Raw genomic sequence first — 144,179 nt, forward strand, 5'->3', positions numbered from 1 at the left:
TGCTATATCAATGTGTTGTGGTATACCTGGACGACATACTTATTTTTTCCTGCAACATTTCCGAGACACAGGATTCAGGTCAAAGAGGTGCTACGCCGTCTTTGCAAGAACCACTTGTACGGCAAGATTTCCAAGTGCACTTTCGAAGTGCCGATAATTCCATTCCTCGGATATATCATCTCGGGCATGGAGCTCCATATGGATCCGGAGAAGGTCAAGGCCATCCGAGATTGGACTCAACCACAATCCTTAAAAGCTGTGCAAAGGCTATTGGGCTTTGCTAATTATTATAGGAAGTTCATAAAGGGATTCTCCACCTTAGTAGCACCCATTACTGCCCTGACCAGAAAGGGTGCAAACCTGAGTCTATGGTCTCCGGAAGCTCTTGAGGCCTTTAACCTCATGAAAACAGCATTTGTATCAGCACTAGTGCTACGAAAGCCTGATTTCGAGAAGTCCTTTGTCTTGGAGGTGGACGCCTCTTCAGTTGGAGTGGGGGCCGTTCTGTCACAGTACTCCTCAGATGGGAAATTGCATCCATGTGGGTTCTATTCCCGGAAGTTTACACTGGCAGAACAAAACTACTCCATAGGAGATCAGGAGCTCTTGGCAATCAATTCAGCCTTGGAAAAATGGAGATACTTACTGGAAGGGGCCAAGCATCCCATTACTATTTACACAGACCATAAGAATCTCTTATACATCAAGTCTGCCCAATGTCTCAATCCCCGTCAAGCTAGATGGGCACTGTTCTTCACACGTTTCTCTTTTACCATAAGGTATCGGGCTGGAGTCCTTAATGCAAAGGCCGACGCTTTGTCTCGCTCCGTGTCCACCTCTGACAAGGAGAGTTCTGCTGAAAGAAGTCTTATCATCAAGCCTGTTTCCATTACTGCAGTTCCAACCTCCTTCAACCCTCCTCCAGGCAGGTCATCCGTGCCAGTTGAGCTCCGTCCAAAGTTACTCCAATGGACTCATGTCTCCAAGTTCACCGGTCACCCTGGTGCTCAAAAAATGTTTGAATTCTTACATAGGGCTTACTGGTGTCCCTCCATGAGGAAGGATGTAAAAAACTATGTAAGTGCGTGCTCACAGTGCACTCAACATAAGATTCCTCATCTCCCTCCAGCTGGGTTACTGCGTCCTCTGTCCATTCCCAAACGACCTTGGAGGACTTATATCTCTATCGACTTCATCACAGATTTACCTCTTTCCAAGGGATGTAATACAATCTGGGTGATTGTTGGCCGCTTTTCTAAGATGGCACATTTTACTCTTTTGACGGAACTTCCCACCGCTCCCAAGTGAGCTCAGTTGTTCATTCGAGAACACTTCCGGCTACATGGTCTACCTCAGGAAGTGATTTCTTTCACCAAGACCTCAATCACCACATTGAACACCACCCCGCCTACGTCAGAGTAGCTGCATGAGGAGGACTTACATCCGACCCTCTTTGTTCCGACCCAGCCTCTGTTCCCCGTCCCGGACATCGGACGGATCCCCGAGTGCACAAGCATCTAGCGCCAGTTCAGTGACATGCAGCCTAAATAATTTCCCTGGTTCCTAGAGAATTGATAGGATGCATTCTCAGGAAATGGCTGAATCTGCTGTACCTAAGGTAACGCTGTACTGTAAAGACCAGCATGGCAAAATATCCAAAGTACTTCGCTTTACTGTTTTCCTTTACCTCAACTGCGATATCCTTCTCATACCCCATACTCTGTATTGTTAGGATCCCTGAAGTTATAAAGCTACCACAAACATGGCTGTTAGTGGCCCCCTGTCACCATGGTCTCATCGCTATAGGTAAGAATTGTTCCAGCACCAATGATTGTGCTGGAGCCAATGCATTAGTGCTTGAGGTGGCAGTATAATGGGGTCAGAAGGTAGGCCTGACACAGCAATGTACCGCTTAACTCCATATTGGCTTTCCTTTGTGGGGGACCATAATTCTTCCAGGTACCAACACAGAGCAAAGGATGAAGGTACTGTTTAACTTCTTTATAATGTTTTATCCAAAAGGTGAAATTGTTATTTATACCCCTTTCACATCGCACAAATAACCCAGTATATTGCCACGTCGATGCGGGTCTAGGTGCAGTGTGAAAGGGGTATGTTCGGATTTCCTGGGTCGCCTCCCCTGGTATTTCAACATGGGAATAAAGCAGGGTTATTCCCAGGTTATAACCACGCAGGTGCAGCGTGATCGGGTAACCCGGGTCAATGTGATCTGGGACCCATTCACACTATGGTTCTCATCTCCAAGCACCGCCCCCACACCTGCCTCCAATGGCAACCCAACCCGACATATTGCGATGTGAAAGCGGTATTACAGTGTACTAATTTCCTACCCTCAGTGGTGGCAGCCATTTTATGGGCTGAGCCAATATTCATGCCAGCAATTCATAGTGAATTGATAGGCCCAGCCCACTATGAGTTGGTGATGAGAACACTTTAACATTTGGTTGCTCTATGCGTGCCCCTTCTACCACATATGCACAGTAGGTCTTGTATGAGCTGCCCCCACTGCACGGTCCATAGTTCCGAAATAGTACACAAGTGTTTGTATCCCATTCACTTTTTTCACCATTATAAATATATAGGACTGAAGTGTGTTAGCATTTCATATCCAAAACAGGTTATAAACCCTATTACCGCATACTAGTTTTAGCTGAAAGGTGGTCTTGTCAGAAAATTACAATATAATTAAGGGGAATTGCTTTAAGGCCTTGATTCTCCATTTGAGATACACTCCGTAAGTTACCTCATGATAACATGATTTCTACCTTCATGGAGTTGTCCACCATGATTTTATTTAATGGCTTGTATATCTCATTTTGCAACTTTGATTAAATACACTGGTTATTTAGACTATGGGGGTTATTCAGAGTTGGTCGCAGAATTTGCTATTGCAGCAAAATTTGCGACCACTAAAACCACACGCTGGGGGCCGCCCAGCACAGGACAAGGCCGCCCAGCAGGTGTGGCGCCGCCCAGCAATTTGATCGCAATTAATTTGCGATTGCATCACAAAACCAAAATAGAAGACAACCCGGCGGTCCGGCACCACGTTTCCTATCGCAGGAAATGCAGACGATGTCATCGGGCCGCCCTGAAAACGCCCATGACACGCCTTTGTTTCCTGCTCTCCTCCCCCCAATGTCATGTTGCCGCCCCCGGATGCCTGTCAATCACCATGCCACATCACATGGGGAAGGGTCGCGCACTTGCACTGTAATCACGGACGAGAGGAGCTGCGCACATACAAGCTGCAATTGCACACTGACTACGGAGTCATCACCCTGCCACACCTCCCCCCCCTCCGCCGGCCGGGACCCTACACTTTCGGCCGGAGACCACGCTGACTACGGAGACTCCAACTCCTCCCCCCACACACACGCCGGCTAGGAATCTGCACTTCAGGCTGGCTCTGCACGTCCATTAGATAGGTGCAGTTAGTCAGCCCACACACTGCAGCCAGACGAGTCCTCCCTGAGGTCAGCCAAACATCAAGTTGATGCCATTAACTGTTGCATGACATTTTATGGGGACAGGGGAGCAGATGTATTAACCTGGAGAAGGCATAAGGAAGTGATAAACCAGTGATATGTGCAAGGTGTTAAAGGCACCAGCCAATCAGATCCTAACTGTTAATTTACATATTGGAGCTGATTGGCTGGTGCCTGTATCACCTTGCACATATCACTGGTTTATCACTTCCTTATGCCTTCTCCAGGTTAATACTCTGCCCCACTGTGTATGGTATAAGTTGGGGACACTATGCCATAATATGGGGATGCTCTGTGGCATTTTATGTGGGGACACTGGGGGTAATTCCAAGTTGATCGCAGCAGGATTTTTGTTAGCAATTGGGCAAAACCATGGCCCTCATTCCGAGTTGTTCGCTCGCAGGACGCTTTTCGCAGCAGTACACACGCTAAGCTGCCGCCCTCTGGGAGTGTATCTTAGCTTAGCAGAATTGCGAACGAAGTATTCGCAATATTGCGAAAAGATTTTTCAGTGCAGTTTCTGAGTAGCTCGAGACTTACTCTTCCAGTGCGATCAGTTCAGTGCTTGTCGTTCCTGGTTTGACGTCACAAACACACCCAGCGTTCGCCCAGACACTCCCCCGTTTCTTCAGCCACTCCCGCGTTTTTCCCAGAAACGGCAGCGTTTTTTCACACCTCCCATAAAACGGCCAGTTTCCGCCCAGAAACACCCACTTCCTGTCAATCAGACTAGGATTACCAGAACGAAGAAAAAACCTTGTAATGCCGTGAGTAAAATACCAAACTTCTTAGCAAATTTACTTGGCGCAGTCGCAGTGCGAACATTGCGTATGCGCAATTAGCGGAAAATCGCTGCGATGCGAAGAAAAATAAAGAGCGAACAACTCGGAATGAGGGCCCATGTGCACTGCAGGGGAGGCAGATGTAACATGTGCAGAGAGAGTTAGATTTGGGTGGGGTGTGTTCAATCTGCAATCTAATTTGCAGTGTAAAAATAAAGCAGCCAGTATTTACCCTGCACAGAAACAAAATAACCCACCCAAATCTAACTCTTTCTGCACATGTTATATCTGCCTCCCCTGCAGTGCAGATGGTTTTGCCCAATTGCTAAAAAAAATCCTGCTGCGATCAACTTGGAATTACCCCCACTGTGTGCCATAATATGGGCATGCTGTGTGACATTATATGTGTGGACACTGTGTGGCATTATATGGGGACGCTGTTTGCCACAATGTGGGGTTGCTGTGTGGCATTATATGGGGATGGTCTGTGGCATTATATGTGGGGACACTGTGTGGCATAATTTGGGGACGCTGTGTGACATAATGTGGGGACACTGTGGAATTATATGGAGATGCTATTTGGCATTATGTGGGGACGCTATGTGACAAAATGTGGGGACGCTGTGTGCCATAAGTTGTGGACGCTCTGTGGCATAATGTGGGGATACTGTGTGGCATTATATGTGTGGACACTGTGTGGCATTATATGGGGATGCTGTTTGCCACAATGTGGGGATGCTGTGTGGCATTATATGTGGGGACACTGTGTGGCATTATTTGGGGACGCTGTGTGACATAATGTGGGGACACTGTATGGCATTATATGGGGATGCTGTTTGGCATTATGTGGGGACACTATGTGACAAAATGTGGGGACGCTGTGTGCCATAAATTGTGGACGCTCTGTGGCATAATGTGGGGATACTGTGTGGCATTATATGGGGACGTTGTGTGCCATAATGTGGGGATGCTGTTTGCCATAAGTTGGGGATGCTGTTTTTTAGCCTGATCGCTGCAGAGCGAACAACTGCAGCTAGCGATCAACTCGGAATGACCACCAATGTTTCCCTTGTCCATCGTTTGGCTGCAAAAAAATTAGTTCTCAACTCCAGTCCCCAAATACCACCAACTTATCATGTTTTTTTTAGATGTCTTTATTAATCAAGCCCAGGTGAGTTATTCTATTTTGCTTTGTCAGTAATTTTCTCACTTGCTTCCACAGACAGAAATCCTGAAAACATGACCTGTTTACAGCTCTAATGGAAAGGAGAGTTTTCAGTCATATCATGACTACAGCACAAAGCACAATACAGGTAGTTGGATTTCAGTGTTTCAAACGTACAGTACAGATATTTTCAAAACATTTCTACTTTAATTTCTGAAGCTATGCAGTGTAACACTGCAATGTTACAGAGTATGACAATGCCATACCCAGTAACACACTAATTGGTGGATGGTGCCAAATATTCTTAAGTAAAATAGTGGAAGAGAATGAGAGATCCCCACACTATGAATGGCGAATGGCTAAAACTATCCACCAATCAGATTGCAGGATATTGACACATGGCTTGTACAGAACGCCAGGAGACAGCGCAGAACCACAGAGTGGGACAAGTTATATAAGGGGAGATGTTCAAACCTTCTGAAGAGGACACGTGAAGACGTTTCCCGTAATAACAAATCAGCTTCTGGCTGTCATTATTTAGAAGGTACTTATCTTTAAAACATTTGATACATCTCCCCCCTGCAGACTGACAGGACTAGTGACTAGAAATTGGGTGAGGGAGGTTACTTGTTGGCAGATATTGAAATGGGGAGGGGGGGGGGGGGGATTCTGCTAAAGCACAGCGCCTCAAATATAGGTGCTGTGTATTAACATCTGTCATAACTATGGGCCTGATTCTTTGTAAGTAGAACAAAAAAGCAAGCAACCGTGCAAAACCACACTGCACTGTAGGTGAGGCAGATGTAACATGTGCAGAGAGATTTAGATTTGGGTTGGGTGTATTCAAATTGGAATCTAAATTGCAGTATAAAAATGCAGCTAAAATATATAAAATGATTGGATAAAAGACGTCGCTATGAATAGATATATTATAAAGGAAATCTTACTCCCCTGTAAAACTGTATTCTTCGTTGTCCTCCCAGACAATGGTTCAAACATCCATAGTGCCGTCTTTTATCCAGTCATTTTAGATATTTTGGTTGTGTGGAGTAATTGGTGTATTGCTCAGATTGGTGGAGTGGCTGCTTTGGTTTGCGCACACTAGGAAGCTCCAATTGTTTCTATACTTTAAAAATACAGCTGTCTATGATTTGTGGGCTACAGATGGAGCCTCCCTCATCTTTGCCGTTTCTCCGCCTAAATGGAGGTTTAAACGCACCTAGGCGATTGCTTAGGTTGTTGAGTCTATGCACGGACAGGCGCGTTGAGGCACGACTACATACTCAGCATGCAATACACATCGCCACCACTGGGTGGCTAATGCTCCACTGATCCATTACTTTAGTGTGAATAGCGGCGGACTGATCTACAAGCTGTGGCAAATGGTTAGTGATGACTGTAATGTTACTGTACTGTATACTGTACACACAGACCAATAGTCAGACGGAGAGAGTCAATAAAAAAAATGTTTTATACAGACGCAAACGAACGTGTTAAAACACTGGTCCTTTGCTGTGTTACTGTATGTGAGCGTCCAAGTCCCGTAGACAAAGCAATATATAAAAATAGTGTATACAGACGCAAGTCATGTTAGAGCCACTGCTATAGAATGTGTTAAAACTATGGTCCATTTACGTTAGGGATATACTGTATTGTACAGTATGAGCGTCCAAGTCCTGTAATGGCATAAACAAAAACCAATGGGAAAGGATCACTGCTTACATTTACACATGAGCTTGTGTATCTATCATGAGACATTGTGGGCAAGCTGTGAAGTCTGCTGCTTCCCATGCTTAGAGTCCCGGGTTCAATTCCCAAAGTGCGAATGCATGTTTATTTTTTCCTGATACTTTATTTTTATTTTTTTATCTATTGTAATATACCTTCCCATTCAATAGAAGTGTGCACACAGGTTTTACATAAACCAGGGCAAAGCGGCAGGAGCGTCTCATTCCGCTATCTAAAATACACTGCTATTGAATGTGAAAGTATATTACTATTGAATGTGAAAGTATATTACAATAGATACAAAAAAATAAATTAAGGGTCAGGAAAAAATTAACATGCATTCACACTTTGGGAATCAAACCTGGGACTCTAAGCATGGGAAGCGGCACACTTCCTCACTCGAACACGTCGCCGCATGAAGATACATAAGCTCATGTGTAAATGTAAGCAGTGATCCCTTCCCATTGGTTTTGATTATGCCATAATGGCTACGGGATTTGGATGCTCACATATCCCTAACATCTATGGACCATACCTGTAACACGTTTGTTTGCGTCTTTATACACTACTAATTTTATTTGTTGGTTTGTCTGCAGGACTTGGACGCTCACAACGTCAATGGACTATACTGTAGCTTTATCACGTTCGTTTGCATCTGTATATACTGTACTATTTGTGTCTATATACTGTACTATATACAGTACTATATACTGTATTTGAAATACTGTAGCATATTGTAGTGTAGTGAAACGCTCCAGTAAAGTAGTTCTTACGCTGTAGTTCAGTATTGTATTTTAATGGAGACCACACGCATGCGCAATGGTGATTTTAAAAAGCGACATCTGGTGGATGATCGCAGGTATTACGCTCAAAGGTAATACCAAAGGCTCTGTGGGCCTCCCTATGACTAGGCAAGCCTCCTTGCGTCCAGGCACGCTGCGTATGCGTGATCACGCCTAACGCCTCAACCAGCAAAGATAACAGAGGCTCCATCTGTACATGCAAAAGCAGCCAGTATCTACCCTGCACAGAAGCAATGTAAATGTATTTGCTCCCCTTGCATGCCAACATGGGGCCTAATTCAGACCCAATCGCTGGTACAATAGCTATCGCAGCCTAAAGCCCTTGCTGGAGTGCAAACCCCGTAAGACCCAGTGAGATGCAAAAGCATCTCAGGGCTGCGATCGCCTCTGCCTGATTGACAGGCAGAGGTGGTCGCGGGGCAGGAGGGGGTGTGCCAACAGTGGTGAGGTGTGGTCCGGACAATGCGGGCATGTCTGGACTCATGCGTGGGGGTAGAGCCTGACATGCGGGGGTGGACTAGCCCTGTGCTGGGCGTCCCCCCGCATGGCAGAGAAGCTGATCGTAGATGTGCTAAATTTAGCACATTTACGATCAGGTCTTAATCACCCCCTCAGACCCGATTGCGGGTACAATAGCGATCGCAGCCTGAAGTCTTGCTGGAGTGCGCCCAATAACACATATAGTTCTAGCATTCATACTAGAACTATATGGGGTAAATTTACTAATATGGGAGTTCTATTTGAGGTGGGATGTTGCCCATAGCAACCTATCAGATTCCAGATATTATCTTCTAGAAGGTCCTATATAAATGAGAAGTAGAATCTGATTGGTTGCTATGTGCAAAATCCCATCTTAAATAGAACTCCCATCTCAGTAAATTTACCCCTTTGTGTTATTGTCATCTAGTTCCGAGACAATCCAGAGATACAAAGATTAATAATAACAGTTAGTGGTGTTTAATCCTTTTATCTTGCATCTATAGGATGGGCAGATTTGATTTATATAGCTATAATAATTGCTTCAACAGTTTCGGCAAATGTTTTATCAGTTTCCGAGGTGAATGATTGCTCCATACCAATGATTGCTACCTCATATTTCTTTTGTATAATATCTCTTTTATTATTATTGTATTTTACCTGGGTATGTAAATTGACTAATCCATCATCTGCATTTTGGCTACAGTTTCTACTTATGAAATATGAGATACATTAATTCACACCCAGTGAGATTTGTATTTCCTTCCCGACTAGATTTAAGAAACATGTTGTGACTCAGACATATATATGATCTCCTTTAAGAGAAGATAAATCATTACAAAGATGGAAAATGATGTATTTTTTATTTTATGTCACAAAATTATACACACTAATACAGAATAATAAACATGAGTGACACCAATCCTTGGCATTCAGGGCACAGACTCTTGGGGGCATATTCAATTAGGTGTGAGTTTTCCACAGGTACGAGATTTCTGGTATACAATTGGGTTAGAGATTTATTTATTTTATTTATTTATTTATTTTTGGGGTGGGGGGGAGGCTCAATTACTCTTTTGGGCACCTCCAGGGCAAGTTTTATTTTTTTACCTAAAATCGGTTTACCCATCTTTAGGAAAAATTATCGGGACCAGCTTCAAAAACCTCTAAGGAACCCTCCCCCCATGACTAATTAAACATTTGGAAGTTTCCAGTTAGCTTAAATAGTCCATAATTACTTACCTGGCAGCACTGACCTCCTCCTCAGCTTCCCCAACATGCTGGTCTTCTTCTGCAGCATGTGTGTGAGCAGGGCTATTTTTCAGCCAGAACGGTCCGTAACCCCATTGCTGAAGGTCCTGGGGAAAATTACGTCATCAGGAATGGCGTTCCGGAACCTCCTGTCAGTAGGGCCGTCTGCGCTTTTAAACCCCCTGCCCCGTCCCATCACTTTCTCCGAGGCATGGAGAAATAGAGAGCCTGACTGGAGAGATTGAGAGTCGGAGCCGGCACCGCAGAGTAGAGGACCGCCCGGAGCCCCTGAAGGAACCTGGTGCAAAAGTAAGGTGGCAGCGCTGGGACTGGAGAAGCAGCCCGAGGACCAGGACTTCAAAGAAGACTCCCTAGGGACGTGCAGCAGCAGAGGATAAGTGCTGGCCAGGTCCGATGTACCTGCATGCACTGTGGAAGACACCCTGCTGCCGGGAGTGAGAACTTCCATAGAAGACTCCAGACAGACCCAGGAGGAAAAGGAGAGGACCCCAGTGGAAAGAGCCGCCTGCGATATTGCCCTGATGGGATGGGCATCGCAGAGGAGAAGGAGTGAGGATGTTGGTGAGGCAGAATAGTGAAAACAGCGGAGAAGAAGGAGGAGTCCCCTGGCAGTCAACACAAGCCCGCTCAGGATCCAGCAGGAAGGACCCAAAGCTGCAGGCACCGCGGAGAACGCCCCTAACTACCCAGCTCAAGGACCTAAAAAGTCCCTGGGAGAGGACAGGAAACAGCGCAGACAGGAAGAGGCAGAGAAGCCTCTGGCTGGAACCAGTGGAGACCTTGGAAAGGTGTCGGGCATTACTGTGTGGGGCTAACATGGTGTCGGGCATTACTGTGTGGGGCTAATATGGTGTCGGGCATTACTGTGTAGGGCTAATATGATGTCTGGCATTACTGTGTGGGTCCTAATATGGTGTCAGGCATTACGGTGTGGGGCTAATATGATGTCAGCATTACTGTGTGGTTCGTAATTTGGTGTCGGCCATTACTGTGCAGGGTTAATATGGTGTCGGGCATAACTGTGTGGGTTTAATATATTGTCTGGCATTACTGTCTGGGGTTTAATATGGTGTCGGGGGTATTACCATGTGGGGCATAATATGCCCCTTACTTGTGAGACGACAACTCTTTTGCAGTGCATGCATTATGCGCACATTGTCCCTTTAAGATGTTTATCCCATCAAGGCTTCCACATAGCCTAAACTGTGTTTTAAAAAAAAAAAAAGTTTACGCACCAATTGATGCTCTACCCCTTTGGTAGCTCCACCCTTATCCCCGCCCACCTCCGCCCTGCCCACAGTTCTTGCACCTATTTTCCTAGAAAAATAGCTCTGTGTGTGAGTGTGTGTGTGACCTCGGGTCAGTGTGTGGCCCATCAGCAGCAGGATCTACATCTCCCATAAGGACCTTCCTCCTTCGCAGCTGCACCGACAGCCTGGCACCAACAGGAGGGGGGGCTGACAAGAAGGGTGAGCCAGCACCATAGAAGATTTTGCATTTTATTTTTTTGGGGGGGGAATTCCGCGAGTATCGGGAGTGTAATATCAGCCCCTGTGATAGTGTAGTGTCGTACCTGTATCTTCCAGCTGACGGGTGAACTGGACAACTCTAGAGCCCTCTCCAATATGGAAGCCTGTGGCAGAAGGATGGACACCCCAAGAGAGCCCCACACATATAGATAGAACACAGAATCGTAGTGACAACAATTTATTATTGTCAGTTTCACTAGTCGCCACTACAAATGATATTTGGGTATTACCAGCGGGTTCACTGGCGACCAGCATACCGGCGCCGGGAGCCCGACCGCCGGCTTACCGACAGTGTGGCGAGCGCAAGTGAGCCCCTTGCGGGCTCGCTGCGCTCGTCACACTACGGGCACCGTGGCGCGCTATGCGCACCACGCTATTTTATTCTCCATCCAGGGGGGTCGTGGACGAGGGAGCATAAGTGTCGGTATGCCGGCTGTCGGGATCCCGGCGCCGGTATACTGTGCGCCGGGATCCCGTCAGTCGGCATACTGAAGACCACCCATACCAGCCAAGTACAATTACATATCAACACGACCTGTTTGTTGAAGCAACCTGTAACATCAGATATAAATATATAATGTTGCAATTAGAACACAAGAAGAACTCTGACAATTAACTGCATTAGTTGGGAATAATGCTGCAATACAATTAGGCATTTACCCAAACAAAGGTACAACATAAGAGTGGGCTTGCTTTTCTATCAACTCCGTAATCACTAAAGTGTCCGCCAGATGGCGCTAGGTTGGATATGTTCAGTTTATGCTGATGACAAATATGTTCCAGCTATATCAATGTCCTACAGGGGGTGCTGTAGAATGAGTTCGCACTGTGCACAGTATTTGTAATCCAATAGGTGATGCTGTGGAGCAGCTACTTGTAAGGTATAGCACCAGTTTCCAATAGAGGGCGCTGTGGGGCAGGTACTTCTAGCACAGTGTATGCTTCCAATAGGGGGCGCTGTGTAACATATGGATGAGTGCACTGTACTGGCGGTAACCTTCCAATAGAAAGTGCAGTTAGTAAAACTGATGTCAGCATACAGTAGGACACAGAGCAAATAACACAATCCTGGCACACGCGTAGTGCTGCAGTGCAAGCAGGCAAGGGATAAATGGCACTGTTCGTGTTTTCCTTGCAATTAAAGTGGTAAAGGGAAGCGGGGGGTTCACACAACCCTATCCCTTAAGGCTTTCTGGTAAAGTGGCTGGCAGGCCCAAATACTGTAAATCACACGTGTCCCTCTCCGTGTAAATAGAGTCCTGCTGTGATCTGTCCCAAGAGGGGCTGTGACTTGGAAAGTTGGCAGGGTGATCACTGTTGGCCTGGGTGCCCATAGGTGGGGGCTGCCTGGGGTGAGGTAGAGTACCTTTACTGTATGCTGCTGTTGCCAGCTCCTGCCGGGCACTTCTCACTGCTGCTTTGCAGGGTGACAACCTCCCGATGTGTGGCATCTCCCCCTCCTGAGGTACATGCTGCTGTTCCTGTGTGGCTGTGTCACGTCTCAGGCCAGCTCCTGCTGGTTTACTGCATCTTGCCACCATCAGGTTTCCCTCTACCAGGGCTCACTCTCCTCTCTCAGCAGCTCTCCTTCCTGCTTCCCCCCACACTCGACCATGGCCAATCAGAGCACTCCCAGCTTCCCGCTTTGCCAGGGATCCTGCTGGAAAGCCCAGGGCCCTAGTGCTGTACACATTTTCTCCCGAGTGCCATGGTTGCTTAGCAACCAGATGAAAAGGGTTTTAGCCCTTACAGTGTCTGGCTGCAGCTGGTGTAAACTAGAAGGGATACCCCAAGAGTGGGATATCACAGGAGTGCGCATGCCCACGGTAATTCATAATTGGGCGTGAGGTACAGAAATTATTTTTGCAAGCAAAATCCCACACCTATATTTTGGAAAAAAATGTACCACCATACAAAATAAGCGCACAGATACAGGGATACTGTCACGATCCGGGTATCTGGACGCCATTATTTGCCATTTAGATGTCTCCTGAGGATGGCTCAGCGTTCCAGGACCGGATCTCACCTGTGTTACTGATGTCCGTGTTCTGCGTCTCCCTCCCGTCACTCTGGGACGCTGTCACGGGCGGCATCACGTTTGGCGTCTTCAGCCTCTGCGGCCTCCGCCGCCGCTCCTGTGTTTCCGGTTGCTGATTGTCAGTGTGGCGTTTCATGTCTGCCGCGATCTCCGTTGTTATCCATATGTTCCAGTGTGCAGGTTCCCAGTGTGACGTCTCCTGCCCTCCGCGGTCTGCGCCGCCATTGCTGCTGAATTTCCACATGGTTTTCTCAAACTGACTTTCCCTCCAAGTGCTAACATAGGCGCAGCCATGTTGGTTTCAGTCACATGCCTCAGTCTCCACCAATCCGCTGCTCCTGGAATCTGCATAATTGCCCAGCCAATGCCTGCCTTGCTGCAGGTATAAGTATCCTGTGCCTGGGCGAGGAAGGCGTCAGTGCTTTGGTTGTCAAACCTTGTTCCAGTCTCTCTCTCTCCTGTGATTGTTTCTCCAGGTTTCCAGCTCCTGTTACCAGCAGCCTCTAGAGACCCGCACCTGCTTTCCATCCTGCGGTGCAGCCTGACTCTGCAGTCCTCCGTGACTACTCCAGCTTCCAGCTACCAACTATCTGCTTCCAGTGGTCAGCTTTCAGCAGTATCCAGTTTCCTTAAAGGGCCGGTGTTGTTCCAGTGGATACCAACATACCAGCAGTATTCACAAACCATCGGTAACCATCTTTCCAGTATCCACGCTCCCTAGTTTCATCCTGTCACCTGGCTGGTTCCATCCAGCATCCACTCCGTGTCTTCATCACCTGGCTGGTTCCATCCAGCATCCACTCCGTGTCTTCATCACCTGGCTGGTTCCATCCAGCATCCACTCCGTGTTATTATCACCTGGCTGGTTCCATCCAGCATCCACTCCGTGTTTTCACCATCTGGCTGGTCCCATCCAGCATACACAGCAGTCCTCTCAGCTACAGTGATCCAGCTCCAAGAATTACATCTGCTGACGTGTTCCTCGGCTACCTCCACTACTACGGACAGGCCTGGTAAGGACAGTCCATCTATGGGACTTTAACATCCGATCCATATCCTACCAGTGCTCTGTGGCTCCAGCCAAGTTCATAGTTATCCAGGAACTGTACCATCTGTTCACTGTTTATTCTTAACCACTGCTGTGTAAAATACGGAACTTGTTAATAAGCCTTTTATTGACTTTTAAAACTCTGGTTGTCATGGTCACACCTTCGGGTGATCCTTCTTCACTACACTTACATGTCCAGGGGTCTGATTAAACCTCCCAGGTTTAAGTTTATCCCAGCCCCTACAACTGAGGCTTCCTCCTGTCAGCCCAGACCCTCAGTTGTGACAGATACTTATACACAGACGGTTTCCTCCTTCCTGTTTTCTGTATACTGAATTACAGACCAGTGATCGTGTGCGGAATCTTGGCATTGTCCTGGATGGTGGCTTGACACTTAAACATCAGATATCAGCCACAATCAAATCCTCATTCTTTCACCTGAGGAACATAGCCAGAATCAAGCACTTAATTCCCTCAGATGATATGCCAAAAGTCATACATGCATTTGTATCATCTCGTTTAGACTACTGTAATGCCCTCTACCTTGGTCTACCAGCAAAAGAATTGCAGCGCTTACAGCTGGTGCAAAACACAGCTGCCAGGCTATTAACCAACCAGCCCCGTTCTAGCCACATAACACCCATTCTCTACTCCCTTCACTGGCTGCCTGTACGATGGCGAATCATCTTCAAGATTGGCTTACTGAGTTTCAAAGCATTACATGACCAAGGCCCAAGGTACCTGAAACAGCTTCTGACCCCATACTGCCCCACTCGATTACTGCGATCTGTAGATGAAGGACTTTTAGCAGTACCTAGAATCTACCGTAATTCATCTGGGGTCGAGCTTTTAGTCATGCGGCTCCGACTCTATGGAACTCACTTCCCTGCGCAGTGCGAGATGCCCCAACCATAGAATTCTTCAAAAGTAGACTCAAGACTTTCCTGTTTACTCAAGCATTTCCAAAATGTCCCTTTAGTATCTTCTTGCTTCTGTATTTTATGAAAATGTACTTCATTATTTTCTGTACTATATTATGCTATGTGTCTGTTAAGCGCCTTGGGTCCTATTGGAGAAAGAGCGCTATATAAATAAAATTATTATAATTATTATTATTATTATTATAGTATCACACTATGAAAGCTTTCTCCATTTGCATGTAATCTGGAATAAAACGACCAAGGAACCAAGGATTTTGGTGTTCATATTTTTGCTGCCGCTCCCGTTGGCAGACCGAAAGTTCTGGTACGAATCAGTTATTTATGGACATTTATTGATTTACTATGTCAGCATTACACTATTGTTTCCTTATTTTTTTGAGGTTCCAAGGATTATCCTTGCGAGCAAAAGCCCCAAGAAGGAACTGTATAAGGGGGAAACCGTCTGTTTATAAGTATCCCTGTATCTGTGTGCTTTTTTTGTATGGTGGTACATTTTTTTCCAAATATTGCTCTGTGTGTGGGTGACACTCGATTCCATTTATACTGCATTAAGCAGCCTATTTGCGCATTTTGTGTATTCTATCTTGATGTTTATGTAAAATCCCACACCTAATTGAACATGCTTAGCTATGTCCCTCTATAATGCCCTGCAGCTTAATTTCTCTGTCCCTGTTACTGCTGAGCTTTCGGGGTCATCAGTGCCAGTAGGGGATGCGGCTTACTGACTGGCTCATTATGATGACACTGACTGGGAGCACCCACCTGGCACAGTTGATGGTTGCCTATGACGGCATCTGTCCCATAGGACAATGTATGGGTGGTGGGGCCACTTCAATCACTTTTAAACCATAAACGACAAATCCATTGATAAAAATCAGCGAATGAGTATTGTATTTAACCGTTAATATTATAAACAGTTGTTTAATAAGGTCTAAATGATGTATTATTAAAAAAATGTGAGGGCCTACTTATCCATACATGCATTCTAGTGGAACACAATTACGATCAGGGCTGTAACTAGGGCTTGTCCAGAATGGCATTCGCCAGGAGTACTTGTTAAGAGATGGCACTACCTGACTCAGCCTGCTAACTCTATAGGGGGCCATCAGTGGCGTAACTACTGCCCCCGCAGTCCTCGCGGTGGCTTGGGGGCGAGGGGCTGCGGGGGCGCCACTGACTTAGAACAGATTGACATGCGGACGAGCGTCCGCATGTCAATCTGCGGTCTCCACTGCTGTACGGAGGGACACGGAGCGCACAGCGCGCGCCTCTCCTGTGTCCCTCCCTGGCTCTCCGGCTGTCTAATAAAGGAAGTGCCGTTCGTGAGCTCTGATTGGCTCACGAACCGGCACTTCCTTTATTAGACTGGCCGGTGGCCGGAGAGCCAGGAGGGACACTGGAGAGGCGCGCGCTGTGCGCTCCGTGTCCCTCCAACACAAAGGATGGGGGGGGGGGAAAGCAGGCACTGTGGGTGAATATCTGGCACTGGGGGCATATACCTGGCACTGTGGGGGAATATCTGGCACTGGGGGCATATACCTGGCACTGTGGGGGAATATCTGGCACTGGGGGCATATACCTGGCACTGTGGGGGACTATCTGGCACTGGGGGTATATACCTGGCACTGTGGGGGACTATCTGACACTGGGGGAATATCTGGCACTGGGGGGGACTATCTGACACTGGGGGAATATCTGGCACTGGGGGCATATACTTAGCACTGTGGGGGAATATCTGGCACTGGGGGGAGCAGGCACTGTGGGGGAATATCTGGCACTGGGGGCATATACCTGGCACTGTGGGGGAATATCTGGCACTGGGGGCATATACCTGGCACTGTGGGGGAATATCTGGCACTGTGGGGGACTATCTGGCACTGGGGGCATATACCTGGCACTGTGGGGGACTATCTGGCACTGGGGGAATATCTGGCACTGTGGGGGAATATTTGGCACTGGGGGGAGCAGGCACTGAGGGGGCATATGTGGCACTGGGGGGGGGGGGTATATTTGGCACTGGGGGCATGTACCTGGCACTGTGGGGGAATATCTGGCACTGGGGGCATATACCTGGCACTGTGGGGGAATATCTGGCACTGGGGGCATATACCTGGCACTGGGAGCACGGCCCTAGCAACAAGCACTACCCCTTAGCAACGAGCATGACACCCAGTGCATGAAACCCCTGGCAACGAGCATGACACCCAGTGCATGAAACCCCTGGCAACGAGCATGACACCCTGAGCATGAAAACCCCTGGCACCATGCATGGAACCAAGAGCATGAAACCGCTGGCAACGAGCATGACACCCAGTGCATGAAACCCCTGCCAACGAGCATGACACCCTGAGCATGAAAACCCCTGGCACCGTGCATGGAACCAAGAGCATGAAACCCCTGGCAACGAGCAGGTAATTTAAAAGTAATTAGAAGCCTTACTGTAGAACTTAATGTGTAATGGGCATTACGGTGTGTGGCATAATGTATCACGGACATTGCGGTGTGTGTCATAATGTGTCAGGCATTACGGTGTGTTGTATACTATATCACGGGCATTGTGGTATGTGGTATAATGTCTTGGGGTCATTGCGGTGTGTGTCATACTGTGTCACAGATACGGTGTGTAACATAATGTATAACGGACATTGCGATTCCTGTCATAATGTGTCACAGGCATTACGGTGTGTGGCATAATGTGTCGGGGGCATTACAGTGTGTGCATATTGTGTCATGTGCATTGTTGTGTGTGGCTTAATGGCTAAGGCCATTGCAGTATGTGGAATAATGTATACTGGGCATTACTATAAGGAGGAAAAATGACAAATAATGTAAGGGGCATGAATCAGGATTATTTTTCTTTCCTGTGGTGGCTAACGTCTGGGCGTGCAGGTTGCAAAACTGGGGTATAAGTAGTCTTTCCCTGCAATGTCACGCCCCTTTACGTGAAGCCACACCCATTTCAATGAAGCCACGCCCCTTTTTGGTGGCGCGCCCCGTAGGCACGCGCATATTTGTCCCTTTACTAGCGCCAATTATGGGGGGTATGGGGGGGGGGGGCGCCGAATAATTTTTTGGCTTGGGGGAGAAAAATTGCTAGTTACGCCACTGGGGGCCATGTTGCTACCCAGATGACCAATTGTAAACCATTTTTATTATAATTTTAGAGCTTTGTTTGCTCTGCTCAGCGGTGTCCGGGTTCTTGATAATCAAAGGGAGGAAACGGAGCATCACATGTCTTTTTCCAGGTTCCAGCCTCTGTATTTTAGTGGGCAGGTCAGGCAGCTGTACTCAGACTTCACATGGAGGCTGGGATCTATGAGTGATGATGGAAGTGAGGAGTCTGCAGTTTGCTATATAAGGCCTTGTCACCACTAGAACTGGACAGTGGACACCAGGAGCTGCTCCCTGTCGCCACAGTGGGGGTGATCTCCTTTTCTACCCTTTTCTCACTGGAATTGTTAGTACAGAAAAAGCCGCATTGTTCTGACTATGGGCCTAATTCAGACCTGATTGCTAGGGTGCATTTTTTACATCCCTGCGATCAGGTAGTCGCCGCCTACAGGGGGTGGAGGAAGTCGCTGTGCAGGGGTGCGATCACATGGGCAGGAGAGCTGCACAAACAGAATTTTGTGCAGTCTCTGCACAGCCCAGGACTTACTCTTCCAGTGCGATGATCGGGGCCAGAGCTGATGTCAGAAACCCTCCCTTCAAACGTCTGGTCCCTCCTGCGTTTCTCTGGACACTCCTTAAAAATGGTCAGTTGCCACCCACAAACGCCCTCTTCTTGCCAGCCACCTTGCGATCGCCCGTGCGATCGCTTTTCTCGCGCCATCCCGTCGCTGCGGACCAATGTGCCTGCGCATTGAGGCGCATGCGCAGTTCAGACTTGATCGCAGGCTGTATGAAAACGCAGCCTATCCATTAGGTCTGACTTAGGCCCAATACCAAGCAGAACATTGTTCAGGGGGAATATTACATGGCATAATATCATCTATTTTCCTAGGTGGAAGGGGCATGGCCAGGTCATGGAGGGATGTGACCTAGTGTTTTAGAAGATCCCATCTCCCTCCAAATCAATACTGTGTATAGTACTGCTTGGTGAGCACTGCCTTCATGTTGCTTGGAGCTGATGGACTCCACAAGGCAATGCCCCCTTTTTAATGATTCTGCTTCAGGTCATGATTCCTCTCTACACTCAAGTATACTAAATCAAGTCATGCCCTCCATTCTCTATATTTTGCCCCTTACTTATATATAGCTTGCAAGGCCTCGCATCTACCCCCTCCCCCCCCCCCCACACCCTCTGTTCTCCCCTCCCCCACCCCATGTCTGAGGCCCCCTCAGTTTATGACTACAAGGCAGCTAAGCTCTGGGCTACAAAGCTGCTGGATATACACCAACGTACATCTCTTCACTTATCTCCAAAATATCTCCCAACCCAACCTCGTCACTCTTCACAAGATCTATGTCTTTTCTCCACAATCATTATTTGGTCCTATTCACAATTGCAGGACTGACTCCAGGCTGCATCCACTCTGTGGAATGCCCTCCCACGCACAATTAAACGCTCCTCTAGTCTCCCTCCTCTATGCCTATTCCCCTATAGAATATCATCTTGCGAGCAGGGCCCTCCCACCTCTATGACTGTCATTACCCAGTTTTGTTTTATCCCTGTTGTTTCCAATTGTAAAGCACAACGGAATTTGCTGCGCTATATCAGAAACTGTTAATAATTAAGAAATAATGGCATTAGCCTATAGGAGCCTACTGCCACTCTATCGACGATTCCTTTGCATTCCCTCTCTATTTTCCCCCACGCGTGTGCAGTCCAATACCGTTCATGAGCAGTACTGGTGACAACGCCAAACCCAGAAGCAGAGTGATGGGGGTAGTTTTTGGCTGTCCGCAGTGACGGGCTCTCCCCGGGGCCCATGTGCCATCAAGAGGAGATCACTAAATCCGTCTGAACATTTTCATTTTCAAAAGAAAGGGGGTGAGTCAGTTGTCTCCTTTGGCGCATAGGAAAAGGGAACAGGGGAGGCCTATGGGAACGATACAGATTAATTCCCTCGGTATACAGATAATGAGCTTGAAGTGAATAGTTCGCGTACCCCCACTCACACTGTACGGGGGTGAGATGTATCCATAAAGGTATCTTTCTCAATCGTGAACCAGGGTTTGTATGTATCTAGGCCTTCTCTTGGGATGGCAATCAGAATTGTAGAGAAGAAGAAACGACGGGTCGTACCCCAACTCACATGACACGGAACTTGATGACTCCTATCAAGGTATCTTTTAAGTGTTCAATGTAGGTTTGTGATATAACTTCTCAGCAAAACGACGGTCTCATAGGTTTTGTAAAGAAAAAAGAACACACAATGTGTAGTATTTCGAAATAACCCCACTATAATATGAAATAACATGGAATGTGGGTAACCTACACCGTGATCATGTGGTACACTAATATTAGGTTTGCTGGGTGTACTGTGAATCTGCCCTTCACAATGGTAGAAGAATAAAGCCAAAACGTACCCCTCACTCACACAAGAGAAAATGGGGTGACTCCCATCAAGGTATCTTTGAACCACCATACACATCTAATTGGCGTACCCCAACTCACGAGTAGCGGTGTAGACCAATTCTTATCTGGGTTTCTTTGTTGTCCTGATATCTTTCTTAATCGTTAGACAATTAGACTCAGGAAACTCTTCTTATAGTATATAATCCATAAAACAGTTTATTGTTTCCAAACAAGATTCCACCAAACTGATAGAATATGTGCAAAGTCCACAAAATCAAAAAAGAACAATATTTTCAGAAACCTTCCCGCAAGTCATTCATTGGTTGATACCAGGATTGGTTTTCCAACCAAGTTTAAACAAAATAAATTCAAAAAAAAAAAAAAAAAAAATTGAAATAGAAAAAAATAAAAAAAAGTTTAAAAATCACAATACATCCAAAATGTCCTCCAGTGTGATCTATTAAAAGAAATTGATGGCTACTCACACATCCTGTAATTCAGTATTTCAAATAGATCTATCTTTACTTATACTCCAAATTAATAATAATTTGGAGTATAAGTAAAGATAGATCTATTTGAAATACTGAATTACAGGATGATGTCACTTCCTTTACATCAATTTCCTGTCAGCGTACAATTGGCTACTCATACCATAAATATCTGGCTCCCCACACAGTTGGTCATGTCTTGAGGAAGGTCCCAGGACCGAAACGCGTCGACATACCACTGTGTGAGTAGCCATCAATTTCTTTTAATAGATCACACTGGAGGACATTTTGGATGTATTGTGATTTTTAAACTTTTTTTTATTTTTTTCTATTTCAATTTTTTTTTTTTTTTTTTTTTTTTTTAAACTTGGTTGGAAAACCAATCCTGGTATCAACCAATGAATGACTTGCGGGAAGGTTTCTGAAAATATTGTTCTTTTTTGATTTTGTGGACTTTGCACATATTCTATCAGTTTGGTGGAATCTTGTTTGGAAACAATAAACTGTTTTATGGATTATATACTATAAGAAGAGTTTCCTGAGTCTAATTGTCTAACGATTAAGAAAGATATCAAGACAACAAAGAAACCCAGATAAGAATTGGTCTACACCGCTACTCGTGAGTTGGGGTACGCCAATTAGATGTGTATGGTGGTTCAAAGATACCTTGATGGGAGTCACCCCATTTTCTCTTGTGTGAGTGAGGGGTACGTTTTGGCTTTATTCTTCTACCATTGTGAAGGGCAGATTCACAGTACACCCAGCAAACCTAATATTAGTGTACCACATGATCACGGTGTAGGTTACCCACATTCCATGTTATTTCATATTATAGTGGGGTTATTTCGAAATACTACACATTGTGTGTTCTTTTTTCTTTACAAAACCTATGAGACCGTCGTTTTGCTGAGAAGTTATATCACAAACCTACATTGAACACTTAAAAGATACCTTGATAGGAGTCATCAAGTTCCGTGTCATGTGAGTTGGGGTACGACCCGTCGTTTCTTCTTCTCTACAATTCTGATTGCCATCCCAAGAGAAGGCCTAGATACATACAAACCCTGGTTCACGATTGAGAAAGATACCTTTATGGATACATCTCACCCCCGTACAGTGTGAGTGGGGGTACGCGAACTATTCACTTCAAGCTCATTATCTGTATACCGAGGGAATTAATCTGTATCGTTCCCATAGGCCTCCCCTGTTCCCTTTTCCTATGCGCCAAAGGAGACAACTGACTCACCCCCTTTCTTTTGCATATGTTGTTGGATATAGGTGATATCCTGTTTTGAGTCAGTATTTTCCCAGGCAGCATTTCCCTTGCGCCATTTTTTGTATTTGTTACAGGAACACCATTAATACACCATAGTCTATTTTCATTTTCACATTGCGAATTTAGAACAAAAAAAATGTAAGCACATGCACATTAAAAATTATTGTGATAAATAGGGCTCTAAGGGGGACATGTACTAAGCAGTGATAAAAGTGGAGAAGTGAGCCAGTGGAGAAGTTGCTCATGGCAACCAATCAGCATTGACGTAACATATATAATGTGCATACTATACAATTGTATGGAGCAGCTCATTGGTTGCCATGGGCAACTTCTTCACTGGCTCACTTCTCCACTTTTATCACTGCTTAGTACATGTCCCCCTAAGGGCTTTGTCTTCATGTTTCCATGCCTAAAGTGTAGTTTCATACCTCCTGAAGAGGGTCATGTTGGGAGGTCTGTAGTTTAAGGTTCTCATAATATATCTTGTTTATAAGATCTAAGTAATTTTCTGTTAATCCTTTATACACGTGTGTTGCTGTTATTATTACAGGATATGCTCTTGGGGAAACAGAGTACAAGATTATTTATTGTGCTTTATTTTGATTAAGGTTCATTGACTAGTTTTATAATTACTAAATCAGCTAGTCCAGGGGAAAGGAGGTTGAATGATACTGATCTGGCCTCTCGAGTGCTTTCATGTGTTGCTATTGATCCACTTCAGAATTAACCGGCTTAAGGTGACACTTCTAACTACTTATTCAGTACTTAAGTTATTGTTTCAACTGTCCAGTGATTCGGGAAGAAAATAAAACACGATGGGGTTTTTTCTGCCTGAAAGTGAGCTGAGCTCCATATCATGTGCACCAGTGCCATCTGCTGGACAGAGAGGGAATCCCTGTCTACACTCAAAATGAATGATTCCATGGCTTGAAGTATAAATTAATAAAGGTCCATACAGAGGCGGAATTGCCATAGGGTTCACAGGGAAGATTCCCGGTGGGCCGACGCACCCTTGGGGCCTGTTTTGTTTGAGGACATGTGGTCCTTTTTGTAGACATAATGAATAAGATGATAAATAATTTGCATATACTGTATGAAAATTACTTTGCCACTTAGCCTGTGATTGCAGATGATCTAGTGTATGCTCTGTCTGCCTGCTTGGCTGACATATAAGATTGAGTGAATAATGATTGGGATACGGTTGGTGTAATATGCAAGAAAATATATCTTTCTAAAGAATGATATAGTTTCTTAAATTCTGAAGGTGTATCATATAACGTGCTCATAATATTTAATTTTATTTCTTTTTAACTTCCCCCTTGATGCTGGACATGCCCACTATCTGGAAAGTCTTGGGGGGAGGGTGCTGCTGCCATGGCTCATGGCTAGACCTTACACCTCTGGTGCTGCCCATGTGGGGCCACTAGTACAAATTTTTCCAGGGCCGCTTTTTGTTCCCAATCCGCCCCTGGGTCCATATAATATCGGGAAAACCATATGACATGACTGTATAAATTAAACAAATTGAAAGGATCACATCACCTTGTCTCGTCTATATCTAAAGACTCACATTGTATAAGGACTGGAGATTGATTTAGTTGGTGCTACCTGGGGATTATCTTGTCAAGACAAACTTCAATTTTTACTAAAATAATGTGAAAAGGGGTCTTTTCACACCCTTTTCACATTATTTTAGTATCACCTGAATGTATTAAAGTATACCTCCCAACATTTGCTCTAAGCAGAGCGGGACATCTGTGCGGCGTAGTCGCACCCGATTTCGGAATGGGGGCGCGGACCGTGAAAAGGGGGCGTGGCATCACGGGAGTGCCGCAATCGAGAGCCCCCCCCCCCCCCCCCCCGGTTCCGTCACTGAGGGGGCATGCCCAGTGCTCTGTGAGCTGCTGGCATGCCCCCCTCTGTCTCTGTCTCCAGTGAATGGACGCTGTGCGCATGCTCACAGCGTCTATTCACCGCTTCTCTGCTAAGCAGAGCAGAGTGACAGGAGCCTCCCAACTGCCCCCACCCCACCGTGCGACACTGCGGCCCGCGGGTGGGACAGCAGGACAGTCCCCAAAAAACGGGGACAGTTGGGAGGTATGGTTAAAGGGCATTTGGAGCAATTTTCATGAAAAACTACTCCAAACCCTTTTTTAACTTTTTTTTAGTAACCCAAATCGCATTCCCCATACTTATAATGGAAAAAGTGATGCGGCCAAATTTACAAAAAAAAAAATTGTGCAAAAATACCGCAGTGCGCCCTGTGATAAAAAAAACTCACCAGCTCAGGCTGGCGAGTTCACAGGGCAGCACTACGATAAGTACCCTTTTGCCCAGAAAAAGCTGAGCGGGGGCCCGGCAGACCGATCAGCTCTGTGTGTCCGATGGACACACAAGCTGATCACAGTGTAAAAAAAAAAAAAAAAAACATACTCACCTGTCCAGGGAGCCGGTGTCCGCTGCTCCGGTGAGCGCTGCCGGGCGCCAGGTCCCCCATATGCTGCGCTGTGACCCCGGTGCAGTAAAGTGACGCTGCAAAACGCTGCGCACTTTACAGCACCGGGGGTCACAGCGCAGGAGAAGGACCCGGCGCCTGGCAGACTCTGAAGCAGCATGGACCGGCTCCCTGGACAGGTGAGTATATTGATCTATGGGGGGGGGTCGCGGCACGGGGGTAGTCACGATGGGGGGGTCGACCGGGCGGCGGCGGTAGCGGCGATGTCGACGGGGGCGGCGCATGCACAGTAGGACATCGGGGTATTTTTTACGAAAAATACCCTGATGATGCTACAAAGAGGCATCGCAGGGACACAGCTTGACCGCAAGCTCTGTCCCTGCATGCGATAATTGATACATCCCTGCAATGTAATCAATTATCGCAGTGCGGATGGTGTCCTGGTGTCCAGTCCTGGATGTGGATGGTGATAAATAGGCCCCTTAATGGGTAAAGTAGATTTCAAGGGATTATATATTACTGAAATGAGACCTACCTAATGGTTTGCTGGAAACAGTAGAATTACCTCTGACTTGGGTCTTGATTGTGCTCGTAGTCGCAGTTGTGAGTTCAGCTGCTTGCATAGAGAAGTGTTTTGACAATGTATTGAGTGTTGCTGGGTGGTGAGAGGGTGGTGGTTATACAGATACATACACCCCAACATTGTAAATCCAGGGAGAGGGGCACCAGCGCGCGGCCGCCCAAAAAGGGGGCATGGCCTATGGAAAAGGGGAGTGGCTTCACGAGAGTGCCAGCGACGCCCCTGTTTTTCGTCACTTGTGAGCTGCTGGCATGCCCTCTCTCCCCGTCTCCACTGAATAGACGCTGTGCGCTGGTAAGCAGAGCAGCAGTGACAGGAGCCTCCCAACTGCCCCCCACCACGGGACACTACAGCCCGCAGGAGGGACAGTCCAAAAAAACGGGACTGTCCCGCATAAATTGGGACAGTTGGGAGCAGTAGCGGATCTTGCCACGGGCAAGCAGGACTTTTGCCCGGGGCGCCGCCTCACGGAGGGCGCAGGGCGCCATCCGGAGGGCGCCGCACCAGGGCAAGATCCGCTGCTGCTGTGCCCCCCGCTGCCGCTGGTCGCTGTGAAGGGAAACTAGACGCGTACGCGTCTAGTTTCCCTTCGCGGAGAGGTCCTTTACTGTGCGGTGCGTGATGATGTCATCGCGCACCGCACATTTCAGCGCTACAGTAGTCTGTACATGGGGCGTAAATGACCACGCCCCCTGTATGAAGCCACGCCCCCTATTGGCGCCCGGGTTGCACAGAGCCCCAGAACCGGCCCTGGTTGGGAGGTATGCAGATGCACAGAGACACTGTATGGACACTGACAGTGGGTGCCTCACTCCTTACACATTCATACACACAGATGTACACCTGGGAAGGGCTCTGCAGCTGCATTTGCATAAGGTCGCTGATGGGAGAACACCCCTGAATCAGGCCCTCAGTGGCTGTATGTGTGGGCAACCGTGAAAGCCATATTTATTACCTTATGCCAACACAAGAATCCATAGGGCTAATGCAGGGGGTTTGTGCATCTGCAACCGGAAAGCTGTGCCGTCCACTGATTGGCCACCACAACTTCATCGTCACTTACACCACTTGCAGCAGCCCCATGCTAGGTGCAAGAGACCAGTCAGAAACAGACTCCCCTTCCCCATATTCATGTCTCTGAATCACACGTAGCATGCCCACAACTCCCACAATTCAGTTCCATGTGATTGCACTGTTGACACTCACTTCTCATCCCAAAAGGCTCGAATTCACAGAAAGACAGATTCGGCCATGTTCCATCCAACGCCAAATAGGACGAACATACACAAGAGGCAGATGCGCTGCATGCAAAGACTCACCATCTGCATCCATGCACAGAGATCCATGGGACTCAGAATCAGCCCCATAACCTCTGTTAAATAATTATTTAGCAGCAAGTTCCATGCATATATCTGTAGAATGAGACCCACAGGAAAGGGGACCTGCTATATATTGGGAACCATTTATGAGTTTTACCTCTTCATAATAATGCAGCCCATTAATTCACTGAATGCAGAGCTGGACGTCCGCCTGTTTGCGGAGCATATCTTGTGCGCACTGAGCATGCTCCAGAACTGAGCGTAAGCAAGTATAGACAATGCTAAATCGTACTTTTTCCATGGCATCGCCACTTGTGGCTGAAGGGGTGTATCTCAACTGTAACAGGGCGGTCTCACATATGCAATGTTCACTTAGGGCGCGTCAATGTCAGAGCCGCACGATTCAGACACATGTTATCAGACTTATCTTTTGCCCCAAGGATAGGGTGTGCACAAGTGTGCACTGGTAATGATGGGTATTCAACCAAGTGTACAGATAGGGACCGTCTACTACCAAAGATGTGTACAAATCTGCATTTGAGATGCATACAAGATTTAGCCATGCTTGGGCAGAGATAAAGTGGAGAGAGAGTTAAAGTACCAACCAATCAGCTCCTGTCATTTGTCAAACACATCCTGTAACAGGGCAGTTATGGGTTGATTGGCTGGTACTTTACCTCTCTCCACCTTATCACCCTCTACGGTTTAGTACATCTCCTCCACAGCATTGTAAAATGACAGCTATGAGGTGATTGGATGGTACTTTGTCTTTCTCCACTTTATCTCTACCCAAGCTTTGATAAATCTCCTCCTTAGTACCATGCTGAAATGTGTGAGAAATTTCATCCAACTTCCGTTCAACTCCACATCAACCCCTGTTTCTCTTGTCAAGGCCATATTTGCTCTCAGTGTTGAACTGGGGCATGTAGGGCCCACCAGGGGAATGCAGTGGTAGGGGCCCATGTTAGGGGTGTGGCCAGTCAGCAGAGGGTGTGGCCTACCCACTCGTTGGTTTGACTAACCGTTAGAGAGTGCAACGTCTGGACCCCTCCATAAATATATACAGTAAATTCAGCTGCTGCATGCATGATAATGTACCAGATTAATAACAGATTAATAACAGCAATGCACTGTAGAAAATACACCATAGTCCAGTATAAGGTAACATATATAATGTATAATTCAAGTGCACAGTCTGGAACCTGATCCTTAGAGCAGGAGGTGGGCCCCGAGGCAGTAGGGCCCTCCGGTGGTTTCCCCTGTACACCTGTGGGCCAGTCCAAGCCTGCTTGCTCTATAGGTACTACTGAGATTGAACAGGGAAAGTTTGGGGACTCTTAAAACGGGTGGTCTTCTGTATACCGGCGGTCGGGCTCCCGGCGCTCAGTATACCGGCGCCGGGAGCCCGACAGCCGGCATACCGACACTTATTTTCCCTCGTGGGGGTCCACGACCCCCATAGAGGGAGAATAAAATAGTGTGACGCACGTAGCGCGCCACTGTGCCCGTAGCGTGGCGAGCGCAGCGAGCCCGCAAGGGGCTCATTTGCCCTTGCCACACTGTCGGTAAGCCGGCGGTCGGGCTCCCGGCGCCGGTATGCTGGTCGCCGGGAGCCCGACCGCCGGCCAGCCGTAGTTAACCCCTTAAAACACTGGGACCAGAGTTACTTTCCTGTATACCTCAATTATGACCCCTCCCCTGAAATCAAACCATACAGTATATCTCCGATCTTTCCCCTTGTGCACTCAAACTTCCCCATCCTTATTCCCTAAACGATCTCTTTTGATTGTCATACTGTATATATTATACTCTGTGGCCATTTTATTAGATACACCTTCCTAGTGCTGGACAGAACCTACGTTTGTTGAATTCATGCTGCGAGAGCAGTCTGAATTGTTTGGAGCATGAACTCAACCTGATAGCATCACGTAGTTACTGCAGATTTATCAGATGTACATTCATTCTGCCAGTCTTCCATTCCACCACATCCCAAAGGTGCACTGCTGGATTGAGATCTGGTAACTGCGGAGGCCATTGGGGTATACAGACTTCATTATGAACTTCATGTGCTATGTAACCATGGTGTGTTATCCTGCTGGAAGTAGCCAGTCAAGGATGGGTGGACTGTGGTGCAGTGTTGGACTGGGGCAGGTAGGGCCCACCGGGGGAATGCAGTGGTAGGGGCCCATGTTTAGAGGTGTGACCAGTCCATAAAGGGGGTGTGGCCTGCCGCCTAATTGGTTTGACCAATGATTAGAGGGTGCAACGTCTGGGCCCTTTCATAAATATATACAGTAAATTCAGCTGCTGCATGCATTACAATGTACCAGATTACTTATCAGCAATGCACTCTAGAAAATACACTATAATCCAGTATAAGGTAACATATGTATAATTCAAGTGCATAGTCTGGAACCTGATCCTTAGAGCAGGAGGTGGGCCCGCAGGCAGTGGGCCCACCGGTGGTTTCCCCTGTACCCCTGTGGGCCAGTCCAAGCCTGCCGTGGTGTAATGGGAGGCACATGGTCAGCAACAATATTCAGGTAGACCGGGGTATTTAAACTAGAGATGAGCGCCTGAAATTTTTCGGGTTTTGTGTTTTGGTTTTGGGTTCGGTTCCGCGGCCGTGTTTTGGGTTCGAACGCGTTTTGGCAAAACCTCACCGAATTATTTTTGTCGGATTCGGGTGTGTTTTGGATTCGGGTGTTTTTTTCCAAAAACACTAAAAAACAGCTTAAATCATAGAATTTGGGGGTCATTTTGATCCCAAAGTATTATTAACCTCAAAAACCATAATTTACACTCATTTTCAGTCTATTCTGAATACCTCACACCTCACAATATTATTTTTAGTCCTAAAATTTGCACCGAGGTCGCTGTGTGAGTAAGATAAGCGACCCTAGTGGCCGACACAAACACCGGGCCCATCTAGGAGTGGCACTGCAGTGTCACGCAGGATGTCCCTTCCAAAAAACCCTCCCCAAACAGCACATGACGCAAAGAAAAAAAGAGGCGCAATGAGGTAGCTGTGTGAGTAAGATTAGCGACCCTAGTGGCCGACACAAACACCGGGCCCATCTAGGAGTGGCACTGCAGTGTCACGCAGGATGGCCCTTCCAAAAAACCCTCCCCAAACAGCACATGACGCAAAGAAAAAAAGAGGCGCAATGAGGTAGCTGACTGTGTGAGTAAGATTAGCGACCCTAGTGGCCGACACAAACACCGGGCCCATCTAGGAGTGGCACTGCAGTGTCACGCAGGATGGCCCTTCCAAAAAACCCTCCCCAAACAGCACATGACGCAAAGAAAAAAAGAGGCGCAATGAGGTAGCTGACTGTGTGAGTAAGATTAGCGACCCTAGTGGCCGACACAAACACCGGGCCCATCTAGGAGTGGCACTGCAGTGTCACGCAGGATGGCCCTTCCAAAAAACCCTCCCCAAACAGCACATGACGCAAAGAAAAAAAGAGGCGCAATGAGGTAGCTGACTGTGTGAGTAAGATTAGCGACCCTAGTGGCCGACACAAACACCGGGCCCATCTAGGAGTGGCACTGCAGTGTCACGCAGGATGTCCCTTCCAAAAAACCCTCCCCAAACAGCACATGACGCAAAGAAAAAAAGAGGCTTTTTACTGATATTTGGTGTTTTGGATTTGACATGCTCTGTATTATGACATTGGGCATCGGCCTTGGCAGACGACGTTGCTGGCATTTCATCGTCTCGGCCATGACTAGTGGCAGCAGCTTCAGCACGAGGTGGAAGTGGATCTTGATCTTTCCCTAATTTTGGAACCTCAACATTTTTGTTCTCCATATTTTAATAGGCACAACTAAAAGGCACCTCAGGTAAACAATGCAGATGGATGGATTGGATACTAGTATACAATTATGGACGGGCTGCCGAGTGCCGACACAGAGGTAGCCACAGCCGTGAACTACCGCACTGTACTGTGTCTGCTGCTAATATATAGACTGGTTGATAAAGAGATAGTATACTCGTAACTAGTATGTATGTATAAAGAAAGAAAAAAAAACCACGGTTAGGTCACTGGTATATACAATTATGGACGGGCTGCCGAGTGCCGACACAGAGGTAGCCACAGCCGTGAACTACCGCACTGTACTGTGTCTGCTGCTAATATATAGACTGGTTGATAAAGAGATAGTATACTCGTAACTAGTATGTATGTATAAAGAAAGAAAAAAAAACCACGGTTAGGTGGTATATACAATTATGGACGGGCTGCCGAGTGCCGACACAGAGGTAGCCACAGCCGTGAACTACCGCACTGTACTGTGTCTGCTGCTAATATATAGACTGGTTGATAAAGAGATAGTATACTCGTAACTAGTATGTATGTATAAAGAAAGAAAAAAAAACCACGGTTAGGTCACTGGTATATACAATTATGGACGGGCTGCCGAGTGCCGACACAGAGGTAGCCACAGCCGTGAACTACCGCACTGTACTGTGTCTGCTGCTAATATATAGACTGGTTGATAAAGAGATAGTATACTCGTAACTAGTATGTATGTATAAAGAAAGAAAAAAAAAACACGGTTAGGTCACTGGTATATACAATTATGGACGGGCTGCCGAGTGCCGACACAGAGGTAGCCACAGCCGTGAACTACCGCACTGTACTGTGTCTGCTGCTAATATATAGACTGGTTGATAAAGAGATAGTATACTCGTAACTAGTATGTATGTATAAAGAAAGAAAAAAAAACCACGGTTAGGTCACTGGTATATACAATTATGGACGGGCTGCCGAGTGCCGACACAGAGGTAGCCACAGCCGTGAACTACCGCACTGTACACTGGTTGATAAAGAGATAGTAGTATACTCGTAACAACTAGTATGACGACGGTATAAAGAATGAAAAAAAAACCACGGTTAGGTGGTATATAATACAATTATGGTTGGACGGACTGCCTGCCGAGTGCCGACACAGAGGTAGCCACAGCCGTGAACTACCGCACTGTACACTGGTTGATAAAGAGATAGTAGTATACTCGTAACAACTAGTATGACGACGGTATAAAGAATGAAAAAAAAACCACGGTTAGGTGGTATATAATACAATTATGGTTGGACGGACTGCCTGCCGAGTGCCGACACAGAGGTAGCCACAGCCGTGAACTACCGCACTGTACACTGGTTGATAAAGAGATAGTAGTATACTCGTAACAACTAGTATGACGACGGTATAAAGAACGAAAAAAAAACCACGGTTAGGTGGTATATATTATAATACAATTATGGATGGACGGACTGCCTGCCGAGTTCCGACACAGAGGTAGCCACAGCCGTGAACTACCGCACTGTACACTGGTTGATAAAGAGATAGTAGTATACTCGTAACAACTAGTATGACGACGGTATAAAGAACGAAAAAAAAACCACGGTTAGGTGGTATATATTATAATACAATTATGGATGGACGGACTGCCTGCCGAGTGCCGACACAGAGGTAGCCACAGCCGTGAACTACCGCACTGTACTGTGTCTGCTGCTAATATAGACTGGTTGATAAAGAGATAGTATACAATACTACTAATATACTGGTGGTCAGGCACTGGTCACTAGTCACACTGGCAGTGGCACTCCTGCAGCAAAAGTGTGCACTGTTTAATTTTAATATAATATTATTTATCATGTACTCCTGGCTCCTGCTATAACAACCTGCAGTGCTCCCCAGTCTCCCCCACAATTATAAGCTTTATATACAATACATTGATGTGCAGCACACTGGGCTGAGCAGTGCACACAGACTGAGTCACTGTGTGACTGTGTATCGTTTTTTTCAGGCAGAGAACGGATATATTAAATAAAACAAACAACTGCACTGTCTCTGGTGGTCACTGGTCACTGTGGTCGTCAGTCACTAAACTCTGTCTGCACTCTGCACTCTCTTCTAATCTACAGTATCACAGCAATCTCTCTCTCTCTCTCTCTTCTAAATCTAATCTAAATGGAGAGGACGCCAGCCACGTCCTCTCCCTATCAATCTCAATGCACGTGTGAAAATGGCGGCGACGCGCGGCTCCTTATATAGAATCCGAGTCTCGCGAGAATCCGACAGCGTCATGATGACGTTCGGGCGCGCTCGGGTTAACCGAGCAAGGCGGGAAGATCCGAGTCGCTCGGACCCGTGAAAAAAAAAGTGAAGTTCGTGCGGGTTCGGATTCAAAGAAACCGAACCCGCTCATCTCTAATTTAAACATTGCTTAATTGGTATTAGGGGTAAATGTGTGTATAGTGGTAGATGATCAATTAACTTAGTGATATCACTCAGGTGCTTGCAAGGGAGGGGTATTTCTAAGCAAGAAAAAAAAAGGCATTTTGTTTCCCCCAGCACTCTGAATGATAACAGTAACCAGATTTAAATCCTACACAATATTAGAATTCAGAGCTCTTGGTTACATATATTTGCGCAAATGTATGAATAAGCCCCCAAGCCGCATCAAGGCCTCTCTGCATATTTGGGGTCCCTAGCGCTATACCTAGGTGTAGGGTGCAGCACCCCAAACATCAGCATAAGCCAGAAAGTCCAGGGCAGCACACCAGTGAAAAAACTATAGTGTTAATAAAATAAGAATTTACTTACCGATAATTCTATTTCTCGTAGTCCGTAGTGGATGCTGGGGACTCCGTAAGGACCATGGGGAATAGCGGCTCCGCAGGAGACTGGGCACAAAAGTAAAGCTTTAGAACTACCTGGTGTGCACTGGCTCCTCCCCCTATGACCCTCCTCCAAGCCTCAGTTAGGATACTGTGCCCGGACGAGCGTACACAATAAGGAAGGATTTTGAATCCCGGGTAAGACTCATACCAGCCACACCAATCACACCGTACAACTCGTGATCTAAACCCAGTTAACAGCATGATAACAGAGGAGCCTCTAGAAAAGATGGCTCACTACAGCAATAACCCGATTTTTTTGGTAACAATAACTATGTACCAGTATTGCAGACAATCCGCACTTGGGATGGGCGCCCAGCATCCACTACGGTGTCACGATCCGGGTATCTGGACGCCATTACTTACCCTTCAGATGCCTCCTGAGGCTGGCTCAGCGTTCCAGGACCGGATCCCATCCGTTACACTGATGTCCACATTCCTGCCTCCTCTCCTGTCACTCTGAGACGCCATGTTACATCTGGAATGGCGTTCCCCGCGGCCTCCGCCGCTGTCCCTGAGTTCCTGCATGCAGAGTGTCAGAGTGGCGATTACGTCGTCAGCCGCGGCCTCCGCTGTGCCCGCGTGGTTTAGATGTGCAATCATCAGTCTGGCGTCTCCTGTGGCCGGCGCCGCCATTGCTGTTTCAATTCTCACATGGATTACAAACCAAACTTCCCTCCAAGTGTCTGCATGGGCGCAGCCATCTTGGATTTTGTCATCTGATCATTTCCACCAATCTGCTGTCTGTATTGTTAATCTGCATAATTGCCTAGCCAACCCCTTCCTTGCTGCAGGTATAAATATGCTGTGCCTGAGCAAGGAAGGCGTCAGTGCTTTGGTTGTCAAACCTAGTTCCAGTTTGTCTCTCTCCTGTGGTTGTTTTCCAGGTTCCAGTTCCTATCTCCAAACCTCCACTAAAGAGACCCGCACCAGCATTCCACCTGCGGTGTAGCCTGACTCTCCTATCCTCATTGGATTCATCTGCTTCCAGCTACAGAACCACCTGCTTTCAGCATCCAGCTTCCAGCAGAGGTCAGCTCTTCTTAAAGTGCCGGTACCCTTTTCTGCATATTATCATTTATCACCGGCATTATAATTTCACCGCTCTCAATCTCCAAACATCACTTCATATTTCATCGCTCTCAAGCTACATTTATTATTTGACTGGTTCCAGCCAGTACCCACTCCGTGCCAACATCAGTCTGGTTCCAGCCAGTACCCACAGCAGCCGTTTTATCCACAGCAGCCCAGCTTTTCCTGGAACACCAGCTGGTACGATCCTGGGCTATCTCCATTGCTACAGTCGGGCCTGGTAAGGACTTTCCAACTAGAAGATTATAAGAACTATCTCACACTACCAGAGCCCTGTGGCCCTTGCCACCCTGTAGTACCCAGGAACTGTATTTATTCTCTGCTGATTTTTATGTTTTCTTTTTACTACTGCTGTGTTACGGAGTTTTGTCATAAATAAACATCATTGACTTTTATCCTGGTTGTCGTGGTCACGCCTTCGGGCAATTCTGTTACATGTTACTTACATGTCTAGGGGTCTGATACAGCCTCCCAGGTTCCACTATACCTCAGCCCCTACAACTGAGGCTGCCTCCCGTCAGCTCAGGCCCTCAGTTGTGACAGTAAGCACTGACCATATGAATCCAGCCGGAGACCAGGATCAAGCGGCCAGGCCGATGCAAGAACTGGCAGCCCGACTTGAACATCAGGAGGCTGCACAGGGCCACATCATCCGCTGTCTCCAGGATCTCTCTACTCGGCTGGATGGGATTCAGACAACCCTCCGTGGATCAGACGCGTCCGGTGCGTCAACCACAGTGACTCCAGCTATAACCCCACCCACCTTACCCATTTCTGCTCCACGTCTTCATCTTCCAACGCCAGCAAAATTTGACGGATCTCCAAGATTCTGCAGGGGATTTCTCAACCAGTGTGAGATTCAGTTTGAGCTACAACCTGGCAATTTTCCCAGTGACCGTACAAAAATTGCCTACATTATCTCTCTTCTCAGTGGCTCAGCCCTTGATTGGGCATCACCGTTATGGGAGAGGTCCGACACCCTGCTATCCTCCTACACTGCATTCGTGTCAACATTCAGGCGTATCTTCGACGAGCCAGGCCGGGTAACTTCAGCTTCATCTGAGATTCTCCGTTTACGCCAGGGATCACGTACTGTAGGACAATATCTTATACAGTTCCAGATCCTGGCATCCGAACTGGCATGGAACGACGAGGCCCTGTATGCTGCATTCTGGCATGGCTTATCTGAGCGTATTAAAGATGAGTTAGCTACCAGAGACTTACCTTCCAAGTTAGATGAGCTAATCTCACTCTGCACAAAAGTTGATTTACGTTTCAGAGAGAGAGCAACTGAGCGTGGAAGATCATCTGCTCCAAAATCTTCTGCTCCTCCTCCTCGCCAACTGTCACCATCTAAAGACGAACCCATGCAAATTGGCCGTTCCCGTTTAACTCCTGCTGAGCGCCGAAGACGTCTCTCTGAGTCTCTTTGTCTTTACTGTGCAGCTCCGTCTCACACCATCAATGCCTGTCCCGAACGTCCAGGAAAACTCCAAACCCTAGCTCGCCCAGGAGAGGGCCGGCTAGGAGTAATGATCTCCTCTCCATCTCCTCATGATTGTAATCTCCCAGTCTCGCTTCAAGTTGCTCAACGTTATCGGAACGTCATTGCCCTCCTTGATTCCGGAGCAGCTGGGAACTTTATTACCGAAGCCTATGTTAAACGGTGGTCCCTACCCACCGAGAGACTTCCTTCGTCCATCTCCTTAACTGCCGTGGATGGCAGCAAGATTTTTGATACAGTTATTTCTCTAAGGACTCTACCAGTTCGTCTGAGAGTGGGAGTTCTTCATTCCGAACTTATTTCTTTTTTAGTGATTCCAAGAGCCACACATCCTGTGGTCCTGGGCCTTCCATGGCTCCGTCTTCACAATCCTACAATTGATTGGACGACTACGCAAATTCTGGCATGGGGTTCCTCCTGTGCTGAGACATGTTTGTTTAAAGTATTGCCTGTCTGTTCTTCCTCCCCCAGGTCGTCTGATGTTCCACCTCCTCCATATCAAGATTTCACGGATGTGTTCAGTAAAGCTTCTGCTGATATCCTTCCTCCTCATAGAGAATGGGACTGCCCGATTGATCTCGTTCCAGGGAAGGTTCCACCTCGAGGCCGAACTTATCCGTTGTCTCTGCCTGAGACGCATTCTATGGAGGAATACATTAAAGAGAACCTAGCAAAGGGGTTCATTCGACCTTCTTCTTCTCCAGCCGGCGCAGGCTTCTTTTTTGTAAAGAAGAAAGATGGTGGTCTGCGGCCGTGCATCGACTACAGAGGTTTGAACGACATTACCATCAAGAACCGCTATCCTTTACCCCTGATTACTGAGCTCTTTGATAGAGTTAGCGGAGCTACCATCTTCACAAAGCTGGACTTGAGAGGTGCATACAATCTCATCCGGATCCGTGAGGGTGACGAGTGGAAGACCGCCTTTAACACCCGTGACGGACATTATGAGTACCTCGTCATGCCCTTCGGATTGAGCAATGCCCCAGCTGTCTTCCAGCATTTTGTCAATGAGATCTTCAGAGACATTCTATACCGTCATGTCGTGGTCTATCTAGACGATATCCTCATTTTTGCCAACGATTTAGAGGAACATCGTTTTTGGGTTAAAGAGGTTCTGTCCCGTCTCCGTGTCAATCATCTCTATTGCAAATTAGAGAAATGCGTCTTTGAAGTCAAGTCCATTCCGTTTCTAGGGTACATTGTGTCCGGTTCCGGACTAGAGATGGATCCTGAGAAACTACAAGCAATCCAAAATTGGCCGGTACCCTTAACCCTCAAAGGGGTCCAGAGGTTCTTAGGGTTCGCCAACTATTACCAAAAGTTTATACGAGATTTTTCCACCATTGTGGCGCCTATTACTGCTTTCACTAAGAAGGGTGCTAACCCGTCCAAGTGGTCTGAAGAAGCCATGCAAGCATTTCATCTGTTAAAACAAAGGTTCATCTCTGCGCCTGTTCTGAAACAGCCTGACATCGACTCTCCTTTCATCTTAGAGGTGGATGCCTCCTCCGTTGGAGTAGGAGCGGTGTTATCTCAGAGGGCTAAAGATGGCCATTTACACCCTTGCAGTTTCTTCTCCCGGAAGTTCTCCCCAGCTGAGCGCAAGTATGCCATTGGCGACCAGGAGTTGCTAGCCATCAAGCTCGCTCTAGAAGAGTGGAGGTATCTGTTGGAGGGAGCTTCTCATTCAATCACCATACTTACAGACCACAAGAACCTTTTATATCTGAAAGGCGCACAATGTCTCAACCCTCGTCAGGCCAGATGGGCACTTTTCTTTTCCAGGTTCGACTTTAAACTCCAGTTCTGTCCGGGCTCTCAGAATCGCAAGGCCGATGCCCTTTCCCGCTCATGGGAGCAAGAAAATGAGTCAGAGTCTTCAGACAAGCATCCTATTATAAATCCGTTGGCATTCTCCACGGTAGGGATGGACTCTACGCCCCCATCAGGGAAAAGTTTTGTGAAACCGATGCTAAGGAAGAAGCTCATGCATTGGGCCCATGCTTCCCGTTTTGCCGGACATACAGGTATCCAAAAAACCCTGGAGTTTATCTCTAGGTCCTATTGGTGGCCAACTCTGAAAAAGGACGTCTTGGAGTTTATTGCATCTTGCTCAAAGTGTGCTCAACATAAGGTATCCCGCCAGTCGCCTGCGGGGCAACTGGTTCCACTATCTGTTCCCCGTCGACCTTGGACCCATTTGTCGATGGATTTTATTACAGATTTACCAATGTGCAACAAGTTCAATACCATCTGGGTGGTAGTTGACCGCTTCACCAAGATGGCACACTTCATTCCTCTCACCGGTCTTCCGTCAGCTTCCAAGTTGGCTCAAGTATTCATACAAGAGATCTTCCGACTCCACGGTCTTCCTGAAGAAATTATCTCAGATCGAGGAGTTCAATTCACAGCCAAATTCTGGCGAAGTTTATGTCAAGTCCTCCAAGTCAAGCTAAAGTTTTCCACGGCTTACCATCCTCAGACCAATGGTCAAACCGAGAGGGTGAATCAGGACTTGGAGGCCTTCCTCCGCATCTATGTGTCCTCCTCTCAAGATGACTGGGTTCAATTACTTCCCTGGGCCGAGTTCTGTCATAACAACCAGTATCATTCTTCATCTGCTTCAACACCATTCTTCACTAACTTTGGATTCCACCCTAAAGTCCCTGAGTTCCAACCGCTTCCAGCAACTTCTGTTCCCGCAGTGGATATCACCTTGCATCAGTTTGCCAATATCTGGAAGAGCGTACGATCAGCTCTGCTCAAGGCATCGTTCAGGTACAAGAAGTTTGCGGATAGGAAGCGTCGAGCAGTTCCTGCTCTCAAGGTGGGTGATCGGGTATGGTTATCCACGAAGAATTTGAGGTTAAGAGTTCCCAGTATGAAGTTTGCACCTCGCTATATCGGTCCTTTCAAGATTGAACAAGTCATCAATCCTGTTGCTTACAGACTCCAGTTGCCTCCCTTCTTAAAAATACCCAGGACATTCCATGTTTCCCTGTTGAAACCGCTGATCTTAAATCGGTTTCATTCCTCACTTCCTCCAACTCCGAAAGTCCAAACTCAACGAGGCGTTGAGTATGAAGTGGCCAAGATCCTGGACTCACGTCACCGTTACGGTCAACTACAGTATCTTATTGACTGGAAGGGTTACGGCCCTGAGGAACGCTCATGGACCAATGCTTCTGATGTCCATGCTCCTGCCTTGGTCCGGAGATTCCATTCCAAGTTTCCTCAAAAGCCAAAGAAGTGTCCTGGGGCCACTCCTAAAGGGGGGGGTGCTGTCACGATCCGGGTATCTGGACGCCATTACTTACCCTTCAGATGCCTCCTGAGGCTGGCTCAGCGTTCCAGGACCGGATCCCATCCGTTACACTGATGTCCACATTCCTGCCTCCTCTCCTGTCACTCTGAGACGCGGTCACCGCGGCGCCATGTTACATCTGGAATGGCGTTCCCAGCGGCCTCCGCCGCTGTCCCTGAGTTCCTGCATGCAGAGTGTCAGAGTGGCGATTACGTCGTCAGCCGCGGCCTCCGCTGTGCCCGCGTGGTTTAGATGTGCAATCATCAGTCTGGCGTCTCCTGTCTCCTGTGGCCTGCGCCGCCATTGCTGTTTCAATTCTCACATGGATTACAAACCAAACTTCCCTCCAAGTGTCTGCATGGGCGCAGCCATCTTGGATTTTGTCATCTGATCATTTCCACCAATCTGCTGTCTGTATTGTTAATCTGCATAATTGCCTAGCCAACCCCTTCCTTGCTGCAGGTATAAATATGCTGTGCCTGAGCAAGGAAGGCGTCAGTGCTTTGGTTGTCAAACCTAGTTCCAGTTTGTCTCTCTCCTGTGGTTGTTTTCCAGGTTCCAGTTCCTATCTCCAAACCTCCACTAAAGAGACCCGCACCAGCATTCCACCTGCGGTGTAGCCTGACTCTCCTATCCTCATTGGATTCATCTGCTTCCAGCTACAGAACCACCTGCTTTCAGCATCCAGCTTCCAGCAGAGGTCAGCTCTTCTTAAAGTGCCGGTACCCTTTTCTGCATATTATCATTTATCACCGGCATTATAATTTCACCGCTCTCAATCTCCAAACATCACTTCATATTTTATCGCTCTCAAGCTACATTTATTATTTGACTGGTTCCAGCCAGTACCCACTCCGTGCCAACATCAGTCTGGTTCCAGCCAGTACCCACAGCAGCCGTTTTATCCACAGCAGCCCAGCTTTTCCTGGAACACCAGCTGGTACGATCCTGGGCTATCTCCATTGCTACAGTCGGGCCTGGTAAGGACTTTCCAACTAGAAGATTATAAGAACTATCTCACACTACCAGAGCCCTGTGGCCCTTGCCACCCTGTAGTACCCAGGAACTGTATTAATTCTCTGCTGATTTTTATGTTTTCTTTTTACTACTGCTGTGTTACGGAGTTTTGTCATAAATAAACATCATTGACTTTTATCCTGGTTGTTGTGGTCACGCCTTCGGGCAATTCTGTTACATGTTACTTACATGTCTAGGGGTCTGATACAACCTCCCAGGTTCCACTATACCTCAGCCCCTACAACTGAGGCTGCCTCCCGTCAGCTCAGGCCCTCAGTTGTGACATACGGACTACGAGAAATAGAATTATCGGTAAGTAAATTCTTATTTTCTCTAAAGTCCTAAGTGGATGCTGGGGACTCCGTAAGGACCATGGGGATTATACCAAAGCTCCCAAACGGGCGGGAGAGTGCGGATGACTCTGCAGCACCAAATGAGAGAACTCCAGGTCCTCCTCAGCCAGGGTATCAATTTTGTAGAATTTTACAAACGTATTTGCTCCTGACCAAGTAGCTGCTCGGCAAAGTTGTAAAGCCGAGACCCCTCGGGCAGCCGCCCAAGATGAGCCCATCTTCCTTGTGGAGTGGGCATTTACAGATTTTTGGCTGTGGCAGGCCTGCCACAGAATGTGCAAGCTGAATTGTACTACAAATCCAACGAGCAATAGTCTGCTTAGAAGCAGGAGCACCCAGCTTGTTGGGTGCATACAGGATAAACAGCGAGTCAGATTTTCTGACTCCAGCCGTCCTGGAAACATATATTTTCAGGGCCCTGATAACGTCTAGCAACTTGGAGACCTCCAAGTCCCTAGTAGCCGCAGGCACCACAATAGGTTGGTTCAGGTGAAACGCTGAAACCACCTTAGGGAGAAACTGAGGACCAGTCCTCAATTCCGCCCTGTCCGAATGGAAAATCAGATAAGGGCTTTTACAGGATAAAGCCGCCAATTCTGACACGCGCCTGGCCCAGGCCAGGGCCAACAGCATGACCACTTTCCATGTGAGATATTTTAACTCCACAGATTTAAGTGGTTCAAACCAATGTGACTTTTGGAACCCAAAAACTACATTGAGATCTCAAGGTGCCACTGGAGGCACAAAAGGAGGCTGTATATGCAGTACCCCTTTTACAACGTCTGAACTTCAGGGACTGAAGCTAGTTCTTTTTGGAAGAAAATTGACAGGGCCGAAATTTGAACCTTAATGGACCCCAATTTCAGGCCCATAGACACTCCTGTTTGCAGGAAATGTAGGAATCGACCCAGTTGAATTTCCTCCGTCGGGCCTTACTGGCCTCGCACCACGCAACATATTTTCGCCAAATGCGGTGATAATGTTTTGCGGTTACATCCTTCCTGGCTTTGATCAGGATAGGGATGACTTCATCCGGAATGCCTTTTTTTTTTTCCCTTCAGGATCTGGCGTTCAACCGCCATGCCGTCAAACGCAGCCGCGGTAAGTCTTGGAACAGACAGGGTCCTTGCTGGAGCAGGTCCCTTCTTAGAGGTAGAGGCCACGGATCCTCCGTGAGCATCTCTTGAAGTTCCGGTTACCAAGTCCTTCTTGGCCAATCCGGAGCCACGAATATAGTGCTTACTCCTCTCCATTTTATCAATCTCAGTACCTTGGGTATGAGAGGCAGATGAGGGAACACATACACTGACTGGTACACCCACGGTGTTACCAGAGCGTCTACAGCTATTGCCTGAGGGTCCCTTGACCTGGCGCAATACCTGTCGAGTTTTTCCCAACGGTTTATAATCATGTGGAAGACTTCTGGGTGAAGTCCCCACTCTCCCGGGTGGAGGTCGTGTCTGCTGAGGAAGTCTGCTTCCCAGTTGTCCACTCCCGGAATTGCTGACAGTGCTATCACATGATTTTCCGCCCAGCGAAGAATCCTTGCAGCTTCTGCCATTGCCCTCCTGCTTCTTGTGCCACCCTGTCTGTTTACGTGGGTGACTGCCGTGATGTTGTCCGACTGGATCAACACCGGCTGACCTTGAAGCAGAGGTCTTGCTAAGCTTAGAGCATTGTAAATGGCCCTTAGCTTTAGGATATTTATGTGAAGTGATGTCTCCAGGCTTGACCATAAGCCCTGGAAATTCCTTCCCTGTGTGACTGCTCCCCAGCCTCGCAGGCTGGCATCCGTGGTCACCAGGACCCAGTCCTGAATGCCGAATCTGCGGCCCTCTAGAAAATGAGCACTCTGCAACCAACACAGGAGGGACACCCTTGTTCTTGGTGACAGGGTTATCCGCTGATGCATCTGAAGATGCGACCCGGACCATTTGTCCAGCAGGTCCCACTGGAAAGTTCTTGCTTGGAATCTGCCGAATGGGATTTCTTCGTAGGAAGCCACCATTTTACCCAGAACCCTTGTGCATTGATGCACTGAGACTTGGCTCGGTTTTAGGAGGTTCCTGACTAGCTCGGATAACTCCCTGGCTTTCTCCTCCGGGAGAAACACCTTTTTCTGGACTGTGTCCAGGATCATCCCTAGGAACAGAAGACGAGTCGTCGGAACCAGCTGCGATTTTGGAATATTGAGAATCCAATCGTGCTGCCGCAACACTACCTGAGATAGTGCTACACCGACCTACAACTGTTCCCTGGATCTTACCCTTATCAGGGAATCGTCCAAGTAAGGGATAACTAAAATTCCCTTCCTTCGAAGGAATATCATCATTTCGGCCATTACCTTGGTAAAGACCCGGGGTGCCGTGGACCATCCATACGGCAGCGTCTGAACTGATAGTGACAGTTCTGTACCATAAACCTGAGGTACCCTTGGTGAGAAGGGTAAATTTGGACATGAAGGTAAGCAACCTCGATGTCCCGAGACATCATGTAGTCCCCTTCTTCCAGGTTCGCAATCACTGCTCTGAGTGACTCAATCTTGAATTTGAACCTCTGTATGTAAGTGTTCAAAGATTTTAGATTTAGAATCGGTCTCACCGAGCCGTCCGGCTTCGGTACCACAACAGTGTGGAATAATACCCCGTTCCCTGTTGCAGGAGGGGTACCTTGATTATCACCTGCTGGGAATACAGCTTGTGAATGGCTTCCAAAACTGTCTCCCTGTCAGAAGGAGACATCGGTAAAGCCGACTTTAGGAAACGGCGAGGGGGAGACGTCTCGAATTCCAATTTGTACCCCTGAGATATCACCTGAAGGATCCAGGGGTCTACTTGCAAGTGAGCCCACTGCGCGCTGAAATTCATTGAGACGGGCCCCCCACCGTGCCTGATTCTGCTTGTAAAGCCCCAGCGTCATACTGAGGGCTTGGCAGAGGCGGGAAAGGGTTTCTGTTCCTGGGAACTGGCTGATTTCTGCAGCCTTTTTCCTCTCCCTCTGTCACGGGGCAGAAATGAGGAACCTTTTGCCCGCTTGTCCACGAAAAGACTGCGCCTGATAATACGGCGTCTTCTCATGTTGCTTCCAAATGCCGTTTGAAATCCGCATCACCTGACCACTGTCGTGTCCATAACCCTCTACTGGTAGAAATGGACAACGCACTTAGACTTGATGCCAGTCGGCAAATATTCCGCTGTGCATCACGCATATATAGAAATGCATCTTTTAAATGCTCTATAGGCAAAAATATACTGTCCCTATCTAGGGTATCAATATTTTCAGTCAGGTAATCCGACCACGCCAACCCAGCACTGCACATCCAGGCTGAGGCGATTGCTGGTCGCAGTATAACACCAGTATGTGTGTAAATACATTTTAGGATACCCTCCTGCTTTCTATCAGCAGGATCCTTAAGGGCGGCCATCTCAGGAGAGGGTAGAGCCCTTACAAGCGTGTGAGCGCTTTATCCACCCTAGGGGGTGTTTCCCAACGCACCCTAACCTCTGGCGGGAAAGGATATAATGCCAATAACATTTTAGAAATTATCAGTTGTTATCGGGGGAAACCCACGCATCATCACACACCTCATTTAATTTCTCAGATTCAGGAAAACTACAGGTAGTTTTTCCTCACCGAACATAATACCCCTTTTTGGTGGTACTCGTATTATCAGAAATGTGTAAAACATTTTTCATTGCCTCCATCATGTAACGTGTGGCCCTACTGGAAGTCACATTTGTCTCTTCACCGTCGACACTGGAGTCAGTATCCGTGTCGGCGTCTATATCTGCCATCTGAGGTAACGGGCGCTTTAGAGCCCCTGACGGCCTATGAGACGTCTGGACAGGCACAAGCTGAGTAGCCGGCTGTCTCATGTCAACCACTGTCTTTTATACAGAGCTGACACTGTCACGTAATTCCTTCCAACAGTTCATCCACTCAGGTGTCGACCCCCTAGGGGGTGACATCACTATTACAGGCAATCTGCTCCGTCTCCACATCATTTTTCTCCTCATACATGTCGACACAAACGTACCGACATACAGCACACACACAGGGAATGCTCTGATAGAGGACAGGACCCCACTAGCCCTTTGGGGAGACAGAGGGAGAGTTTGCCAGCACACACCAGAGCGCTATATATATACAGGGATAACCTTATATAAGTGTTTTTCCCCTTATAGCTGCTGTATCTTTAATACTGCGCGTAATTAGTGCCCCCCCCCTCTCTTTTTATTAAACCTTACTGTAGTGTAGTGACTGCAGGGGAGAGCCAGGGAGCTTCCCTCCAACGGAGCTGTGAGGGAAAATGGCGCCAGTTTGCTGAGGAGATAGGCTCCGCCCCCTTATCTGCGGCCTTATCTCCCGTTTTTCTATGTATTTTGGCAGGGGTTAAATGCATCCATATAGCCCAGGAGCTATATGTGATGCATTTTTTGCCATCCAAGGTGTTTTTATTGCGTCTCAGGGCGCCCCCCCCCCCCCAGCGCCCTGCACCCTCAGTGACCGGAGTGTGAAGTGTGCTGAGAGCAATGGCGCACAGCTGCAGTGCTGTGCGCTACCTTGTTGAAGACAGGACGTCTTCTGCCGCCGATTTTCCGGACCTCTTCTGTCTTCTGGCTCTGTAAGGGGGCCGGCGGCGCGGCTCTGGGACCCATCCATGGCTGGGCCTGTGATCGTCCCTCTGGAGCTAATGTCCAGTAGCCTAAGAAGCCCAATCCACTCTGCACGCAGGTGAGTTCGCTTCTTCTCCCCTTAGTCCCTCGATGCAGTGAGCCTGTTGCCAGCAGGTCTCACTGAAAATAAAAAACCTAAAACTAAACTTTTCACTAAGCAGCTCAGGAGAGCCACCTAGTGTGCACCCTTCTCGTTCGGGCACAAAATCTTAACTGAGGCTTGGAGGAGGGTCATAGGGGGAGGAGCCAGTGCACACCAGGTAGTTCTAAAGCTTTACTTTTGTGCCCAGTCTCCTGCGGAGCCGCTATTCCCCATGGTCCTTACGGAGTCCCCAGCATCCACTTAGGACGTTAGAGAAATTAGTGTTAGGAAGCCGAAGCTATAAACAGAAAGTGATACAAAAATAATGAGATGTAATTAAAATAAAGAAATAGTGTTAGTGAAGAATTTAGTAAGTGATAAGTGTTAATAGAATGTAAAGATATGCCACACTAGAGCCATCCAGCCCAGCCAATCTAGGGGCACCGCACCCCACACCTCCATTACCCCAATCTGGTCTATGATTAACCAGGGTAAATGTGTGCCAAGAAAACATTCCTCCTCCTTTACTGTGTAACCTCCCCCCTTTGCTGAAAGCTATACATGGAGCAAATCACCACTACATTATGGAGCTAATTCAGGACGGATCACAAATCGCGATCCAACCAGAATTTTTACCATCTCCCCGCGGGTGCATGCGCAGTGCCTGTCCTGCACATGCGTCCGCACTTTCTGCGGGGGCCGGCGCGGGCCCTCTTTGCTCTATTCTGCAGGCTCTGCTGCTGTTAATGTCCCCCCTGAGGCTGTGAGCGGCACCGCCGGCGCGGGGTGGGCACTCGCTGCTCTCTCATCCTCTGCTGTCATTGTCAATTCGAATCGCCACAGTGTCAGTGGCAAATTGACAGCAGAGGAGGTGAGAGCACCGAGCGGTGAGAGCACCGAGCGCCCAGCGCGTGCGCTCGCTCTGCACGTCACTTCACATCACCCTAATTATTCCTATACGCAGCCTGTGTATAAGAATAATTAGGATGATGTGAAGTGCAGTGTATTAGAATAATTAGGGTGATGGTGAGGGCTGTGTATTAGGATAATTACGGTGATGGTGAGGGCTGTGTATTAGGATAATTAGGGTGATGGTGAGGGCTGTGTATAAGAATAATTAGGATGATGTGAAGTGCAGTGTATTAGGATAATTAGGGTGATGGTGAGGGCTGTGTATTAGGATAATTAGGGTGATGGTGAGGGCTGTGTATTAGGATAATTAGGATGATGTGAAGTGCTGTGTATAAGGATAATTAGGGTGATGGTCAGGGCTGTGTATTAGGATAATTAGGGTGATGGTGAGGGCTGTGTATTAGGATAATTAGGGTGATGGTGAGGGCTGTGTATTAGGATAATTAGGATGATGTGAAGTGCTGTGTATAAGGATAATTAGGGTGATGGTCAGGGCTGTGTATTAGGATAATTAGGGTGATGGTGAGGGCTGTGTATTAGGATAATTAGGGTGATGGTGAGGGCTGTGTATTAGGATAATTAGGATGATGTGAAGTGCTGTGTATAAGGATAATTAGGGTGATGGTCAGGGCTGTGTATTAGGATAATTAGGGTGATGGTGAGGGCTGTGTATTAGGATAATTAGGGTGATGGTGAGGGCTGTGTATTAGGATAATTAGGATGATGTGAAGTGCTGTGTATAAGGATAATTAGGGTGATGGTCAGGGCTGTGTATTAGGATAATTAGGGTGATGGTGAGGGCTGTGTATTAGGATAATTAGGGTGATGGTGAGGGCTGTGTATTAGGATAATTAGGATGATGTGAAGTGCTGTGTATAAGGATAATTAGGGTGATGGTGAGGGCTGTGTATTAGGATAATTAGGATGATGTGAAGTGCTGTGTATTAGGATAATTAGGGTGATGGTGAGGGCTGTGTATTAGGATAATTAGGATGATGTGAAGTGCTGTGTATAAGGATAATTAGGGTGATGGTCAGGGCTGTGTATTAGGATAATTAGGGTGATGGTGAGGGCTGTGTATTAGGATAATTAGGATGATGTGAAGTGCTGTGTATAAGGATAATTAGGGTGATGGTCAGGGCTGTGTATTAGGATAATTAGGGTGATGGTGAGGGCTGTGTATTAGGATAATTAGGGTGATGGTGAGGGCTGTGTATTAGGATAATTAGGATGATGTGAAGTGCTGTGTATAAGGATAATTAGGGTGATGGTCAGGGCTGTGTATTAGGATAATTAGGGTGATGGTGAGGGCTGTGTATTAGGATAATTAGGGTGATGGTGAGGGCTGTGTATTAGGATAATTAGGATGATATGAAGTGCTGTGTATAAGGATAATTAGGGTGATGGTCAGGGCTGTGTATTAGGATAATTAGGGTGATGGTGAGGGCTGTGTATTAGGATAATTAGGGTGATGGTGAGGGCTGTGTATTAGGATAATTAGGATGATGTGAAGTGCTGTGTATAAGGATAATTAGGGTGATGGTGAGGGCTGTGTATTAGGATAATTAGGATGATGTGAAGTGCTGTGTATTAGGATAATTAGGGTGATGGTCAGGGTTGTGTATTAGGATAATTAGGGTGATGGTGAGGGCTGTGTATTAGGATAATTAGGGTGATGGTGAGGGCTGTGTATTAGGATAATTAGGATGATGTGAAGTGCTGTGTATAAGGATAATTAGGGTGATGGTCAGGGCTGTGTATTAGGATAATTAGGGTGATGGTGAGGGCTGTGTATTAGGATAATTAGGGTGATGGTGAGGGCTGTGTATTAGGATAATTAGGATGATGTGAAGTGCTGTGTATAAGGATAATTAGGGTGATGGTCAGGGCTGTGTACACAGCCTCAGCCTCAGGGGGGACATTAACAGCAGAGCCTGCAGAGGAGAAGAGAGCAGCGAGTGCCCACGCCAGTGGCGCCACTCACAGCCTCAGCCAGCCGCAGCGGACATGAATTAACAGAAGAGTGCTGTGTCAGTGTGGAGCAGAGGAGCGAACGCGGCAAGCCGCAAGCGCCCGCCCGCGCCAGCACCATTGCTCACAGCCTCAGCGGGGGGACATTATTTACGGGGGGAGGGGGGCCGCAAGAATATTGTGCCCAGGGGCGGCCTGACTCTTACATTCGCCACTGGGTGGCCCGCAGCATGTGATCCAAAGGATTGCAAATTCTGCTAATTAGCAGAATTTGTAATCCTTACTGAATTAGGCCCTATATCTGTATTAGCAAGGTAAATGTTCTGCCAGTAATCCGGGCCGATCCTCCAGGGAAGGAGCAAATCTAGTCCCAGACAACAACTCTGAGAGCTACAGAAATCAAGGCCCTCATTCCGAGTTGATCGCTCGGTAATTTTCTTCGCATCGCAGTGAAATTCCGCTTAGTACGCATGCGCAATATTCGCACTGCGACTGCGCCAAGTAATTTTACAATGAAGATAGTATTTTTACTCACGGCTTTTTCTTCGCTCTGGCGAACGTAGTGTGATTGACAGGAAATGGGTGTTACTGGGCGGAAACACAGCGTTTTCGGGGCGTGTGGATAAAAACGCTACCGTTTCCGGAAAAAACGCAGGAGTGGCCGGAGAAACGGGGGAGTGTCTGGGCGAACGCTGGGTGTGTTTATGACGTCAAACCAGGAACGACAAGCACTGAACTGAACGCAGATGCCGAGTAAGTCTGAAGCTACTCTGAAACTGCTAAGTAGTTTGTAATCGCAATATTGCGAATACATCGGTCGCAATTTTAAGAAGCTAAGATACACTCCCAGTAGGCGTAGGCTTAGCGTGAGCAACTCTGCTAAATTCGCCTTGCGAGCGATCAACTCGGAATGAGGGCCCAAGTTCTCACCATGATTCTCAGCTCTAAATTGGCTTGTTATTAATCCCTTCCCAACACCCCATGCAGAAATCATTGCAAGAGGAAGCACAGTATGAGGCATACAGTATTATCATGGGCTTCTACACTCAGTAGGCCTCACTGACCTGGTCACTGCTCCTCATACTTGCCTACCTGACCCTCTCCATGAGGGAGAAAATGCTCTGTTCCTGGACTTTCCTGGTAATGTATGATTGCCATCACCTGTGGGGAAACACCTTTCTTAATTATCTAGCTCACCACAGGTGATGGCAATCATACATTACCAGGAAAGTCCAGGAACAGAGCATTTTCTCCCTCATGGAGAGGGTAGGCAAGTATGCTGCTCCTATTACTATATATGCTCCTATGGGCAGGGCTCTCCGTCCTCCTGTTTAACCCCTAGCACTATCCTTGCTACCAGTGCTCCATTTGGCTTGTCTACTAGTCCCATACTCTGAGTGCCCTCTGCTGCCTGGAAATGTACAGATCCTTTGATAATTGACTCCCTATGATCCCACAGAATGGCCACAGGGACTGAGATGCTGGCACCATGTTTTCTGCGTACAGGATGACAGTTACAGGCTGAGACAAACCCCGAAAATGAAAATAGTCGCAACACACCTGCATTTTTGCCTCTACTTCCCCTTATCTTCCCCAAACGGTCCCTGACTGTCCATCCCTACAAATAAATCCTCTCTGCAAGTGACATCGCTAAGGTACCTTCGGCCTAATTCAGACTGGAGAGCTGCATCGGCAGCGATCGCAATCTGAATCCCTATGTGAAGCATTGCTTTTACACCCTGGTGGGGGGTGTAGGGCCTGACATGCGGGGCGGACTAGCCATATGCTGGGCGTTCCCCCGCAAATCTGATCGTAGATGTGCTAAATTTAGCACATCTACGATCAGCTCTGAATCACCCCCCTTGAATGCATGCACAGTGGACCGATAATTGCTCAACTCCATAAATATCGGCTTTGCGTTCATCTGGGAATCAGGCCCATAGCAGGGAATGCTACAGCCAACTCTGCTGTAAGATTAGCTATGAGGAAAGTCCAAGCTGAACTGTAACTATGGGGGACATGTACTAAGCAGTGATAAAAGTGGAGAAGTGAGCAAGTGGAGAAGTTGCCCATGACAACCAATCAGCATTAATGTAACATTTATAATTTGCATACTATAAAAGTATACAGAGGAGCTGATTGGTTGCCATGGACAACTTCTCCACTTTTATCACTGCTTAGTACTGGAGATGAGCGGGTTCGGATTTACTCGGTTCTTTACGCCAGAATTATCTTATTTTCTGGACTTTTGTTATTGGCTAACTAAAACACGTGACGTCCGATAGCCAATAAGGAGATTCGGGTAAATCCGAGTAAATCCAATTAAAACCGAACCCGCTCATCTCTATTTAGTACATGTCCCCCTATGTTCTTCTACAATTTAGTACAATCAAAATCTAGTGAATGATTGTATGATAGATTATCAGCGACCCTTATATGTACAGTCTGTAACCAAACAGGGAATTGTTTTATATCTACTGCTGATAGTAGCTGTAAAGGAAGAATAAATGAGCTCATTAGTACAGTATACTCTGATTTAAATTACTGTCAAAAGAATGACCTAACGGGTTCTTTCTATACATACTGTATAGGGATTAAAGTCCAATACGTTCCTTGTCCCTTGAAAGCACAGATGAGTTAGTTCTTGTGGGACTTTGTAACCTGATATTAATTGATGTTTGAGGGAAAACAAAAGCACAGAGGATATACTGTCGGGATCCCAGCTGTCCCAATACTGACGCTGGGTTCCTGATAGGGGTACTATACCGCCGCCGGAATACTAGCAAAGTAGGTGATTCCCTCTCTGTGGGTGTCCACGACACCCATAGAGGGGGGACTAGAACCTGTGGTGAGCCCGAAAGGGGCCTCGTTGCGCTCACCCCCCTGCCGGCATTCTGGACCACGGGATGCAGATGTTGGTATACTGCCATTTGGCATCCCGTGCTCCAGAATCCCATACCGATACCGTATTGGGTATACTAAAACTGCATCCCGGGCTCCTGCTGCCGCTGTCTGTAAACTTTATGGATTCATAGTGGTTGTGAAATATATTTAATGCCAGGGCTGGCAACAAAAATCTTGGGACCTGGTGTCCCCTCCCCCCTAATTTTCTTTCCCTGCTAATTCCCCTTCCCGTGAATGTAGACCACTGCAGATCGGAGCAGCCCTGACTTCTGGTGAATGTAGACCACTGCAGATTGAAGCAGACCAGACTTCTGGTGAATGTAGACCACTGCAGATCGGAGCAGCCCTGACTTCTGGTGAATGTAGACCACTGCAGATCGGAGCAGCCCTGACTTCTGGTGAATGTAGACCACTGCAGATTGAAGCAGACCAGACTTCTGGTGAATGTAGACCACTGCAGATTGAAGCAGACCAGACTTCTGGCTAAATGTAGACCACTGCAGATTGAAGCAGACCAGACTTCTGGTGAATGTAGACCACTGCAGATCGGAGCAGCCCTGACTTCTGGTGCATGTAGACCACTGCAGATTGAAGCAGATCAGACTTCTGGCTAAATGTAGACCACTGCAGATTGAAGCAGACCAGACTTCCAGCTGAATGTAGACCACTGCAGATCGGAGCAGCCCTGACTTCTGGTGAATGTAAACCACTGCAGATTGAAGCAGACCAGACTTCTGCCTGAATGTAGGCCACTGCAGATTGAAGCAGGCCAGACTTCTTGCTGAATGTAGACCACTGCAGATTGAAGCAGACCAGACTTCTGCCTGAATGTAGACCACTGCAGATTGAAGCAGACAGACTTCTGGCTAAATGTAGACCACTGCAGATTGAAGCAGACCAGACTTCTGGCTGAATGTAGACCACTGCAGATTGAAGCAGACCAGACTTCTGGCTGAATGTAGACCACTGCAGCAAGAAGCAGACCAGACTTCTGGCTGACTGTAGACCACTGCAGATCGGAGCAGCCCTGACTTCTGGTGAATGTAGACCACTACAGATTGAAGCAGACCAGACTTCTGGCTGAATGTAGACCACTGCAGCTCGAAGCAGACCAGACTTCTGGTGAATGTAGACCACTGCAGCTCGAAGCAGCCCTGACTTCTGGCTGAATGTATACCACTGCTTGCCTGCCACCTGCAAGACCCAAACAGTTTGACCAAGTTTCTGCTTTCTGCCAAGTGCTTTGTTGTTATACACAACTCATCCTTGTTATGTTTGGTGCTCTTATAGTACCTGAGGTCCGCAACCTATACAGCAGGGAAAACCATCTTCCCTTGTGGGGGGGGGGGGGGTCACTGGTGAACACTTGTGCTTTGTTTAAACTCCATGTCCTCAGGGTAAGCGGTGCAAAACTAGAAAGGCACGTCTGCAGAACCACTCACCAGCTTAGTGATTCTTAACAAGAACACTGCTCTGAGCTGTAGTAAATGTCTGTTCTCTCTGTGGGGGAGATGTACTAAGCCTTGGTGAGAGATAAAGTACCAGCCAGTCAGCCTCTTACTGCAGACTTGTTTGAAAAATGACAGGAGATGTTTGCTTTGTAGTTTATCTCTCTCTTGCAATGAGAGCAAACACAGCTTACACCTGTCACTGTGTAAGTGTCCCCCAACTGACTGGAGATGGATCAGTCATGATGACTAGAGTTGCCAGATCAATCACGTATAAATTACACAGATTCTGTGGCTGACTGACTTCAAGCCAGAATGGTTTTAAATCAGCCACAGAACCTGTGTAATTTATATCTGTTCCTTATCAAAGGGATAATTTGGCAGCCCTAATGACAACTGGGACATATTCAGCCTGAAAAAAACCTGATGATATATCTACTGTCTTCCGTACTATGGTAACCATCTCACACAGAGCTCGAAATTTACACTATTTTTATTATGTAATGCTGAATGCCAGTCTATTTTGTTAAAGGACGCCCAGAAATATATAACGTTACAAGGCTGAAGGACTCGTTTCTTTCTATTTGCAGTAAAACTAAGCCCTCTGGTGGTCTGGATTGCATGCAGCAAGCCACTCTTTACTTCTATCTGGATCTACAGTAGAAGTTGTTTTGTTTTATAGGAGAAACTGCAGATCTGAACACAGTAGAATACCTCCCAACTGTCCCGATATTCGGCACTGTCTCACTGTCCCACCCAAAGGCCGCAGTGTTCCGCGGTGGGTGGGAGGGGGAGGTTTCGAGGCTCCCAGTGGTGAATAAATGCTATGTGCGTGCGCACAGTGTCTATTCACGGGAGAGAGGGACTGGAACCATGCCCCCTTTTGCTGAGGCCACACCTCTTTTCAGGTGCACCCACCTTGGGCACGTGCAGGAGTATCGGATTTTGTTTAGGAAATGTTGGGAATCGGGATGTATGCAGTACACATTCAGTCAGAGATGAGGCATTTCAGTTATTTAAAGTACAGCCACTCCCTACCAGGACTAAAGCTTACTTGCCCGGAACTTGTGCGAGACTCCCAATTTTCTGAGTAGTCCCCAGCCCCCACAGAAGACTGGGCACCCCTCCCACATCCTGGCCACTTCCTAGTGAAGTGGGCAAAATGGGGAGCTAAATATTGTGAATTTCTGGGTCAGTAGGGATGGGATGGGTCCTAATAATGCAATTATACAGTATGTAATTCACATAATTTTATCCCCTTATTCAAGTGTGTGCGAATCATGAAATAACATATTGTGACAAATTATTGTGACAAAAAAAGCAGCAGCATGGCAACTAATATATATGTCAATGTAATAATTATATAGACAATGATACTGTAACTAGGTGGAGAATAAAACATAAGATAAACAGACTATGCCTGCTAGAGTTGACGATTTTAACGGAATGCATACGAAATCCCTGCGGTCGAGATGCCGGCGGTCACATGACTGACAGCGGCTTCCCGACACAGAAGATCCCAACATCAGAGGGGGAAAGTAGCCCCCCCCCCCGTCCCCTACCCTAACCCTCGGGGGATGGCAGCTATGCTATGGCTAACCCTCTGGGGGTGGTGGCTACGGCTTACCATCAGGGGGGTGGTGGCTAGAGCTAACCACCCCCTCTAGTGTCTATTCCTCCTAGTGCCGACCCCTTAACCTCCCCCCCTCCCCTAACCCTAACCCTGAACCCCGATACTCACCTTCGGGATCTCCTGAGTGGTGTTGAGATTCCGACGTCGGTCACATGACCGCCAGCAGCTGGGATGCCGAACACATCCCAGTTTTAACTGTTGTTATCAAATAAACTCCTGCATATAGAAGGGTGCTATTGCTTCTTAGAACTAAAACTAAAAGTCTCACTGCAGTGGTGAAATTAATACATCACATTTATTTTAGCAATCAAAATTCACTTAGGTTCTTTTTATGGACGTGTAATTTGGTTAATGGCATATTTTCATTCATGCATTGTATTGGCGGTCATAATTGCATTGAATTTTTTTTTTTTCTAATTCAAGCACTCTAAATTAAATTCAGCAGATATAGTTGTCTCTCGAAATTTGTATTCCATTTGAAGTTACATTGATTAGTCCCTAATGGTGTGAAAAATTCATTATACTTAGACACTGGCACTGCATAAAATGACATACAGAGGAAGAATGTCACTATCAGGGAACCTCCAAACACAATGGCGACTGCACAAAAGCCGCTCCCTCTATTGCGTTACACTGGTGGTAGTGTGATGGGGGCTAGGAGCTGAAGGTGCAGTATTATCAATGTATTGTGCGACTGGATCTCAATCACGCTGCGCACTTATAAAGAAGCTTACTCTGTCTATGGGGGTCATTCCGAGTTGATCGCTAGCTGCCGTTGTTCGCTCCATAGCGATCAGTGACAAAAACGGCTAATCTGCGGATGCATATGCACCGCAATGCGCACGCACGTCGTACGGGTACAAAGTACTTTGTGGTTTTGCACTGGTTCTAGCGACGATTCCAATCGCACAGCCGAACGCAAGGAGATTGACAGAAAGAGGGCGTTTATGGGTGTCAACTGACCGTTTTCTGGGAGTGTTTGGAAAAATGCAGGCGTGGCCGGGTGTTTGCTGGGCGGGTATCTGACGTCATTACCGTGTCACTCGTCGCAGAACTCATCGCACAGGATAAGTAACCACAGGGCTGGTCTTGTTTTGCACAAAATGTGTTTGCAGGCGCTCTGCTGCACAGGCGTTCGCACTCCTGCAAAGCGAAAATACACTCCCCAGTGGGCGGCGACTATGCATTTGCACGGCTGCTAAAAACTGCTAGCGAGCGATTAACTCGGAATGACCCCCTATACAATTTATTTGATATGGTCACAGCCACGGAGAGGAACCAAGAAAGTTTCAGCTGACAAATCGCAGGATGGGAATAACAGAGCAAAACGATCAAAATAATTTGGGGCAGATGTATTAAGCCTGGAGAAGCGATAAGGAAGTGATAAGTGGAAGGTGATAACGTGCCAGCCAATCGGCTCCTGTCATTTTTAAAACCGTAATGATTGGCTGATGCATTATCACCTTGTACTTATCACTGCTTTATCACTTCTCCAGGCTTAATACATCTGCCCCAGGGGTATATTCAATTAGCAGCAATAACGGACTTTTCGCATGAAAAGTCCGGTTTTCGCGCGAAAAACCGGACTTTTCCCGCGAAACGCAATTACAGCCTGTTCAATTTTCCTGGAAAATTTATCGGTGATCATTTTTTCACTAATTTCACTTCACCTACTCTGAAGCAGGTGAAAAGTTGGGAAAAGTCACTATTTTAAGGTAAAAATGTTTGGATATGGTACAGAACTCCTGGGACACCCCCCTTAATGACTAATTAGGCACGTTGAGGTTTTTAATTATTTTTAAATTGGCCAATAATGACATGTCATTTTTGGGGTGAAAAAGTACAAAGTGATGGAAATTGGGGTTCAAGGTATGGGACAGGTATATTGGGGTGCTTTATGAGTGGGACAGGTGTTTTTAGGTTTGCAGGTGGGAGTAATCGGTCTGTTTCCACTTTTTTAAAGTACCCTAAAATGACCCAAATATATACTTATACCCATTTTCATGTACCCCAAATGTAATGAGAGCATTTATTTTGCTCAAAAAAACTTGCTTTCTATCATTTTTTTGCATTTTTTAAAAAAAATGCATATAACAGCCATTTTACAGAATTTAAGTCCCCAAAAACTCTCTAATGTGATCTCTAACACACTTCTCTTCTGTTTTCCTATGTTAGTTTAGCATTTTTTGGGGTACAGGCTGATTTCCCCATTTTCACCTGCAGTTTTCACTGCAAGAATTTTCACGTGAAACCCGTTTGGAATTAAATAGGTCGAAAAATGGAGCGTTTTCGCTGCAATTTTCGCCCGATTGCCGCGAAAATTTTTCTGGCGAAAAATTGCCGCGAATTTGCGGATAATTGAATACCCTAGCCAGTCTTTGAAAAAGCTTTACTGCATAAAGATTTTATATACCATCCATACTTCTTACTAATTTCATTGTAACCGAAAAGTATAATGTGAAATAAACACACGTGGCTTTTACACTGGAGAGCAATCTTCATCACATGGTGAGCATTGGCATGAGCAAAACATTTCATTAGGATGTGCCCTCGGGGAATTCTGGAAAGCAGCACTCTGCACTGAGGGGCGGGTCTGGCGCTATTTTCATTTCATCAATCAAGTTGCCCAATCTCCTCTCATATATCACCCCCTATATCATCATATGACCATCAATCCCACTAATCCCACAAACTCACCTACTGTACGACCATACATTCCATCCCAGGAGGGAGCAGCCAGGTTGGTAATGCCAGGGAAAAGAGAATATGCAAATGCACACTGTAAACATTAAGAACAATAATAATATACTCTGCAATTTAACATGGAGTAAAATTGAGGTACTTAACATAAGATTTTGGCCAAAAAATATGGGCCCACCACCTACACCTGCCAGATAACCTCATCAGGTGGGTACCTAAGGTTCAAGTCCAGAGCACAGGACCCTCAGGCCAGCACAACCCAGTTGCCCCAAGGCATCACACTTGTGAGAAGTAGCAGTTTAAGGGGTCCATTTATCATTGTATATTTGCAGTTATATCCCTGAAAACACCTGTTTTTGGGGGGCTAGCTGCAAAAATTATGTATCATCCAAATGTAAGAAGGAGGGTCCGCAGCAGGTGTGCCCGATTTCTATGGGGTATGTGATGCTGCCCGATTTACCAATATCCGGAATGCGATGCATCCCTAATATTGGTCCCCGCAGCTGCTGCCATCTGAGATGGCAGTAGCGCATTGTAGCCTAAGGGCTACACATTGCACATGTGCTCCCCCTGAACACCCCCTCCCCGCCCCCCCGGAAGTGGACTCTGTTTACAGTATGTGCAGTCTTACCGTCTTACCTGACAGTGCATGCGAAGACCCCCCAGCATTCACAACACATCATAGAGATGAGCTCCTTCCAGAGCCCTTGTCCCTTTAGGTGCTGGATAATACATTCAGCTGATAGGATTTCATATTGTAATGCGATACTGGGCAGTAAGATCCTGCCCGGATCGCATTCAATATGCGATCCATGATAAATGGGCCCCCGTAGTGTTAGTAGGTGTTAGAGGGGTCACCCTAATTATATGGGTGCAGGGTATGAGGTATGGACCCAGGGGCCTGTGTGCCCCGCACTCCCTGCACCCATTAAAGATACGCCAATGACAAGTACAACTCACATGGCTGCTCTATCCTCAGCTCCTCTGGGTGCGGAGATGATTAGTATGCAACGTGGAGTGGAGTGCACCACTGTGCTGCTATGTCTTCTGAGATGGCATCTGACATTATGGTGTGCCTGAACACACCCTGGTCCTTATGTACCCACACCTATGATTCTGAATCTTCAATAGATACCAAGGGATAAGTTTATCGACATTCTATTTTTCCAGAATAGTTTGAAATCATCGCTATTCATTTTGCCCTCCAAACTGCCAAATGTATTATCCCTCAGTCTGGAATAGTTAAGAGTCAGATCACTGCTATAGTACCATGATGTCATGCAGAAAATCTCATATGACTTGAGCCAAATACATTTTAAAGGATGCCCATATAAATGTTTACATTGGTCCCCGTGTTGCAAGTAGTTTATATTTCTTATCTGTACTGTTCTGGCTCTGGCCTAGCATCACGGGGGCGTGGCCACACATCACAGGGCGTGTCTGTATGACACATCCCAGTTACTCATCACTCTGGGGCCATGCCCAGTGCTCCGGTATCTGTTCCGTCACACTGCTGAATACACTGCGTCACAACTCATAGAGCTGGTGGTAAGGTGGTCAGTGATGTGCGGTGGGGTGAGGCAGGTGAGGCAGAGCCTTTCCTGTCATACCAACATTTGACTGTATAAAGTATATGAAAAATACAAAGAATATGTTAGAAATATCTTCTTTGTATTATTCTAATCATTTTTATAGTCAAAACTCTGGAGTAAAAAGTCTTTGGCAGGTGTTTGCATTTAGAGGAGGTAGAGAGGATTGTTTAAAATTACTAGCATGCTCTGGGCTGCTTGTATACTTTGTTACAGTTCTTACTAAGGCCGCCTATAGGGTGTCCTGACGAGACTGTCCAAGTCTGCAGTATATCTTCCAGCTAGAAAGAGGAAACTTATGGGCCTTACACACTTGTCAACATACACAGGCGATCTGAACAACATCGCTCATATGATATATCGTTCATGTAGTTTGGTGTGTAGGCACCAACGATGAACAATGCTCGTCCCAGCGGTCGTTCACCGTTGTTTTGTTTTTATTGGAAGATGGTCCTTAACCGTTGAAAACGAACATTGTCCAAATCGGAAACATCGCCAAGTGTGTAGGGCCCATTAGGGCACAACCACCAATATGTAGAAGTCCAGTCTTTCATTATGCAGAGGAGAAGAAGCTGGGAAAACCTTATTTAGTTTTGTTGGAACTAAATACCGCCTTGGGCATATCTTATAGAATTTTATTTGACTAGCGTGGAAAAGGAAGACTTTACTATGGCTTGTCTAATTATAGACCATGAGAAGAGATCGTAGATATTCTTCCCATTGTTTCATCAAAAGAGCTGAACATACTATACAGAATAGTAATTAAACACTTTCAAGCATGGAAAGAGATCTAATCAGTTGATCCCTTGGGGAGGACTGGAGAATAAAGTGCATGTGAAAGTATTCAAATAACTTCACCCTGGAGAGCTCTCGGTTAGTGAGTCTAAGGGTCTAATTCAGAGTTGATCACAGCAGCAGATTTGTTATTAGTTGGGCAAAACCAAGGCCCTCATCCCGAGTTGATCGTACATAGCAACTTTTTGCTGCTCGTGCGATCAACTTGACGCCGCCTATGGGGGAGTGTATTTTAGCATAGCAGGGCTGCGATCGCTTGTGCAGCCCTGCTATGCTTAAAAGTTTCCTGCAAAACAAGACCAGGGTCAGACTTACTTACCCTGTGCGACGGATCCAGCAACAAAGGTCCCGGGACTGACGTCATACATTCGCCCTCCAAACGCCTGGACACGCCTGTGTTCACCTCACCTCGCCTGGAAAATGGTCAGTTGACGCCCCGGAACGCCTCCCACCTGTCAGTCTTCTTGCGATCGCCGCTGCGATCACGCTTTCCACTGGCGGCATCGCTACGCCAGGCAACGACGCGCATGCCGTGCATGTGCAGTTCCGACCCGTTCGCACCGCTGCGACAAACTGCAGCATTGCGAACGGGTCAGAATGACCCCCCCATGTGCACTGCAGGGGGGGCAGATATAACATGTGCAGAGAGAGTTAGATATGGGTGGGGTGTGTTCAAACAGAAATCTAAATTGCAGTGTAAAAATAAAGTAGCCAGTATTTACCCTGCACAGAAACAAAATAACCCACCCAAATCTAACTCTCTCTGCAAATGTTATATCTGCCACACCTGCAGTGCACATGGGGGTCATTCCTAGATGATCGCACGTAGCAACTTTTTGCTGTTTGTGCGATCAACTAGACGCCGCCTATGGGGGAGTGTATTTTAGCATAGCAGGGCTGCGATCGCTTGTGCAGCCCTGCTATGCTAAAAAAGTTACGTGCAGAACAAGACTAGCCCTGCAGTTACTTACCCTGTGCGATGGATCCAGCGATGAAGGTCCCGCAATTGACGTCAGACAACCGCCCTCCAAACGCCTGGACACGCCTGCGTTCGGATCTCCACGCCCAGAAAACGGTGAGTATCCGCCCCGTAACGCCTCCCCGTTGTCAATCTTCTTGCGATCGCGCTAGTGATCACTTTCTTCTTTCTTCTGGTCGTTGCCCGGCGACGGCTGTCACTGGGCAACGACGCGCGTGCACATTGCAGGCACTGCGCATGTGCATTTTTGACCCGTTTGCACCGCAATGATGAACCATAGTGTGCGAACGGGCCGGAATGACCCCCATGGTTTTGCCCAACTGCTAACAAATTTGCTGCTGCGATCAACTCTGAATTACCCTCTAAGAACGTCAAGATGCACCATTAACAAAATACTAAACCAGCCTGGTCGGTCATTACTAATGTTTCCAATGTGTGACTCGCCTACTGAGGTTCCCTGGGAAAAATCTGAGTTACCTCATACAGGTGTTAGAAGGGATGGTTAATGCATGTTCTCCAGATTGAGCAGGAGAATTTGGTGGCTGTGTTATCAAGATATTATTTATACCTTCTTGGGTTTAATGGGTACTATGCATACGAAGCCCCTGCTCCTTCCAGCTCTCTTTATATCCAGTTTATAATCATAATAGGACGAGTAGTGTAATAATTCTTGTCTGGGAGACCTCTGCCTCACCTTTAATGGTTCTTATTCATACAGAGGATTTTTGCCTATGAAGTTTATCCAGACAAATACTTTTTGAAACAATTTTCAGATGTTTTAAGACTTTACTTGAAACTTGGATGAGAATTGTTCAACGATACAGGAGATTTGGTAATATGTGTATCTTTGCTGCAACCATCCTACCAAACTATGAGATATAGGTGGTCATTCCAAGTTGATCGCAGCCAGCAACTTTTTGCTGCTGCTGCGATCAACTAGTCCACGCCTATGGGGGAGTGTATTTTAGCTTAGCAGGGCTGCGATCGCTTGTGCAGCCCTGCTAGGCTAAAAAAATTCAAGTGTCTAGTTAGACATTCAATAGATAGACACCATATGTTAGACAGACATTAGGTCGACAGGGTCAAAAGGTCAACATGAAAAAGTTAGACAGTACAAAAGGTCGACATGGTCAAAAGGTCGACGGTGTCAAACGGTCGACATGAAAATGGTCAACATAAAAAATGTAGACACCATGTTTTTTGCATTTTTGTTATTTGTGTGGATAGTTTTGTCATCGGGGACCCCCAATTGTAGAAAAGCATACCCTCGCGGGGGTTGCTTCGCTCGCCACGCTTCGGGCTCGGTGGCTCGCCACAAGGTTTATAACCAACTCTATGCCGACATGGATAGAGAAGGTATGAAATAGTCCAAAAACATGTTACATTTAAAAAAAATAATTTGTCTATCTTTTTTATGTCGACCATTTTCATGTCGACCTTTTGACCCTGTCGACCTTTTGTATTGTCTACCTTTTTCATGTTGACATTTTGACCCTGTCGACCTAATGTCTGTCTACCATATGGTGTCTATCTACTGACTGTCTAACTAGACACTGTCTATCTATCAACCGGATACCAGAAACATGTATACCCTCGCGAGCTCACTTTGCTCGCCTCACTCCACCACCACTACGCTTGTCACAAGTTACCATCCCCAATTGTAGTTCCCGTGGATAGTAAATCAAGTAAAAACTGGAGAAACATGAAAACGCCAAAAAACTTGTGTCGACCATTGTCATGTTGACTGTTTCACCATGTTGACCTTTTGTACCTGTTGACCTTATGCACTGTCTACCTTTTACCTGTCAACCTTTTCACCATGTTGATCTTGTGTACCTGTCGACCTAATGCATGTCGACCATATGGGGTCGACATATTGATTGATGACCTAGACACTGTCGACCTATACTTTCGAACATACATTGAGCAGCACATCTGTAAACTCTGGAAGCTTATGCTCTCTTTCCTCAGTTCTATTCCATTAGTATTTTCCTACATAGCTCCACAAGGTTTTTGCAACGTCTTACAAACGACATATGTAAGCAGAAACAGTGCAAAGAAAACAAGATAAGAAAATGTGAAAGAATCTGGGTACACACTGCACAATGCACAGCCGACGTTGTGATGCAGTGTAATGATACATCCCACGCACCATACACACTGCGTGATCTAGTGTACAATGGCCCTGTGTGTCATTACAACATGTATGTAATTGCATGCCGTCATTCCCATCAGATTGGAAGATGCAATAATCGACTGCCGTGCACATGCAATCGGGAGTACACACTATACAATGTGTACGATATATATTGGGATACAAGCTATATAGACATTGTTTCTATGCAGTCACACCCGCAGAAGAAGAGCCTGGTAGGTGGCTTCCGATGACTCCACCTGCCTCCAGCATGACTGATTTCCCCACTGATCTTAAATCACTGCGCTAGGATTGTGCGCATCCAAGATGGCTCCATCCCCTTTTTCCCACTTTCAAAGTAGTAAAAATCATCATGAAGACTAATGCAGAGGCAACTACAAAGGTGCTGTAACCCAGAGCAACCAGATACCTGCTGCCATCTTCTAAACCAATGGCATACACTCTGCAGCTTGATACGCCATCAAGAGGGCAGGACAGATACTAGGTGCCCAGAATGCCAGATAACAAAGCTAAAGGCACTGCAGTGGTTATGACTCATGGTATGCCCCCCTCACCTCTTTCTACCACACGTTATGCCCCGCAACCATAGCCAGATTAAGGGGGGGATGCAGGGCATACTGTACCCCAGGCCCCCCTTTGTCTGTGGGCCCCCTGGCCAGAGCACACTGACATCACTAGCTTTAACTCTTAAGCAACAGCAGAACCAGTAGCCAGAATTAGGGCAGGAGAGTGAGCAGTGCAGGTAGAGACACAGGAATATCATGTTTCATGAGCTACCAACCGAGCTTTCCGACCAGAGGAGAGATAGGATGGTGTAGAGAGCTGTAAGTGACACAGGATCCCAGCTTCTCCTCCTCCCCGCCTGGGTGTCTGAGTCCTACGTAAACTGTTATGCAACTAAACAATTTGGGTCTAGAGATAAAGACACACACAGAGTCCTCCTGAGTCCTGTCCCAGTTTGTAAGTAGTACAGAGGCTGCTGCTAATCTTGCATGTGACAAGATAAATGATTGTATCTTTCTATGTGTATTTTAAAAATTAAGTTGTCTTTGTTCCACTACAAGAAAACTTTATAAAATACTTATCTTTCAATTAGGTTGTGCTATAAACAGTACCCAGGCATTATTAAACTGTTAGTTTAAAACTAATGTACACCACTGGTTTCAATTTAATATACACAATCTATACCTCCCACCATGTCCCATTCCAGGAGGGACAAAATGCTCTCTACCTGGACTTCCTTCTTAATTAATGATTGCAATCACCTGTGTTGAAATACCTTTCTTATCAATTAAATAGTTCAACACAGGCGACGCCAATCATATGTTAAGTGGGAAGTCCAGGTAGAGAGCAATTTGTCCCTCCTGGAATGGGACATGTAGGGAAGTATGCACAATTTAATATACATCCGCCACCTTTCATTGGGGCCTCCCTTTCTTAATTCCCCAGGGCACCCCCAAGGCTTAATCCGGCCCTGCCCGCAACCCTCCTTTTTCCACACATATATACCCCCACACCCTCTTGTGACACATCCCTCCCCCAATCACCTCTTGTCACACATGTACCCCCACTATTACATGTTCCCCCTTCCACCACTTGTCACATTATCACATATACCCCCCCCCCCCCACACACACACACACACACACACACACACACAGCGCTGCGGGAACAGATTCCTGCAGCCCCGCTGAACTGACAGGCGGCTCTATCAACTCGGGTGTAGCAGTACTATGATATGGAAAGCTCATGTACCCATAGCGCCTCAGTCTTTGGCTGCACCATTACCAGTGATTCCTGACATCCGTGACCTTCTTACAGCCGTTGCCACTAGTGGAGCCCAAACCTCACCACCCGTGTGCCTCACCGTCCCTTTGTGCTTCGCCGCCCAGGGACGGTGCTAGGGTGTTTGGCGTCTCCCTGCAAACTCTAAATTTACGCCCTCTCACCAATACTTAATAAAGGGACAGCGGACAGCAAGCACCGTTGGCGCGTGCCACAAAAAGGTGTGTACAGTATCTCAGTGTATCTCACAAGAAAGGGGTGTGCCCACACAATTATACACCAAATTCACATTACGGCACACAGTAGCACAATCTTATTCACATTAAACCGCACGCAGTGCTCCTGATTCATATTACACCACATAGTAGTGTCCAGGGTTTAAGGTGGGGGGGAACTAGTTCCACCACCTCCATTGCCCTGCACAATAATTACAACAGAAAAGCATGCCCCATCACCTACGTCAATAGATGATGCAGGTGGCGCTAATGTTACTGATTAGCTGCAGCCACCTCCCCCTTCCTCAGGTCCTGGTGGCTACATGGCCCTCCTCCATTTACAGCCCATCCATCCTGGTACTCACACATGCTGTGTCTGTTGAACAGCATTCATCCCCTCCTCAGGTCCTAGTGGCTTCCTTTTTCGGCATGGCGTATGTGATGTCATGCTGTCACTGCTGCTGAAGTGAATAGGAGGCATAAAGAGCAGCAGGCTCTGTGCATCTTGCAGACAAGTAATTTGAACTGGGAGTGCTATTGTGTGACCGCACTGCTTCTTTGTGAGGAGATCAATGTCCCTTTATAAAGTATGGGAAGTAGGGCACTAATTTCTAGTTTGCAGGGGTGTGCCGAAAACACCAGCACTGGCCCTGACTCCGCTTAATGTGAGGTTGGGGAGGGGGGGGATTAGGTGGCGGGGTAAATGAGTTCCACCACCTCTTCAGGGCCACTTTAAGCCCTGATAGTGTCTCTTATTCACTTTACAACACATAATAGTGCCTCTTATTTAGGGCATAAAGTGGTCCTGGAGAGGTGGCGGAACTCATGTCCTCCACCACCTAATCCCTCCCATTAGGCGGAGCCAGGGCTGATAGTAGGTGTTCGGCACCCGCCCTGCAAACTACCAATTTATGCCCTAACCCTCATACTGTCCAAAGGAACAGTGTGTTATCACAAGGAAGAGGCGTGGCCACACAATAGTACCCCCAATTAAAATTATGCTACACAATACTGCCCCATATTCACATTATGCTACACAGTAGTGCCCCTTATACACAATGCCCATGATAGCAGTGCTGCTTATACACACAATAAATACACACACACACACAATATATATATAGCTCTAATAAAAAGTGGAAGCATACACTTTCAACGGGAGCATTCATAAAATTACTATAGGTAACAAGGTTGTCAAAGAGTTAAACTTACTGTTGTGAGTGTTGGGCTGCCCTGACCACAGACAAGCTCCCATGCATCAGCATGTAGAGGGGTAAGGGCTCAGACACCAGGGTGCAGGGAGAACGGTACAGTCATGGGCAAAGTGATCCACTGAACTGAGTTGAGACACATGACTCAGTTCAGTGAAGCGTCTCGAGTCAGTGTCTCGACACATGAGTCATGACCAGAGGCGTAACTAGGGGTTTTGGAGCCCAGGGCAGGATGTAAAATGGCGCCCCCCCCCCCTCCCCCCCCAAAAAAAAACATAGCAAAAGAAGAATGTGCGCGCGATGAAAAAATGGGCGTGGTCACACACCAGAAGGGTTGTGGCCATGTTCCAGAAGGGGTGTGGCCACTGAAGATGGCCCACAGTGCCAGTTACATTGCCCCAGAGTGCAAGATACAATGCCCCACAGTGCCAGACACAATGCCCCACAGTGCCAGACACAATGCCCCACAGTGCCAGACACAATGCCCCACAGTGCCAGACACAATGCCCCACAGTGCCAGTTACATTGCCCCACAGTGCCTGATACAATGCCCCACAGTGCCAGTTATATTGCCCCACAGTGCCAGATACAATGCCCCACAGTGCCAGATACAATGCCCCACAGTGCCGGATACAATGCCCCACAGTGCCAGTTATATTGCCTCACAGTGCCAGTTATATTGCCCCACAGTGCCAGATACAATGCCCCACAGTGCCAGATACAATGCCCCACAGTGCCAGTTATATATCCCCACAGTGCCAGTTACATTGCCCCACAGTGCCAGTTACATTGCCCCACAGTGCCAGTTACATTGCCCCACAGTGCCAGATACATGCACCACAGTGCCAGATACATTGCCCCACGGGGCCAGTTACATGCCCCACAGTGAACAATAGAGCTGGCGCTAGGTGTTTCTCCAATAATAAATAAATGAATAACTGTGGATGAATGTAAAATCACATTTGGTTTATTATCTAAATATCACATACTAAAACCATGAATAAAATTCACATATACACATGAAACTAAGGGCATGAATTGAGCTATAAATGGAATAGTAATGGCTGCTGATGAGTGTCCACAAAGGATCCCGGACCAAAACAGTGAGCAAAGTTCCCTGGGGAAAGGAAATGAGTACAGCTGGTGTTACCCGTGACGACGGAGACTTCCAGAGGCTTGAAAGTTAACAGCAAGCAAGCTGTGCCGTTTGTGTAGAAACTGGGTCTCTCCAATCGGTGCTGTAAAATCAAAGTCCCACAGAGAAAGTTCCAAGGCAAGTTTTATACTGTAAGTCCATATCTGGATCCTTTAGAACGTGAAGAAGTAGTAGTCGTAGTAGTAGTAGTAGTAGTAGTAGTAGTAGTAGTAGTAGTAGTAGTCAGAGCCGTAACTACGTGTGTGCCAAGGGGGCTTGGCACACAGCGCAGTTGCCCTGGGGGCGCACGGCCAGCGGCATGTAATGAGTCAAATTGACTCATTACATGCCGCCTCTAAGTCTCTGCGCCGTGCGCCGCACTCAGCGCCGGAGGCAGCGAAGAAGGAGGAGGGAGGGTGAACAGGGAGCCGCAGCAGCGCTATGTTATTGGTAGCAAAGCGCCGCTGCAGCATCCCCCTCTCCTTCCGTATTGGCTGCCCGGCAGCCAATACAGAAGGAGAGGGGGATGCTGCAGCGGCGCTTACTACCAATAACATAGCGCTGCTGCGGCTCCCTGCTCCCCCTCCCTCCTCCTCCTTCTCATCTCACTGCCGCCACCGAGGGAGCAGCACGAGGAGCCTGTCAGCGGGCAGAAGGTAAGTATATCCCCCCACCCCCCTCTCTCTCTCTGTCTCTCTCTCTCTCTCTCTCTCTGTCTATCTCTCGGACACCGCCTGCCGCAATGTGTAAAAAATGGGACTGGCTGCCGCAATGTGTAAAAAATGGGACTGGCTGCCGCAATGTGTAAAAAAGGGGGACTGGCTGCCGCAATGTGTAAAAAATGGGGACTGGCTGCCGCAATGTGTAAAATGGGGTCCTGGCTGCCGCAATGTGTAAAATGGGACTGGCTGCCGCAATGTGTAAAAAGGGGGACTGACTGCCGTAATGTGTAAAAAGGGGGACTGGCTGCCGCAATGTGTATAAAGGGGGACACCGTCTGCCGTAATGTGTAAAAACGGGGACGCTGTCTCCTGTAATTGTAAAAAAGGGACGCTGTCTGCCGCAATGTGTAAAAAGAAGGACCGGCTGCCGCAATGTGTTAAAAGGGAGACTGGCTGCTGTAATGTGTAAAAAGGGGGACTGGCTGCCGCAATGTGTGAAAAAAGGGTCTATCTGCCGCAATGTGTAAAAAGGGGGCCTGGCTGCCGCAATGTGTAAGAAAGGGTCCTGGCTGCCGCAATGTGTAAAAAGGGAGACTGGCTGCCGCAATGTGTAAAAAGGGGGACTGGCTGCGGCAATGTGTAAAAAGGGGGACACTGTCTGCTGTAATGTATAAAAGGGGCTCTACCTGGTGTAGTGGCGCTACTGTGCAGCGTAATTTGAATAATGTAGACTACTGTGCATCGTAGTATGAATTGCTATTATTTTGTGGCCACGCCCCTTCCCCGTGAAGCCACGCCCCTAGAATTTTTTTGCGCGCCATATGGCGCGCTCTGCCCCTATCTTACATGGGGGGGGGGGCCACTGTCGTTTCTTGCACACATCGCTAAAATGCCTAGTTACGGCACTGGTAGTAGTAGTAGTAGTAGTAGCTTTTACACGTAACGCGTTTCCTTAGGCTCGGTCACCTAGCTTCATCAGAAGTAAAGCTCAATCTGAATATGGGATCTATTTAAACCCCATTAACGACCTGATCCCAGCAGGTGTAAAAAAAATACCATTCGATCATCCACAGTATTAATAAAAACAAATACTTATATTAGATATAGAGAGAGGTTGGTAGGAGGCAAACCCACAAAAGAGACCAATGATACAGATATAAAAAAGAACAATAAAGCATAAAGCTGGAAAAACAGGGGTTAAAGGTCAGTGCAATCACATGACCCACCCCTAGACATTGTATGCATCATTTCCAGTGGAATTGATTAATCCCTTAAGATCCCCCCGTTTTCGGGAGCCTAAAGCCCCCCCTGTTCACAATACTTGCATTGGGAAACCCGATCTCGCAGCGCCTCTCCTTCCCCTCACCGCCCCAGGTCTCCGGAGGCCAATCAGAGCTCGCGGACCGGCAGCCAATAAGGAGCCGGTCCGCAAGCTCTGATTGGCTAGTGCCGGAGACCGGACACAGCAGCGCTGCTGGCAGCGACGGTGAGGGGAGGGAGAGACGCTGCACTCTCCTCCCCTCACATTTAGGGTTGACGGGGGCAAGTGGGGCATGATGTCCTGGTCGCCGGCGGCGCCCCCCTCTCCTGGGCCTGCCAAGGTGCCCAGGGCACGTGCCCCACTCACCCTACCCTAGATACGCCTCTGGTCATGACTCATTTGTATTTTAATGTATTACAGAGAATGCACATGAATCAGTGATTTGCCGTTGCTGGAGGATCAGTCACAGTGCTGGACTCATGGAGGGAGTTATTCAGCTGCAGTGATTGTGCAGTGCATCTGGGGGAGGCAGCTGTTTATGCATTAATAATGTATTAACATAGATTCACTGTTATTTTGATATATTATAAATAACCATTTATTGCATACTAGTTACAGAATATGCACATTACTTCTGGTTGAGGAGAGAAAGCTTAACAGCCATGAAACACATCATTCAGTCTGTAACTAAACCAAATAAAAAAAACTTTTTTTATTTTGCATACTTTGCTAATTGGATGATTTTAGGTGGGCTTTTTTTTAGGTGGCCTTGGAATTATTATATTATCCACTATTTAGCCTCCAGGGAGTTTGCCACCCACAATCACATTGAGCAGGAACAGTGAGTTGAGAACACTGTACCACAGGGGCTCCACCTCCTGCAGGCTTATGCTGCATGAATCAGATCCATCCACTGAGTCACTGAGTCTGCACAGTGTACAACTGTCTCAACTCACTGGCAGACTCAGGATGAATCATGATTCATGAAATGGATCAGGCACAGCACTCACTGACTGGTGAGTCGTGACTGCTCCCTCCCCCCTCCCACTGTGTGTCACCTGGTATAGCCTCTGGCCAATCACAGCTAAAGACACTCAGCAGAACACACTGACTGAACGACACACTGAGTTCCCTCCCTCTGGCTGAGAGAAGCTGCTGCTGCAGCTGTCTCCACTCATTAAACAGTGAGTGACTCGAATCATTCATACTTCTTGATGATTTGAGTCACTGTGTTGAGACAGTGAGTCAGTAGCCATCTCTAGAACGGTAGCAGGAACAGAAACTGAAAGTAGACAGCCTGTGCGGACTGAGTTTCAGGCTGTTAGTGAAACCCCTTCTACTGGGAGGAAGGGAGGGGAGATCAGCTCAATAGCGCATAGTGTACAGCAGCAGAGTCGAAGAGTAGGGAGAGCGCCTCTCTAGTCTGGTGCCTCCCTGTTTTGCAGACTCTGTCACCGCCCCTGTCTTCTTAAGAGGAAAGTGAGGGAGAAGGAGAGTGCTAGGGGGATAGACAGAGAGAGAGAGAGAGAGAGAGAGAGAGAGAGAGAGAGAGAAAGAAGCGAGTTAGAGAGGGAGAGAAAGAGAGAGTTTACATTGTAAAAAGAGGGATTGAGAGAGAGATTATCAGAGAGTATCAAGCGAGAGTGTTAGGGAGAGACACACTACTTAACTACAGCAGAGGACGGGGGTGGAGGCACAGGTGGACAGAGAGGGGAGGGTGGATAGATGTAGGGGCATGGGTGTACAGATGAATGGACAGAGCATCATATGGAGGCATAGACGGACGTTTGCGGCGTTAACAAACAGTTGGACAGACAGAGCACAATATAGGGGCATGGACGGACGGGAGAAGGCATAGACGGACAAACAGAACAAGCATCCAACAGGGGAATAGATGGACGGGCGGGAGGGGGTATGGATGGACCGAAGGATGGACGGGAGGCGGCATAGACAAACAGATGAACAGACAGAGCACCATACGGGGGTATAGACAGATGGACAGGAGGGGGTATACACAGACAAACGGACGGATAGAGCACCATTTGGGCGTAAAAACAGATTGACGGACAGTTGAGGACATAGATGGACAGATGGGAGGGGGTATAGACGGACAGACGAACAGTAAGAACACCATATGGGGGTATATATGCACGGACAGGAGGGGGCATAGATGGACAGATGGACGGACGGGAGGGGGCATAACCGAACAGACAAAGCACCATATTGGGGTATAGATGGATAGAAAGAATTGAATACACAGACAAACAGATGGATACAGCACCATATGGGGATATAGACAGATGGACAGGAGGGGGCATGGACAGAGGACAGGGGCATAGGCAGTCAGACAGAGCACCATGTGGGGGCATAGATGGACAGAAGGGGGCATAGAGCCATAGACAGATGGATGAGAGGGGGCATAGACGGACAGACATGGCTAGACTCTAACTATACAAGGTGCAGGGGATGCAGCTGTTATGGGGCTGGGCGGCTTGGGTAGGGCCTAAAGGCAATCACACTACACCCTCTAAAATGTATTTCTCTATCGTCCTAGTGGATGCTGGGGTTCCTGAAAGGACCATGGGGAATAGCGGCTCCGCAGGAGACAGGGCACAAAAAGTAAAGCTTTACGATCAGGTGGTGTGTACTGGCTCCTCCCCCTATGACCCTCCTCCAAGCCTCAGTTAGATTTTTGTGCCCGGCCGAGAAGGGTGCAATCTAGGTGGCTCTCCTAAAGAGCTGCTTAGAAAAGTTTAGCTTAGGTTTTTTATTTTACAGTGAGTCCTGCTGGCAACAGGATCACTGCAACGAGGGACTTAGGGGAGAAGAAGTGAACTCACCTGCGTGCAGGATGGATTGGCTTCTTGGCTACTGGACATTAGCTCCAGAGGGACGATCACAGGTACAGCCTGGATGGTCACCGGAGCCTCGCCGCCGGCCCCCTTGCAGATGCTGAAACGAGAAGAGGTCCAGAATCGGCGGCAGAAGACTCCTCAGTCTTCTTAAGGTAGCGCACAGCACTGCAGCTGTGCGCCATTTTCCTCTCAGCACACTTCACACGGCAGTCACTGAGGGTGCAGGGCACTGGGAGGGGGGCGCCCTGGGAGGCAAATGAAAACCTTTTTTGGCTAAAAATACCTCACATATAGCCTCCGGGGGCTATATGGAGATATTTAACCCCTGCCAGAATCCACTAAAGAGCGGGAGACGAGCCCGCCGAAAAAGGGGCGGGGCCTATCTCCTCAGCACACAGCGCCATTTTCCTCACACAGCTCCGCTGGTCAGGAAGGCTCCCAGGCTCTCCCCTGCACTGCACTACAGAAACAGGGTAAAACAAGAGAGGGGGGGCAAAATTGTGGCAAAACTATATTATTAAAGCAGCTATACAGGGAGCACTTATTATAAGGCTATCCCTGTCATATATAGCGCTTTTGGTGTGTGCTGGCAAACTCTCCCTCTGTCTCCCCAAAGGGCTAGTGGGGTCCTGTCTTCGTTAAGAGCATTCCCTGTGTGTCTGCTGTGTGTCGGTACGTGTGTGTCGACATGTATGAGGACGATATTGGTGTGGAGGCGGAGCAATTGCCAAATATGGGGATGTCACCTCCTAGGGGGTCGACACCAGAATGGATGCCTTTATTTATGGAATTACGGGATAGTGTCAACACGCTAAAGCAGTCGTTTGACGACATGAGACGGCCGGACAATCAATTAGTGCCTGTCCAGGCGCCTCAAACACCGTCAGGGGCTGTAAAACGCCCTTTGCCTCAGTCGGTCGACACAGACCCAGACACAGGCACTGATTCCAGTGGCGACGGTGACGAATCAACCGTATTTTCCAGTAGGGCCACACGTTATATGATTTTGGCAATGAAGGAGGCGTTACATATTGCTGATACTACAGGTACCACAAAACAGGGTATCATGTGGGGTGTGAAAAAACTACCTATAGTTTTTCCTGAATCAGATGAATTAAATGAGGTGTGTGATGAAGCGTGGGTTGCCCCCGATAAAAAAATGCTAATTTCAAAGAAGTTATTGGCTTTATACCCTTTCCCGCCAGAGGTTAGGGCGCGCTGGGAAACACCTCCTAGGGTGGACAAGGCGCTCACACGCTTATCAAAACAAGTGGCGTTACCCTCTCCTGAGACGGCCGCACTTAAAGATCCAGCAGATAGGAGGATGGAAAATATCCAAAAAAGTATATACACACATACAGGTGTTATACTACGACCAGCTATAGCGACAGCCTGGATGTGCAGTGCTGGGGTAGCTTGGTCAGAGTCCCTGATTGAAAATATTGATACCCTGGATAGGGACAATGTTTTACTGTCTTTAGAGCAAATAAAGGATGCATTTCTTTATATGCGTGATGCACAGAGGGATATCTGCACACTGGCATCACGGGTAAGTGCTATGTCCATTTCGGCCAGAAGAAGTTTATGGACGCGACAGTGGTCAGGCGATGCGGACTCAAAACGGCATATGGAAGTTTTGCCGTATAAAGGGGAGGAGTTATTTGGTGTCGGTCTATCGGATTTGGTGGCCACGGCTACAGCCGGGAAATCCACCTTTTTACCTCAAGTCACTCCCCAACAGAAAAAGACACCGACTTTTCAACCGCAGCCCTTTCGTTCCTTTAAAAACAAGAGAGCAAAGGGATATTCATATCTGCCACGAGGCAGAGGAAGGGGGAAGAGACAGCAACAGGCAGCTCCTTCCCAGGAACAGAAGCCCTCCCCCGCTTCTACAAAAGCCTCAGCATGACGCTGGGGCTTCTCAAGCGGACTCGGGGGCGGTGGGGGGTCGTCTCAAGAATTTCAGCGCGCAGTGGGCTCACTCGCAGGTAGATCCCTGGATCCTGCAGATAATATCTCAGGGGTACAGGTTGGAACTAGAGACGGATCCACCTCGCCGTTTCCTGAAGTCTGCTTTACCAACGTCCCCCTCCGACAGGGTGACGGTCTTGGAAGCCATTCACAAGCTGTACTCTCAGCAGGTGATAGTCAAGGTACCCCTTTTACAACAAGGAAAGGGGTATTATTCCACTCTATTTGTGGTACCGAAGCCGGATGGCTCGGTAAGACCTATTCTAAATCTGAAATCCTTGAACCTGTACATAAAGAAGTTCAAGTTCAAGATGGAGTCACTCAGAGCAGTGATAGCGAACCTGGAAGAAGGGGACTTTATGGTATCCTTGGACATCAAGGATGCGTATCTCCACGTTCCAATTTACCCCTCACACCAGGGGTACCTCAGGTTCGTCGTACAGAACTGTCACTATCAGTTTCAGACGCTGCCGTTCGGATTGTCCACGGCACCTCGGGTCTTTACCAAGGTAATGGCCGAGATGATGATTCTTCTTCGAAGAAAAGGCGTATTAATTATCCCATACTTGGACGATCTCCTAATAAGGGCAAGGTCCAGAGAACAGCTAGAGATGGGATTAGCACTGTCTCAAGAAGTGCTAAAACAGCACGGGTGGATTCTGAATATTCCAAAATCCCAGTTAATTCCGACAACACGTCTGCTGTTCCTAGGGATGATTCTGGACACGGTTCAGAAAAAGGTTTTTCTCCCGGAGGAAAAAGCCAAGGAGTTATCCGAGCTTGTCAGGAACCTCCTAAAACCAGGAAAGGTGTCTGTACATCAATGCACAAGAGTCCTGGGAAAAATGGTGGCTTCTTACGAAGCAATTCCATTCGGCAGATTCCACGCAAGAATTTTCCAGAGGGATCTGTTGGACAAATGGTCAGGGTCGCATCTTCAGATGCACCAGCGGATAACCCTGTCTCCAAGGACAAGGGTATCTCTTCTGTGGTGGTTGCAGAGTGCTCATCTATTGGAGGGCCGCAGATTCGGCATACAGGATTGGATCCTGGTGACCACGGACGCCAGCCTGAGAGGCTGGGGAGCAGTCACACAAGGAAGAAACTTCCAGGGCGTGTGGTCGAGCCTGGAAACGTCTCTTCACATAAACATTCTGGAACTAAGAGCAATCTACAATGCTCTAAGCCAGGCAGAACCTCTGCTTCAAGGAAAACCGGTGTTGATCCAGTCGGACAACATCACGGCAGTCGCCCATGTGAACAGACAGGGCGGCACAAGAAGCAGGAGTGCAATGGCAGAAGCTGCAAGGATTCTTCGCTGGGCAGAGAATCATGTGATAGCACTGTCAGCAGTGTTCATCCCGGGAGTGGACAACTGGGAAGCAGACTTCCTCAGCAGACACGACCTTCACCCGGGAGAGTGGGGACTTCATCCAGAAGTTTTCCACATGCTGGTAACCCGTTGGGAAAGACCAATGGTGGACATGATGGCGTCTCGCCTCAACAAAAAACTGGACAGGTATTGCGCCAGGTCAAGAGATCCGCAGGCAATAGCTGTGGACGCGCTGGTAACGCCTTGGGTGTACCAGTCGGTGTATGTGTTTCCTCCTCTGCCTCTCATACCAAAAGTATTGAGAATTATACGGCAAAGAGGCGTAAGAACGATACTAGTGGTTCCGGATTGGCCAAGAAGGACTTGGTACCCGGAACTTCAAGAGATGATCACGGAAGATCCGTGGCCTCTACCTCTGAGAAGGGACTTGCTTCAGCAGGGTCCCTGTCTGTTTCAAGACTTACCGCGGCTGCGTTTGACGGCATGGCGGTTGAACGCCGGATCCTAAAGGAAAAAGGCATGCCGGAAGAAGTAATTCCTACTTTGATTAAACCAAGGAAGGAAGTAACCGCGCAACATTATCACCGCATTTGGCGAAAATATGTTGCGTGGTGCGAGGATCGGAGTGCTCCGACGGAGGAATTTCAACTGGGTCGATTCCTACATTTCCTGCAATCAGGATTGTCTATGGGTCTCAAATTGGGATCTATTAAGGTTCAAATTTCGGCCCTGTCGATTTTCTTCCAAAAAGAATTGGCTTCAGTTCCTGAAGTCCAGACTTTTGTTAAGGGAGTGCTGCATATACAGCCCCCTGTGGTGCCTCCAGTGGCACCGTGGGATCTCAATGTTGTTTTGAACTTTCTCAAATCTCATTGGTTTGAACCACTAAAAACTGTGGATTTGAAATATCTCACATGGAAAGTGACCATGCTACTAGCCCTGGCTTCGGCCAGGAGAGTGTCAGAACTGGCAGCTTTATCCTACAAAAGCCCATATCTGATTTTCCATTCGGACAGGGCAGAACTGCGGACTCGTCCGCATTTTCTCCCTAAGGTGGTGTCAGCATTTCATCTGAACCAACCTATTGTAGTGCCTGCGGCTACAAGCGACTTGGAGGACTCCAAGTTGTTGGACGTTGTCAGTGCTTTAAAAATATACATTTCAAGGACAGCTGGAGTCAGGAAATCTGACTCGCTGTTTATACTATATGCTCCCAACAAGTTGGGCGCTCCTGCGTCTAAGCAGACAATTGCTCGCTGGATTTGTAGTACGATTCAGCTTGCACATTCTGTGGCAGGCCTGCCACAGCCAAAATCGGTAAAAGCCCACTCCACAAGGAAGGTGGGTTCTTCTTGGGCGGCTGCCCGAGGGGTCTCGGCATTACAACTCTGCCGAGCGGCTACGTGGTCGGGGGAGAACACGTTTGTAAAATTCTACAAATTTGATACCCTGGCTAAGGAGGACCTGGAGTTCTCTCATTCGGTGCTGCAGAGTCATCCGCACTCTCCCGCCCGTTTGGGAGCTTTGGTATAATCCCCATGGTCCTTTCAGGAACCCCAGCATCCACTAGGACGATAGAGAAAATAAGAATTTACTTACCGATAATTCTATTTCTCGGAGTCCGTAGTGGATGCTGGGCGCCCATCCCAAGTGCGGATTATCTGCATTACTTGTACATAGTTACAAAAATCGGGTTATTATTGTTGTGAGCCATCTTTTCAGAGGCTCCGCTGTTATCATACTGTTAACTGGGTTTAGATCACAGGTTGTACGGTGTGATTGGTGTGGCTGGTATGAGTCTTACCTGGGATTCAAGATCCTTCCTTATTGTGTACGCTCGTCCGGGCACAGTACCTAACTGAGGCTTGGAGGAGGGTCATAGGGGGAGGAGCCAGTACACACCACCTGATCGTAAAGCTTTACTTTTTGTGCCCTGTCTCCTGCGGAGCCGCTATTCCCCATGGTCCTTTCAGGAACCCCAGCATCCACTACGGACTCCGAGAAATAGAATTATCGGTAAGTAAATTCTTATTTATTATTTAATATTGGGGGGTTTTTTTCTTAATTTTTTATTTTCACTTACTGCTGCTGTGCCAGGTTTATGGCCCAGTAGTGTACATACTGGTAGGGAGGAGGCTGTGAAGCCGCTTGTTCTAGATAACCCGGAAGCTTGGCTGCGCCTGCTGTAGCAGGGCCAGTGGTGCGCAGCTGGCGGATGTGACACTGCATAAGCACAATCAGTGCGTGTCCTTCAGCCGCGTTGCTTCGACAACACTACTACAGGCGCAACCGCGATTCCGGATTCTGTAGAACAAGCGGCTCCACTTCCCTACCACTAAGTACACTGCCGAGCCCCGGACATGACGCCCCTGCCGCTGACATAATTGTTGGAATCGCATCCCAGAATGCAGTGCATGCTCCGAGAAAGCACAGGGAGGGGAACCCAGCACAATTCGGCATATGTAGAAATCAGCTGCAGCAGGGGGAACTGACTGACATGTTCCACTGTGCTCTGCATGGGGGAGGGTGTGAAGTATATTCCCATGAACGGGGGGCTGAATCCTGGGGGGGGGGGGGGGGATGATATATAAAGATAATTAAATTAAATTAAGCAGTTGGAGCACACACTTTAAAAATAAATATTGGCCCCGTTGTTTGTATTCCTGATCCTTGGGGCCCTTTGTCCCCCCTCTGTTGCCAGGCCTGTATATAGTAAGCATGACTATGGCGTAGTATTTAGCTTTATGGGCCTGATCTGAGTGTGACCAGGGGTGATGTGGGACGCAGTAGGAGGTGTTACATAGTAAGCACCACTATGGCATAGTATACAGCATTATGGGCCTGATCTGAGTGTGACCAGGGGTGATGTGGGACGCAGTAGGAGGTGTTATATAGTAAGCACCACTATGGCATAGTATACAGCATTATGGGCCTGATCTGAGTGTGACCAGGGGTGATGTAGGATGCAGTAGAAGGTATTATATAATAAGCACCACTATGGCATAGTATACAGCATTATGTTCCTGATCTGAGTGTGACCAGGGGTGATGTAGGACACAGTAGGAGGTGTTATATAGTAAGCACCACTATGGCATAGTATACAGCATTATGGGCCTGATCTGTGTGTGACCAGGGGTGATGTAGGACATAGTAGGAGGTGTTATATAGTAAGCACCACTATGGCATAGTATACAGCATTATATCCTGATCTGAGTGTGACCAGGGGTGATATGGGACGCAGTAGGAGGTGTTATATAGTAAGCACCACTATGGCATAGTATACAGCATTATATCCTGATCTGAGTGTGACCAGGGGTGATGTGGGACACAGTAGGGGGTATTATATAGTAAGCACCACTATGGCATAGTATACAGCATTATGGGCCTGATCTGAGTGTGACCAGGGGTGATGTGGGATGCAGTAGGAGGTGTTATATAGTAAGCACCACTATGGCATAGTATACAGCATTATGGCCTGATCTGAGTGTGACCAGGGGTGATGTAGGACATAGTAGGAGATGTTATATAGTAAGCACCACTATGGCATAGTATACAGCATTATGGGCCTGATCTGAGTGTGACCAGGGGTGATGTAGGATGCAGTAGAAGGTATTATATAATAAGCACCACTATGGCATAGTATACAGCATTATGTTCCTGATCTGAGTGTGACCAGGGGTGATGTAGGACACAGTAGGAGGTGTTATATAGTAAGCACCACTATGGCATAGTATACAGCATTATGGGCCTGATCTGTGTGTGACCAGGGGTGATGTAGGACATAGTAGGAGGTGTTATATAGTAAGCACCACTATGGCATAGTATACAGCATTATGGCCTGATCTGAGTGTGACCAGGGGTGATGTAGGACATAGTAGGAGGTGTTATATAGTAAGCACCACTATGGCATATTATACAGCATTATGTTCCTGATCTGAGTGTGACCAGGGGTGATGTAGGATGCAGTAGGAGGTGTTATATAGTAAGCACCACTATGGCATAGTATACAGCATTATGGCCTGATCTGAGTGTGACCAGGGGTGATGTGGGATGCAGTAGGAGGTGTTATATAGTAAGCACCACTATGGCATAGTATACAGCATTATGGCCTGATCTGAGTGTGACCAGGGGGGATGTGGGACACAGTAGGAGGTGTTATATAGTAAGCACCACTATGGCATAGTATGCTGCATTATGGGCTGATCTGAGTGTGACCAGGGGGGATGTGGGACGCAGTAGGAGGTGTTATATAGTAAGCACAACTTCTATAGTCACCATATATTGTGAATATAGAAGTGTTGGCTGTGTTATGTATAATAGTAAATACTGCAGCTGGTCTGTGGTTTACAGCTCCCAGCTAAAAGAGCAACAATGTAATGTGAGTGACCAGCTGCAGAGATTAACCCTTTCTGTGGCTGCTGCACAGGGATCACACAACCTCTATTCATAGGGCTGAATTCAATTAGGGAGATGTGCTCACTCCGAGTGCAAGTGCAGGTATTTGCCACACTTACAGTAACGCTGGATTTGCAGATATTTTCTTGCAATACACCATATACATAGAGACACAGAAAGAATTTTACTACAGATGAGAACCACATGACCCATCCAGTCTGCTCTTTAGTGTTAAGGCATGAGGGATAGTTTAGGGGTTTCAGTGGTGCACCCAGGGGGGTTTCTGAGTACCCAGAACACCCCCCTTCCCCGATAGACCAAATCAATTTTATTGGTATTTGCGGCTTGCGAGGGTAGCTCTGCCCACTCGTGGCATTAGGCCCCGTCCACTCGTGGACCCTCTGGGTAGAGCTACACCCACTTACCTCTCTCAGCCAGCGGCAGGTGAACCAGAACTAATGTTCACAAGTCCTGTGAGGCTGCCTAATCTGAATGTGACCACCACACAGACAGATCCCTTCCTAGCTGACCTCGGTAAGGAACCTCTGCCTCCAATCAACCATTGCTTCATATTCATAAGGGCTTTAAACACAGCACACCAACATATTTGTACATGTGCACCAATTTATTAGCTTTATGCAATATATATATATATATATATATATATATGTGTGTGTGTGTGTGTCTTTTTCAAGCCAAATTAACAAGGTTAATAGCACCAGGAAAAACAAATGAGAACATAACTAATTGAATACATTTAAATGTAAAGAGTAAATAATAATATAAAAATTATGTATATATAAAACTAATGTATGCTACTTGATTGATGAGGTAATTCAGACCTGATCGCTCGCAAATGTTATTTTGCTGTCCTACGTTCAGATAGACGCCGCCTACAGGGAAGTGTATTTTCGCTGTGCAAGTGTGTGATCGCATGTGTTGCAGAGCTGCACAAACAGTTTTTTGTGCAATCTCATTCTCTGAGTAGCCCAGAACTTACTTAGCCCTTCAGCCTGTTCGGGACCGGATTTGACGTCAGACACCCTCCCAGCAAACGCTCGGACATGCCTGTGTTTTCCCTGACACTCCCAGAAAACGGTCAGTTGCCACCCACAGACGCCCTCTTCCTGTCAATCTCCTTGTGATCGGCCGTGCGATCACTTTTTTCGCACCACCCTGTCGCTATGCAGCAATGCCCTGTGCAGTCGTCCGACGAGCCTGCACATTGCGGTGCATACACATGCGCAGTTCAGACTTGATCGCAGGCTGTGAGAAAACGCAGCCTAGCGATCAGGTCTGAATTACTCCCTGAGATACAAATAACCTGAAGTATAAAATCATAGCATATAGCAAGTGAGCTGTAGAAAAGGGTTCGGTATTTATTACCGGCGGATGGGTTTCCAGCTGTCAGGATCCTGACAGCGGCATCCCGTCCTCCAGAATGCCGGTAGCGGGACGAGCACTAAGAGTCCCCTTGTGAGCTTACTGCGCTTGCCACTCTGTGGGCATTCACGAGTGGAATAGCCCTGTTGCGCCAGGATTCCGGCTGGCGGCATTGTTGGTTGTCAGGATTCCGGAGTCGGTATCCTGACCGCCGGGATCCCGACAGCCGACAAAATTAATCGTAACCCATAGAAAGTCCTAAAATCTCATTGTGTGATTTGACGTTGCTTCTGAGGAAGTCGTGGGGAAATTTGTCTGATGGAAACCCCTCTTTACAAATCCTGCGTTTTCCACTGGGTTTGGGAGACTATTAATTGTTTTCTTTCTTAAACTGAGCAGTTGTTGCACACACTTTAAAAAGCAACATTGGCACTGCAGGCCTGTTTTTTTTTGTATCCCTGATCTTTGAAGCCTGCTGTGCTGATTTTGCTCTGTACTCTCTGACTGCGCTAAATGTAGTTATAAAGAGAAGCACTTGATGGCGCCATTGCATAACAATTTAGGATTTTTTAAATTCAGTAAGCGTTTGTCTGGAGGCTGCAACCACATGAGTAAATAAAATACAAATTCAACATTATCACAAAGTATGTATTGTGCCAGCTTAACCACATTTGATAATATCACATATGTACATTTTACTTAAATAATCAAATTTCTGCTGGGCACAAAAGAATATGTATGCTGTATGTTAGTGCATTGCTTTACATGTTCGGTAGGACTCTCTGGTGCGGCTATGTCAGCTCTATAAGCACTATTGCCGGAATGAAGTGAAAGGTTTCATGCCGGTTTAACTCACGGTCACGGTGTAAGTAAAAGCTAGTCAGCGGGACCTCCTGTTGCAGCTAAGGGGGTAATTCAGACTGGATCACTGCAGCGGCAGTGATGCAGTCTGCAGCCCTTTGTGGAGTGCACTCGCACAGCGTGCACATCCCGGAAGCCCAGTGACATGCTAACAGCATCTTAGGACTGCGATTGCCTCTGCCTGATTGACAGGCAGAGGAGGTCGCGGGGCGGGAGGAGGCGTGCCAACGGTGTTAGAACGGACATACTTTGAGAGAAAGATAGATAAGGATAGTGGTGAGATTACGAACCAGTACACACCACAAGAGGAAAGCCAAGCTAACCAAACTTGAAACAGGAACAGCAACAGCTGAACCAACATTACTTAACCAAGTAACAGTGCAGGACGAACGAAGCACTGGGCGGGCGCCAGTATCCTCTACGGACTATGAGAAAAGGATTTACCGGTAGGTAATTAAAATCCTATTTTCTCTTACGTCCTAGAGGATACTGGGGTCCATTTAGTACCATGGGGATGTACCAAAGCTCCCAAACCAGGTGGGAGAGTGCTGAGGTTCCTGCAGAACTGATTGACCAAACTGAAGGACCTCAGAGGCCAAAGTATCAACCTGTAGAACTTAGCAAACGTGTTTGAACCTGACCAAGTAGCTGCTCGGCAGAGCTGTAAAGCCGAGACACCCTGGGCAGATGCCCAGGAAGAACCCACCGACCTAGTAGAGTGGGCCTGTACAGATTATGGACAAGGCAAACTTGCCGTGGTATAAGCATGCTGGATAGTAAGTCTGATCCAGCGTGCAATAGTCTGCTTTGAAGCAGGACACCCAATCTTATTGGGATCATAAAGAACAAAGAGCGAGTACATCTTTCTGTGACAAGCTGTTCTTTTCACATACACCTTCAAAGCCATCACAACATCCAAAGACTTTGAAGTAGCAGCAGTATCGGTGACAACCGGGACCACAATAGGTTGGTTGATGTGAAACACAGGCACCACCTTAGGAAGAATATGCTGACGAGTTCTGAGTTATGCTCTGTCCTCATGGAAAATTAACTAGGGACTTTTGTGAAATAAAGCCCCCAGCTCCTACACACGTCTGCTGAAGCCAAGTCCAACAGTGTAACGGTCTTCCACGTAAGATATCTTAAGTCCACTTCCTGTAACGGGTCAAACCAGTCCGACTGGAGGAAATGCAGCACCACATCGAGATCCCAAGGTGCTGTGGGAGGCACAAAGGGAGGTTGGATGTACAGAACACCTTTCAAGAACGTCTGGACCTCAGGGAGAGAAGCTAATTGTTTCTGAAAGAAAATGGACAAGGCCAAAATCTGTACTTTTATGGAGCCCAGACGTAGGCCCACATTCACTCCTGGTTGTCAAGCACCTGAACACTTCCGTGTGAAGGCCCCACTCCTCTGGGTGCAGATCGTGTCTGCTGAGGAAGTACGCTTCCCAGTTGTCTACTCCTGGAATGAAGACCGCTGAAAATGCTACAGCGTTTCTCCCTGCCCAGAGGAGAATTCTTGAAACCTCTGACATTGCTGCTCTGCTTTTCGTTCCGCCCTGTCGGTTTATGTACGTTACTGCCGTCTCATATTGTCCGACTGGACCTGAATGCCCGATCTTGGAGAAGATGTGAGGCCTGCAGGAGGGCATTGTATATGGCCCTGAGTTCCAGAATGTTGATTGGAAGGATGACTTGCTGACTGGACCATCTTCCTTGAAACTGCATCCCCTGAGTGACTGCTCCCAAACCTCTGAGGCTTGCGTCTGTGGTTAGCAGAATCCAGTTCTGAATTCCGAATCTCCGACCCTCGACAAGGAGAGTAGAAGGGAAATCCTGGCTTTTGGCGACAAATGGATCCTCTGGTGCATGTGAAGATGCAATCCAACAGATCGAGCTGGAAGGTTCTTGTATGAAACCTTCCAAATTGAAAAGCCTCTTAATAGGCAACCATTTTCAACAGAAGGTGAATGCATAGATGCATCCGTGTTGGCCTCAGGACATCCCAAACCATCGACTGGATTACAAATGCCTTTTCCAATGGAAGGAACACCTTCTGCAACTCCGTATTCAGTATCATTCCCAGGAATGGGAGCCTCTGTGTTGGCTTTAGGTGAGATTTTGGAAGGTTCAGAATCCACCCATGATCCTGGAGAAGTTTGGTTGAGAGAGCAATGCTGTCCAGCAACTTTTTCCTGGATGGTACTTTTATCAGCAGATCGTCCCGGTACGGAATTATGTTCATTCCCTATTTGTGGAGTAGAAGCATCATCTCTGCCATCACCTTGGTTAACACCCTTGGTGCCGTGGAGAGGTCAAATGGCAGGGCCTGGAACTGGTAGTGACAGTCCTGCAGTGCAAACCGTAGATAAGTTCTGTTCATAAACTCATCCACAGTCTGTTTTAAGTATTGCATCTCTTTCTCATTGCTGGAAAATGTAGTAGGAAGAGTGGAGATCATTCCCATAAGAGAATTAACCCATTCTGGTTCAGCCCGCTAGTCTGTGAACCCTGAGTACCCAGTAGTGAGCCCCCAGGTGAAGAGGAACACTCTGCAGTACAAGAGACACACTCTTTGCCTGACATAATGTAAATGTGACAGCACACACACACACACACACACACATGAAAGGTTAAGCACAATTAACCCACAAAGAGCCCTTCAGGGAGACACAGAGTTGTTTGGAGCCAGCCCCCACCACGCCCTTAATGTCAAGCTTAGCTGGTTCTCAAACTAAGTACCCTGATAGGTGACTTAGTACACTAATAACACTGCTATGACCACCTGGTACCGCTGAGGTAATCTGGAGTCACACTGGAGGAGCTGCACGTCCCTGTCCTGTCAGCGTCTGTGTCCACTGCAGAGGGAAAATGGCGCTGGTGAGCTGCTGGATCCTCTCATAGTGAAGCCCCACCCCTTCAATGGTGCACGGTCTTCCCGCTTTTTTTATACTGGCTGAGGAATCTGGTGCTTAAAATGGAGAAAACCATTTTAAGGCTGTTGTGCCAGTATGGGTACTGTGTACAGTATACAGTGACTCAGTTGTGTACTGTGTCCGGAGACGCATTCCGCCCCATGTAGAAGCCATGCATCTCCATACCCTCATGCCGCCATAATGGCCGGCGCCCCGCTAGCCGGGATGCCAGCTCAGTACTCACCACTCTTCATTCTTCTGGCTCTGTTAGGGGAGGCTGCGTGCTGCGGGAATGTACGCTCGCCGTGGTGGGGCTTGCAAATAGTTCCCTGAGGAGCTCAGTGTCCTGTCAGCGGGGAACGGGACCATTAACCCTTCAAGAGGTTGGGCCCCTTCCCTCCCAAGTCCCACGAAGCAGGCAGGCTGATGCCAACCAGCCCTGCCTGAAAATAACAAACAGAGAAAATAAATGTAGAAAACTCTTCAGGAGCTTCCTTCAGCGTGGCCGGCTCCTCCGGGCACATTTTCTAAACTGAGTCTGGTAGGAGGGGCATAGAGGGAGGAGCCAGCCCACACTATCAAATTCTGAAAGTGCCCATGGCTCCTAGTGGACCCGTCTATACCCATGGTACTAAATGGACCCCAGTATCCTCTAGGACGTAAGAGAAATAAATGATATTGAAGAGGAGCTGGCCAGTTCTCTGTGCAGTACAGGAAGGAAATAATGGGACATCTCCATATCCTGTAGGCAGGTATAAAAGAGACAATAGACCTTCTGCCCCCCCCTCCATCTAGCTATTCCTCCTGCTTCTTTCTCCCTATCCACCTTTCTCCTTTTCCGTCTATCCCTATTATTTACTTACACTGTGGATTGGGAATGTGATATAGTTATTCTATATATAAATAATACGAGGCAGTGTAATCATCTTTAGCAGCTTTTATGATCCAATAAGAGTATTACAGTCTCTGGAATATGTTTGCATCACAGAAGTGAACCTATAACAGCTCAGACATTTGGAAATAATATATATTAAAACCAACAAAACGACACACAGCCTTGTTTTTAACATAAATAAAGTTGTATTGGAAAATACATTTTATGGGGGGGTACAGAAAAAGAAGGAGAGATAGGGGTGGAATTAACATTCCAATAAACATTAAATCAGGTAAAAGACTGCAGGTGAAAAGGTTAACAATCAAGAAAATGTGAAACAGCATCAGGTCACTCTAAGCGTAAGTTAGATGGCACAAGGCCCGTGCCTACTATTAATAAGCATAGGCATTAGGCCCAGTCAATTAATAAGTGCCCTACTGATGAGCCGGATAGGCAGGCACTGAGCCTAAGCACACTATATGTGACTCAGGGCATTAGACCCAGATCACTGCTGAGCACCGGATAGGCAGGCACTGATCCTAAGCACACTATATGTGATTTAGGGCATTAGGCCCAGGTCACTGCTGAGTATCGGATAGGCAGTCACTGAGCCTAAGCACACTATATGTGACTCAGAGCATTAGGCCCAGGTCACTGCTGAGCAGATAGGCAGGCACTTAGCCTAAGCACAGTATATGTGACTCAGGGCATTAAGCCCAGGTCACTGCTGAGCACCGGATAGGCAGGGACTAAACCTAAGCACACTATATGTGACTCAGGGTATTAAGCCCAGGTCACTGCTGAGCACGGGATAGGCAGGGACTAAGCCTAAGCACACTATATGTGACTCAGGGCATTAGGCTCAGGTCACTGCTGAGCACCGGATAGGCAGGCACTTAGCCTATGCACAGTATATGTGACTCAGGGCATTAGGCCCAGGTCACTGCTGAGCACCGGATAGGCAGGGACTAAACCTAAGCACACTATATGTGACTCAGGGTATTAAGCCCAGGTCACTGCTGAGCACGGGATAGGCAGGGACTAAGCCTAAGCACACTATATGTGACTCAGGGCATTAAGCTCAGGTCACTGCTGAGCATCGGATAGGCAGGCACTGAGCCTAAGCACACTATATGTGACTCAGGGCATTAGGCCTAGGTCACTGCTGAGCAGATAGGCAGGCACTAAGCCTAAGCACACTATGGGGTATATGCAATTTCGGGCGAATTGCGGCACTTTTTCGCCCGTTTTTAAATTCGACACAATTCGACCGTCGAATTCCGGCAGGTGGGTGCCGGAATTCGACATATTCAATAAAAAACGAATTCGACAGTCCCGCTGTCGAAAAACGGACGATTTGACGGATTTTGATTCGATTTTTAAAAATGTTTTAAAAACGGTAAAAAAACGTTAAAAATCCGAAAAAAAATTGCGTGGGGTCCCCCCTCCAAAGTATAACCAGCCTCGGGCTCTTTGAGCTGGTCCTGGTTGCCAAAATACGGAGGAAAAAATGACAGGGGATCCCCGTATTTTAACAACCAGCACCGGTCTCTGTGCCTGGTCCTGGTGCAAAAAATACGGGGGACAAAAAGAGTAGGGGTCCCCCGTATTTTTTGGACCAGCACCGGGCTCCACTAGCTGGACAGATAATGCCACAGCCGGGGGTCACTTTTATACAGCGCCCTGCGGCCGTGGCATTAAATACCCAACTAGTCACCCCTGGCCGGGGTACCCTGGAGGAGTGGGGACCCCTTCAATCAAGGGGTTCCCCCCCCAGCCGCCCAAGGGCCAGGGGTTAAGCCCGAGGCTCTCCCCCCCATCCAAGGGCTGCGGATGGGGGGCTGATAGCCTTGAATAAAATGCACGAATATTGTTTTTTTTTCAGAAGAACTACAAGTCCCAGCATGCCTCCCCCGCAAGCTGGTTCTTGGAGAACCACAAGTTCCAGCATGCGGGTGGAAAAACGTGCCCGCTGGTACCTGTAGTTCTACTGGGAAAAAAATACCCAAATAAAAACAGGAGACACACATTGTGAAAGTAAAAGTTTATTTCATACATGCCGACACACACATACTTACCTATGTTGACCCGCCGACTGCCACGTCTCCAATGTCGCCGACGATCCGGGGTACCTGTGAATAAAATTATACTCACCTCAATCCAGTGTCCTGTAATTTGTAATCCACGTACTTGGCAAAACAAAAAAACGAATACCCGGACCACACGGACTTCCCGAATGCAGAGACCCCCCGTGACAGAAAGGTCCCTTCAGCCAATCAGGAAGCGCCACTTCGTGGCAATCTCCTGATTGGCTTTGCGTGTCTGAGCTGGCAGACAGCGCATCGCACAGCTCCCTCCATTAGTTTCAATGGTGGGAACTTTGCGGTCAGCGGTGGGGTTACCCGCGGTCAGCCACTCAATGTGACTCAGGGCATTAGGCCCAGGTCACTGCTGAGCATCGGATAGGCAGGCACTGAGCCTAAGCACACTATATGTGACTCAGGGCATTAGGCCTAGGTCACTGCTGAGCACCGGATAGGCAGGCACTGAGCTTAAGCACACTATATGTGACTCAGGGCATTAGGCCCAGATCACTGCTGAGCACCGGATAGGCAGGCACTGAGCCTAAGCACACTATATGTGACTCAGGGAATTAGGCCCAGGTCACTGCTGAGCAGATAGGCAGGCACTAAGCCTAAGCACACTATATGTGACTCAGGGCATTAGGCCCAGGTCACTGCTGAGCAGATAGGCAGGCACTGAGCCTAAGCACACTATATGTGACTCAGGGCATTAGGCCCAAGTCACTGCTGAGCAGATAGGCAGGCACTGAGCCTAAGCACACTATATGTGACTCACTCAGGGCATTAGGCCCAGGTCACTGCTGAGCACCTGGATAGGCAGTCACTGAGCCTAAGCACACTATATGTGACTCAGGGCATTAGGCCCAGGTCACTGCTGAGCACCGGATAGGCAGATACTAAGCCTAAGCACACTATATGTGACTAAGGGCATTAGGCCCAGGTCACTCTAAGTGTAAGTTAAGTGTTAGGCTCATGTCCCAGGCATTAGGCCTGTGGCTACTGTAATTCCACAAAGGGGGTAGAGGATTGTCAGTCCCAGCATGCCTCCCCCGCAAGCTGGTACTTGGAGAACCACAAGTTCCAGCATGCGGGTGGAAAAACGTGCCCGCTGGTACCTGTAGTTCTACTGGGAAAAAAATACCCAAATAAAAACAGGAGACACACATTGTGAAAGTAAAAGTTTATTTCATACATGCCGACACATACATACTTACCTATGTTGACCCGCCGACTGCCACGTCTCCAATGTCGCCGACGATCCGGGGTACCTGTGAATAAAATTATACTCACCTCAATCCAGTGTCCTGTAATTTGTAATCCACGTACTTGGCAAAACAAAAAAACGAATACCCGGACCACACGGACTTCCCGAATGCAGAGACCCCCCGTGACAGAAAGGTCCCTTCAGCCAATCAGGAAGCGCCACTTCGTGGCACTCTCCTGATTGGCTTTGCGTGTCTGAGCTGGCAGACAGCGCATCGCACAGCTCCCTCCATTAGTTTCAATGGTGGGAACTTTGCGGTCAGCGGTGGGGTTACCCGCGGTCAGCCACTCAATGTGACTCAGGGCATTAGGCCCAGGTCACTGCTGAGCACCTGGATAGGCAGTCACTGAGCCTAAGCACACTATATGTGACTCAGGGCATTACGCCCAGGTCACTGCTGAGCACCGGATAGGCAGGTACTAAGCCTAAGCACACTATATGTGACTAAGGGCATTAGGCCCAGGTCACTCTAAGTGTAAGTTAAGTGTTAGGCTCATGTCCCAGGCATTAGGCCTGTGGCTACTGTAATTCCACAAAGGGGGTGGAGGGCTGTCTGGCCCCAACTCTAAAAGCCTGTTTTTCCACCAAGAATGCATAATCTAGAAGACCTGGCCAGCTCTCCGTGCAGTACAGGAAGGTCTTAGTGGCACAGCTGTATACAGGCAGGTGTGTAATAGACAGTACATATCCTGTCCCTGCCCTTCCCCATTTCACCCTCTAGCTACCTTCTACCTATCCACCCTTCTCCTCCACAGTCTATCTCTATAGGTGACTCTATAATAATACTGTTACTATGCCAATAATAATAATAATGAAAATAATAACTACAGTATCTTAAATTGCCAATTAGAAAACATTAAATACTAACATGAAAAACAATTGCAGATACTATATGTAATGCCAATTTGTGCAAAATAGCTGCAACACAGTTCTTAGTTTTACAATATTATGGGTTATCTTTAGGCCTGGCCTCCTCCACCCCTAAATAGCCAGCCAGTCACACACCTGTGATATTTTATTATTATAATCATCATTATTATTATTATTTATCTAATATCTAATATGCTGGCCCTGATCCATCTGGCTCCCACAGCCTGTTATTATGCCAAATTATCTGTAAGTGGCCAATTCTTTGTGTGGGATAGTATCGGGATCCTGGCACTTGCGATGCCGGTGGTTAGAAGACTGATAGCTGCATCTCAATGGTCAGGATCCTGACACCTTTAGGGTAGGTATGTCAAAACCTTACCCGCTACCCCCCTAACCCTCCCTATCTGCAGCTTAACCCTAACTCTCCACTCCTCAGCCTAACCCTCCTTCCTTAGTGCCTAACCCTCCACCCTGCAGCCTAACCCTACCATACCCCCTTAGTTCCTAACCCTAACACTCCCACTTTAGTTGCTAACCCTCCCCCTGTAGCCTTACCCTAACCTTACCCCATCCCCTCCCTGCAGCCTAAGCCTACCATACCCACTTTAGTTCCTAACCCTAACACTCCCACTTTAGTTGCTAACCCTCCCCCTGCAGCCTTACCCTAACCTTACCCCATCCCCTCCCTACAGCCTAAGCCTAACCCTCCCTCTAGTTCCTAAACCTCACCCCGCCTCAAGTAGCTTAACCATAACCTCCCACCTTCCCTTCCCTTCAGCCTAACCCTCCCTCTAGTGCCTAAACCTGAACATCCCCATGCAGCATAACCCTACCCTTCCCTCATCCCCTCACTGCAGCCTAAGCCTAACCCTCCCTCCAGTGCCTAAACCTAAACCTCCCTCCCCCGCAGCATAACCCTAATCTCCGCCCTTCCCCTCCCTGCAGCCTAAGCATAACCCTCCCTCTAATACCTAAACCTAACAACCCCCTTCTCTCCGGCAGCTTAACCCTCCCTGGTATACTTATGATCTGTATGCCAACAGTCAAGATTCCGGCACCAGAATTGTGAAAGATGTCGGGATCATGGCATCGGTCTTCATACCAGTGTTGGGATTCCGGCGTCAGTAGACTGACTGACGACATGCTGACCGCTGGTATGCTAACCAGATCCCCGCTGTGCAGTACAGGAAGGTCTTAATGGGACAGCTCTCTATAGGCAGGCAGGTATTAAAGAGAAAACACCTTGTGCCCCCCCCCCCCACCCTAAACACACACACACACACACACACACACACACACAAACTTCTCCCTCTAGCTGTTTCTCCTTCTGATTTTTCTTCCATATCCTCCTCTCTCCTTTTTAGTCTATCCATATGGTTAGCTTACACTATACTAATGTTACTATGCCAATAATAATAATAATAATAATAATAATGAAAATAATAATTAAATTATCTTCAACTGCCAATTAGAAAAATAAAAAAACATAAAAAACAGATATACACAGAAACATATATATATATATATATATATATATATACAGACCAACATAAATACCTAAATGCCCCCACGTCACCCTCTTTCCCTACGGTTAAATTATACTATATTAATAATTAGAGATGAGCGGTCCAGATTACCTTAAACTACCAAAATGCTAGTTTAAAAAAATAAACAATTTAATGTATTTCAATTGTTTGTACTGTGGCTTGCACCCCAGTGCACCGTAGTACCCCAGTGCGTGTGTGTAAAAAAGTCTGACTCCACGACAGCGGCGGATTGGCACACGGGACGCCGGACCAGATTCTGTTTGGCTATTCCAGACGTCCCTCAGTGGCCGCCGTCATCCCCCGTTCTGGCCGGCTGCCCCGAGCGGAGTTTAGCTCCGATCGCGGCAGCATTAACTTCCAGGTACATTAAAGATGGCCGCCGGGGGAGCTGCTGCGCATGTGCAGCCGCAGCAGCTCCCCCATAAGCCTTTGTAGGGCCGAGCCGTCAGTCAGCACTAACGGCTCCGCCTCCAGGACCGCTTCTAGACCTGAGGCTTCTTTCGGCCCCAAGCTGTTTCCCTCCAGCCAGCCAGGCAAGTCTACAGTAAAGTGATAGCTGCGTCCTGTCCACACCATGATGATGTGCCAAATATATATATATATATGGGATAAGAAAAAGATCTTGTGGGAGCCAATCAGCCTTCAGAATAACAATATTATAAAAATAATTTTTTATTATACACAAACAAAAGGTATTTATAACCTAAAAGTTTGTCCTAGGTACAATTTTCTAAAAATACAATAAAACAATTAAACAATCTTATACATAGATATTTTTAGTTGGTGTGAGGAATTAACAGTCAGGTGATCAGTCAGAACTTGTAGGAGACGTGCATCCAACCAGGTGCTTGTATTATAGCTTTGTTAGCTCAATAGTGTAAACCCAACGCGTTTCGTCCGTTAGGACTTCATCAGGGGTTGATAATCAGCTTTCATGATAAAATGATTTACCACTGATTCAGACAGATTTAAATTCTTAATGTTACATCCAATCGCAAATTCTTTTAAAATGATTTGGTATCTAAATAAACTTCATCAAAACAGAAAAAGTACAATTAGGTTGAAGTCGTATTTATCCCTAATCTACCAGGTAGTTGTGATCCTGTGAGGTTGTGCCAGTTCCAGTGAAAAAGGAATAGTGCGGTTCAGGATTGGAAATTTCTAAAAGACTCCCATTGTGGTGATTTTTCGGAGCAGAGTTGGATTGTAGGATTCTACTCTCCTTGATTAGGGATAAATACGACTTCAACCTAATTGTACTTTTTCTGTTTTGATGAAGTTTATTTAGATACCAAATCATTTGAAAAGAATTTGCGATTGGATGTAACATTAAGAATTTAAATCTGTCTGAATCAGTGGTAAATCATTTTATCATGAAAGCTGATTATCAACCCCTGATGAAGTCCTAACGGACGAAACGCGTTGGGTTTACACTATTGAGCTAACAAAGCTATAATACAAGCACCTGGTTGGATGCACGTCTCCTACAAGTTCTGACTGATCACCTGACTGTTAATTCCTCACACCAACTAAAAATATCTATGTATAAGATTGTTTAATTGTTTTATTGTATTTTTAGAAAATTGTACCTAGGACAAACTTTTAGGTTATAAATACCTTTTGTTTGTGTATAATAAAAAATTATTTTTATAATATTGTTATTCTGAAGGCTGATTGGCTCCCACAAGATCTTTTTCTTATCCCATACCTATTTTAGATACCTTATCTGACAGAGGGTATTTCTTGTTTGGTTAGAGACAAGTGGTACAGCGCAAAAAAAAGGGTTACCTTTTGTTCTATATATATATATATATATATATGTGTGTGCACATATATATATATATATATATATATATATATAAAGTGTGTGTATATATATATATATATATATATATATAGATATATAATAGGCTATTTGTTAGTGGACTTACACTGCTCTGCTGCAGTTACTTATATATGTGTATAAGTGTATAATAAAGTTCTCTACCTGGTGCAATGTCTATAACGTGCTCTGCCTGGCGCAAAGTGTATAACGTGCTCTACCTGGTGCAATGTGTATAACGTGCTCTGCCTGCCGCAAGGTGTTTTACGTGCTCTACCTGGTGCAATGTCTATAACGTGCTCAACTTGGTGCACTGTCTATAACGTGCTCTGCCTGGCACAAAGTGTATAACGTGCTCTAGCTGGTGCAGTGTGCATAATGAGGGTTATTCCGAGTTGTTCGCTCGTTGCCGATTATTTTCGCTATACTGCGATTAGTCTCTTACTGCGCATGCGCATGGTACGCATAGCGCATGCGCTTAGTTATTTTACTATAAACTTAGCTGTTTTGCTGTAGCGTCTGCGGCGCTCTTCAGTCGCACTGGTGTTCGGTAAATGATTGACAGGAAAGGGGCGTTTCTGGGCGGCAACTTAGCATTTTCCCGGCGTTGGCTAAAAAACGCAGGCGTGTCAGGGAAAAACGCGGGAGTATCTGGAGAAATGGGGGAGTGGCTGGCCGAACGTAGGGTGTGTTTGTGACGTCAAACCAGGAACGAAATGGGCTGAGCTGATCGCAGTGTAGGAGTAAGTCTCGAGCTACTCAGAAACTGCTAAGAATTTTCTATTCGCAATTCTGCTAATCTTTCGTTCGCAATTCTGCTATGCTAAGATACACTCCCAGAGGGCGGTGGCCTAGCATGTGCAATGCTGCTAAAATCAGCTACGAGCGAACAACTCGGAATGACCCCCAATGTGCTTTACCTGGTGCAATGTGTATAATGTGCTCTACCTGGTGCAGTGTGTATAACGTGCTCTACCTGGTGCAAAGTGTATAACGTGCTTTGCCTGGTGCAAATTGTATAACGTGCGCTACCTGGTGTAATGTGTATAATGTGCTCTGCCTGGCCCAAAGTGTATACCGTGCACTACTTGGCGCAAAGTGTAGAACGTGCTCTATCTGGCGGAATATGTATAACGTGCTCTACCTGGCGCAGTGTGTATAGGAGGTTCTACCTGGTGCAATATGTATAAGCGGCACTACTATGTGGTATAATGTGAATTGGCACTATTATGTGGCCACGCCCCTTTCCACTAAGCCACACCCCTAAAATTTTGCTGCACGCCTGCGGTGCGCACTTTCCATACATGCTTATTGGCAGGCCTTCTGAGCAGTAATCCCTTCCATTTGACAGACAAAGCCCCTATTAGGGATGCTTCCATAAATTTACCGGGCTGGTTTTCGATCCCAATCCCACCCATGCTCCACGCAGTGTGGGCCAAGCTAGTTTAAAAAAATAAAAATTGTTGTATTTAAATTGTATTGTGTACTACACCGAAGTACACCGAAGTACCCCAGTGCGTGTGTGTAAAAACGGTCTGACTCCAAGCTGCTTGTTTAAAAAAATAAAAATTGTTGTACTTAAATTGTTTGTACTTCGTATTGCACCCTAGTACACCGTAGTACCCCAGTGCAAAAGTGGTCTGACTCCACACATTGATCTGTGAATTGAAAAATGGATAACAATCGGTTCAGAGAACCAAATACTAGGAAGAGATAAAACAAAGCGAATCCGCAAAGTATGCCAGATTTGTAGATCAAGTCCTTGATTCACGTTGCCAGGATCCAAGAGTTGCCAATATATTGAAATTGGATCACTACATTTTGGCAACCGTATTTGATCCTAGGTTTAAGTCATATGCTGTGTCTTTCTTTCCAGCTGATCCAGATCTTAAGAGATGCAGAGAGCTCCTGGTGAGCAAGTTGGCAGCTTAAGTGACACGTGGCACTACAACGTCTGCTTCAGTTTCTTCGGCAGCAGCCAGGAAAAAACGTTCCTTTCCCAAAAGACCTAGTGGTGATGCAGATAAATCAACACAACATTTTGACATCTGGTCGGGTCTAAATGAATTGCCCAGCACTTGTGACATCTCTACCATAATTCCATCTGATACGGTCACCATCCAAAGAATGGTGGAGGATTATTTTCATGACACAATAAAAATAGGCATGTCCTTCCCTTTGAGGACTGGAAGGTAAAAAAAAGGCAATTTGGATGTCCTTGTACAAACTGACTTTGCATCACTGAAGATGCCCACCCTCCAGGGTGTATGTACTTGGAGAGAGTTTTCAGCACAGCCGGGAACCTTGTGAACCTTAGGAAGCTACTTCCTGAAAATGTGGAAAAGATGATGTTCATCAAAATGAACTGGAAATTCCACGAGGACGACCTTTCCTGGCAATTTTGTCAAAGTACAAAGACTTCTATAATGGTGGATTCCAGCAGGGACTAATTAATATTGTGTTAGGAGGATGTACACACTGATGAGGATGGCAATGACATCTAGCCACAGTAGAGATGTTGCCTTAAGCCGATTGGTAGCTTGTTTTGTGGAGGCCAAAACAAACCAAGGACTTCAGCCACAATAGCTGCAGTCACTGTCGCTGGAGGGCTTGGTTTGTTAAAGTGTCCATGTCCTTTTTAATATACAAAATAAAAGTTGGTGGGAAGGGTCCAAAGACATTCCATCTTGCACCACCATTCATTTCTCCCACTGCTGTGTGTCAGTGTTTCATACAGTAGATATGCTATAAACTGCTGCGTGTTTGTGCAGCTGCTCTGTCGCTTAGTAAACCAGCCAGCTCGCTGCAGACTTTGGCCTAAAGTGGATGAAAAAAACATTGTGAGCTGTAATGTGGTCACATTTGTCTGCAAATGACTGGAAATGAATGTTATTGAGGTTACTAATACTCTATGTCCAAACCAATTAAGTGATTTTATCTTTATTTGTACATTTTTGAAAAAATCCAAATCCAAAGCCTGTCACAGCGATTTGGCAAATCCAAATCCGGCTGACGATTTAATTCCAAATCCAGATCCGGCTGACAAATTAGAACCAATTCCAAATCCAAAGCCAGTCACGGCGATTTGCAAATCCAAATCCGGCCAACGAATTAGAACCAAATCCATCCGACAAATTAGAACCAAATACAAATCCTGCCGACTAATTAGAACCAAAACCAAATCCAAATCCGGCAGACGAATTAGAACCATATCCTAATCCAAAACCAGTCACGTCGATTTGGTAAATACAAATACAAATCCGGCCAATGAATTACAACTAAATCCAGATCCGGTTGACGAATTAGAACCAATTCCAAATCCAAAGCCAGTCACAGCGATTTGCAAATGCAAATCCAGCCAAAGAATTAGAACCAAATCCAAATCCAGCCGACAAATTAGAACCAAATCCAAATCCGTCCGACGAACTAGAACCAAATCCAAATCCGGCAGACGAATTAGAACCATTTCCAAATCCAAAAACAGTCATGTAAATTTGGAAAATGCAAATTCAAATCCAAATCCGGCCAACAAATTAGAACCAAATCCAAATTCGGCCGACGAATTAGAACCAAATCCGGCAAAAATGTCCCGGTGGGCATCTCTATTACTAATGTTATCATAATAATAATAATAATAATAATAACAGCAGTAATATAAGTAATAGTAATAATAATACTTTTCATAATAATAAATAGTAGTAATAATAAATGTAGTAATAATAATAATAATAATAATAATAATAATAATAATAGTAATAGTAATAAAAATATAATCTTAAATTGGCAATTATAAAAAAAATGAATACTAACAGAAAAAACGAACACAGATATGTAATGCCAATTTGTGCAAAATAGCTGCAACACATTTTTTGGTTTTACAATATTATGGGTTATTTTTGGGCCTGGCCTCCACCACCCCTAAATAGCCAGCCAGTCTCACTCCTTTGATATTTATTATTATAGTCATTATTATTATTAGTTATCTAATATCTAATATGCTGTCCCTCATCCATAACCTATTCATCTACATCTTTACTTGGGATGCCAGTGGTCAGAAGACCGACAGCTGCATCGCGATTGTCAGGATCCGACAACTTTTAGGTAAGTATGCTAACCCTCCCCCCTACCCTCCCTACGTGCAGCCTAACCCAACCCTTCACCTCCTCAGCCTAACCCTCCCGGCTTAGTGCCTAACCCAGGCTCAAACACATTCCTCAAGGCAGCCCAAAGGTCCAGGTTTTAGGTATATCTATGGTCAGCACAGATGGCTAAATCAAATTGGCTGAGGGGCTAATTAAGTCACTTGTGTCTAAGCATGAATAAACTTAAAATTTAGACTGTTGGGGTGTCTTGAGGATCGCATTTGAGAACCTCTGCCCTAACCCTAACCATACACCCAGCAACCTAACCGTACCATATTAGTTCCTATCCCTGGCAGCCTAATCCAGACTTCCCCCTTCCCCTTCCTGCAGCCTAAGCCTAACCATCCCTCTAGTACCTAAACCTACTCCCCCACAGCTTAACCCGTCCCCTTCCTGCAGCATAAGCCTAACCCTCCCTCTAGTGCCTAAACCTAATCGGCCTACAGCCTAACCCTAACCTTCCCCCTGTCCCTCCATGCAGCCTAAGCCTAACCCTCCATCTATTGCCTAAACCTAGCCTCCCCCCCAGCCTAACTCTAACCCTTCCTGCAGCCTAAGCCTAACCCTCCCTCTAGTGCCTAAACCTATCCCCCCACACACACACCAGGGACGTGCAGTCAGGGGAGGCAAGGGAGGCAGTGCCTCCCCTGTCATACTGACAAAGAAGATATTTATAACACATATTCTGTGTCATATAAATATCATTTGTATTATTCTGATCATTTAGGCTGTATAAATGCAGGCAGCTGTGGATGGGAGGCAGCGGGAGCAGTGCCTCTGGCTGTCAATAATAAAGTGGCTGAGGCGGGGGGCGGGGCCAAGCCACCGACAGAAAAAGCCCATTCAAAAAAACGAGGAGAAGAGGCAGCTCTAACTCTGCCTTAATGATAGGGCTGTCCCCTCAGCCTATATAGAAAGCACGCCCCTGCCCGTCTCTGGCTCTCCCCGCTGTCTATCATTCTGACAATGCCCCTTTCCTCCAATCACCACTCCCATACACAGAGAGGAGGTCTGTGAGGATCCGGCTTTGAATGTGGGTGAGTAGCAAGTTCCCCCGAGGCTCCCCTCTCCTGTAACCAAAACACAGCTACAGTACATACAGTTTTGTGTTGAAGCTGCAGCAGTGCAGCTTATCCCCTGGCTAGTGTGATGAGCTCCGGCCACCTGACCACATAATATCAGCCCAGCCCGAGGCAGAGGCACTCAACCTGCCAGAGCAGAGGCTGGTGACACCCCATACCCCTCTCATTACAGCTCCTTTTCTGTCCGACACTCAGTCTGGTGGGGGCGGACCCTGTACATACAGACTCTGACAAGTGAATGTAATTCACTATAGATGTAATATATGGATTAGTCAGTGTGTTTGTGTGGCTGAGCCAGTAGTCTAGTGGTTAGGCATGCTGGCTAGCAACCAAGAGTTTCTAGGTTCAATCCCCATTATGGGTTGCAATTATATTTATTTAACACATTGATTTCTCTAACGTCCTAGTGGATGCTGGGGACTCCGTAAGGACCATGGGGAATAGACGGGCTCCGCAGGAGACTGGGCACTCTTAAAGAAAGATTAGGTACTATATCTGGTGTGCACTGGCTCCTCCCTCTATGCCCCTCCTCCAGACCTCAGTTAGAATCTGTGCCCGGCCAGAGCAGAGGCACCTAGTGGGCTCTCCTGAGCCTGCTAGAAAAGAAAGTATTTGTTAGGTTTTTTATTTTCAGTGAGCTTCTGCTGGCAACAGACTCACTGCTACGAGGGACTGAGGGGAGAGAAGCCAACGTACCTGCTTGCAGCTAGGTTGTGCTTCTTAGGCTACTGGACACCATTAGCTCCAGAGGGATCGAACACAGGCACCTGTCCTCGGTCGTCCGTTCCCGGAGCCGCGCCGCCGTACCCCTCACAGAGCCAGAAGCACTGAAGTCCGGAGAAGACAGAAGACGTCGAAATCGGCGGCATGAAGACTCCGGTCTTCAAATAAGGTAGCGCACAGCACCGCAGCTGTGCGCTATTGCTCCCTATGCACACCACACACTCCGGTCACTGTAGGGTGCAGGGCGTGGGGGAGAGCGCCCTGGGCAGCAATATTAGTACCTTTTGGCAAAATATACACATAAATACAGTCCCAGACTGTATATGTGTAAAACCCCGCCATTTTTTCTCACAGAATAACGGGACAGAAGCCCGCCGATGAGGGGGCAGAGCTTCTTCCTCAGCACTAACCAGCGCCATTGTATCTTCACAGCTCAGCTGGAAGCAGCTCCCCAGGCTCTCCCCTGCAGTATCCAGATACAACAAGGGCAAAAGAGAGGGGGGGCACATAAATTTAGGCGCAAAAAGGAACATTATTGTGTTTATATCAGCAGCTACTAGGTGAACACATCTGATAGTGTTATCCCTGGGGTATAAAGCGCTGTGGTGTGTGCTGGCATACTCTCTCTCTGTCTCCCCAAAAGCCTTTGTGGGGTCCTGTCCTCAGTCAGAGCATTCCCTGTGTGTGTGAGGTGTGTCGGTACATCAGTGTCGACATGTTTGATGAGGAAGGGTACGTGGAGGCGGAGCAAGTGCATATGAATGAGGTGTCGCCGCCGAGGGCTCCGACACCTGACTGGATGGATATGTGGAAGGTGTAAAATAAAAATGTAAACTCCTTGCATAAGAGGTTGGATAAAGCTGATGCTTTGGGACAGTCAGGGTCTCACCCAGTGCCTGATCCCACTGCTCAGAGGCCGTCGGGGTCTCATAAGCGTCCACTATCCCAGTTAATTGACACAGATGTCGACACGGAGTCTGCCTCTAGTGTCGACTATGATAATGCAAAGTTACAGCCAGATTGGCAGTAAAGTATTCAATATATGTTTATTGTAAAAGATGATTTGCATGTCACTGATGACTCATCTGTCCCTGACACAAGGGTACACAGCTGTAAGGGGAAGAAGCTGAGGTAATTTTCCCTCCTCTCATGAGGAAAAAGAGCGGGAATCTCCAGGCAACAGACTGCAGCCTCACACAAAGATTTCTCAAAGTATCCTTTCCCCACTAGGGCCAGGATAAGATAGGAATCTTCCCCTAGGGTGTCACAAAAGGCAGCCCTGAGGTTACAGCTATTCTCAGGGATCCTGCAGATAGCGTACACATGCTGGTACAGACAGGTACCTTATCAGCAGAGATAGAGACCCTAGTATGTATATAGAAATATGGATATATGTATGGGGATATATATATATATATAGATTATATATATATATATGTATATATTTAAGATGATGTCTTGAGAGATATGTATAAAACATGCCATAGAGACATGAGTATACTGGGTCCTAGTGTCAAAACTATGTCGATCTCTGCTTGTCGTGTCCTGTACAATATGCAAAGGACATATGATGCCGCCTTAAGAGGCATATGAAAGGCTGAGGATTGTGTGGAGAAGGGTTTGGTCTCCACGGCTATATCTGGGAAATTCTGATATTTTGCCTTATATCCCTGCACGGCCTAGGAAAGCACAACATTATTAAATGCAGCTTTTCGAATAAAGAAACAAGAAAGTCCGAGATGCGTCCTTTCTTACCAGAGCCGGGGGCAGAAAAAAACAGAAGTCCTCCTCGGCCTCTACAAAAATAGACCGCATGTCGAGGCGGAGCTAGGCACGCCTTCGGAAGGGGGCACGCCTTCGGAAGTTCAGCCACAAGTGGGTTCGCTCCCTATTATATCCCTGGGCAATAGATATTGTGTCTCAGGGATACAAGCTGGACTTTGAGAAATGCCCACTCACCGATGACCCTGCCGTCTTTTCCCCACGAGAGGAAAACAGTGTTAACTGCAATTCAAAAATTGTATCTTCAACAGGTGGTGGTCAAGGTTCACCTCCTTCAACAAGGAGGGGGTTATTATTATTATTATTATAAATTACCATGTGGTAGGCCCGAAACCAGATGGTTCGGTCAGACCTATATTGAATTTAAAATCCCTGAGCATATACCTGGAAAGGTGCAAGTTCAAGATGGAATCGCTAACAGCGGTCGTTGTAAGCTTGAAGGGTGACTCGGGACATATAGCATGCATACCTTCAGGTCCCCATATATCCACCTCATCAGGCGTACCTCAAAATTTCGGTACGGGATTGCCATTGTCAATTTCAGGCGTTGCCGTTTGGTCTCTCCACGGCCTGGAGAATATTCACCAAGGTAATGGCGAACATTATGGTGCTCCTGCGGAAGCAAGGTGTCACTATTATCACGTATTGGGACGATCTCATAAAAGCGAGATCAAGAGAGCAGTTGCTGAACAGCGTATCACTTTTTCTGGAAGTGTAACGGCAACGTGGCTGAATTCTATATATTCCAAAGTCGCAGTTGATTCCTACAGCTCATCTGCCCCTCCTAGGCATGATCCTGGACTCAGATCAGAAAAGGGTTTATCTCCCGATAGAGAGAGCTTAGGAGCTCATGACACTGGTCAGGAATCTATTAAAACCAAAAAACAGGTGTTAGTGCATCACTGCACTCGAGTCCTGGGAAGGATGGTGTCATCATAAGAGGCCATTCCCTTCGGCAGGTTCCCTGCGAGGACCTTCCAGTAGGACTTACTGGACAAGTGGTCCGGATCACATCATCAGATGCATCGGTTAATCACCCTATCCCCCAGGGCCAGGGTGTCTCTCCTGTGGTGGCTGTAGAGTGCTCACCTTCTCGAAGGTCGCAGATTCGGCATTCAAGACTGGGTCTTGGTGACCACGGATGCAAGCCTCCGAGGGTGGGGGGGCAGTCACACAGGGAAGATAATTCCAAGGGCTGTGGTCAAGTCTGGAGACTTGTCTTCACATCAATATCCTGGATCTAAGGGCCATATACAACGCCCTACGTCAAGCGGAGTTCCTGCTTCGCTACCAACCGGTTCTGATTCAGTCAGACAATATCACCGCAGTGACTCATGTAAACCGCCAAGGCGGCAGAACGAGCAGGGTGGCGATGGTAGAAGCCACCAGAATTTCTTCGCTGGGCGGAGAATCAAGTATGCGCACAGTCAGCAGTGTTCAGTCCGGGAGTGAACAGCTGGGAAGCAGACTTCCTTCAGCAGGCACGACCTCCACCCGGGAGAGTGGGGACTTCATAAAGAAGTTTTCATGCAGATTGCAAGTTGGTGGGAACTGCCACAGGTGGACATGATGGCATCCCGCCTCAACAAAAAGCTGCAGAGATATTGCGCTAGGTCAGGAGACCCTCCGGCGATAGCTGTGGTCGCACTGGTGACATTGGGTGTTCCCGTCAGTCTATGGATTTCCTCCTCTTCCTCTCATACCCAAGGTGTTGAGAATTATAAGGAAAAGTGGAGTGAGAACAATACTCTTTGTTCCGGATTGGCCAAGAAGGATTGGTATCCAGATCTGTAAGAGATGCTCACAGAGGACCCATGGCCTCTGCCTCTAAGACAAGACTTGTTGCAACAGGGGTCCTGTATGTTCCAAGACTAAAATACAGCGGCTGCGTTTGACGGCATGGCGGTTGAGCGCCGGATCCTAGCAGAAAAAGGCATTCCGGATGAGGTCATTCCTACGCTGATAATGGCTAGGAAGGACGTGACAGCTAAACATAGTCACCGTATATGGCGAAAATATGTTGCTTGGTGTGAGGCCAGTAAGGCCCCTACAGAGGAATTCCAGCTGGGAAGATTCCTACACTTTTACAGTCAGGTGTGACTATGGGCCTAAAATTGGGGTCCATAAAGGTCCAAGCTTAGGCCCTATACATTTTCTTTCAAAAAGAACTGGCGTCTTTACCGGAGGTTCAGACGTTTGTTAAGGGAGTGCTGCATATTCAGCCTCCTTTTGGGCCACCAGTGGCACCTTGGGATCTCAACGTGGTGTTGGGTTTCCTAAAATCTCACTGGTTCGAACCACTTAAAACAGTGGAGCTGAAATATCTCACTTGGAAAGTGGTCATACTGTTGGCCTTAGCTTCGGTTAGGCGTGGGTCAGAATTGGCGGCTTTGTCATGTCAAAGTCCCTATCTGATTTTCCATATGGAAAGGGCAGAGTTGCGAACTCGTCCTAAATTTCTGCCTAAGGTGGTGTAATTTTTCCACCTAAACCAACATATTGTGGTGCCTGCGGCTACTCGTGACTTGGATGACTCAAGTTGCTGGACGTAGTCCGGGTTTTGAGGACCTATGTGAGTAGAACGGCTGGAGTCGGGAAAACTGACTAGCTGTTTATACTGTATGCACCCAACAAGCTGGGTGCTCCTGCTTCAAAACAAACTATTGCTCGCTGGATCTGTAACACGATTCAGCAGGCTCATTCTGCGGTAGGATTGCCGCAGCCAAAATCAGTAAAGGCCCTTTCCACAAGGAAAGTGGGCTCTTCTTGGGCGGCTGCCCAAGGGGTCTCGGCATTACAGCATTGCCGAGCAGTTACTTGGTCAGGGTCAAACACTTTGGAAAACTTCTACAAGTTCGATACCCTGGCTAAGGAGGACCTTGAGTTTGCTCACTCGGTGCTGCAGAGTCATCCGCACTCTCCCGCCCGTTTGGGAGCTTTGGTATAATCCCCATGGTCCTTACGGAGTCCCCAGCATCCACTAGGACGTTAGAGAAAATAAGAATTTACTCACCGGTAATTCTATTTCTCGTAGTCCGTAGTGGATGCTGGGCGCCCGTCCCAAGTGCGGACTGTTTCTGCAATGCTAGTATATAGTTATTGCTAAATACAGGGTTTTTTGTTATGAGCCATCCGTTGTGTGAGGCTCAGTTATGTTCATACTGTTAACTGGGTACGTTTATCACAAGTTGTACGGTGTGATTGGTGTGGCTGGTTTGAGTCTTACCCTGGGGTTCAAATCCTTTCCTTGTAATGTTAGCTCTTCCGGGCACAGTTTCTTTAACTGAGGTCTGGAGGAGGGGCATAGAGGGAGGAGCCAGTGCACACCAGATATAGTACCTAATCTTTCTTTAAGAGTGCCCAGTCTCCTGCGGAGCCCGTCTATTCCCCATGGTCCTTACGGAGTCCCCAGCATCCACTACGGACTGCGAGAAATAGAATTACCGGTGAGTAAATTCTTATTTTTTATGATTCTATTTTAACCATAACTATCTGCTATAGGCATCAGTTAGGTTGAATGCTGGGGGACATGGTTTTAATTCCCAACTAGGGTAAAATGTTTCTATTTATTTCACAAAATGTTGTTTTCATAGACTTTTAATATTCCAAACAAAACCTACTTGCTGCAAGTAGCTTGGTGTCATAATGGTTAGGTGCTCTGCTTTAGAATGCTATGGTCATGGGTTTGATTCTTTGCTAGGGTATGTACGTTTTTAATTCTGAATTGATTATTAAAATATAGTTTATGTCTCTAAGACATTATACATTATATTATTTTCTACTGTGAAGGATTTCTGCCCCTCCCCACTGGCGGATACTAGCCAGTGCCTCCCCAGCCATTGACCTCACCGCACGTCACTGACACACACAGCCTAACCCTAACCTTCCCCTTCCCCCCTGCAGCCTAAGCCTAACCCATCCTCAAGTGCCTAAACCTACCCAGCCCACAGCCTAACCCTAACCCAGCAGCCTAAGCCTCCCTTTATTATCTAAACCTAACCTCCCCCCCAGAGCCTAAAGGCCCATACACACTTGACGATGCACACATCGTTAACGACTTCCCTTGAACTTCCCTTGAACAGCTGAGCAAACGACATGAGCATACACACTACCAACGACCAAAGACGAAAGACCAAAGACCAAAGACGAAAGACCAAAGACCATTCATCGTTGAAGCATCCAAGCTGAACAGTTTATTAAAATAATGAGCTGGGAACAGGGCTGGTGAACAGTGGCTTGGTCGTTGGTCTTTCACACCATACACATTCAACGACGTCTCTGGTCGGTAACGACCATAGTGGAAATTGAGCATACATGCTCCACAGATAAGCGAGGGTCGTTAACGTCCCGCGGGGCCGCGCATCGGTGGTCGTCGGATGCATACACACTTGACGATATAATGAGCAACGTCGTTGATGAGGGCTGAAATGAACGACGTCGTTCATGTTATCGTCAAGTGTGTATGGGCCTTAACACTAACACTCCCCGACATGCTTACAAATGGCATGCCAACAGTCAGGATTCATGCGCCGGCTTTGTGAGCAATGTCAGGATCCCAGCGTCGGTTTCCTTGCAAGTGTTGGGATTCTGACCGCTGGAAACCCGACCACTGGTATGCTAACCCATGCAGTACAGGAAGGTTTTAATGCGACAGTCCTATATAGGCAGACAGGTATTAAAGAGAAAACACCTTCTGCCCCCGCCCCCCTCCTTCCCCTTACTTCTCCCTCTAACCATTTCTCCTTTTCTAAGGTTGGCTTACACTATACTAAAATGCCAATAATAACCTATGCCAATAATAATAATAATAATAATAATGATGAAAATAATAACTAAATTATCTTCATTTGCCAATTAGAAACATAAAAAAGATATTCACAGAAACATATACATACATAAAGAGAAACATAAATATAAAATGTCCCCACTTTACCCTCTAGCCCTATAGTTAAAATACACTACATTAATAATGTTATAATAATAGTAATAAAAGTATTAATAATAGTATTAATCATAACAATAACAGTAAGAATAATAATAACAATAATAACAATAATAATAATAATAATAATAATAAAAACAGTAGTAATAATAATAATAAAAGTAATAATAATATATATTAATATTATTATTAATAATAATAATAATATAATAATGATAATGCAATTAATAATAATAGTAATAGTAACAATAATAATAATAGTGAATAATAGCAATAATAAATAATAATAATAATCATCATCATAATAATAATAATAATAGTAACAATAATAATATAAAATAATAGTAATAATAATAATGAAAATAATAACTATAATATCCATCCCTTCGTATCTGTTTCCATCTCTAGGTGTTATGACCATCTCCTTGCAGCGCTGGAAGTGGTGATCAGTGGGAGGCCCTCAAGATAGAACCCATATATGAGAAACCTCTGAATAGCTCCTGGTCAATTTCGATTTCCCACCAATCCATTTCTGCTTCCATCCTCTTGATGTCATACGTCCGGGAGCTGTGTGTTATGGTGGGCTACAGGGAGAAGAAACAAATGATCATCCTTGTACTGAAACCAGATTGTAAATTCACATAAACTAAAGGAAGTGAAAGAACAGTGTATGTATCTATGGATCCTCTGCTACCACAGACTAGTGCACAGTGGTTCAGCTGTATTGTAATAGTGACACGTCTTCAGCTGTTGCAGTGTAATGAGCCATGAGATACAACTGAGTAAGAATAAAAGTATAGAGAAGCAGACATAAATGGAAATACCTATTTACCAAGTTACCAGACACTTGTTGTTCTTGTATTGTGTGATATTAATAATTGACCCTAATTTTTTTCTATTGCATTAACTGGGCAAACCAACTTTTTCATATACTTACTGGAGCAGGGATGTGTGGTGGTGGTGGTGTTACTCTCAGGGCTTCCAGCGAGACCCAAATCAATATGCTGGAATAATGGATGCTGGCGGATGTTGCCGTTGACTCCTAACCGCCTGGAGGGATCACTACGCAGGAGCTGGAATAAAACAGAAGAAGAAATACGTTTCTCTGTTATCATCATTGCAGCACTGAGGTGTGTTTATGGGTATAAGGTGCGTGGTGCCAGGCAGTGTAACTATGGACCTGTCCCACAGGCCAGAGGGTGATGGTAAATAGCTACAATATCCTGTGGTTGGCAGAGTAACTGGAACTCTTCCATGTATGGGCTATCGTAACTGTGGGTTAAAGAACAACCTATGGGGTGTGAAATATTCAAGTAATCATATTTTTACATAACATTCTGCATGTACAGAGTGTATTGTGATGTCTATTTATACAGTGGTGCTGATAACTATGTTTTACTTCATCCTATTTAACAAGAGTGATACCACAGAGAAATCATTGCTTTCTTCTGCAGTATCTCTGTTCTCACTGCTTTCCGCTGTTTCTCTAGACTTCTACGGGGACAGTGGTTTAACTTAAGGTAACAAGTTAGGTGACGCCATCTTAAGATGTTACTCTGGATCCCCCTGAGCTTTATGTCTGTGCTGGTGAAGGGCCCATTGGAGCAGCGTTAGGTTGCTGTGAGAGGGAGAAAGCCACCATATAATAGTCAGGATTTCACAGGGGCTTCTCTGGAATAGAAGAATATTGTACGGGTGCAGCTACATTATCATACCCTCCAACATTTTACACATAAGAATTGGTACAAAGTCGAAAATGGGGCGTGGTCATAGGTAAAGGGGCATGACCATGCCCCTTTTCCTATACTTTCAAAGGAAGCTTGGAGATCTAAAAATCGGTACAGACCGTAAAAAAAAGGTACTGTACCTGCCAAAAAGGTACAGTTGGAGGGTATGCATTATTCTCTGCTGCAATATGCAGTGACACATAATGCTGCCGCTGCACCACCAATGATGTAATTAGTTCCCTAAGGCTAGTCAGATGTGTGTACTGTAGAGCAGAATGCTATAGTATAGACTCGGAGACCTTATGTATTTACCTGTTGAACGATGTCTTTAGCAGCAGCTCCTGCTTTGAGTAACAGTCTAGGATGGTATTTAGACGTTCCGGTAATCATTTCGTTGATGATAATACCAAATGAATACCAATCAACTCCAGCGTTATATGGCTCTTCTGCCAGCATCTACCATAAGAGAGAGACATTATATCACATTGTTGCTCTGTGATTAGTGTATATATTAATGTGTCTGTGTCATTGGCGCTGGCTATCTGTTATTATCACACCTTACAGTAGGGAACGCTGGGATTCTCTTTTGGCTTTATGCAGAATGAGCACTAGGCCAATCTGCAGAGTCTCTTTGTCTGACTCTGATCTCACACGTAGGGAGACCAATCCCGGGCCGTTTTTTCAATCCCGGGATTCGGGATTGAAAAACGATCAATCCCGGGATTCCCGGGATCCCGGGATTGCAGTAGGGATCAGTGAAGAAGGGTGTAGGGAGCAGCACTGGAGGGTAGGTAGCGGTGCGGGAGGGTGTAGGTAGCAGCGGGGAAGGGAGGGAGGGTGTAGGTAGCAGTGCAGGAGGTGTAGGTAGCTGGGAGGAAGGGTGTAGGTAGCGGTGTGGAGGTTGTAGGTAGCTGGGCGGGAGGGTGTAGGTAGCCGTGCGGAGGTTGTAGGTAGCTGGGCGGGAGGGTTGGTAGCGGCGCGGGAGGGAGGATGGGTGTAAGTACCACTTATTATTGGGTGGGCGCCAGCCATGGACACACTAAACGCGGCAGCATTTCAAATGAAGCGCCGGCCGCCAGCCAACCAGAGCTGGCGGACCAGCAGCCAATCAGGGAAGCGGCCGCAGCAGCCGGCGCCACATTTGAAGTGCCACTGCGTTCAGTGTTCATCTATGGCTGCCGCCCGCCTAAGTGTAAGTAGTATTACTTACACACACTCCCTCCCGCACATGCGCAGTGTAATCCCGTGAACCCCGGGATTGGATGCTCCAATCCCGGGATTCAAATCCCAGCATTTTTGGGCCCAAATTCCGGGATCCCGCCGATCCCGATCCCGGGATTGGCCTCCCTACTCACACGGGTGCAGAGATGTGTGACTCTGTCACCCCTCCTGCTGCTGGATATGCAGGTCACTGGCGCTATCATTTACAGTATAATAAAGATGTGTTCGCGCAACTCTGAACAGATGCAGATCGGAAACAAGACGCATTTATGTCTGAGAAAGCCGCAGTAATTTACTGATGATGATGATGATGATGATAATCGCCTGCACTAGAAAACTACTTGGGTTACTGTGATGACTGCGCTGATGCTGACGGGACTTATAATGTTTATTGTGTGTTCTCCCAGTGTTGGGATTCTGACCGCTGGAAACCCGACCACTGGTATGCTAACCCATGCAGTACAGGAAGGTTTTAATGCGACAGTCCTATATAGGCAGACAGGTATTAAAGAGAAAACACCTTCTGCCCCTACCCCCAACCCTCCTTCCCCTTACTTCTCCCTCTAACCATTTCTCCTTTTCTAATGTTGGCTTACACTATACTAAAATGCCAATAATAACCTATGTCAATAATAATAATAATAATAATAATAATAATGAAAATAATAACTAAATTATCTTCATTTGCCAATTAGAAACATAAAAAAGATATTCACAGAAACATATACATACATAAAGAGAAACATAAATATAAAATGCCCCCACTTTACCCTCTAGCCCTATAGTTAAAATACACTACATTAATAATGTTATAATAATAGTAATAAAAGTATTAATAATAGTATTAATCATAACAATAACAGTAATAATAATAATAATAATAACAACAATAATAATAATAATAATAAAAACAGTAGTAATAATAATAATAATAAAAGTAATAATTATATTAATATTATTATTAATAATAATAATATAATAATGATAATGCAATTAAAAATAATAGTAATAGTAACAATAATAATAATAGTAAATAATAGCAATAATAAATAATAATAATAATCATCATCATCATAATAATAGTAATAATAATAATAATAATAGTAAAAATAATAATATAAAATAATAGTAATAATAATATTAATAGTGAAAATAACTAAAACATCCATCCCTTCGTATCTGTTTCCATCTCTAGGTGTTATGACCATCTCCTTGCAGCGCTGGAAGTGGTGATCAGTGGGAGGCCCTCAAGATAGAACCCATATATGAGAAACCTCTGAATAGCTCCTGGTCAATTTCGATTTCCCACCAATCCATTTCTGCTTCCATCCTCTTGATGTCATACGTCCGGGAGCTGTGTGTTATGGTGGGCTACAGGGAGAAGAAACAAATGATCATCCTTGTACTGAAACCTGATTGTAAATTCTATGGATCCTCTGCTACCACAGACTAGTGTACAGTGGTTCAGCTGTATTGTAATAGTGACACGTCTTCAGCTGTTGCAGTGTAATGAGCCATGAGATACAACTCAGTAAGAATAAAAGTATAGAGAAGTAGACATAAATGGAAATACCTATTTACCAAGTTACCAGACACTTATTGTTCTTGTATTGTGTGATATTTGTCAGGTCCGGATGTTTTTGTGAATCCGTTAACCCGGGACCAACCACAGGTGTAGGTGCTGGGCTATGAAGAAAGCAGGGAGGATGAAAAAAGTTCCGCTTCATATATTTATTCAAAATAACAATTCAGTAAAGAGTTAACTGACAAGTTGTTAATCATCATATTATACTGAAGTATTGCAGGAATAATATGCAAGAGCAAACTCAAAAATAAATAAAAGAAATGTTCATGGAAACATATGCAAAACAAGCTGATGAATAAATGTTAGATTGTCCAAATATAAACAAGCTTAGATGCTGAACTGCAGAATGTGATTAACTGGATAATGCAGACATGAAGAGATAACTGTAAGGATTTGCAATGGAGTTTTGAGAGTTAACTGAGAGACTGTGAAGAATTATCCTTGTTATGACAACATAGCAAATATAAACAAGCTTTGATGCTGAACTGCAGAATGTGATTAACTGGATAATGCAGACATGAAGAGATAACTGTAAGGATTTGCAATGGAGTTTTGAGAGTTAACTGAGAGACTGTGATGAATTATCCTTGTAATGACAACATAGCCAATAAAAAGTACTGAATTGGGTTACTTGCGGGTTCCGGAGATCACTGTGAAACTGTAGTAGAAGACAAGGTGATGAATGGGTTAAATGCAGAGTTGAACAAACGAACAGCTGAGAGAAACGGAATCCTCCAGACTTTGAATGATAGGCAGACTGACAAGGTAACCAAATGCAGGACACTGGGAATCCAACTATTTCCAATAGGAGTGCAATTAACTGACAGCACAGCGGAGAGCCGGTGGATCTTTCAGCAGTGAAGGCTGCAGACGGACCTCTGGGAACGGAGGCGATATCTGGACCACGGGAATCACACAGGAATGCACGGAGAGAGCTCAGAGCTAGAGCACAGCGTTGATACAACAAAGCACTGGCCCAGAGTAACATAATCCCAGCCTACTTAAAGGCAGCACAAGCACGGGATTGGCTTACACCTGCCCACAGGTGTTTTCACAAGTGCTCTGTATTAGCTATTTGGTCTCCAACATGGCCACCTCCTATACAGCAGACACACCGCAGTGCCTTAGGCCATTTGGTCCCCGCACTCACAGTTCCCAGACTCTGCATTACCTGTGCCATTGATCACGCCGTGTCCCCACACGGGCGCACAGCACCGCGAGCAACCGCACTGGCAACGGATGAACCCCAGAACCCGCAAAGGTGAGAGACCGGTTCGTGACAGTACCCCCTCTTCTACGGGTGGTCTCCGAACACCTTTGAACCTTGTCAGGATTTTTGGAGAAGTATTTCTGTACCAGTCTTGGAGCATGAACATCTTCAGAGAAAACCCAGGATCTCTCCTCCGGACCGTAACCCTTCCAGTCGACCAGAAACTGTAAACGTCCATATCTGGAACGTAAGTCCACAATCTCTTTAACTTCAAATTCCTCATTCTGCAAAGAGTGAACTTTAGGAGATTTGGACTGGGTAGTACGGAACTTATTGAGAATCAAAGGCTTCAGTAAAGATGTATGAAAGGCGTTAGGAATTCTCAAAGACGGTGGCAACTTGACTTTGTATGACACAGGGTTGAGTACCTTTACAATGGGAAATGGACCAATAAACTTGGGAGCAACTTTCTTAGAAGGAACTTTGAACTTGAGATTGCGCGTAGAAATCCAAACTTGGACTCCCACTTTGTAATTCGGTACAGCTTTACGTTTTATATCTGCAAAAGATTTATAACGAGCGGAAGTTTTGACCAAGGACTTACGTACACAACTCCAGATGCTAGATAGACGTTGAAGCTCTTGATCTGCTGCTGGAACCTCTAGGGCTGGCAATGGATGAAACTCTGGTGGAGAACTTCTTGGACTCTTATGTTGGGCACATTTAGGACATGCTGCTATAAACTCTTGGACATCAGCTTTGAGACGTGGCCACCAATAAGACTGTTGAATAAATTTGAGAGTCTTTAGAACCCCAGGATGACCCATGAAGGAAGAGGAGTGAGCCCAGGTAAGCAGCCGTTTTCGGAGACTTGTGGCGACAAAGGTCTTGCCAGGCGGAGGAACTGGAGAGGTTCGAGTCATTAAAAAGAACGTAGGATTCACTATGGCTTGATTCGTGGTAGCATCATTTAATTCAGAAGAAGCAAAGGACCGGGAAAGGGCATCTGCCTTTTTGTTCTGAGACCCTGGACGATAGGTGAGTTTGAAATCAAATCGTGAGAAGAAAAGCGCCCATTGAGCTTGTCGTGGATTCAAACACTGAGCTGACTGCAGATACAGAAGATTCTTATGATCAGTATAAACTGTAATGCGATGTTGAGCTCCTTCTAGAAGGTATCTCCACTCCTCAAATGCCAACTTGATGGCAAGTAACTCTTGCTCACCGATTGCATAATTACGTTCTGCCGGGAGGAACTTACGGGAGAAATATCCGCAGGGATGGACCTCTTTATCTTCAAAGACTTGTGACAACACAGCTCCTACTGCTTCTGTAGAAGCATCCACCTCTAGTAAAAAGGGACGATTCAAATCAGGCTGTCGAAGAATGGGGGCTGACACAAAGACTTGCTTTAAATCAGAGAAGGCTTTGATTGCTTCAGAAGACCAGTTCGTAGGATTTGCTCCCTTGCGAGTTAGGGCTGTGATAGGAGCAGCTAACGTAGAATAATTCTTAATGAATCTCCTATAGAAATTAGCAAAGCCAAGAAATCGCTGAATCCCCTTGAGAGTTGTAGGAGTGGACCAATCCCGGATAGCTCGCGTCTCTGGGATGGATAGCGGATGAATTTGTCCCCTAGGAGGGGTCTTGCCCGGAACCAGGACGACTGGGCAGTCCCATTCACGATGAGGAGGTAGAGAGTCTGCTGCTTGCTTACTGGAAACATCCGCAAGGGATTGATACTTTGGAGGTAGATCGGAAAGGCTAATTGACCGAAGAGGTACAATTGCAGCTACACAGTCCTTGGTACAAGATTTACCCCATGAAAGGACTTCCATGGTTTGCCAATTAAGTTGAGGATTATGTTTCTGCAGCCAAGGTAAACCAAGTATCACATCTTGAGAGGCTTTGGGAATCACGTAGAAGGAGAGGTATTCGGAATGGAGCTCACCAACTTTCATCTTGAGACATACGGTTCGATGAGTAATTATACCATCTGGAATTCGACTTCCATCCACTGCTGTAACAGCAACTGCTGCTTCCAGGGGCATGGTTTGAACTTTAGACCGTATGACAAAGGCTGAGGAGATGAAGTTCTTGGCTGCCCCGGAATCTAGGAGGGCTGAAACTTTCACTGTAGAACTTGGAACTTCTAATTGAATAGACAAGGTTGGCTCTTTCCCAGAACGTGATTCTAAAGTAACTCCTAGCTTAACCTCTCTTGAATAAGCTAGGAGGCGAGAGTTTCCCGGTCGGAGTTTGCAGAATTTAACTAAATGTTCGGAGGACCCACAGTACATGCAGAGGTTACCCTGTCGACGACGAAGTCGTTCCTCCTCTGTGAGGCGAGAGCGCCCAATCTGCATAGGTTCTTCAGTCATTACTGGAGACTGTGATGAAGAATCTTGTCGAGGTCTAGGATGATCACGTGGACTGGATCGCTCTGCCCTGGATTTCTCTAAACATCGCTCCCTGTAACGTAGGTCAAGTTTGTTACAGAGAGAAATCAATTCATCCAGTTTAATTGGCACATCCCGGATAGTTAAATCATCCTTGATTCTCTCTGAAAGTCCATTCCAAAACGCGGCGATCAGGGCCTCCTCATTCCAGTTTAACTCTGAAGACAACGTGCGAAACTGAATAATATATTGACTGACAGGACGTAAACCTTGACGTAGACGGAGAATCTCCAAGGATGCTGAGGTGGTCCTGCCTGGTTCGTCAAAGATTCTCCGGAAGGAAGATACGAACTCTTTGTAATTAGAGAGGATAGGATCACCTCTCTCCCATAATGGTGATGCCCACTCCAGAGCCTGACCGGAGAGGAGGGCAATAATATATGCAACCTTAGAACGAGCTGATGGGAAACTGGCAGACATCAGTTCAAACTGGATCTCGCATTGATTCAGGAATCCTCTGCAAAGTTTTGGAGTTCCGTCAAACTTACTCGGAGAGGGTAACTGCAAGCGGGACGTAGGCAGCGTTACAGGAGAAGCTGTAGTGGTAACTGGGACATCCGGGGTTGGAATCTGGACTTGGGACGTTTTAATAGCCGTATGAAGAGTCTCTAAACGGTCTGCCATAGTTTGCATAAACTGCACTATTTGTGTCTGTATAGACTCCTGGTTTTCCAGACGGGAAAGGATATCTGACGTAGCACCGCCTCCTGCGAATTGGTCACTTGACGGATCCATGTGGCCAGTGCTTACTGTCAGGTCCGGATGTTTTTGTGAATCCGTTAACCCGGGACCAACCACAGGTGTAGGTGCTGGGCTATGAAGAAAGCAGGGAGGACGAAAAAAGTTCTGCTTCATATATTTATTCAAAATAACAATTCAGTAAAGAGTTAACTGACAAGTTGTTAATCATCATATTATACTGAAGTATTGCAGGAATAATATGCAAGAGCAAACTCAAAAATAAATAAAAGAAATGTTCATGGAAACATATGCAAAACAAGCTGATGAATAAATGTTAGATTGTCCAAATATAAACAAGCTTAGATGCTGAACTGCAGAATGTGATTAACTGGATAATGCAGACATGAAGAGATAACTGTAAGGATTTGCAATGGAGTTTTGAGAGTTAACTGAGAGACTGTGAAGAATTATCCTTGTTATGACAACATAGCAAATATAAACAAGCTTTGATGCTGAACTGCAGAATGTGATTAACTGGATAATGCAGACATGAAGAGATAACTGTAAGGATTTGCAATGGAGTTTTGAGAGTTAACTGAGAGACTGTGATGAATTATCCTTGTAATGACAACATAGCCAATAAAAAGTACTGAATTGGGTTACTTGCGGGTTCCGGAGATCACTGTGAAACTGTAGTAGAAGACAAGGTGATGAATGGGTTAAATGCAGAGTTGAACAAACGAACAGCTGAGAGAAACGGAATCCTCCAGACTTTGAATGATAGGCAGACTGACAAGGTAACCTCATGCAGGACACTGGGAATCCAACTATTTCCAATAGGAGTGCAATTAACTGACAGCACAGCGGAGAGCCGGTGGATCTTTCAGCAGTGAAGGCTGCAGACGGACCTCTGGGAACGGAGGCGATATCTGGACCACGGGAATCACACAGGAATGCACGGAGAGAGCTCAGAGCTAGAGCACAGCGTTGATACAACAAAGCACTGGCCCAGAGTAACATAGTCCCAGCCTACTTAAAGGCAGCACAAGCACGGGATTGGCTTACACCTGCCCACAGGTGTTTTCACAAGTGCTCTGTATTAGCTATTTGGTCTCCAACATGGCCACCTCCTATACAGCAGACACACCGCAGTGCCTTAGGCCATTTGGTCCCCGCACTCACAGTTCCCAGACTCTGCATTACCTGTGCCATTGATCACGCCGTGTCCCCACACGGGCGCACAGCACCACGAGCAACCGCACTGGCAACGGATGAACCCCAGAACCCGCAAAGGTGAGAGACCGGTTCGTGACAATATTAATAATTGACCCTAATTTTTTTCTATTGCATTAACTGGGCAAACCAACTTTTTCATATACTTACTGGAGCAGGGATGTGTGGTGGTGTTACTCTCAGGGCTCCCAGCGAGACCCAAATCAATATGCTGGAATAATGGATGCTGGCGGATGTTGCCGTTGACTCCTAACCGCCTGGAGGGATCACTACGCAGGAGCTGGAATAAAACAGAAGAAGAAATACGTTTCTCTGTTATCATCATTGCAGCACTGAGGTGTGTTTATGGGTATAAGGTGCGTGGTGCCAGGCAGTGTAACTATGGACCTGTCCCACAGGCCAGAGGGTGATGGTAAATAGCTACAATATCCTGTGGTTGGCAGAGTAACTGGAACTCTTCCATGTATGGGCTATCGTAACTGTGGGTTAAAGAACAACCTATGGGGTGTGAAATATTCAAGTAATCATATTTTTACATAACATTCTGCATGTACAGAGTGTATTGCGATGTCTATTTATACAGTGTTGCTGATAACTATGTTTTACTTCATCCTATTTAACAAGAGTGATACCACAGAGAAATCATTGCTTTCTCCTGCAGTATCTCTGTTCTCACTGCTTTCCGCTGTTTCTCTAGACTTCTACGGGGACAGTGGTTTAACTTAAGGTAACAAGTTAGGTGACACCATCTTAAGATGTTGCTCTGGATCCCCTCTGGGCTGAATCTCTGTGCTGGTGAAGGGCCCATTGGAGCAGCGTTAGGTTGCTGTGAGAGGATGAAGACACTATATAGTAGTCAGGATTTCACATGGACTTCTCTGGGATACTGTAAGAATACTGTACGGGTGCAGCTACATTATGTTCTGCTGCAATATGCAGTGACACATAATGCTGCCGCTGCACCACCAATGATGTCATTAGTTCCCTAAGGCTAGTTAGATGTGTGTACTGTAGAGCAGAATGCTATAGCATAGACTCAGAGACCTTATGTATTTACCTGTTGAACGATGTCTTTAGCAGCAGCTCCTGTTTTGAGTAACAGTCTAGGATGGTATTTAGACGTTCTGGTAATCATTTCGTTGATGATAATACCAAATGAATACCAATTAACTCCAGCGTTATATGGCTCTTCCGCCAGCATCTACCATAAGAGAGAGACATTATATCACATTGTTGCTCTGTGATTAGTGTATATATTAATGTGTCTGTGTCATTGGCACTGGCTTTCTGTTATTATCACACCTTACAGTAGGGAACGCTGGGATTCTCTTTTGGCTTTATGCAGAATGAGCACTAGGCCAATCTGCAGAGTCTCTTTGTCTGACTCTGATCTCACACGTAGGGAGGCCAATCCCGGGCCGTTTTTTCAATCCCGGGATTCGGGATTGAAAAACGATCAATCCCGGGATTCCCGGGATCCCAGTAGGGATCAGTGAAGAAGGGTGTAGGGAGCAGCGCTGGAGGGTAGGTAGCGGTGCGGGAGGGTGTAGGTAGCGGCGGGGAAGGGAGGGATGGTGAAGGTAGCAGTGCAGGAGGGTGTAGGTAGCTGGGCGGAAGGGTGTAGGTAGCGGTGCGGAGGTTGTAGGTAGCTGGGCGGGAGGGTGTAGGTAGCCGTGCGGAGGTTGTAGGTAGCTGGGCGGGAGGGTTGGTAGCGGCGCGGGAGGGAGGATGGGTGTAAGTACCACTTATTATTGGGTGGGCGCCAGCCATGGACACACTAAACGCGGCAGCATTTCAAATGAAGCGCCGGCCGCCAGCCAACCAGAGCTGGCGGACCAGCAGCCAATCAGGGAAGCGGCCGCAGCAGCCGGCGCCACATTTGAAGTGCCACTGCGTTCAGTGTTCATCTATGGCTGCCGCCCGCCTAAGTGTAAGTAGTATTACTTACACACACTCCCTCCCGCACATGCGCAGTGTAATCCCGTGAACCCCGGGATTGGATGCGGTGCGGAGGTTGTAGGTAGCTGGGCGGGAGGGTGTAGGTAGAGGTGCGGAAGTTGTAGGTAGCTGGGCGGGAAGGTGTAGGTAGCGGTGCGGAGGTTGTAGGTAGCTGGGCGGGAGGGTTGGTAGCGGCGCGGGAGGGAGTGTGGGTGTAAGTACCACTTACTATTAGGTGGGCGCCAGGCCGCCAGCCTGGCGCCCACCTAATAGTAAGTGGTACTTACTATTTTAATGAAGCGCTGGCCACCAGCCAACCAGAGCTGGCGGACCAGCAGCCAATCAGGGAAGCGGCCGCAGCAGTCGCTCCTGATTGGCTGCCGTGGCAGCTTCCCTGATTGGCTGCTGGTCCGCCAGCTCTCCACATTTGAAGTGCCACTGCGTTCAGTGTTCATCTATGGCTGCCGCCCGCCTAAGTGTAAGTAGTATTACTTACACACACTCCCTCCCGCACATGCGCAGTGTAATCCCGTGAACCCCGGGATTGGATGCTCCAATCCCGGGATTCAAATTCCAGCATTTTTGGGCCCAAATCCCGGGATCCCGCCGATCCCGATCCCGGGATTGGCCTCCCTACTCACACAGGTGCAGAGATGTGTGACTCTGTCACCCCTCCTGCTGCTGGATATGCAGATCACTGGCACTATCATTTACAGTATAATAAAGATGTGTTCGCGCAATTCTGAACAAATGCAGATCGGAAACAAGACGCATTTATGTCTGAGAAAGCCGCAGTAATTTACTGATGATGAGGATGATGATAATCGCCTGCACTAGAAAACTACTTGGGTTACTGTGATGACTGCGCTGATGCTGACGGGACTTATAATGTTTATTGTGTGTTCTCCCAGTGTTGGGATTCTGACCGCTGGAAACCCGACCACTGGTATGCTAACCCATGCAGTACAGGAAGGTTTTAATGCAACAGTCCTATATAGGCAGACAGGTATTAAAGAGAAAACACCTTCTGCCCCTACCCCCAACCCTCCTTCCCCTTACTTCTCCCTCTAACCATTTCTCCTTTTCTAAGGTTAGCTTACACTATACTAAAATGCCAATAATAACATATGTCAATAATAATAATAATATTAATAATAATGAAAATAATAACTAAATTATCTTCATTTGCCAATTAGAAACATAAAAAAGATATTCACAGAAACATATACATACATAAAGAGAAACATAAATATAAAATGCCCCCACTTTACCCTCTATCCCTATAGTTAAAATACACTACATTAATAATGTTATAATAATAGTAATAAAAGTATTAATAATAGTATTAATCATAACAATAACAGTAAGAACAATAATAACAATAATAATAATAATAATAAAAACAGTAGTAATAATAATAATAATAATAATAATAATAATAATAATAAAAGTAATAATAATATATATTAATATTATTATTATTATTAATAATAATAATAATAATAATAATAATATAATAATGATAATGCAATTAATAATAATAGTAATAGTAACAATAATAATAATAGTAAATAATAGCAATAATAATAAATAATAATAATAATAATAGTAGTAAAAATAATAATATAAAATAATAGTAATAATAATATTAATAATGAAAATAATAACTAAAATATCCATCCCTTCGTATCTGTTTCCATCTCTAGGCGTTATGACCATCTCCTTGCAGCGCTAGAAGTGGTGATCAGTGGGAGGCCCTCAAGATAGAACCCATATATGAGAAACCTCTGAATAGCTCCTGGTCAATTTCGATTTCCCACCAATCCATTTCTGCTTCCATCCTCTTTATGTCATACGTCCGAGAGCTGTGTGTTATGGTGGGCTACAGGGAGAAGAAACAAATTATCATCCTTGTACTGAAACCTGATTGTAAATTCTATGGATCCTCTGCTACCACAGACTAGTGTACAGTGGTTCAGCTGTATTGTAATAGTGACACGTCTTCAGCTGTTGCAGTGTAATGAGCCATGAGATACAACTGAGTAAGAATAAAAGTATAGAGAAGCAGACATAAATGGAAATACCTATTTACCAAGTTACCAGACACTTGTTGTTCTTGTATTGTGTGATATTAATAATTGACCCTGTTAGGGTATGTTAACCTATTCAGGCCTGGTCTATAAACTCTCTGCAGTCATCAGTCAGAATTTTGTTCCTTTAGCAACCGGTTGGAGGTCAATGAATGATAAGATGACACAAATTCATGCGTAACCGAAGCAAATCATAAATGACCTGCTAGGGGTCGTCATAGCTTTATTATTTATAGCTTTAAGACAAAGGAACCATGTTTGCCAATACATTTAGCCAATCAGAATACACCATGTATGTCTGTCTCAAAACTTGAAATACATCAATTGTCATACAATGTTCCAAGTGGCAACTAGAACAGCCTTGAAAATGGTTATTGTTTCGTTTATCAGTCTTTCGGACATAAACTCAGAAGATTTCTTTCAGCATTCTTCTCAATTAGCCTTGGATATATCTGGTGTTGCTTTGTCCACCTTGGATACATTTCATACAATGTTGCATTTGCCTTTGTACAAGTCATGCTTTAGGACAAGATATTCAGCAAATATAGTATTCTGACCAACTCAGCAATATTTTTCTTAAGGACACATGAATTCATTTTGTGATTAACAGTAAATATCTTAATACATGCGAAAAAGCGTGAATAAATATATATTTGCTATACTGCGGAAGCTCCTACACCATCATTTCCCCTCTTTTTTTTTCCACCTTTTCTCCCTATTCTACCTACACTAGGCTACCTAGGCCTGAACTATTCCCTTTCAGTAAACCAGTCCCCTGGACTTATAGTCCAAACCTTGGGGATTACCCCTAACAACAACCAAAGGATAAGCAACTTCATTCTTCTGGCTGGAGAGTCACTGTCAACTTCTTCGAGTGGGATGCATGTAATCAGGTATCACGACCTTTCACCTTAATTTAAGGTAGACATGGTTAGCAGCACTTGATATGGACCATCATATCTTGGTTCAAAGGTCTTTCTCACATGTCTCTTTAAATAGACCCAATCTCCTGGATTTAGCTTATGCGTAGCTGATCCTTCTGGGTCTGGAATGGAAGAAAACACTCGGCAATGGAGGTTAGTCAATGTTTTACAGACCTCCTGTACATAACCTGTAAAAATCACCATGATTATGTTGTAATTGTTGTGGATAATAACAACCTGTTCTTAGAGCTGACCCAAACAATATTTCATATGGAGTCAGTTTACTAGGTTTCATGGGTGTGGTCCTAATATTAAACAAGACTATAGGTAGGCATTCTGGCCAAGTTCTTTTGGTTTCTGTCATTTTCTGTAGTTTTAGCTTAAGGTCAAAGTTCAGATGTCCCCCCTCCCACTCGCCTGGGGGCGGTAAGGCACGTGGAAGGCCTGCTGTACCCCCAAATCTTTCATTATATGCTGCATGACTTCTCCTGTGAAATGTGTACCTCTATCTGATTCTATAACCTCAGGTATCCCAAATCTACATACTACTTCTGCTATCAGTTTCTTTGCAGTGGTTTTTGCTGTGGCTTTGCTTACTGGCCAGGCTTCGGCCCAGTGACTAAACATGTCCGTTGTTACTAGTACATATTCATATGGACCGCTTCGTGGCCACTGTATATAGTCAATTTGTAGTCTTTCAAATGGGTAAGAGGCTTTGGGTATACTTCCTAGAGGTGTCTTGGTTCTTTGTCCTGGATTGCTGATTCCACAGATCCAGCATCCTGCTACAAAGTGTGTTGCCGCTTTATTGAAGCCTGGAGCTATCCAATGCTCTTGTACTCTATTTACCATGGCTTCCTTTGAATGATGTACTTGTCCATGAGCTACTTGTAACATAGGTGGAAATAGAGCTGCTGGTAGACAGTACTTTAATTCTCTTGACTTCCAAAGTCTATGTTCATCTTCTTCTGCCCCCAATCGTCTCCATTTCTCCTTTTCTCCTTGTGATGTTTGTTGTTGAATTTTGATCAATTCCTCTTCAGTGGGCATTTGCTTCACATCTTGAGCTACTAAAACTTGCTCAGGTTCTTTTGATTGTAAGGCAATTCTCTTGGCTTCTGCATCTGCAAATGCATTTCCTTTAGCTTCCATGGTTTGGCTCTTAGTATGTGCTTGTACCTTGATTATGCCAATCCTTTAGGTAGTTCCAATGCTCTGAAGAGTTCCATAATCAAACTGGCATGTTTGATAGGTTTTCCATTTGCACCTTTGAAGTCCCTACTTTTCCAAATAACAGCGTAATCCTGGGACTAGATATTAGCTGTCATGTTTTCAGCATGTATGCAGGCTCTGGTCATTGCTATGAGTTCTGCTTCTTGTGCTGTCATTCTTGGTAGCAATGGTCCATAGTCTATGACTTCAGTTTCAGTTGTTACTGCATATCTTGTCCTTGGGCATCCATTATCATAATATCTTGAGCCATCGACGAACAGGTTCATGTCTGGATTGTGTATCTTGGACATTAGGAAGAGGTAAAGTCTCTAATTCCATGAGGGCTAGGCAATCATGTGGAAATGTTTGTGTTGTATTTTCTGCGTCTGTAGCAGCATTTTCCTCCTCATCTGACGATTTACCATCATTACCATTTCCCCCTCTACTCCCCTCTTTTGAATGTTGATGGGAAGGAGTGTAGCTGGGTTTAGTACAGTGCATCTTGTGATGGTGACATGGGAGGCGCTTAATAGTGCTACTTCATATTTGGCAAGTCTGGCTGCAGAAAGATGCTTGCTTTTTTCTTGACTTAGTATTTCTGTTACAGCGTGCGGTACTTGTATACACAGTGGATGATCAAGCACAATGATGTCTGTCACCTTTTCCTTCATTATTGCTGCTGCTGCCACTGCTCGGACACAGGATGGTGCTCCTCTGATAATCGGATCCAGCTGGGCTGAATAGTATGCCACTGGTCTTTGTTTTGGTCCGTATTTCTGGGTGAGCACCCCTAAAGAATGCCCTCTGTTTTCATGGCAGAATAGGTTAAAAGGCTTTTTGTAATCAGGCAATCCCAATGCTGGGGCTGTTATTATGTCTTGCTTTAGTTTTCTTACTGCTTCTTCAATGGTGTCCCTGTTTTCTGATGGACGCCTCCTTTTTTGTTAATTCATATAGGGGATGCATCAGTAATGAGGCTGAGGGTATCCATTCTCTGCAATAACCAATAAGGCCCAGAAAAGCTCTGATTTCATTTAATGTTCTTGGGGTTTTTGCTTGAGTTATTGCTTTTGTTCTTTCATCAGTAAGATGCCTTGTTCCTTGTGATATGCAGTGTCCTAAAAAGATAACTCTTTTGTGTACTAGCTGTAGTTTGGCTTTTGACACTCTGCAATCTTCTTCTGCCAAAAAGATGAGTAGTGATGCTCTTTCCTTATTTTCACTTCTCTTCTGTCTGTGCAGCAATAAGCAGATTATTGACATATTGAACTAACTGGGTGTCTGTAAAGTGCGGTCTCCATTTCTACAGGATTAATGCCATTGCCTCTGAGAAATCTGATGGACTGGTTGCTCCCCCTTGGGGTAATCGTGTCCAACAATATTGTTTACCTTCGTGAGTGAATGTTAGAAACTTCTGGCTTTCCCATTCATCAGTAGATAATCTGTTTTTCCCTCCTTTTGAATCTTGAGATTCAACAGCTTTATTTATTAATGTTGGAAAAGGGTTGCTGCGTTGAGGGTAATACATCTTCTGATGGTTACTTGTCGCACTTTGGCAGTGCTACTTCATACATGGTCAGCCTTGCCACTGACAGGTGTTTGGTTCTTGCTTGTTGAAGCTTCTCTGTACCTGCATGTGGACCCTGGATGATAAGTTCATGATTCAGCACTATGCCTGTGCTCTTGTCCTCTTCTAGGACTTCTGATTCATCACTGTGTCTGTGCTCTTATATTCTTCTAGGACTGTTGCTGCTATCACTGCTCTGATGCCGGTAGGTGCTCTTTGATTACCGCTGTCAAGTTTGCTTAAGTTGTAGGCCACTGGTTTTCACCTCAGTCCATGATTTTGCATAAGGACTTCTATGTATGGCCTCCTTCTTTAATAGTCAGGTAGTTCTAGGGCTTGAGATGAGGCAACTGCTGTTTCCAATTGTTCAATAGCTGAATTCATCTGTTGCTGTATGTAGGATGCGGACCCTCCTCCCTTTCAGTGTTGTCATACAATGCTTGCATGTAGACTGGTGCTAGAGGTATCCGTGTTCTGTATTGTCCTACTAGGCCCAGGAATGATCATCTGACTTGCTTGACACTAGTTGGCATCTTAGCTTGCAGTCTGAATCTTTTCCTTCTCACTTTTGTTAGATGTCTGGTACCTTGAGTGTCCTAGGAAGATTAAGTCTTGCCTGACTAGCTGCAATTTGTCCTTCTGAGGCTCTGCAGTCTTGGTCTTCCAGAAACTTCACTAAGGACACTGCCCCTTCTTGGTACTTCTTTTAGTGGTGGTGGCAATCAACAGTTCATTCACATCCTGTATTTAGCTGTGTGTTTTGTGGATAAATCACTTGGTGATATAGCCCCTCCACAGGGCTATCCTGGTCCAGTAGTATTGCTTCCTTTCTTCTACAACTGGTACTGCGGGAATGAGCCAATACTGAACTTCTGTTTTAACTTGCTTCTAAATGGCTTTTTGTTCTTTCCTTTGATAAGTTACTGGAAAGTTAAACTTCTGCTGGTGTGTACTGTATTCTCCTTGGATAAGCTTTAGTACATTGTGCTTCAGCAAAGTCACTGGACATGTACTCCAAGGTCAAGAACTGGGCTGGTATTGGTGACTGTATTTCTTTCATCTCCTGTCCTTTTAAGAATTTCTGATATCATCAGTTCTTGTGGTATCTCCCTCTGCGTGTGCTGGCTCCAGTATTCATTAGGCACAAACGTATTTCTCCAGTGGGCAAGGTGACTGTAATCATACCTTCTGCTGTTTCTTCTGGAGACATTATGTTCACTGGGGAGTACCTGAAGAAGCTTGTACTTTATATTGGCAGAAGAAGCATCATTCATTTGTCTTCTGGAACTTTTTCTGTCTTGTTCCTTATTATTTGCTTTAAACCCCGGAGCTTCTGTTGCTTTAAATCATGGCATTATCTCTGTAATCTTGCCATGTAGTACTGACCACTTGTCAGATGTCTTTCTTTGTCCTTCTTAAAGCAGACTTCCTTTAGTCTCCAAACTTTCATGCGACCTTCATATTGTTTCTCAACTTTTCTTTTTCCAGTCACCTCTCTTTATGATTCATTCATTATTCTTCATACTTTGTCCTTTCTTCACTTGCATATTCTTTCTCACTGCTGCTGGCATGTCATCTTCTTAGTCCAAGTCCACCCAGGCTGCTGTTCAACATAATGATGTTCATGCTGGGAGTTGTTGTTCCTCTTTGTCTTACTTTTACTGTGAGAGATAGACTTGTATAGCAGCTTGTACTTCAGGTTACATCTTTGCTTTCTTGCGGGGGTAGGGCTTAACCTCCCAATCCAGTCGTTGCAATGGCCTGATCTGTAAGTAATTGTGGAGGAATCTGGTTGTCCATAAAAACAGCTCTTGAAACCCTTGTGTCTCCTGTGGGTAAAGTCACTTTGATCGAACTGCCAGTGGTGACTGAGTACACTGTTGTCGACACGGGAGTTGCACACCCTCATATTCTATCATCTTGTGTGTCGTATAGTGACTTTATCATAGTAAGTTCTGATGGACTCAGTCTTCTCCTGTTTCAAGTCTGGGGCTGCTGGTGCCCTGAGTGTCTGTGCATGACACCATCTCTTAAGTCTTGTCATGTACATCTTTCCACTTTCAAACGTTGTTCTATTTTCCTGTTCTTCTCTTTTCAATTTCACTGTTAGTGAGCTTGCAGATGATTCAATTCTGTTCATACTAGGGGTACCTGGGTGTGCATGCATGTCTGGGTATAGGGGTGGGGTATAGTGTGGAGGTGCTGTTGCTGAAATTACAGGCAGTGAGTTTAACGCTGGTTGTGGTGCTATTGGGTACTCTGGTACAATGGGGAAATCATTCTCCTCATCTCTTCTTCTATTCTCTGCTCCTAATTCTTGTGCTACAGTGATCCAGATGGATACTTGATCTCTATAATTATGCTTAATTATCCAACTCTTGTTACAGGAGGCACATTTTTCCCATTTCTCTAAGTCTAGTGTCCCTTCTGACGGAAAACCTGCTCTTTTGAAAATTTTACTTATTCCTTTCAGAGTTTCCTGCCCTCCCTGTTACTAACAATATCCACGGGTTTGTCGGGCCCTGACATCTTTACAGACCGCGCTCCCATGCCTGGGTGAACGTGCGCGGAACCCCTCCTGATGTGGTATTTTAGTAACTCCTTATGAGGGACTTAAAATCTCCTTTTAAAGCTTTTCTTACCCTCCCTGTTACTAACAATATCCACGGGTTTGAACCCATCCTGATGTGGTATTTTAGCAACCCCTTATGAGGGAATTAAAATCTCCTTGTGAGACGCTGACTCTGAAGAATCTCTTCTATCCTTGTACCTAAAAAGCTCCTTAAATCCGTCTGTGGACAAATGACATGGGTTGTAGTGTTGCCCCTTCCTCCCTGTGTTGGTGGAAAATCTGTTAGTACTGCTCCCCAAGTGAGACCTGCATAATAGATTATTTCTTCTGGATCACTGAGATGTGTCCCTAATATTATTGTTAAGTCACTCCAAGGGTCTATCCCTCTGCCTATATAGACTCCTGTTTGTACCTTGTGTTCTTGGTAAACTCCCGACTATTCTTGGAATACGTTCACCTTGTGTCTCTTTCAGACAGTAGCTGTTATTTATTACAGACCCAATCCTACCCTTTAACTGTCTTGCATAGGGACATACAATACATACAGTACAATGTGTGCAGCAGAATCTAGTTACAGACACTGGTTTCATTATTCAGCAGACACCCGACTCCCCCCCACCTTTTCAAAAGCATATTGACAGAGTACATACAACAGTGCAAGGATACAAAAACAAGGATGACAGTAAATGCTATATCTGTTATCTGTGTGCACGGCAGCTGTTTGAGGCTGCACGGGCACATGGGTCTTAGACCTGGGATTATGTGGTTCCTAGGCCAATAGGTTATGATGTTAGATCAATCATTCTCAATGTAATGTTCCAACAATTCCCTTTTTAAAATGACAACCTATTGTACAATAAAATTCATCATAATTTTCCACATAACCAAATGAGACTTCAGTGCTTGTAATTGCCACCAATCTCGGTGCTACTGACCCTTTGTATTTTCTTAACACAACAACACAGGTACAAGATTTGCATACACCTCTTTGGTTATTTATCAATTCAAACTGGTTATCAGCATTAGAACATATCTTGGCCATGCACCACCTTTATAAAACGGCTCTATTTTCTTAATAAACATGTATTAGTACTTTCACAATTTAAAAGTTTTCTGCATATTTGATTAATTCCCCCTGTGCACCTGTGGCAAATTATCTGAAATTATTTACCCACAATTCAACAATTTAACATAAATGTATGGTACCTTAAAAAATTTCTTCTGACTGACACTGGGCTCTGTAAGATATTCTCTGACCTTCCCGACTGGACTTCCCCAGATTTCAAGAAACGCTGAGTTCAAGTGAGCAGGTAGAAATCTACACATTAAATCTCACTTACCGGTTTTTGTTATCAGCGGTTCCTGAAAGATCAGAGGATTTATTGCCAGTGGTGGAGATGCTGGAATATGCCGGACGATGCTACCAAAATGTTAGGGTATGTTAACCTATTCAGGTCTGGTCTATAAACTCTCTGCAGTCATCAGTCAGAATTCTGTTCCTTTAGCAACCGGTTGGAGGTCAATGAATGATAAGATGACACAAATTCATGTGTAACCGAAGCAAATCATAAATGACCTGCTAGGGGTCGTCATAGCTTTATTATGTATAGCTTTAAGACAAAGGAACCATGTTTGCCAATACATTTAGCCAATCAGAATACACCATGTATGTCTGTCTCAGAACTTGAAATACATCAATTGTCATACAATGTTCCAAGTGGCAACTAGAACAGCCTTGAAAATGGTTATTGTTTCGTTTATCAGTCTTTCGGACATAAACTCAGAAGATTTCTTTCAGCATTCTTCTCAATTAGCCTTGGATATATCTGGTGTTGCTTTGTCCACCTTGGATACATTTCATACAATGTTGCATTTGCCGTTGTACAAGTCATGCTTTAGGACAAGATATTCAGCAAATGTAGTATTCTGACCAACTCAGCAATATTTTACTTAAGGACACATGAATTCATTTTGTGATTAACAGTAAATATCTTAATACATGCGAAAAAGCGTGAATAAATATATATTTGCTATACTGCGGAAGCTCCTACACCATCAACCCTAATTTTTTTCTATTGCATTAACTGGGCAAACCAACTTTTTTATATACTTACTGGAGCAGGGATGTGTGGTGGTGTTACTCTCAGGGCTTCCAGCGAGACCCAAATCAATATGCTGGAATAATGGATGCTGGCGGATGTTGCCGTTGACTCCTAACCGCCTGGAGGGATCATTACGCAGGAGCTGGAATAAAACAGAAGAAGAAATACGTTTCTCTGTTATCATCATTGCAGCACTGAGGTGTGTTTATGGGTATAAGGTGCGTGGTGCCATGCAGTGTAACTATGGACCTGTCCCACAGGCCAGAGGGTGATGGTAAATAGCTACAATATCCTGTGGTTGGCAGAGTAACTGGAACTCTTCCATGTATGGGCTATCGTAACTGTGGGTTAAAGAACAACCTATGGGGTGTGAAATATTCAAGTAATCATATTTTTACATAACATTCTGCATGTACAGAGTGTATTGTGATGTCTATTTATACAGTGGTGCTGATAACTATGTTTTACTTCATCCTATTTAACAAGAGTGATACCACAGAGAAATCATTGCTTTCTTCTGCAGTATCTCTGTTCTCACTGCTTTCCGCTGTTTCTCTAGACTTCTACGGGGACAGTGGTTTAACTTAAGGTAACAAGTTAGGTGACGCCATCTTAAGATGTTACTCTGGATCCCCCTGAGCTTTATGTCTGTGCTGGTGAAGGGCCCATTGGAGCAGCGTTAGGTTGCTGTGAGAGGGAGAAAGCCACCATATAATAGTCAGGATTTCACAGGGGCTTCTCTGGAATAGAAGAATATTGTACGGGTGCAGCTACATTATCATACCCTCCAACATTTTACACATAAGAATTGGTACAAAGTCGAAAATGGGGCGTGGTCATAGGTAAAGGGGCATGACCATGCCCCTTTTCCTATACTTTCAAAGGAAGCTTGGAGATCTAAAAATCGGTACAGACCGTAAAAAAAAGGTACTGTACCTGCCAAAAAGGTACAGTTGGAGGGTATGCATTATTCTCTGCTGCAATATGCAGTGACACATAATGCTGCCGCTGCACCACCAATGATGTAATTAGTTCCCTAAGGCTAGTCAGATGTGTGTACTGTAGAGCAGAATGCTATAGTATAGACTCGGAGACCTTATGTATTTACCTGTTGAACGATGTCTTTAGCAGCAGCTCCTGCTTTGAGTAACAGTCTAGGATGGTATTTAGACGTTCCGGTAATCATTTCGTTGATGATAATACCAAATGAATACCAATCAACTCCAGCGTTATATGGCTCTTCTGCCAGCATCTACCATAAGAGAGAGACATTATATCACATTGTTGCTCTGTGATTAGTGTATATATTAATGTGTCTGTGTCATTGGCGCTGGCTATCTGTTATTATCACACCTTACAGTAGGGAACGCTGGGATTCTCTTTTGGCTTTATGCAGAATGAGCACTAGGCCAATCTGCAGAGTCTCTTTGTCTGACTCTGATCTCACACGTAGGGAGACCAATCCCGGGCCGTTTTTTCAATCCCGGGATTCGGGATTGAAAAACGATCAATCCCGGGATTCCCGGGATCCCGGGATTGCAGTAGGGATCAGTGAAGAAGGGTGTAGGGAGCAGCACTGGAGGGTAGGTAGCGGTGCGGGAGGGTGTAGGTAGCAGCGGGGAAGGGAGGGAGGGTGTAGGTAGCAGTGCAGGAGGTGTAGGTAGCTGGGAGGAAGGGTGTAGGTAGCGGTGTGGAGGTTGTAGGTAGCTGGGCGGGAGGGTGTAGGTAGCCGTGCGGAGGTTGTAGGTAGCTGGGCGGGAGGGTTGGTAGCGGCGCGGGAGGGAGGATGGGTGTAAGTACCACTTATTATTGGGTGGGCGCCAGCCATGGACACACTAAACGCGGCAGCATTTCAAATGAAGCGCCGGCCGCCAGCCAACCAGAGCTGGCGGACCAGCAGCCAATCAGGGAAGCGGCCGCAGCAGCCGGCGCCACATTTGAAGTGCCACTGCGTTCAGTGTTCATCTATGGCTGCCGCCCGCCTAAGTGTAAGTAGTATTACTTACACACACTCCCTCCCGCACATGCGCAGTGTAATCCCGTGAACCCCGGGATTGGATGCTCCAATCCCGGGATTCAAATCCCAGCATTTTTGGGCCCAAATTCCGGGATCCCGCCGATCCCGATCCCGGGATTGGCCTCCCTACTCACACGGGTGCAGAGATGTGTGACTCTGTCACCCCTCCTGCTGCTGGATATGCAGGTCACTGGCGCTATCATTTACAGTATAATAAAGATGTGTTCGCGCAACTCTGAACAGATGCAGATCGGAAACAAGACGCATTTATGTCTGAGAAAGCCGCAGTAATTTACTGATGATGATGATGATGATGATAATCGCCTGCACTAGAAAACTACTTGGGTTACTGTGATGACTGCGCTGATGCTGACGGGACTTATAATGTTTATTGTGTGTTCTCCCAGTGTTGGGATTCTGACCGCTGGAAACCCGACCACTGGTATGCTAACCCATGCAGTACAGGAAGGTTTTAATGCGACAGTCCTATATAGGCAGACAGGTATTAAAGAGAAAACACCTTCTGCCCCTACCCCCAACCCTCCTTCCCCTTACTTCTCCCTCTAACCATTTCTCCTTTTCTAATGTTGGCTTACACTATACTAAAATGCCAATAATAACCTATGTCAATAATAATAATAATAATAATAATAATAATAATGAAAATAATAACTAAATTATCTTCATTTGCCAATTAGAAACATAAAAAAGATATTCACAGAAACATATACATACATAAAGAGAAACATAAATATAAAATGCCCCCACTTTACCCTCTAGCCCTATAGTTAAAATACACTACATTAATAATGTTATAATAATAGTAATAAAAGTATTAATAATAGTATTAATCATAAAAATAACAGTAATAATAATAATAATAACAACAATAATAATAATAATAATAAAAACAGTAGTAATAATAATAATAATAAAAGTAATAATAATATATATTAATATTATTATTAATAATAATAATATAATAATGATAATGCAATTAAAAATAATAGTAATAGTAACAATAATAATAATAGTAAATAATAGCAATAATAAATAATAATAATAATCATCATCATCATCATAATAATAGCAATAATAATAATAATAATAATAATAATAGTAAAAATAATAATATAAAATAATAGTAATAATAATATTAATAATGAAAATAACTAAAACATCCATCCCTTCGTATCTGTTTCCATCTCTAGGTGTTATGACCATCTCCTTGCAGCGCTGGAAGTGGTGATCAGTGGGAGGCCCTCAAGATAGAACCCATATATGAGAAACCTCTGAATAGCTCCTGGTCAATTTCGATTTCCCACCAATCCATTTCTGCTTCCATCCTCTTGATGTCATACGTCCGGGAGCTGTGTGTTATGGTGGGCTACAGGGAGAAGAAACAAATGATCATCCTTGTACTGAAACCTGATTGTAAATTCTATGGATCCTCTGCTACCACAGACTAGTGTACAGTGGTTCAGCTGTATTGTAATAGTGACACGTCTTCAGCTGTTGCAGTGTAATGAGCCATGAGATACAACTCAGTAAGAATAAAAGTATAGAGAAGTAGACATAAATGGAAATACCTATTTACCAAGTTACCAGACACTTATTGTTCTTGTATTGTGTGATATTTGTCAGGTCCGGATGTTTTTGTGAATCCGTTAACCCGGGACCAACCACAGGTGTAGGTGCTGGGCTATGAAGAAAGCAGGGAGGATGAAAAAAGTTCCGCTTCATATATTTATTCAAAATAACAATTCAGTAAAGAGTTAACTGACAAGTTGTTAATCATCATATTATACTGAAGTATTGCAGGAATAATATGCAAGAGCAAACTCAAAAATAAATAAAAGAAATGTTCATGGAAACATATGCAAAACAAGCTGATGAATAAATGTTAGATTGTCCAAATATAAACAAGCTTAGATGCTGAACTGCAGAATGTGATTAACTGGATAATGCAGACATGAAGAGATAACTGTAAGGATTTGCATTGGAGTTTTGAGAGTTAACTGAGAGACTGTGAAGAATTATCCTTGTTATGACAACATAGCAAATATAAACAAGCTTTGATGCTGAACTGCAGAATGTGATTAACTGGATAATGCAGACATGAAGAGATAACTGTAAGGATTTGCAATGGAGTTTTGAGAGTTAACTGAGAGACTGTGATGAATTATCCTTGTAATGACAACATAGCCAATAAAAAGTACTGAATTGGGTTACTTGCGGGTTCCGGAGATCACTGTGAAACTGTAGTAGAAGACAAGGTGATGAATGGGTTAAATGCAGAGTTGAACAAACGAACAGCTGAGAGAAACGGAATCCTCCAGACTTTGAATGATAGGCAGACTGACAAGGTAACCTCATGCAGGACACTGGGAATCCAACTATTTCCAATAGGAGTGCAATTAACTGACAGCACAGCGGAGAGCCGGTGGATCTTTCAGCAGTGAAGGCTGCAGACGGACCTCTGGGAACGGAGGCGATATCTGGACCACGGGAATCACACAGGAATGCACGGAGAGAGCTCAGAGCTAGAGCACAGCGTTGATACAACAAAGCACTGGCCCAGAGTAACATAATCCCAGCCTACTTAAAGGCAGCACAAGCACGGGATTGGCTTACACCTGCCCACAGGTGTTTTCACAAGTGCTCTGTATTAGCTATTTGGTCTCCAACATGGCCACCTCCTATACAGCAGACACACCGCAGTGCCTTAGGCCATTTGGTCCCCGCACTCACAGTTCCCAGACTCTGCATTACCTGTGCCATTGATCACGCCGTGTCCCCACACGGGCGCACAGCACCGCGAGCAACCGCACTGGCAACGGATGAACCCCAGAACCCGCAAAGGTGAGAGACCGGTTCGTGACAGTACCCCCTCTTCTACGGGTGGTCTCCGAACACCTTTGAACCTTGTCAGGATTTTTGGAGAAGTATTTCTGTACCAGTCTTGGAGCATGAACATCTTCAGAGAAAACCCAGGATCTCTCCTCCGGACCGTAACCCTTCCAGTCGACCAGAAACTGTAAACGTCCATATCTGGAACGTAAGTCCACAATCTCTTTAACTTCAAATTCCTCATTCTGCAAAGAGTGAACTTTAGGAGATTTGGACTGGGTAGTACGGAACTTATTGAGAATCAAAGGCTTCAGTAAAGATGTATGAAAGGCGTTAGGAATTCTCAAAGACGGTGGCAACTTGACTTTGTATGACACAGGGTTGAGTACCTTTACAATGGGAAATGGACCAATAAACTTGGGAGCAACTTTCTTAGAAGGAACTTTGAACTTGAGATTGCGCGTAGAAATCCAAACTTGGACTCCCACTTTGTAATTCGGTACAGCTTTACGTTTTATATCTGCAAAAGATTTATAACGAGCGGAAGTTTTGACCAAGGACTTACGTACACAACTCCAGATGCTAGATAGACGTTGAAGCTCTTGATCTGCTGCTGGAACCTCTAGGGCTGGCAATGGATGAAACTCTGGTGGAGAACTTCTTGGACTCTTATGTTGGGCACATTTAGGACATGCTGCTATAAACTCTTGGACATCAGCTTTGAGACGTGGCCACCAATAAGACTGTTGAATAAATTTGAGAGTCTTTAGAACCCCAGGATGACCCATGAAGGAAGAGGAGTGAGCCCAGGTAAGCAGCCGTTTTCGGCGACTTGTGGCGACAAAGGTCTTGCCAGGCGGAGGAACTGGAGAGGTTCGAGTCATTAAAAAGAACGTAGGATTCACTATGGCTTGATTCGTGGTAGCATCATTTAATTCAGAAGAAGCAAAGGACCGGGAAAGGGCATCTGCCTTTTTGTTCTGAGACCCTGGACGATAGGTGAGTTTGAAATCAAATCGTGAGAAGAAAAGCGCCCATCGAGCTTGTCGTGGATTCAAACACTGAGCTGACTGCAGATACAGAAGATTCTTATGATCAGTATAAACTGTAATGCGATGTTGAGCTCCTTCTAGAAGGTATCTCCACTCCTCAAATGCCAACTTGATGGCAAGTAACTCTTGCTCACCGATTGCATAATTACGTTCTGCCGGGAGGAACTTACGGGAGAAATATCCGCAGGGATGGACCTCTTTATCTTCAAAGACTTGTGACAACACAGCTCCTACTGCTTCTGTAGAAGCATCCACCTCTAGTAAAAAGGGACGATTCAAATCAGGCTGTCGAAGAATGGGGGCTGACACAAAGACTTGCTTTAAATCAGAGAAGGCTTTGATTGCTTCAGAAGACCAGTTCGTAGGATTTGCTCCCTTGCGAGTTAGGGCTGTGATAGGAGCAGCTAACGTAGAATAATTCTTAATGAATCTCCTATAGAAATTAGCAAAGCCAAGAAATCGCTGAATCCCCTTGAGAGTTGTAGGAGTGGACCAATCCCGGATAGCTCGCGTCTCTGGGATGGATAGCGGATGAATTTGTCCCCTAGGAGGGGTCTTGCCCGGAACCAGGACGACTGGGCAGTCCCATTCACGATGAGGAGGTAGAGAGTCTGCTGCTTGCTTACTGGAAACATCCGCAAGGGATTGATACTTTGGAGGTAGATCGGAAAGGCTAATTGACCGAAGAGGTACAATTGCAGCTACACAGTCCTTGGTACAAGATTTACCCCATGAAAGGACTTCCATGGTTTGCCAATTAAGTTGAGGATTATGTTTCTGCAGCCAAGGTAAACCAAGTATCACATCTTGAGAGGCTTTGGGAATCACGTAGAAGGAGAGGTATTCGGAATGGAGCTCACCAACTTTCATCTTGAGACATACGGTTCGATGAGTAATTATACCATCTGGAATTCGACTTCCATCCACTGCTGTAACAGCAACTGCTGCTTCCAGGGGCATGGTTTGAACTTTAGACCGTATGACAAAGGCTGAGGAGATGAAGTTCTTGGCTGCCCCGGAATCTAGGAGGGCTGAAACTTTCACTGTAGAACTTGGAACTTCTAATTGAATAGACAAGGTTGGCTCTTTCCCAGAACGTGATTCTAAAGTAACTCCTAGCTTAACCTCTCTTGAATAAGCTAGGAGGCGAGAGTTTCCCGGTCGGAGTTTGCAGAATTTAACTAAATGTTCGGAGGACCCACAGTACATGCAGAGGTTACCCTGTCGACGACGAAGTCGTTCCTCCTCTGTGAGGCGAGAGCGCCCAATCTGCATAGGTTCTTCAGTCATTACTGGAGACTGTGATGAAGAATCTTGTCGAGGTCTAGGATGATCACGTGGACTGGATCGCTCTGCCCTGGATTTCTCTAAACATCGCTCCCTGTAACGTAGGTCAAGTTTGTTACAGAGAGAAATCAATTCATCCAGTTTAATTGGCACATCCCGGATAGTTAAATCATCCTTGATTCTCTCTGAAAGTCCATTCCAAAACGCGGCGATCAGGGCCTCCTCATTCCAGTTTAACTCTGAAGACAACGTGCGAAACTGAATAATATATTGACTGACAGGACGTAAACCTTGACGTAGACGGAGAATCTCCAAGGATGCTGAGGTGGTCCTGCCTGGTTCGTCAAAGATTCTCCGGAAGGAAGATACGAACTCTTTGTAATTAGAGAGGATAGGATCACCTCTCTCCCATAATGGTGATGCCCACTCCAGAGCCTGACCGGAGAGGAGGGCAATAATATATGCAACCTTAGAACGAGCTGATGGGAAACTGGCAGACATCAGTTCAAACTGGATCTCGCATTGATTCAGGAATCCTCTGCAAAGTTTTGGAGTTCCGTCAAACTTACTCGGAGAGGGTAACTGCAAGCGGGACGTAGGCAGCGTTACAGGAGAAGCTGTAGTGGTAACTGGGACATCCGGGGTTGGAATCTGGACTTGGGACGTTTTAATAGCCGTATGAAGAGTCTCTAAACGGTCTGCCATAGTTTGCATAAACTGCACTATTTGTGTCTGTATAGACTCCTGGTTTTCCAGACGGGAAAGGATATCTGACGTAGCACCGCCTCCTGCGAATTGGTCACTTGACGGATCCATGTGGCCAGTGCTTACTGTCAGGTCCGGATGTTTTTGTGAATCCGTTAACCCGGGACCAACCACAGGTGTAGGTGCTGGGCTATGAAGAAAGCAGGGAGGACGAAAAAAGTTCTGCTTCATATATTTATTCAAAATAACAATTCAGTAAAGAGTTAACTGACAAGTTGTTAATCATCATATTATACTGAAGTATTGCAGGAATAATATGCAAGAGCAAACTCAAAAATAAATAAAAGAAATGTTCATGGAAACATATGCAAAACAAGCTGATGAATAAATGTTAGATTGTCCAAATATAAACAAGCTTAGATGCTGAACTGCAGAATGTGATTAACTGGATAATGCAGACATGAAGAGATAACTGTAAGGATTTGCAATGGAGTTTTGAGAGTTAACTGAGAGACTGTGAAGAATTATCCTTGTTATGACAACATAGCAAATATAAACAAGCTTTGATGCTGAACTGCAGAATGTGATTAACTGGATAATGCAGACATGAAGAGATAACTGTAAGGATTTGCAATGGAGTTTTGAGAGTTAACTGAGAGACTGTGATGAATTATCCTTGTAATGACAACATAGCCAATAAAAAGTACTGAATTGGGTTACTTGCGGGTTCCGGAGATCACTGTGAAACTGTAGTAGAAGACAAGGTGATGAATGGGTTAAATGCAGAGTTGAACAAACGAACAGCTGAGAGAAACGGAATCCTCCAGACTTTGAATGATAGGCAGACTGACAAGGTAACCTCATGCAGGACACTGGGAATCCAACTATTTCCAATAGGAGTGCAATTAACTGACAGCACAGCGGAGAGCCGGTGGATCTTTCAGCAGTGAAGGCTGCAGACGGACCTCTGGGAACGGAGGCGATATCTGGACCACGGGAATCACACAGGAATGCACGGAGAGAGCTCAGAGCTAGAGCACAGCGTTGATACAACAAAGCACTGGCCCAGAGTAACATAGTCCCAGCCTACTTAAAGGCAGCACAAGCACGGGATTGGCTTACACCTGCCCACAGGTGTTTTCACAAGTGCTCTGTATTAGCTATTTGGTCTCCAACATGGCCACCTCCTATACAGCAGACACACCGCAGTGCCTTAGGCCATTTGGTCCCCGCACTCACAGTTCCCAGACTCTGCATTACCTGTGCCATTGATCACGCCGTGTCCCCACACGGGCGCACAGCACCACGAGCAACCGCACTGGCAACGGATGAACCCCAGAACCCGCAAAGGTGAGAGACCGGTTCGTGACAATATTAATAATTGACCCTAATTTTTTTCTATTGCATTAACTGGGCAAACCAACTTTTTCATATACTTACTGGAGCAGGGATGTGTGGTGGTGTTACTCTCAGGGCTCCCAGCGAGACCCAAATCAATATGCTGGAATAATGGATGCTGGCGGATGTTGCCGTTGACTCCTAACCGCCTGGAGGGATCACTACGCAGGAGCTGGAATAAAACAGAAGAAGAAATACGTTTCTCTGTTATCATCATTGCAGCACTGAGGTGTGTTTATGGGTATAAGGTGCGTGGTGCCAGGCAGTGTAACTATGGACCTGTCCCACAGGCCAGAGGGTGATGGTAAATAGCTACAATATCCTGTGGTTGGCAGAGTAACTGGAACTCTTCCATGTATGGGCTATCGTAACTGTGGGTTAAAGAACAACCTATGGGGTGTGAAATATTCAAGTAATCATATTTTTACATAACATTCTGCATGTACAGAGTGTATTGTGATGTCTATTTATACAGTGTTGCTGATAACTATGTTTTACTTCATCCTATTTAACAAGAGTGATACCACAGAGAAATCATTGCTTTCTCCTGCAGTATCTCTGTTCTCACTGCTTTCCGCTGTTTCTCTAGACTTCTACGGGGACAGTGGTTTAACTTAAGGTAACAAGTTAGGTGACGCCATCTTAAGATGTTGCTCTGGATCCCCTCTGGGCTGAATCTCTGTGCTGGTGAAGGGCCCATTGGAGCAGCGTTAGGTTGCTGTGAGAGGATGAAGACACTATATAGTAGTCAGGATTTCACATGGACTTCTCTGGGATACTGTAAGAATACTGTACGGGTGCAGCTACATTATGTTCTGCTGCAATATGCAGTGACACATAATGCTGCCGCTGCACCACCAATGATGTCATTAGTTCCCTAAGGCTAGTTAGATGTGTGTACTGTAGAGCAGAATGCTATAGCATAGACTCAGAGACCTTATGTATTTACCTGTTGAACGATGTCTTTAGCAGCAGCTCCTGTTTTGAGTAACAGTCTAGGATGGTATTTAGACGTTCTGGTAATCATTTCGTTGATGATAATACCAAATGAATACCAATTAACTCCAGCGTTATATGGCTCTTCCGCCAGCATCTACCATAAGAGAGAGACATTATATCACATTGTTGCTCTGTGATTAGTGTATATATTAATGTGTCTGTGTCATTGGCACTGGCTTTCTGTTATTATCACACCTTACAGTAGGGAACGCTGGGATTCTCTTTTGGCTTTATGCAGAATGAGCACTAGGCCAATCTGCAGAGTCTCTTTGTCTGACTCTGATCTCACACGTAGGGAGGCCAATCCCGGGCCGTTTTTTCAATCCCGGGATTCGGGATTGAAAAACGATCAATCCCGGGATTCCCGGGATCCCAGTAGGGATCAGTGAAGAAGGGTGTAGGGAGCAGCGCTGGAGGGTAGGTAGCGGTGCGGGAGGGTGTAGGTAGCGGCGGGGAAGGGAGGGATGGTGAAGGTAGCAGTGCAGGAGGGTGTAGGTAGCTGGGCGGAAGGGTGTAGGTAGCGGTGCGGAGGTTGTAGGTAGCTGGGCGGGAGGGTGTAGGTAGCCGTGCGGAGGTTGTAGGTAGCTGGGCGGGAGGGTTGGTAGCGGCGCGGGAGGGAGGATGGGTGTAAGTACCACTTATTATTGGGTGGGCGCCAGCCATGGACACACTAAACGCGGCAGCATTTCAAATGAAGCGCCGGCCGCCAGCCAACCAGAGCTGGCGGACCAGCAGCCAATCAGGGAAGCGGCCGCAGCAGCCGGCGCCACATTTGAAGTGCCACTGCGTTCAGTGTTCATCTATGGCTGCCGCCCGCCTAAGTGTAAGTAGTATTACTTACACACACTCCCTCCCGCACATGCGCAGTGTAATCCCGTGAACCCCGGGATTGGATGCGGTGCGGAGGTTGTAGGTAGCTGGGCGGGAGGGTGTAGGTAGAGGTGCGGAAGTTGTAGGTAGCTGGGCGGGAAGGTGTAGGTAGCGGTGCGGAGGTTGTAGGTAGCTGGGCGGGAGGGTTGGTAGCGGCGCGGGAGGGAGTGTGGGTGTAAGTACCACTTACTATTAGGTGGGCGCCAGGCCGCCAGCCTGGCGCCCACCTAATAGTAAGTGGTACTTACTATTTTAATGAAGCGCTGGCCACCAGCCAACCAGAGCTGGCGGACCAGCAGCCAATCAGGGAAGCGGCCGCAGCAGTCGCTCCTGATTGGCTGCCGTGGCAGCTTCCCTGATTGGCTGCTGGTCCGCCAGCTCTCCACATTTGAAGTGCCACTGCGTTCAGTGTTCATCTATGGCTGCCGCCCGCCTAAGTGTAAGTAGTATTACTTACACACACTCCCTCCCGCACATGCGCAGTGTAATCCCGTGAACCCCGGGATTGGATGCTCCAATCCCGGGATTCAAATTCCAGCATTTTTGGGCCCAAATCCCGGGATCCCGCCGATCCCGATCCCGGGATTGGCCTCCCTACTCACACAGGTGCAGAGATGTGTGACTCTGTCACCCCTCCTGCTGCTGGATATGCAGATCACTGGCACTATCATTTACAGTATAATAAAGATGTGTTCGCGCAATTCTGAACAAATGCAGATCGGAAACAAGACGCATTTATGTCTGAGAAAGCCGCAGTAATTTACTGATGATGAGGATGATGATAATCGCCTGCACTAGAAAACTACTTGGGTTACTGTGATGACTGCGCTGATGCTGACGGGACTTATAATGTTTATTGTGTGTTCTCCCAGTGTTGGGATTCTGACCGCTGGAAACCCGACCACTGGTATGCTAACCCATGCAGTACAGGAAGGTTTTAATGCAACAGTCCTATATAGGCAGACAGGTATTAAAGAGAAAACACCTTCTGCCCCTACCCCCAACCCTCCTTCCCCTTACTTCTCCCTCTAACCATTTCTCCTTTTCTAAGGTTGGCTTACACTATACTAAAATGCCAATAATAACATATGTCAATAATAATAATAATATTAATAATAATGAAAATAATAACTAAATTATCTTCATTTGCCAATTAGAAACATAAAAAAGATATTCACAGAAACATATACATACATAAAGAGAAACATAAATATAAAATGCCCCCACTTTACCCTCTATCCCTATAGTTAAAATACACTACATTAATAATGTTATAATAATAGTAATAAAAGTATTAATAATAGTATTAATCATAACAATAACAGTAAGAACAATAATAACAATAATAATAATAATAAAAACAGTAGTAATAATAATAATAATAATAATAATAATAATAAAAGTAATAATAATATATATTAATATTATTATTATTATTAATAATAATAATAATAATAATAATAATAATATAATAATGATAATGCAATTAATAATAATAGTAATAGTAACAATAATAATAATAGTAAATAATAGCAATAATAATAAATAATAATAATAATAATAGTAGTAAAAATAATAATATAAAATAATAGTAATAATAATATTAATAATGAAAATAATAACTAAAATATCCATCCCTTCGTATCTGTTTCCATCTCTAGGCGTTATGACCATCTCCTTGCAGCGCTAGAAGTGGTGATCAGTGGGAGGCCCTCAAGATAGAACCCATATATGAGAAACCTCTGAATAGCTCCTGGTCAATTTCGATTTCCCACCAATCCATTTCTGCTTCCATCCTCTTTATGTCATACGTCCGAGAGCTGTGTGTTATGGTGGGCTACAGGGAGAAGAAACAAATTATCATCCTTGTACTGAAACCTGATTGTAAATTCTATGGATCCTCTGCTACCACAGACTAGTGTACAGTGGTTCAGCTGTATTGTAATAGTGACACGTCTTCAGCTGTTGCAGTGTAATGAGCCATGAGATACAACTGAGTAAGAATAAAAGTATAGAGAAGCAGACATAAATGGAAATACCTATTTACCAAGTTACCAGACACTTGTTGTTCTTGTATTGTGTGATATTAATAATTGACCCTGTTAGGGTATGTTAACCTATTCAGGCCTGGTCTATAAACTCTCTGCAGTCATCAGTCAGAATTTTGTTCCTTTAGCAACCGGTTGGAGGTCAATGAATGATAAGATGACACAAATTCATGCGTAACCGAAGCAAATCATAAATGACCTGCTAGGGGTCGTCATAGCTTTATTATTTATAGCTTTAAGACAAAGGAACCATGTTTGCCAATACATTTAGCCAATCAGAATACACCATGTATGTCTGTCTCAGAACTTGAAATACATCAATTGTCATACAATGTTCCAAGTGGCAACTAGAACAGCCTTGAAAATGGTTATTGTTTCGTAAATCAGTCTTTCGGACATAAACTCAGAAGATTTCTTTCAGCATTCTTCTCAATTAGCCTTGGATATATCTGGTGTTGCTTTGTCCACCTTGGATACATTTCATACAATGTTGCATTTGCCTTTGTACAAGTCATGCTTTAGGACAAGATATTCAGCAAATATAGTATTCTGACCAACTCAGCAATATTTTTCTTAAGGACACATGAATTCATTTTGTGATTAACAGTAAATATCTTAATACATGCGAAAAAGCGTGAATAAATATATATTTGCTATACTGCGGAAGCTCCTACACCATCATTTCCCCTCTTTTTTATTCCACTTTTTCTCCCTATTCTACCTACACTAGGCTACCTAGGCCTGAACTATTCCCTTTCAGTAAACCAGTCCCCTGGACTTATAGTCCAAACCTTGGGGATTACCCCTAACAACAACCAAAGGATAAGCAACTTCATTCTTCTGGCTGGAGAGTCACTGTCAACTTCTTCGAGTGGGATGCATGTAATCAGGTATCACGACCTTTCACCTTAATTTAAGGTAGACATGGTTAGCAGCACTTGATATGGACCATCATATCTTGGTTCAAAGGTCTTTCTCACATGTCTCTTTAAATAGACCCAATCTCCTGGATTTAGCTTATGCGTAGCTGATCCTTCTGGGTCTGGAATGGAAGAAAACACTCGGCAATGGAGGTTAGTCAATGTTTTACAGACCTCCTGTACATAACCTGTAAAAATCACCATGATTATGTTGTAATTGTTGTGGATAATAACAACCTGTTCTTAGAGCTGACCCAAACAATATTTCATATGGAGTCAGTTTACTAGGTTTCATGGGTGTGGTCCTAATATTAAACAAGACTATAGGTAGGCATTCTGGCCAAGTTCTTTTGGTTTCTGTCATTTTCTGTAGTTTTAGCTTAAGGTCAAAGTTCAGATGTCCCCCCTCCCACTCGCCTGGGGGCGGTAAGGCACGTGGAAGGCCTGCTGTACCCCCAAATCTTTCATTATATGCTGCATGACTTCTCCTGTGAAATGTGTACCTCTATCTGATTCTATAACCTCAGGTATCCCAAATCTACATACTACTTCTGCTATCAGTTTCTTTGCAGTGGTTTTTGCTGTGGCTTTGCTTACTGGCCAGGCTTCGGCCCAGTGACTAAACATGTCCGTTGTTACTAGTACATATTCATATGGACCGCTTCGTGGCCACTGTATATAGTCAATTTGTAGTCTTTCAAATGGGTAAGAGGCTTTGGGTATACTTCCTAGAGGTGTCTTGGTTCTTTGTCCTGGATTGCTGATTCCACAGATCCAGCATCCTGCTACAAAGTGTGTTGCCGCTTTATTGAAGCCTGGAGCTATCCAATGCTCTTGTACTCTATTTACCATGGCTTCCTTTGAATGATGTACTTGTCCATGAGCTACTTGTAACATAGGTGGAAATAGAGCTGCTGGTAGACAGTACTTTAATTCTCTTGACTTCCAAAGTCTATGTTCATCTTCTTCTGCCCCCAATCGTCTCCATTTCTCCTTTTCTCCTTGTGATGTTTGTTGTTGAATTTTGATCAATTCCTCTTCAGTGGGCATTTGCTTCACATCTTGAGCTACTAAAACTTGCTCAGGTTCTTTTGATTGTAAGGCAATTCTCTTGGCTTCTGCATCTGCAAATGCATTTCCTTTAGCTTCCATGGTTTGGCTCTTAGTATGTGCTTGTACCTTGATTATGCCAATCCTTTAGGTAGTTCCAATGCTCTGAAGAGTTCCATAATCAAACTGGCATGTTTGATAGGTTTTCCATTTGCACCTTTGAAGTCCCTACTTTTCCAAATAACAGCGTAATCCTGGGACTAGATATTAGCTGTCATGTTTTCAGCATGTATGCAGGCTCTGGTCATTGCTATGAGTTCTGCTTCTTGTGCTGTCATTCTTGGTAGCAATGGTCCATAGTCTATGACTTCAGTTTCAGTTGTTACTGCATATCTTGTCCTTGGGCATCCATTATCATAATATCTTGAGCCATCGACGAACAGGTTCATGTCTGGATTGTGTATCTTGGACATTAGGAAGAGGTAAAGTCTCTAATTCCATGAGGGCTAGGCAATCATGTGGAAATGTTTGTGTTGTATTTTCTGCGTCTGTAGCAGCATTTTCCTCCTCATCTGACGATTTACCATCATTACCATTTCCCCCTCTACTCCCC

The 144,179-nt window shown here is 45.9% G+C and overlaps 1 long non-coding RNA gene across 1 annotated transcript; it reads left to right on the plus strand.

Moving 5' to 3' along the window:
- Window positions 1-5,535: 5,535 nt before the first annotated feature.
- On the plus strand, window positions 5,536-110,807 carry LOC134969962 (uncharacterized). The gene is made up of 3 exons (XR_010189590.1): window positions 5,536-5,604; window positions 106,259-106,980; window positions 109,994-110,807. It is a non-coding gene; the product is annotated as an uncharacterized LOC134969962 (long non-coding RNA).
- The last annotated feature ends 33,372 nt before the right edge of the window (window positions 110,808-144,179 follow it).

This window comes from Pseudophryne corroboree, chromosome 11 (genome assembly GCF_028390025.1).
Source record: "Pseudophryne corroboree isolate aPseCor3 chromosome 11, aPseCor3.hap2, whole genome shotgun sequence".
Lineage (NCBI taxonomy): Eukaryota > Metazoa > Chordata > Amphibia > Anura > Myobatrachidae > Pseudophryne > Pseudophryne corroboree.